Genomic DNA, 144,179 nt, shown 5'->3' with positions numbered 1-144,179 from the left:
TCATTACATTTTGTTGATGTCCTGCACCTCAAAAGAGAAACTTCCTTTGTTTCTTTAATCATCTCAATTTTTTTTCATTATCATCATTATATTTAAATATAATTAGATGTGGTAAAATGACCAATGAGACCACTATCCACCAGAGTTCAAATAACGTGGGCATAAACAAGAAAAACGAAATGTATGATGTGTAACAATACAATTTAAGAAATAGAAAAACATAACAGATATTTACCAAAGTCACCCATTGAATGACAGGCTCCTCCTAACTTAAGACTGGGACATAAATAATATGGAAGGACAGTTGTATAACACTACATCACAAGACCAAACTGTAGAAATCAGGTGCAAATGGCTAAATAATTATATCAGTATGGAGCACACACAACTAAATTAAAAAAACCTTCGAAGCACCGATAAAAGAGTACTCGTAGTTACTGAAAGATAATTTAAAGCCAATTACAACTAATATAATAAGTCATCCTCTCCCAGCTAAATGCTGCTTTGTTGAAGTTGTTTTAATATGTATCTATCTATAGTTGAATACAATGCACAGACCTCTAGACGTAATGGGGTTTTGTGTGTTACAGTAAGTAGTTTGATGACGGTCTAAAATATTGATCAAAGCATTCAATATTAATCGGGGAAGTCCGTGAACACATTTCATATCATACATTTTTAAACAGCATATACGGGTTAAAGCAGGGGGTTTTACACAATGAAACGTGAATAACTAGAACTAGTCTACAGATAACTTAGAAGGTAACTCTATTTCTGAAAACTGTTATTGTTAAGAACCAAAATGAAAGCTTTATTCCGAGGACTTTTAGTCGTCAAACACATTTTAAAGATAAACATTTGTCAGAATAGCCATATATATTGGCGTCAAAGATAAATTCGGTGGAAGAAAAATAAACACATGCAAAATAACATCCCCATTGTATTGCTTATAATTTACTAAAAACCCTCAATACTTATATTCTTATATTTGAATACGTCAGTTTAAGCCATATTGTTCAAGTGAATGGTTTTTCTTACTTTAAATAGATTTGCAATTTGAATGTTTGTCTTTAAACAAGCATATGTTTCAATTTTATAATAAAAGAATTTTTACACTTGGTTGCGATTGATCAAATCATAATAGAAGTAATAAAACTAATCGTATCTCTTTAATTAATTTAACCTAGATTTTCACTACTTATTTTTGAATTTATGAATAATTTAGTAAAGTTCTTATGACGTGTACACTAGCAGATAAGCACAGTTGGAGTAATATATTCCAAACCTAAGAGAATATCCAAGTTAGAACCACACGGTATGTATAGAATATACTTTACTTTTAAAACGAAACAATGCATCATAAATCACATTGAAATAACTAACCATGATAACTTACAAAAAAATATGATGTACAACACCGTGTTTGTGTCTAATGTTCAACTATTACACACGAGAATAAAAGATTCAGGGGAAAGCAAGAAAGTATGACGCGACAATTGAATGTTGACCATTGAAGAAATGAAAATCAAACGAACCCACACATCGGGAAGAAGAAAGATCGGTTATGATTTCGAGAAACCCAAATATATATAACGTTTAAGAGCATGGACATTTACACGGCTATACAGATTAGACGTCTGTCGTTAACTTTTTTACGGGGAATGGCAACCCAAGTTTCAAAACAGTTACACAATTTTTATGAACTGATAAAAATTCTTATATATTTTTCATGTAATAAACCTTTTAGTACTTTTTTATTCATCGGTTGTGCGAATATTCATTTGAATAACACTTTTCGACAACAGTACTTTGCAGCATTTCTAATTTTACAGTGGGTTTCTATAATTTTCAACCATATACAACTTAGTGCACTGCCATTAAAATGTATTAAACCTACCAAGCTATGGGATGCGGATCCTCGAGTACTGAAAAACAACAAAATCAAGCTACTACTAGTGATCACCAAATCGCACTTGATAGAGTAAGTAAAATACTATCATGTAAAACTAAATTGTGATTTCAACTATCATGCAAAAGTATTCGTAAGTTACATTGCAAATAATTTGTAAAAACAATTTCGTACTTAAGTAGGTAAGAAAAACAAACAAAAATATATTCTTGTTATATTAGAACCTAATGATTTGATTTTTTTTTCTGTTCTGCATGAAGAATTCTAATCATTTGTAAGTTGAAATTGGATTTAAAATTAAGTAGTAACTGCTAGACAAAGTACTCTCAGATCGGCACTTTGGTTTTTATTGGTTTGTTTTTGCTGTTTGTTTTGTGTTCTTCTTGTCGTTGTGATGAGTCAAGTAGTTTTAACTGGTTTCTAAAAGTTTGTTGTGTTGTAACATAAAGTGTTTCAAGGAAGTGTTTAGCGCTCATGAAATAACGTGCCTTTTCTATATTTTTTTTTTTAACAGAGACATTGGCAACTTTTTGATAAAAATGTAAGACGCATTCAAATACAAAAATCATAGATCAGAAAGGGCCTGAAAACACAATGCGCAAATGTAAAACGAAGAAAACACAAAACAACACGATCAACACGAACCAAAACATTAGTGGAATCAGTTCTTTCTTCATGACTGTTATCCGTCTTACAGAACGGGTTTGAATTCAAATTTCTATTTAATTTTTTATCATAAGCTACATGCCAACTGAATTTTGATATTTTGGATTAAAAGATATTTTATTTTAGAAAAACTCATAACTGTTTTTATTTCTACGCTTTAGGTTCTGTATGGAGCACAAGCATCTCAAAAATGGGTATTGTATATTGATATGCTTTGTTGTGGTGATGGTGTGACCTAACGATTTTATCTATTGATTGATTAACAAAATAAGAAAATAGATAAAAAATAAGTCGTCATATGAAAGTTGACAAAATAAGGTGCATAAAATGGAAAGTAGTCATTAGGCATGCTGCAACTTTAGGGAAGGGGGAAGATTTGTGTTTTGTTTGTTGTTGGTGATTTTCTTCTTACTCCATCCTGTGTTTGCTTGTACATTGTATGTTTGATTGGAACTTTTATTAGATATTGAAGTCTTTGTCATCTGTAGATAGATATATCAGAAGATCAGTTTTTTTTTAGTTCTGTAAACATTGATCTATCAAGATTTAAAAAAAATTTACAAAAGACGCTTGAGCTATTTTTTATTTTGGACAAAACAAAGCAAAAACTGTTTTTGAAAACTTCTCAAAAGTGCTAAATTTCTGAATGATGTTTTTTTTCATCAGACACTTTTTCGGGCTTACCATATGGAAAGCTGTTGAAAAGCGTTAAGTTGTGTTTCGATGTGCAATTGATGTCTGATATTCTTTGGATATTTTATTTGTTATTTTTGTTAACCTACTTAGCATATTGCAGGATCGCTGTTTGAATTACCTACCATTTCTCCCTTTATATCTTCATTTTCTTCTTTGTAGAAAAAACTAGTAGCCGAAAAGAACTTGGCAACTGCTAAAGGATTATCTCATGACGGCACATTTTACAGAGGTAAATGACATGATACTAGTACGCTTTTGTAATGTTAAAAATACTTGTCATCTAATCATAAATATTGCTAGAATGTTCCTTAATGAAAGTGCTGCTGCTGTGACAATCTTTGATAATAGTTTAGTTACAAGTATTTTAATTCTTAATTCGCATTTTTCATATACAATATATATATATATATATATATATATATATATATATATATATATATATATATATATATATATATATATATATATATACACCTTCTGAAGTATAATGTTTATTGATTTTTGAAGCACTAAATTGTTTATTATTAGAAACGAACACGTGTTTTTTTATGCCTATAATTATGTATATTCATATATCATTTTTTTAGACAAAAATTCTGGTAAATTTGGTAGCGTTAAAAGTACAATTCCAAGGCGACAGAAGAAGGCAAAGGAGAGAAAGAAGAAGTGAAGATTAATTTGTCGACATATAAATACCGGTAGCTTCCACTCATTGAAGTATTTATACATATAGCGCCATCTTGAAATTATACCAAACAACCATTAGTTGCGTTTTACTATGGCCAAGATTCTATTGGCTTGTATGATTTAGAAAATTTGAAACACGTCATGGAGGGGGAATAAAGCATACACGATTACGATTACTTGAGGCCCGATCGATGACTGTGTTGCTATAGGATCACTTTTTGTTGATATGCGCTGATAGTCAATATTGATACATTTATCATTACGCATTTCCTTTGCTTTAATCTGTATAACTCTCTTAGTTTTATTCGCATTATTTCTTATGCATGATGTTATATGGTATTACTATCATGTCACCAATTGTTAAACATGACATATGAAATAAAATTATCATAGATTTCAGGCTTAACTTGTATGCGCCAATAACAACTCGACAGTGTCGCTCAAAGAGAAAAAATATTAAAAGGCCAAATAAATTACTGAGTTATTAAAGAGTATTGTGGACCAAACATTACGAAAGGCTTTGGCAAAAACATTCGAACAAGAGAGCATGGTTATATTAGCTGTTTTGGTTTGATCAGGATACGTTCTTATTTTGAAAATACAGAGATTCGAAATTAAAACTATCGAAATTACACTTAATGCGAATCGATAGATAAAATATGTTTATGTTAAAATTAGACTCATCAGGACTTTTAATCGTCAATAACTACGAAACGCGCGTCTGGTGCAAATACAAAATTTAATCTGGTATCTTTATGAGTTTATATCTGTAACAGTGTGTAAATAACCAATAAACACGTCAAAAGAGGGTAAATAGAGCATTAAACATTCAAAGATGGAAATCAGGATTCTGACTATAAATATAGTCCAAAGTTTTCTGTACCTTGTCAAAACTGACGTTAAAATCTTATATGGAAAATTGACTTTAAAATGTTTATTTAGGACAGAATTAAAAAACGTTTCGGTCTTAGTGGTGTCTATCTTTCTTGTAATATGGTAATCAATGTCCGTTCGTCTGTCTGTCCACCAACCCGTCTGTCTGTTGATCCATGCGTCCGTCAACACTGCGTACGATAAATCAAATTCGATTTAACCAATTACCATACAAGATTTTTCAGTAAAGTAAGAGCTAGAGATAAAGGATACTACAGATACAGTTAAGTCGGCCTCATATCTTGACTTACATCTAGAAATTGACAATGAGGGTCGGTTGAAAACAAAACTTTACGACAAAAGAGATGATTTCAGCTTTCCAATTGTGAACTTTCCATTTCTAAGTAGCAACATTCCAGCAGCACCTGCATACGGGGTATATATCTCCCAATTGATACGATATTCCCGTGCTTGCATTTCCTATCATGATTTTCTTGATAGAGGGTTGCTGCTCACAAGGAAGCTATTAAACCAAGAGTTCCAAATGGTGAAGTTGAAATCATCCCTTCGTAAATTTTACGGACGCCATCACGAGTTGGTTGACCGTTATGGAATAACCGTTTCACAAATGATATCGGATATGTTCCTTACGTCGTAACTACAATCCTCTTCCCTTTCATGAATGTGACCTACCGAATTAGACCATTTACCGGATTTGTAATCACATAAGCAACACGACGGGTACCGCATGTGGAGCAGGATCTGCTTACCCTTCCGGAGCACCTGAGATCACCCCTAGTTTTTTGGTGGGGTTCGTGTTGTTTATTCTTTAGTTTTCTATGTTGTGTCGTGTGTGCTGTTGTTTGTTTGTCTTTTTCATTTTTAGCCATGGCGTTGTCAGTTTGTTTTAGATTTATGAGTTTGACTGTCCCTTTGGTATCTTTCGTCCCTCTTTTACAAACACATTACCAACACCAAAACATAATTGTGTGATGAATCCATCTGTGTCCTTTGTTTAATATGCACACAGACCCAGGTGAGCGACGCAGGCTCTTTAGAGCCTTTCGTTTAACGCTACAAATACCACAAGGTTAAAAAATCACTTTTTCTCATTTTGTAAGACAAAGGAAAATTATGGAAGACGGGTATGATCCTGAATTGGTCGCAGGATTCCACAAGAATGTGGTTATTTGAATAATGAATAATTTTGCATTCCCTATTTCAAAGATAAAACGCATACTTCAATTAGAATAAAATGCCTGAGAAGCATAAAACATGATGAAAAATTGCAAGACAAGATACCAAACTCTTAATGTGAAAAGGGGAAATTAACTTTTAAAATTAAAACGACAATGATATACGAAAGGCGTAAGCACAGACACACACATATGATCCGTATGAGTAAAATTAAAAAACCTATCAATATTGCAAGTCTTGTCGAGTTCTCTGGAGAGGTGCGTCTATCCTACGTCGAATGCAACACTCATCAGTGATCAAGTTCACCGAATTAGGTGACATCCTGTAAGTGTCAAAATTGATGAAAAAACCCACAACATTTCTTTATTTGGACTGGTCTACAACTAAAACAATAGAACGATATAAGTTTATTTTTTATTATAATAAATACATATACAGTTTTGTATGTACAAAATAAGAATTGTGGTATGACTCCAATGAGACAACTAACCAACATGACGTGGGAGACAGCATCTTTAAAGTTTGTGCTTATATATTTATTTACATGAACTCTGAAATGACTGTAAGTTACAATTATTTCATTATTACTATTTTATTCTTAAATGTTTTAGAACTATATGCGAAGGTTAAAAAAACTGAAAATGAGTCCCATATACTGCTATACAATGTTATTAAAACTACAGCAGGAAGTATTAATTTTTCATGTTTCCTGGTTCAGTTAATTTTATTTACAAGTGTATACGGAAATAGATTTTCCTTCATTGTTTGAAATAAATATTTTTGTGTAGTCCTTATTGAAGCATAACGCCTTAATCGTGCCATGTCCATCTTCTTTGAGTAGAATGCGTTCAACTTTTGCTCTGTAGGGATGGAACATCTGAAGTTCTGATCCACCAACATAGATGTTTCCTTTACTATCCGATGCTACAGCATTTGCTGGACCCAGATCAGTCGCGTTGTAAGAGTAGACTAAGCTCCCTTCCGGTGTTATGCACCACAAAGCGCTTCCGGTTGTACAATATAAACGCCCATCTAAATTCCTACATAAGTTGTTTGGAGTACACGGTGAATCAATTGTTCTGTAATGGCGACCAATCTGATCAAGCACGTGGATTTTGGAAGAATCTCCGACGTAAATCATCCTATTTACTAAAGCCACTCCGGTACAATCGGATCCGATCATCACCGATTTCATTGGACTCATATCCGGTAGACTGACGAATTGGATTTTTTGTCCAAGTGTAACGACGGCCTCTCTTCCGGATTGTAATAGACAAATTTTTCGTGGTGGTCCTTCTAAATGACACTGACTGACGTATTTACCTTTCTCGCTATATTTTAAAAGCTTTTGGCTAAATCGAGTTTCACTATTTCTTGCTCGTCTATTCTGAATAACTCTTGATCCAGAACTGCATAAAATGAGATGATCGTCATCAGTGCTGACTATGTCAGAAAATTCAGTGGCTGTAAGCTTGATGTCATCTTTTTGATCTGGTGTTGTATCGAAGCAGAGTTCTTGTTCGATGTTGAATTTTGCCAGGTATTCGAAATCGGGCTTTGGTAAGTCTAGCGCATTGTCCTGGCTTAAAGAAAGCGCATCGAAACTGGTACCCAGATGATTCTCGCATATTTGGCTGGACAAAGTCACAGGTTGAGACATACATTTACTACACCAGTTCAAGTTAACCGGGTGGTCGGTCGACGTCGGTTTGTTGTTGAAATACATCCTGTCAATTACAAGGTGGAAATATTAGTAATATATACGAATGATGAAAAACATCTTTATTTTTCATTAGTTTAGATAAAAAGAAATTAATTTTGAACTAAGGTTATAATCACATACGAAGAGTTTGCATATCAACCGAATTGCTTGTTTTGCTAACCCAAGTTATGAAACTTGTTACCAAACGCACTTACAATGTAGCTTAAAGGAAGATTGATTTAAAGTTCGATAAGATGCATGAAATCCACACTTACATTCAAAGTTATTATAATTAATATGTGTTCTAATTGCAATATTTACTTCGAGTTATAATGCAGAATTCGCAAATCATATTAGTTTGAGTACCAACACATGATAATTTAAAAAAAAAGTGATTTATATTGCAAGTGATAAAAGCTTTTCATATTCATACCCAATACAACTGCAATTAAGGTCTGCAAATTTTGACTCGAATGACAAGCTGAATATTCTAAGTTTTGAATCAGTTCTATAACTCTATAGTTTTCAGTGATTTTCACAAGTCAAACATTAATTTAGACTAGTTACATTAATATTTCCATACCCTTGAAGTTGATAGAAGGGGTGATAACAGTACAAAAAATGGTAAAACTGCAAGAAAATATTAGACTTTATTTAATACACAAAAATAACTTATATCATAAGGTAATTTAGCACATTTATATAGCATTCTAAGTTGGATTATATAAAAAAAAATATGCAAAAAGTTAAGTGATGCACGTCATATTCTTAAATAGAATTGTTTGAGATCTAGTAAGTTGTGTAGCTTACCTTTTGTTAAAATGCCCGTTCAGCTGACTAAAACGGTTGAAATGAAATTATAAAGTCGTGAAAAATAGATATATAAAAAAAATCGGAAGTCACGTTTCGAAACAGCACATGATGGTCTATTGTTTTATCCGTTCAAAGGCTATTTCAATGTTTATTATGAAACCGAGCACCGAATGGTACTTGACCTTTCTTTTCCTGGCATCATTTGACGGTTCTACATGTTGACACTGGGAATTGCTTCCAAAACAATTATTGTCTATAAATAGAAATAAGAAGATCTTGTAAGAGTGCCAATGAAACAATTCTCCATCTAAGGCGCAATGTGCAAAAAAGTAGACAATTATAGGTCTTCAACACGGAGCCTTGGTTCACACCTAACATCAATCATTAAAGGGCCCCATAATGACAAGTGTAAACAAATCAAACAGAAACCAATGATATAAAGTTTATTTGACTTTTATATATAAAAAAAACACCATTAAGGGTGTGTATATTTATGTTTTGAATACTAGTACCAACATTTTTTTTATTCTTAACTTCGCGAGGAAAAAAATAATTCAGAAAGGAGGTAAAAAAAACCCGAAAAGACACTTATTAATGTCAAAATCAAGAGGTCAAAACATCAATCAAATTAAAATCAACTGTTATATTCCTGACTTGTAAAATGGACGTCAAGTTGGTTACCTATTCCCTATTCCCTATTCGTTACCTATTCCCTATTCCCTATTCGTTACCTATTCGTTACCTATTCCCTATTCCCTATTCGTTACCTATTCGTTACCTATTCCCTATTCCCTATTCGTTGCCTATTCCCTATTCCCTATTCGTTACCTATTCGTTACCTATTCCCTATTCCCTATTCGTTACCTATTCGTTACCTATTCCCTATTCCCTATTCGTTACCTATTCGTTACTTATTCCCTATTCCCTATCGTTACCTATGCGTTACTTATTCGATTTTTAATATCCTTCCCCCTTTTTAATTAATTATTATTCTTCTTCTTCCTCTTCTTCCTCTTCTTCCTCTTCTTCTTCCGCCACTTTAAAAATGAACTTGTCCGCAGCATTTCTCCAAAACTACTTGTCAGATTTACTTAGGGTTTCATAAAATGTTAGACTAATATGTCTAGGTGAGCCATCAATCGCTCATTTGTGCATTGGGGTCTATAAAGGGGTATTTTGGGGGGCAGACAGAAGGGAGGGGTTTACTATAGAACTCTATGGGATTTTATTTTCTAAAATTTTCAAATGAATATGACTTGAAAACTGTAAGTGATAGATACATGCAGTCTTCAGAAATGATTAAAGGACAATAAAACAAATCACATGAAATATAGGGGAGTCCCTGGGGGTCATCCCTACCCCCTTCAATTCGAGAATATGCTTTTAACTTGTAAACGGTCCAGATCCCCACCCCTAAACCATATATATTCTTGTATGGGACAATAAAACTAATCAAATGAAATTAAATAAAAGTTCCTGGGGGTCACCCCACCCCGTTCAATTTGAGAATGTACTATTATCTTGTAAACGGTCCAGATCCCCACCCCTAAACCATATATGTTCTTGAATAGGACGATAAAACAAATCAAATGAAATTAAATGGAAGTCCCCGGGGGTCATCCCCACCCCGTTCAATTTTAGAATGTGCTATTATCTTGTAAACGGTCCAGATCATCACCCCAAAACCATATATATTCTTGTAGGGGACAATAAAACTAATCAAATGAAATTAAATGGAAAATCCTGGGGGTCACCCCCATCCCGTTCAATTTGAGAATGTACTATTATCTTGTAAATGGTCCAGATCCCCACCCCTAAACCATATATTTTCTTGTAGGGGACAATAAAACAAATGAAATGAAATAAAAGGAAAGTCCCTAGGGGGTCACCCCACCCCCTCTTGTTTGAAAACTTATAAACGGTCAACATCCCCACGCCGAAACTATATATATTCTTGTAAGGGACAATAAAACTAATCAAATGAAATTAAATGGAAGTTCCTGGGGGTCACCCCCACCCCGTTCAATTTGAGAATGTACTATTATCTTGTAAATGGTCCAGATCCCCACCCCTAAACCATATATATTCTTGTAGGGGACAATAAAACAAATGAAATGAAATAAAAGGAAAGTCCCTAGGGGGTCAGCCCACCCCCTCTTGTTTGAAAACTTGTAAACGGTCAACATCCCCACCCCTAAACTATATATATTCTTGTAAGAGACAATAAAACTAATCAAATGAAATTAAATGGAAGTTCCTTGGGGTCACCCCTACCCCGTTCAATTTGAGAATGTACTACTAGTATTATCTTGTAAATGGTCCAGATCCCCACCCCTAAACCATATATAATCTTGTAGGGGACAATAAAACAAATAAAATGAGATAAAAGGGAAGTCCTGAGGGGGTCATCCCACCCCCTCTTGTTTGAAAACTTGTAAACGGTTAACATCCCACCCCTAAACCATATATATTCTTGTAGGGGACAATAAAACAAATAAAATGAAATGTAGGTAAAGTCCCTGGGGGTCACCACCACCCCCTCCTGTTTGAATACTTGTAAATGGTGGAGATCCCCACCAGTAAGCCATATATATTCTTGTATGGGACAAAAAATCAAATCAAATGAACATGGAACCATATGAATTGCGAGTTATGGGAGCTTTGTTTGGGAGACTTCGTAACAGCATCCTGTTACAATTACTTCTTGTTGTTTATACTCTTATATCTGGTACTAGTTCTAAATTTGTTGAGGTAAAATGATCTTTTTATGACCTATTTATATGTGTTTGTGCTCAACCGATCCTTTTACTTTATGTTCGATACTCATTTGTTCCTTATTTGATTTTTATACGTTCTACCTTTTAACTGCTTTATGTCCGTATGTTTGAAGATGGATCTTGGTTCGAAGGGATGAAATCACCGTGTTAGCGCTTGCATAAAAAAAAAAGATGTGGTATAATTGCCAATGAGACAACAACCCACAATAGACCAAAATGACACAGAAACTATCAACTATAGGTCAATGTACGGCCTTCAACAATGAGCATAGCCCAAACCGTGCAGTCACCTATAAAAGGCCCAGATATGACAATTTCAAACAATTCAAACAACAAAACTAACGGCCGTATTTCATATACAAAAAAATAACGGAAAACAAATATGTAACACAAAAACAAACGATAACTACTTAATTTCAGGCTCTTGTCTAGGGAGAGGCACATACTAACATAATGTGGTGGGGTTAAACATGTTAGCAGGGTGTACATCGTTTCGGAGCATGCTATTACCTTGTTTAATTCGTTCCATCACTCGCTTATAATTCGCTTATAATACGTGTATCATACGTTGCACCTTTTAAAACATGATTTTCTATTGTTTTGTTGTCTCTGGCGGTAGATTTGGGTTCTTAGAGGTGATATAACTCTATAAGCGCATATGTACTGTTACGGCCAGAAATCGCCTTTAAATTGTAGCCAACAAAAGACACAAATCAATACTAAAATTTAACAATATTTATTATACAAAAGTTTACAAGAAGTATTTTACAAATATTACTGATAACTTAACTGTCAAAATATGAGTCCACTCTTTTATCTTTATCTGTATCCGGAAATCTTTCGGAATCCAATCTGAATATTATGTTCACTACTAAGGTCACAATCCAGTATGATGTTGTTTGTAGAATAAAAGTGTCAATCCAAATGCCGTGAATACTAATGTCTATCAATGTCTAAGTCCAAGTTTAATTATGAGAGTTTAACTTTAGTGTCTGTATATATAGTGTTGTCATGGAAAATTCTAGAACACTCTATAATGGAACATTGTGGAAAATCCTGGAAAGTTACAACGGAAGTTTCTGGAATAACGTAGAAGTTTAAATTACGCATCTTTTATAAGGATCATTCTAGAAAGTTCCAATCATTCTGTGATTGTTCCAGTGATTCCTAAACTGCACAGTTATAAGATTATTTGGTAAACAACTATCAGGCCATACAACACAAATTAGGCCAACATAAATAAACATAATAATTACAATATCATAACACCTCCCCCCTTAAAAGAAGTTTTAGTGTAACAAAAACTTATCATGAATAATATGAACAAAAATACATAATATATACAAAGTGATTTAATAAGCTCTAGATAAAGCATCAGCTATTACATTATCTTTACCCTTAATATGTTTTACAATTACATCATATTCCTGTAACAATAAACTCCACCTAGTCAACCTCTGATTCTTGTTTCTCATTTTATGCATGAAGGTGAGAGGATTATGATCAGTATAAACAAGAATAGGATAAACAGTGGGATTCAAATATACATCAAAATGTTGAAGTGCTGACAACATTGCAAAACACTCTTTTTCAATAGTTGAATAATTTTTCTGATGTTTATCTAATTTCTTAGAAAAATATGATATAGGTTTTTCAACATTATCATCTGTCTCTTGATATAAAACAGCTCCAATTCCTACATCGCTTGCATCAACGGCAAGTTTAAATTGTTTTTCAAAGTCTGGAGTAATCAGAACTGGACTATTAATTAAAAGTGATTTGCTATTTTCAAAAGCTTTTTGACAATTTTCACTCCAGATAAATTTTGAATCTTTTCGTAAAAGATGAGTCAATGGTTGAACAACAGTAGCAAAATTTGAACAGAATTTCCTGTAAAATCCTATCATGCCTAAATATCTCATAAGTTGTTTTCTATTTGTAGGAGGTGGAAATTTGGAAATAGCTTCCACTTTAGCCATAATAGGTTTTACTTGACCTTGGCCAACTGTATGCCCTAAATAATCAACAGTGGCCTGACAAAATTCACTTTTACCAAGATTAACAGTCAAATTTGAATGTGACAATCTATCAAAAGTATCATACAAATGTGTTAAATGCTGTTCCCAGCTATCACTACATACAATAAGATCATCAATATAAGCATAACAACAGTCTAAATCTTTTATAACATTATTGATCATTCTTTGAAATGTAGCTGGAGCACTTTTCATGCCAAATGGCATTACAGTATATTGAAATAAGCCATCTGGTGTAACAAAAGCTGATATTTCACGAGCTCTCTGTGTCAATGGAACTTGCCAATAACCTTTCAATAAATCAAATTTGCTCACAAATTTTGCTTGACCAATATTGTCAATACAATCGTCTATCCTTGGAATCGGATAGGAATCAGATTTTGAGACTGAATTTATTTTTCTGAAATCAGTCACGAAACGAAAAGTTTTATCTGGTTTTGGCACAAGGAGACAAGGAGAGCTCCATTCACTGTTACTCGGCTCAATAATATCATTGTCAAGCATATATTTAATTTCTTTTCTCATAACTTCAAGTTTGAGTGGATTGAGCCTGTAAGGATGTTGCTTAATTGGAGAAGCATCTCCTACATCAACATCATGACAAACAGCAGTGGTTTTGTTTGGCACATCTGGAAAAAGATTTTTAAAAGAAAATACCAAAGTTTTTATTTCTTCTCTATGATCAAAAGACAGATGTGCAAGTTTTGAGTCTAAATTTGACAAAATTTCTGAATTTTTCAATTTAACTGTCTCTTCCAAAGTTTTAGAACTAAAAGGTGGTTCAATTACATCTGGTTTGTCATGATTGTTCTCAAATTTAACCATGCCTAAAGTGGCAACTGGTTTACTATCACATAGAACATTAGTACGCTCAAAATATGGTTTTAACATATTAATATGACACACTCTATTTTGTTTGCGCCGACCTGGAGTTTTTACAATATAATTCAAATCATTAATTTTACTCTCTATTGTATAAGGACCACAATATTTAGCCTGTAAAGGATGTCCAGGGACTGGCAAAAATACAAGTACCCTATCACCAGGCTCAAAAACTCTGTCCCTGGCATCTTTATCATACCATATTTTCATCTTGTTCTGTACATTTTTTAAGTTTTTCTGAGCAATTTGACAAGCAGTATACAATTTTTCTTTAAATCTAGATACATAGTCTAAAAGATTCAAGTCAGTATGTTCAGTAAACCACTTTTCCTTAATCAATTTTAACGGTCCCCTTACAGTATGGCCAAATACCAACTCAAAGGGACTAAATCCAAGGGATTCTTGAACAGCCTCTCGGACTGCAAAAAGTAGAAAGTGAACTCCATCATCCCAGTCTCTGTCAAATTGAAGACAAAAAGTTCTAATCATGTTCTTCAATGTCTGATGAAAACGTTCTAAGGCACCTTGAGATTCTGGATGGTACGCACTTGATCTATACTGAGCAATTCCTAGCTGGTACACGACTTGCTGAAATAAACCTGACATGAAATTTGATCCCTGGTCGGACTGTATAGACTTAGGAAGTCCTACTAATGTGAAAAATTTGATAAGTGCTTTGACAATAGTAGGTGTCTTGATATTTCTTAGCGGAATAGCCTCAGGAAAGCGAGTGGATGTACACATGATTGTCAATAAATACGCATTTCCAGTTTTGGTCTTTGGTAAAGGTCCAACGCAGTCAATTAGAACTCTGCTGAAAGGTTCGTCAAAGGCTGGAATAGGCAGAAGTGGTGCTGGTGGTATTTTCTGGTTAGGCTTACCAACAACCTGGCATATATGACAGGATTTGCAGTATTCTGCAACATCATTTCTAAGTCTTGGCCAGTAGAAATGCTGCAAGATCTTAAGGCAAGTCTTTCTTATACCTAAGTGTCCAGCCAAGGGGGTGTCATGGGCAAGACCAATAATTTCTTGCCTATAAACTTTAGGCACCACCACTTGGTGTACCACTCTCCATTCCTCTTCTGGGGTAGCATCAGGAGGCCTCCACTTCCTCATTAAAATGCCGTCCTGATGGTAATAGCATTCGGCCACTTTGTCTGCTTCCTCCTGTGGTTGAGCTCTCTGGCTGAGCTGAAGAACCTCAGGGTCTTTATGTTGTTCTTCAAATAAATTCTTTCGGTCTAATGAATGGCTGGTAACGTCTGGCCATGGCATAATAACATTCTTGTTAACACTAGGTGGTTTTGTAATGGCCTTTTCTGAGCTACCAGGACCTTCAATGTCGGCTAGGAAAGTGTCAGAAAGGTCCATGTAATCAAACTGGTTCTCTTGCAAATCCTCATCTTGTTGTTTTCTAGCCATTGCCCTAGTTACAACACAAGCTGGATACAATTCAGCATCATCTTCAGGTGATTTAACATCCACCACTGGTTCACTGGTAACAATTGGTTCAGCAACCACTTTGTTCCTAGCTAGATCATTTCCTAGCAATAATGTAACACCCTCAACGGGGAGATTAGGACGAACACCCACAATAACTGGTCCAGTTATCAAATCTGACTTCAGATAAATACGATGGAGAGGAACATCTATACAACCTAACTCTACACCTTGTAACAAAACGGAGGCACCAACAGAAGTCTTCTCGGACAAAGGCAACACACCTTCTAACAATAAAGACTGAGAAGCTCCAGTGTCCCGTAAAATCTTAATAGGCTGAAGAGTGGTATCATCAACAATAGAAATAAACCCATCAGACATAAAGGGTTTATATTCCTCCATGTAATCACAAAAATTGGACTTAAAAGCCTGACGCGCAGGGCATTCCAATGTACTGGTAATATAAGGTGTCGTACAAGCACTGGTCTTCGGCTTATTATCTCGTTCATTCTTCTTCTGGAGTCTAAAACAATCAGCCATCAGGTGACCAATCTCCTTACAATAAGCACAAGTCAGTGACTTCTTCTCAAAAGTATCAAATTTTGGACTAGACATATTATAACTGGACTGACTCTTATTCTGTGGAACAGGCTTACTATAAGTATGCTCAGTGCTTTGATTTTTGTAATTTCCACTGGAAGTATTAACATTTTGACCCTTGAAACTTCTTTTATGTGAAAGAGTATAATTATCTGAAATTACAGCTGCATCATGTATTGTCCCAACAGTTTTGTCGTCTAAATGTGTTTTTAAGTCTAAATGAACACATTGTTTGAACTCTTCTAATAACATCAATTGTCTTAGGTTATCAAAATTGTTATCTGTTTTCTTTGAAGTAAGCCATTTATCAAATAGATCTTCTTTTTCCCGAGCAAATTCCACATAGGTTTGTGAATCAAACTTTTTATAAGATCTAAATTTCTGTCTATATGCTTCTGGTACTAGCTCATAAGCTTTCAAAACTTCCTGTTTCACCGTGTCATAATCGGAACTTTTTTCTGATGGAAGTGCAGAGTATATTTCAGCGGCTTTACCCTCGAAAACACTTTGTAGCATTGTAGTCCAATACGGCTTTGGCCAATTCAAATTACGAGCAATTTTCTCAAACTGTGGAAAATATTTATCAACTGTTTTTTCACAAAATCTGGGAACCAAACGTATATTTTTTGCTGCATCAAAATAATCTGATTTTGATAGGACTTTAGAGTTGCTTTCTTCTTTAATTATTTCAATTTTCAGTTTTTCCATCTCTAGCCTTTCTCTCATTTCAAGTTCTTTTATTTTCTCCCTCTCCTTCATTTCCAGTTCTGCTTGTTTTAATTTAAATTCATGTTCTAATTCAAGCTGTTTTAATTTAAAGGCATCTACATTTTCGACCTTAAGTTCAAGAGCCTCTTCACCTAAAATTTCTGCGTCAACTAATTTGTCTATAACCAAATTTTTTATAATTTGTTTTCTCATAGATACTTTAAAATTTAACTGCAGATGTTTAGCAAGCAACACTAATTCGTCTTTCTTTAAATTATCAAAACTCTCCAGGTCTGGCGTTTTCAAAAATTTACCAGCATCAAATGCCATTTTGTAGAATTTTGTTGGCTAGTTATAATAAAAATACTGAAAAAATTTTGAATAATATATTTTCAGTCTCCCGGACGAGCCCCCAATTTCTGTTACGGCCAGAAATCGCCTTTAAATTGTAGCCAACAAAAGACACAAATCTATTCTAAAATTTAACAATATTTATTATACAAAAGTTTACAAGAAGTATTTTACAAATATTACTGATAACTTAACTGTCAAAATATGAGTCCACTCTTTTATCTTTATCTGTATCCGGAAATCTTTCGGAATCCAATCTGAATATTATGTTCACTACTAAGGTCACAATCCAGTATGATGTTGTTTGTAGAATAAAAGTGTCAATCCAAATGCCGTGAATACTAATGTCTATCAATGTCTAAGTCCAAGTTTAATTATGAGAGTTTAACTTTAGTGTCTGTATATATAGTGTTGTCATGGAAAATTCTAGAACACTCTATAATGGAACATTGTGGAAAATCCTGGAAAGTTACAACGGAAGTTTCTGGAATAACGTAGAAGTTTAAATTACGCATCTTTTATAAGGATCATTCTAGAAAGTTCCAATCATTCTGTGATTGTTCCAGTGATTCCTAAACTGCACAGTTATAAGATTATTTGGTAAACAACTATCAGGCCATACAACACAAATTAGGCCAACATAAATAAACATAATAATTACAATATCATAACAGTACCCGTTCCAGTGCTCGGATAATACCCTGTTACTTATTCGTTCCTTATTCGCTTTTAATGCGCGGGGTAAGTATACGTTGCACCTTGAAATAAATCGTTTTTTAATTGTGTTCATGTCTCTGGTGGTAACAATGTGTTCTTAGAGAAGAAATGACCCTATTAGAGCGCATGTACCCGTTCCAGCGCTCGGTTAATACCCTGTTACCTATTCGTTACCTATTCACTTATAATACGTTTGTTGTACGCTGCACCTTTTAGAAAAGGATTTTCAATTGTGTCCATGTCTCTAATGGTAACAATGTGTTCTTAGAGATGAAATGACACTATTAGCGCGCATGTACCCGTTCCAGCGCTCGGTTAATACCCTGTTACTTATTCGTTACCTATTCACTTATAATACGTTTGTTGTACGCTGCACCTTTTAGAAAAGGATTTTCAATTGTGTTCATGTCTCTGGTGGTAACAATGTGTTCTTAGAGATGAAATGACCCTATTAGCGTGCATGTACCCGTTCCAGCGCTCGGTTATTACCCTGTTACCTATTCGTTACCTATTCACTTATAATACGTTTGTTGTACGCTGCACCTTTTAGAAAAGGATTTTCAATTGTGTCCATGTCTCTGGTGGTAACAATGTGTTCTTAGAGATGAAATGACACTATTAGCGCGCATGTACCCGTTCCAGCGCTCGGTTAATACCCTGTTACTTATTCGTTACCTATTCGTTACTTATTCGCTTTATATTCGTTTGTTGTACGTTGCACTTTTTAGAAAAGGATTTTTACTTGTGTTCATGTCTCTGGTGGTAACAATGTGTTCTTAAAGATGAAATGACACTATTAGCGCGCATGTACCCGTTCCAGCGCTCGGTTAATACCTGTTACTTATTCGTTACCTATTCACTTATAATACGTTTGTTGTACGCTGCACCTTTTAGAAAAGGATTTTCAATTGTGTTCATGTCTCTGGTGGTAACAATGTGTTCTTAGAGATGAAATGACCCTATTAGCGTGCATGTACCCGTTCCAGCGCTCGGTTATTACCCTGTTACCTATTCGTTACCTATTCACTTATAATACGTTTGTTGTACGCTGCACCTTTTAGAAAAGGATTTTCAATTGTGTCCATGTCTCTGGTGGTAACAATGTGTTCTTAGAGATGAAATGACACTATTAGCGCGCATGTACCCGTTCCAGCGTTCGGTTAATACCCTGTTACTTATTCGTTACCTATTCGTTACTTATTCGCTTTATATTCGTTTGTTGTACGTTGCACTTTTTAGAAAAGGATTTTTACTTGTGTTCATGTCTCTGGTGGTAACAATGTGTTCTTAAAGATGAAATGACCCTATTAGCGTGCATGTACCCGTTCCAGCGCTCGGATAATACCCTGTTACTTATTCGTTCCTTATTCGCTTTTAATGCGCGGGGTAAGTATACGTTGCACCTTGAAATAAATCGTTTTTTAATTGTGTTCATGTCTCTGGTGGTAACAATGTGTTCTTAGAGATGAAATGACCCTATTAGCGCATATGTACCCGTTCCAGCGCTCGGTTAATACCTTGTTACCTATTCGTTACCTATTCGTTACTTATTCGCTTTATATACGTTTGTTGTACGTTGCACTTTTTAGAAAAGGATTTTTACTTGTGTTCATGTCTCTGGGGGTAACAATGTGTAATTAGAGATGAAATGACCCTATTAGCGTGCATGTACCCGTTCCAGCGCTCGGTTAATACCCTGTTCCCTATTCGTTACCTATTCGTTACCTATTCACTTATAATACGTTTGATGTACGTTGCACCTTTTAGAAAAGGATTTTCAATTGTGTCCATGTCTCTGGTGGTAACAATGTGTTCTTAGAGATGAAATGACCCTATTAGCGCGCATGTACCCGTTCCAGCGCTCGGTTAATACCCTGTTACCTATTCGTTACCTATTCATTTATAATACGTTTGTTGTACGTTTCACCTTTTGGAAAAGGATTTTCAATTGTGTTCATGTCTCTGGTGGTAACAATGTATTTTTAGAGATGAAATGACACTATTAGCGCGCATGTACCCGTTCCAGCGCTCGGTTAATACCCTGTTACCTATTCGTTACCTATTCGTTACCTATTCACTTATAATACGTTTGATGTACGTTGCACCTTTTAGAAAAGGATTTCCACTTGTGTTCATGTCTCTGGAGGTAACAATGTGTAATTAGAGATGAAAAGACCCTATTAGCGTGCATGTACCCGTTCCAGCGCTCGGATAATACCCTGTTACTTATTCGTTCCTTATTCGCTTTTAATGCGCGGGGTAAGTATACGTTACACCTTGAAACAAATCGTTTTTTAATTGTGTTCATGTCTCTGGTGGTAACAATGTGTTCTTAGAGAGACGAAATGACCCTATTAGAGTGCATGTACCCGTTCCAGCGCTCGGTTAATACCCAGTTACCTATTCGTTACCTATTCGTTACTTATTCGCTTTAAATACGTTTGTTGTACGTTGCACCTTTTAGAAAAGGATTTTCACTTGTGTTCATGTCTCTGGTGGTAACAATGTGTAATTAGAGATGAAATGACCCTATTAGCGTGCATTTACCCGTTCCAGCGCTCGGTTATTACCCTGTTACCTATTCGTTACCTATTCACTTATAATACGTTTGTTGTACGTTGCACCTTTTAGAAAAGGATTTTCAATTGTGTCCATGTCTCTGGTGGTAACAATGTGTTCTAAGAGATGAAATGACCCTATTAGCGCATATGTACCCGTTCCAGCGCTCGGTTAATACCCTGTTACCTATTCGTTACCTATTCGTTACTTATTCGCTTTAAATACGTTTGTTGTACGTTGCACCTTTTAGAAAAGGATTTTCAATTGTGTTCATGTCTCTGGTGGTAACAATGTGTTCTTAGAGATGAAATGACCCTATTAGCGCGCATGTACCCGTTCCACCGCTCGGTTAATACCCTGTTACCTATTCGTTACCTTTTCGTTACCTATTCACTTATAATACGTTTGTTGTACGTTGCACCTTTTAGAAAAGGATTTTCAATTGTGTCCATGTCTCTGGTGGTAACAATGTGTTCTTAGAGATGAAATGACCTTATTAGCGCGCATGTACCCGTTCCACCGCTCGGTTCATACCCTGTTACCTATTCGTTACCTATTCACTTATAATACGTTTGTTGTACGTTGCACCTTTTAGAAAAGAATTTTCAATTGTGTTCATGTCTCTGGTGGTAACAATGTGTTCTTAGAGATGAAATGACCCTATTAGCGCATATGTACTCGTTCCAGCGCTCGGTTAATATTCTGGTACCTATTCGTTACCTATTCGTTACTTATTCGCTTTAAATACGTTTGTTGTACTTTGCACCTTTTAGAAAAGGATTTTCACTTGTGTTCATGTCTCTGGTGGTAACAATGTGTAATAAGAGATGAAATGACCCTATTTGCGTGCATGTACCCGTTCCAGCGCTCGGTTATTACCCTGTTACCTATTCGTTACCTATTCACTTATAATACGTTTGTTGTACGTTGCACCTTTTAGAAAAGGATTTTCAATTGTGTCCATGTCTCTGGTGGTAACAATGTGTTCTTAGAGATGAAATGACACTATTAGCGCGCATGTACCCGTTCCAGCGCTCGGTTAATATCTTGTTACCTATTCGTTACCTATTCGTTACTTATTCGCTTTAAATACGTTTGTTGTACTTTGCACCTTTTAGAAAAGGATTTTCACTTGTGTTCATGTCTCTGGTGGTAACAATGTGTAATTAGAGATGAAATGACCCTATTAGCGTGCATGTACCCGCTCCAGCGCTCGGTTAATACCCTGTTACCTATTCGTTACCTATTCGTTACCTATTCGTTACCTATTCACTTATAATACGTTTGTTGTACGTTGCACCTTTCAGAAAAGAATTTTCAATTGTTTTCATGTCTCCGGTGGTAATAATGTGTTCTTATAGATAAAATACCCCTATTAGCGCGTGTGTACCCGTTCCAGCGCTCGGATAATACCCGGTTACTTATTCGTTACCTAATCGCTTAAATGCGCAGGGTATATATACGTTGCACCTTGAAATAAATTGTTTTTTAATTGTGTTCATGTCTCTGGTGGTAACAATGTGTTCTTAGAGATGAAACGACCCTATTAGCGCGCATGTACCCGTTCCAGCGCTCGGTTAATACCCTGTTACCTATTCGTTACCTATTCACTTATAATACGTTTGTTGTACCTTGCACCTTTTAGAAAAGGATTTTTACTTGTGTTCATGTCTCTGGTGGTAACAATGTGTAATTAGAGATGAAATGACCCTATTAGCGTGCATGTACCCGTTCCAGCGCTCGGTTAATACCCTGTTACCTATTCGTTACCTATTCGTTACCTATTCACTTATAATACGTTTGATGTACGTTGCACCTTTTAGAAAAGGATTTTCAATTGTGTCCATGTCTCTGGTGGTAACAATGTGTTCTTAGAGATGAAATGACCCTATTAGTGCGCATGTACCCGTTCCACCGCTCGGTTAATACCCTGTTACCTATTCGTTACCTATTCGTTACCTATTCACTTATAATACGTTTGTTGTACGTTGCACCTTTTAGAAAAGGATTTTCAATTGTGTCCATGTCTCTGGTGGTAACAATGTGTTCTTAGAGATGAAATGACCTTATTAGCGCGCATGTACCCGTTCCACCGCTCGGTTAATACCCTGTTACCTATTCGTTACCTATTCGTTACTTATTCACTTATAATACGTTTGTTGTACGTTGCACCTTTTAGAAAAGGATTTTCACTTGTGTTCATGTCTCTGGTGGTAACAATGTGTTCTTAGAGATGAAATGACCCTATTAGCGCATATGTACTCGTTCCAGCGCTCGGTTAATACCCTGTTACCTATTCGTTACCTATTCGTTATTTATTCGCTTTAAATGCGTTTGTTGTACGTTGCACCTTTTAGAAACGGATTTTCACTTGTGTTCATGTCTCTGGTGGTAACAATGTGTAATAAGAGATGAAATGACCCTATTTGCGTGCATGTACCCGTTCCAGCGCTCGGTTATTACCCTGTTACCTATTCGTTACCTATTCACTTATAATACGTTTGTTGTACGTTGCACCTTTCAGAAAAGGATTTTCAATTGTTTTCATGTCTCCGGTGGTATTAATGTGTTCTTATAGATAAAATACCCCTATTAGCGCGTGTGTACCCGTTCCAGCGCTCGGATAATACCCGGTTACTTATTTGTTACTTATTCGCTTTTAATGCGCAGGGTATATATACGTTGCACCTTGAAATAAATTGTTTTTTAATTGTGTTCATGTCTCTGGTGGTAACAATGTGTTCTTAGAGATGAAACGACCCTATTAGCGCGCATGTACCCGTTCCAGCGCTCGGTTGATACCCTATTACCTATTCGTTACCTATTCGTTACTTATTTGCTTATAATACGTTTGTTGTACGTTGCACCTTTTAGAAAAAGATTTTCATTTGTGTTCATGTCTCTGGTGGTAACAATGTGTTCTTAGAGATGAAATAACCCTTTTAGCGCGTATGTACCCGTTCCAGCGTTCGGCTTATACCTTGTTACCTATTTGTTACTTCTTATTTCAAGGTGCAACGCATAGCACGCGTATTTAAAGCGAATAAGGAACGAATAAGTAACAGGGTATTAGTCGAGCGCTGAAACGGGTACATATGTTCGATTAAGGTTATTTCTCCTCTAAGAACCGACAGTTACCACCAGAGACACAAAAATATTTCTTTTTAAAGTGCAACGCATTACACACGTTTTAAAAGCGAATAAGGAACGAATAAGTAACAGGGTATCACTGAGCGGTGAAATGGGTACATATGCGCTAATAGGGTTTTTTCAACTCAGATCACAGAACACATAATTACCACCAGAGACGTGAAAGCAATCGATAATCGATTTATTTCAAGGTGCAACGTATACCACGCGTATTTGAAGCGAATAAGGAACGAATAAGTTACAGGGTATCAGTCGAGCGCTGAAACGGGTACATATGTTCTATTAGGGTTATTTCACCTCTAAAAACCGACAGTTACCACCAAAGACACAAACATATTTCTTTTTTTCAAGAGCAAACGCATAACACACGTTTTATTTTTTAATTTAAATATATTTATTTATAGTGGATTGGGAAACAAGTTTTGCAACTTATATTTACCCCTTTCCACTTTTCGGCTGCGAGTGCTGCCTCTAAGAACACATTGTTACCACCAGAGACATGAACACAAGTGAAAATCCTTTTCTAAAAGGTGCAACGTACAACAAATGTATTATAAGTGAATAGGTAACGAATAGGTAACGAATAGGTAACAGGGTATTAACCGAGCGCTGGAACGGGTACATGCATGCTAATAGGGTCATTTCATCTCTAATTACACATTGTTACCACCAGAGACATGAACACAAGTGAAAATCCTTTTCTCAAAGGTGCAACGTACAACAAATGTATTATAAGTGAATAGGTAACGAATAGGTAACGAATAGGTAACAGGGTATTAACCGAGCGCTGGAACGGGTACATATGCGCTAATAGGGTCATTTCATCTCTAAGAACACATTGTTACCACCAGAGACATGAACACAATTAAAAAACGATTTATTTCAAGGTGCAGCGTATACTTACCCCACGCATTAAAAGCGAATAAGGAACGAATAAATAACAGGGTATTATCCGAGCGCTGGAACGGGTACATGCATGCTAATAGGGTAATTTCATCTCTAATTACACATTGTTACCACCAGAGACATGAACACAAGTGAAAATCCTTTTCTAAAAGGTGCAACGTACAACAAACGTATTTAAAGCGAATAAGTAACGAATAGGTAACGAATAGGTAACGAATAGGTAACAGGGTATTAACCGAGCGCTGGAACGGGTACATGCACTCTAATAGGGTCATTTCGTCTCTAAGAACACATTGTTACCACCAGAGACATGAACACAATTAAAAAACGATTTATTTCAAGGTGTAACGTATACTTACCCCGCGCATTAAAAGCGAATAAGGAACGAATAAGTAACAGGTTATTATCCGAGCGCTGGAACGGGTACATGCACGCTAATAGGGTCATTTCATCTCTAATTACACATTGTTACCTCCAGAGACATGAACACAAGTGGAAATCCTTTTCTAAAAGGTGCAACGTACAACAAATGTATTATAAGTGAATAGGTAACGAATAGGTAACAGGGTATTAACCGAGCGCTGGAACGGGTACATGCGCGCTAATAGTGTCATTTCATCTCTAAAAACACATTGTTACCACCAGAGACATGAACACAATTGAAAATCCTTTTCCAAAAGGTGCAACGTACAACAAACGTATTATAAATGAATAGGTAACGAATAGGTAACGAATAGGTAACAGGGTATTAACCGAGCGGTGGAACGGGTACATGCGCGCTAATAGGGTCATTTCATCTCTAAGAACACATTGTTACCACCAGAGACATAGACACAATTGAAAATCCTTTTCTAAAAGGTGCAACGTACATCAAACGTATTATAAGTGAATAGGTAACGAATAGGTAACGAATAGGTAACAGGGTATTAACCGAGCGCTGGAACGGGTATATGCACGCTAATAGGGTCATTTCATCTCTAATTACACATTGTTACCACCAGAGACATGAACACAAGTAAAAATCCTTTTCTAAAAAGTGCAACGTACAACAAACGTATATAAAGCGAATAAGTAACGAATAGGTAACGAATAGGTAACAGGGCATTAACCGAGCGCTGGAACGGGAACATATGCGCTAATAGGGTCATTTCATCTCTAAGAACACATTGTTACCACCAGAGACATGAACACAATTAAAAAACGATTTATTTCAAGGTGCAACGTATACTTACCTCGCGCATTAAAAGCGAATAAGGAACGAATAAGTAACAGGGTATTATCCGAGCGCTGGAACGGGTACATGCACGCTTATAGGGTCATTTCATCTTTAAGAACACATTGTTACCACCAGAGACATGAACACAAGTAAAAATCCTTTTCTAAAAAGTGCAACGTACAACAAACGTATATAAAATGAATAAGTAACGAATAGGTAACGAATAGGTAACAGGGTATTAACCGAGCGCTGGAACGGGTATATGCGCGCTAATAGTGTCATTTCATCTCTAAGAACACATTGTTACCACCAAAGACATGGACACAATTGAAAATCCTTTTCTAAAAGGTGCAACGTACAACAAACGTATTATAAGTGAATAGGTAACGAATAGGTAACAGGGTAATAACCGAGCGCTGGAACGGGTAAATGCACGCTAATAGGGTCATTTCATCTCTAATTACACATTGTTACCACCAGAGACATGAACACAAGTGAAAATCCTTTTCTAAAAGGTGCAACGTACAACAAATGTATTATAAGTGAATAGGTCACGAATAGGTAACGAATAGGTAACAGGGTATAATCCGAGCGCTGGAACGGGTACATGCATGCTAATAGGGTCATTTAATCTCTAATTACACATTGTTACCACCAGAGACATGAACACAAGTGAAAATCCTTTTCTCAAAGGTGCAACGTACAACAAATGTATTATAAGTGAATAGGTAACGAATAGGTAACGAATAGGTAACAGGGTATTAACCGAGCGCTGGAACGGGTACATATGCGCTAATAGGGTCATTTCATCTCTAAGAACACATTGTTACCACCAGAGACATGAACACAATTAAAAAACGATTTATTTCAAGGTGCAACGTATACTTACCCCGCGCATTAAAAGCGAATAAGGAACGAATAAATAACAGGGTATTATCCGAGCGCTGGAACGGGTACATGCATGCTAATAGGGTCATTTCATCTCTAATTACACATTGTTACCACCAGAGACATGAACACAAGTGAAAATCCTTTTCTAAAAGGTGCAACGTACAACAAACGTATTATAAGTGAATAGGTAACGAATAGGTAACAGGGTATTAACCGAGCGCTGGAACGGGTACATGCGCTCTAATGGGGTCATTTCTTCTCTAAGAACACATTGTTACCACCAGAGACATGAACACAAGTGAAAATCCTTTTCTCAAAGGTGAAACGTACAACAAACGTATTATAAGTTAATAGGTAACGAATAGGTAACGAATAGGTAACAGGGTATTATCCGAGCGCTGGAACGGGTACATGCGCTCTAATAGGGTCATTTCTTCTCTAAGAACACATAGTTACCACCAGAGACAAGAACACAATTAAAAAACGATTTATTTCAAGGTGCAACGTATACTTACCCCGCGCATTAAAAGCGAATAAGGAACGAAGAAGTAACAGGGTATTATCCGAGCGCTGGAACGGGTACATGCATGCTAATAGGGTCATTTAATCTCTAATTACACATTGTTACCACCAGAGACATGAACACAAGTGAAAATCCTTTTCTAAAAGGTGCAACGTACAACAAACGTATTATAAGTGAATAGGTAACGAATAGGTAACAGGGTATTAACCGATCGCTGGAACGGGTACATGCGCTCTAATAGGGTCATTTCTTCTCTAAGAACACATTGTTACCACCAGAGACATGAACACAATTAAAAAACGATTTATTTCAAGGTGCAACGTATACTTACCCCGCGCATTAAAAGCGAATAAGGAACGAATAAGTAACAGGGTATTATCCGAGCGCTGGAACGGGTACATATGCGCTTATAGAGTTATATCACCTCTAAGAACCCAAATCTACCACCAGAGACAACAAAACAATTGAAAATCATGTTTTACCACATGAAAGGTGCAACGTATGATACACGTATTATAAGCGAATTATAACGAGTGATGGAACGAATTAAACAAGGTAATAGCATGCTCCGAAACGATGTATACCCTGCTAACATGTTTAACCCCACCACATTATGTTAGTATGTGCCTCTACCTAGACAAGAGCCTGAAATTAAGTAGTTATCGTTTGTTTTTGTGTTACATATTTGTTTTCCGTTATTTTTTTGTATATGAAATACGGCCGTTAGTTTTGTTGTTTGAATTGTTTGAAATTGTCATATCTGGGCCTTTTATAGGTGACTGCACGGTTTGGGCTATGCTCATTGTTGAAGGCCGTACATTGACCTATAGTTGATAGTTTCTGTGTCATTTTGGTCTATTGTGGGTTGTTGTCTCATTGGCAATTATACCACATCTTTTTTTTTATGCAAGCACTAACACGGTGATTTCATCCCTTCGAACCAAGATCCATCTTCAAACATACGGACATAAAGCAGTTAAAAGGTAGAACGTATAAAAATCAAATAAGGAACAAATGAGTATCGAACATAAAGTAAAAGAATCGGTTGAGCACAAACACATATAGATGGGTCATAAAAAGATCATTTTACCTCAACAAATTTAGAACTAGTACCAGATATAAGAGTATAAACAACAAGAAGTAATTGTAACAGGATGCTGTTACGAAGTCTCCCAAACAAAGCTCCCATAACTCGCAATTCATATGGTCCCATGTTCATTTGATTTGATTTTTTGTACCATACAAGAATATATATGGCTTACTGGTGGGGATCTCCACCATTTACAAGTATTCAAACAGGAGGGGTGGTGGTGACCCCCAGGGACTTTACCTACATTTCATTTTATTTGTTTTATTGTCCCCTACAAGAATATATATGGTTTAGGGGTGGGGATGTTGACCGTTTACAAGTTTTCAAACAAGAGGGGGTGGGATGACCCCCTCAGGACTTCCCTTTTATCTCATTTTATTTGTTTTATTGTCCCCTACAAGAACATATATGGTTTAGGGGTGGGGATCTGGACCATTTACAAGATAATAGTACATTCTCAAATTGAACAGGGTGGGGGTGACCCCAAGGAACTTCCATTTAATTTCATTTGATTAGTTTTATTGTCTCTTACAAGAATATATATAGTTTAGGGGTGGGGATGTTGACCGTTTACAAGTTTTCAAACAAGAGGGGGTGGGCTGACCCCCTAGGGACTTTCCTTTTATTTCATTTCATTTGTTTTATTGTCCCCTAAAAGAATATATAAGGTTTAGGGGTGGGGATCTGGACCATTTACAAGATAATAGTACATTCTCAAATTGAACGGGGTGGGGGTGACCCCCAGGAACTTCTATTTAATTTCATTTGATTAGTTTTATTGTCCCTTACAAGAATATATATAGTTTCGAGGTGGGGATGTTGACCGTTTATAAGTTTTCAAACAAGAGGGGGTGGGGTGACCCCCTAGGGACTTTCCTTTTATTTCATTTCATTTGTTTTATTGTCCCCTACAAGAAAATATATGGTTTAGGGGTGGGGATCTGGACCATTTACAAGATAATAGTACATTCTCAAATTGAACGGGATGGGGGTGACCCCCAGGATTTTCCATTTAATTTCATTTGATTAGTTTTATTGTCCCCTCCAAGAATATATATGGTTTTGGGGTGGGGATCTGGACCGTTTACAAGATAATAGCACATTCTAAAATTGAACGGGGTGGGAATGACCCCCGGGGACTTCCATTTAATTTCATTTGATTAGTTTTATTGTCTTATACAAGAATATATATGGTTTAGGGGTGGGGATCTGGACCGTTTACAAGTTAAAAGCATATTCTCGAATTGAAGGGGGTAGGGATGACACCCCCAGGGACTCCCCTATATTTCATGTGATTTGTTTTATTGTCCTTTAATCATTTCTGAAGACTGCATGTATCTATCACTTACAGTTTTCAAGTTATATTCATTTGAAAATTTTAGAAAATAAAATCCCATAGAGTTCTATAGTAAACCCCTCCCTTCTGTCTGCCCCCCAAAATACCCCTTTATAGACCCCAATGCACAAATGAGCGATTGATGGCTCACCTAGACATATTAGTCTAACATTTTATGAAACCCTAAGTAAATCTGACAAGTAGTTTGGGGGAAATGCTGCGGACAAGTTCATTTTTTAAGTGGCGGAAGAAGAAGAGGAAGAAGAGGTAGAAGAAGAATAATAATTAATTAAAAAGGGGGAAGGATATTAAAAATCGAATAAGTAACGAATAGGTAACGATAGGGAATAGGGAATAAGTAACGAATAGGTAACGAATAGGGAATAGGTAACGAATAGGTAACGAATAGGGAATAGGGAATAGGTAACGAATAGGTAACGAATAGGGAATAGGGAATAGGTAACGAATAGGGAATAGGTAACGAATAGGTAACGAATAGGGAATAGGGAATAGGTAACGAATAGGGAATAGGGAATAGGTAACCAACTTGACGTCCATAAGGCATTTCCTTATGTAGAAATTGTGGATTAAACGTAGTTTTATAGCTAGGTAAACCTCTCACCTGTATGAAGTGTGAACCGCGAATTTACTTGATGGATATTACATGAAAATAAGGGGATAAGTAAAGATATGATGTAAGAAAAGGGTTCTGCAATTCGATATTAAAAGTCCCTTTTTCAGATTTCGATTTTGATCATAATTCGAATTGAATATATACAATTATGTGCATATTCGTGCGCAGGCGGGAACACAACCAACAATCATCCAATGAATTCTGTTCAAAAGTATATAAAGTATACAGATAGTAATTGACAAAAGACGTGGTTTAAGTGTCAACAAGACAATTCTCCATCCAAGCTGCAATGTATAAAAAATAAACCATTATAGGTCAAAGCACAGCCTTCATTTTCTAAAATCAAAAGCTAGCACGATTGGATAACAACTTTTATGTTCCTGACTTGGTACATGGATTTTCTTATGTAGCAAATGGTAAATTAAACCTGGTTTTCGAGCTAGTCACTGTGACAGTCGCATAAAATTCAATTATATTGACAACGATACAATCGTCAACTTTGTGTAATAACATTTTAAAAACAAACATTTATGTCAGCAAAAAAGGTGTATAGAGTAAGCACATTTATAATTTAGCAGAAACGGAAGACGAAAATACAAAAATTTACAAAATCACAATAAAAGAAATGACTTGATGAATATGTACCGAGCTAATCAAAGGGATATTAACAAAAATAGAGTTATCAATAAAAGTAATAATTTACAAATACAAATAAAAGAATACACGTTATTAGGATGATAAACCATGTCAGAACATAGAATCTATACTTCAAGACAATAGTTTAATTATGTGTGATACTACACGGAATACTTGTCAACAAGGTCTTGGTATCTTCAGATGTACTTTTTAAGAGAAAGGACGAGACTTCTGTGACATACCCCTGGTTCATCAACTTTCTGCTCAGACATTGGTGACGTTTTACAAAGTCTTAGTAGCTGCTGCAAGTTCTTTAATACGAAATAAGATGGAAAATTATATCCCATATGCGAGTGAAGCTGGTATATATTGCTACGAAGGTCGGCTAAAATGATTGTTTCAAAATTGAAATCGTCTCGTTCTCATAGATTCTGATAGAAACGTGGCAACGGAAGCTGTTTCTGTTATTTCTTTAATTTCTAATTCTAGAGGATATATTAATGGAACTCAATCAGAAAAGTTTAGATTGTTAATGGAAAGAACATCATTAATAAATCTGAATGTGAAATTAAATTATATGGCTTCTTTGATTTTCTTTTCGACAAGTGTCTGAGGGAACTCCAACTCATATGAAAATAAGATATATATATATTATAATATAGCTGTTATACAACGCTGACATTTCTAGTAACAGGAATTGTTCCTCATTGTCTCCTAGCTCGTGTGGTCTTTAAGAGACATAATATGAAGCATCACAGCTGGTACCATATGGAAAATGCATAACTGCGTTCTTGTAACATAAAAAAGCGCAATTAACAGTTCGAAAACATATACATACAAAATATTTTATCGACAAGTGGTGAAACAAAAGCGACATTTCAGAAACAAGAGTGGTGAAAGAAAAAAATATATCAGGACAAAATCAAATAGGTATCAAAGGTACCAGGATTTTAATTTGAATTGCTTTATAGTCCTAATATTTTTAGTTTTTCACAGTTTTAGATTAAATATCTAAAATATATTTGGTTGATATTGCCCTCATATTAAATTTAAATATAATAATATGTTGTATAACAAAATCTGGATAAATTCGTTTCACAGTACTCAATTGTCCTAATACGGAATTTTTCGGGTCAATAAAATTCATATCGGGTTTGTCTTCGCCTCACCAAATATGGATTTTATTGACCCCGATAAATAATCGTATAAGGACAATTGCACACTGTGTAACTAATAGTATACATCCAAACAAGTACAAAATGGAAGAGCATTGAGGATCCAAAATTCCAAAAAAGTTATGCCAAAGACGGCTAAGGTAATCTATGCCTGGGATAAGAAAATCCTTAGTTTCACGAAAAATTCAAAGTTTTGTTAACAGAAAATTTATAAAAATGACCTCATTGTTGATATTCATGTCAACACCGAAATGTTTTTCCATAATGTTATCAGATCCCATGTTTATTAATGATTTTTCCAATAAAATTAAAATCCATCGAATGTTAAAGCAGCATATAATAAAATGTAACTTATTCCCAGGTGGCAAAACAGAAGAATATAAAAAACTCACATTGTAATATTTCATTTTTATATTAAAAACAAACACATTATTTGGCAGACTTTATACTACAATATGCCACAAGAAAATATTCGAAAACGTTTAAATCGTAGTTTACTAAATCGTTTATCATCTTGTTTTTTATCAGATTTTGGTAGTCCAATTTCTTTGAACAGCATTTCAAGACTCTGTCGCTCATGTAGTTGTGATATAAGCCATTGTGTTGATTTAGCTTTTACTTCCATCCATTTTTCCTCATAAGAAGACATGTCACTATTATTCAGATAATTAATCACGTGGGCTGTACACCAGACATTTTCCTAATAATGATAAATATAAATGTTTACTTTAAAAACAGCTTGCTTTTGTTTACACTTGCAATGCATCGATGTATATTCTTTTGCATTAGATTTTTTACCAAAAATATTGAAAAAAGATTATTTTAACATGTTATTTTTCGGATAAAATGACTAGACTTTTTTCTTTCAGTATCTAGTATTTCATTTGTGACTGTTTTTTTTTTCTTCTGATTTGTGTCTTTTCGAGGACGTGTTTTTTCCCCCTATTTTCCCCCTGAAATATTCAAACGGTACTTTCAGTAGCTATGACCCCTATTAGATACGGTATCAGGAAATCTTTTTTAGTACTAAACACATTTTTTTTTCTGGTCAGATATTTCTACATCGGCCCAGTTTCACATCAATAACCTCGAGAAAAAAATGTTTATGGTCCTTACAATTTTGAACTCTAAATACACTTTTTCTTTATACACTTATAGATTCGACCTTGCATGAATCCCATTTTCCTTTCAGATCCTTTCAGTAATATATAAAAAAAAATCAATTACTATATAAAAGTGTTAACAAGATTACGAAATAGTTCCGGCATCGTGGTCTATGGAATTATAAACCAAGGAAATAAATCTAACGGAGTAATCACATTAAAGTTTATGTATGCATATTGTACTTGTGCTTTTGGTCGGGTTACAATATGTGCAAAACAGTCTAGTGGTATGGTGAAGTCAGGCGGATTTAGTGTGGTTTGTTGAGCGGGTAGAAGGTAGGCTGTACTGACAAGGTACCTATTTTATGTAATCATCTTCTCCTGTAGATTTCAACCTAGATCTAGATTTTAGAGGGTTTTTTTTTTCAAATGACGGTACCATTTAGTGTAATTTACGGAATTTGATGAGACTGTCATCAAAGTGAGAGGGTTAGCCCTATAAAACCAGGTTTAATCCACCATTTTCTACATTTGAAAATGCTTGTACCAAGTCAGGAATATGACAGTTTTTGTCCATTCGTTTTTGATGTGTTTTGTTATTTGATTTTGCCATGTGATTATGGACCGTTTCCGAATTGATTTTCCTCTGAGTTCAGTATTTTTGTGATTTTACTTTTAATTCAACTTGTCCTTCAGTTTTCAATTATTAGTCTTGAAACATCAAATAAAGGTTCCATGCATACTGGCATTGTACTTCATATATTTATTGTGTATTTGTAAATTGTTTGACACTGTTAATTATTGACATGCTATTTGATTGTTCTGAACCTTTTACTAGTACCTCTAAATTATTTTTTGGCCCCGCAACAAAGTTTTACCCTTGTCTGTCATTCCGTCATTCCGTCATTCATCAACAAACCATTATAGGGAGGTTTTTTTTAAACGCCTCCAGATATTGGGCTGATTTTTGATATGTGAGTTAACCATGGTGAGTCACAGATCAAGTTTACGTTTCGTTCCGCTCCGCTAATTTTTGCCGAAATTACGGGCTTTGAATTTTGATAAATTGTTGAAAATCACAGTTATACGGACTTTTTTCGAAACGCTGTCAGAAATTTGGCTAATTTTTGGTATGTGAGTTACCCATGATGAATTACAGATCAAGTTTAAGTTTCGTTCCACTCCGCTGATGTTTGCCGAAATAACGGGCTTTGGACTTCGATACATTGTTGAAATTCAGTTATATGGACTTTTTTTCAAAAAGATTTCAGATATTGGGCTGATTTTTTTATATGTAAGTTACCGTTGATGAGTTCTCATTACAGATCAAGTTTAAGTCTGTTTCGCTCGGCTAATGTTTGTCGAAATTACGGGCTTTTCGACTTTGATAAACTGTTGAAAATCAGTTATATGGCTTTTTTTCTAAACACCTTTATATATTGGACAGATTTTTGGTATGTGAGTTAGCCACAATGAGTTACAGATCAAGTTTAAGTTTTAAATTAGTTCCGCCCCGCTGAATTTTGCAAAAGTTAAGGGCTTACAACTTTGATAAATTGTCGAAAATCACAGTTGTACAGACTTTTGTTCTAGACGGCTTTAGATTTTGAGCTGATTATTTTTATATGTGAGACTACCATCATGTTTGTGTCTACATGTGTTATTGGAATTGCAGATTTTTCAACTTTTTGAGACGGAAACATTCGTGTCGTTTCGACACATCTATTTTTTATTATTTTTAAAGGACTACAGTCTAAGTCACATTGACCTTTAATTTCTGTTTATTTGTTTACTAAATTACCCTATAATCTATGTTTTTAAGCTCCTTTTCGTCGATCCACAGAATGTTACAAATATCTTCTGATTGCTGCCGACTCCAGTGCCCATCGAGATAAAGGGATAGCAGCGACTTCACATTGTCATCCTCATCGTCGACGTCGTTGTCGTCGTCGTCGGTGTCCACATTAGACTGGTTGGAGCAATTAACAATTTCTTCTTTGTCATTGCTAAAATCGATAAGATTGCATTTTTCTTACTTCAAATTAAGTATCTTTTTCCGACCATGATCTTATTTTTAAAGAGGCACTTAAGAAAATTTAACACAACTGCCATCACAACCAAATATTGTTTCCTTCTAGTCTTTAATTTTCTATGTTGTGTTTTATGTACTCTTGATAATGTTTGTCTATTGGTCATATTCTCTCTTTACCTTGGCGTTGTCAGTTTATTTTCAACTAATGAATTTGAATGCCGCTATGGCATTTCTCGCAACGCTTCAATATTCATATTCATATAGACCATTAATAGATTAATTTTAAATTAAAACACTGTCTCTTGTATCTATTTACATCAAGAAAGATTTGATTACGGTTTTTTAAGATACCTATAAAAGAAGATCTATTGCATGCCATTTACAAATCATAAAACATGTGTTTTCAGGTTTCTAACAGTCGACCTGAAAATGAATACATCATTATAAGTTTACTCACCAAGGGATTGCTTCCAACTTTTGATTCTCAGATACATGTGATGACGGTTTTTTAAACATTATCTGATAATCTACTCCTAACTCTGACAGAGGTGGTAACGCTGACGCTTGAGGCAATGGTGGCGGTGGTGGTATTGATGAAGGCTTCAGTTGCGCATCTGAAGTATCGTTCATTTTAAAATAATCGTTTTCTTACAGCCGTAAATGCAATCCAAGAACAACCATTATAATCAATATATTTTATTTCTAAAATATTGAAAACAAGGACATAATTACAGCATTTAGACGTAATCTATAATGACTATTGATAATTGTTGTTTAATTAAATTCCACATCGTAATTTCCTTGAAATGCATTTTTAGAAAATAGGAAATGAGAATAATTCAGGTTGTCGAAAAACACAATTAAGGAAATATTCAATTGTGTTTTAATTATACTTACAATAAGTATGGTATAATACTTGTATGATATTATCTTCTTTGAAAGGGACCAGAGGGAGTGATCAAAATATCTAAAAAAAAAAATCTATGAATGTATACCAATAAATAAGTCGAATTCAAGCGTCAATACTTTCCGTCACAACATTGTGGGTATAAAGTAGTTGAATGTGTTGAAAATAGTGTTTTGTGCGACATATATATACAGAACTGATCATCCGAAACTTATTCTCTAAAAAGAAAAGAAAATCCAGATGAAAGAATACACAAGAAGTATTGATAGGTCATACAGACATGAACAATTAAATATAAAAGATCACTAGAATAACAATCGGGGAGAAATAAGGAAAAGGAAGCAGAAGTCATAAAAGGACAACAGCAAACCCAGATCCTTTGGAACGGTAATAATAACTGTGTGGTCCTTACTTTATCAGTAAATTCTGTTCCTCGTCAATTTAAAAAACAAGAATGCATACACTGAAATGTCTCGCCTTCTTTCCTTACCATTGATATTATGTTGATAGTCCTAAACATAAAGATTTACTACAACTATCACATAATCTAAATATGACCCAAGAAAATGAGGTTAAGGTTATATAAACGTAAGGAATACATTTGCACCTTATAATCATTCAATACACTAAATATAGTTGACCTATTACTTATCATGCTTATAGTTTCTTAGAAACAGACATAACAAAATAACATTGACCAATAAATCACGGTCAACTGAAACATGCCAGGCAGACATGTACTGTAACAACTTAAAATCCTTCAGTACAACTAATATAGTTGACCTATTACTTATAGTTTAAGAAAAACAGACCAAAACACAAAAACTTAACACTGAGCAATGAAGCATGAAAATGATGTCAAGGTCAAATAAATCCTACGAGACTGACATGTACATGTACATTATAAAGTAATTTCATACACCAACATTAGTTGTCCTATTGCATATAGTATTAGTAAAAAACTAGATCAACACTCAAACACTTAACTTTGTCCACTGAAACATGAAAATGAGGTCAAGGTAAGATGACACTGTCATTTGGACATGTTCATCTTACAATAGTTCCATATATAAACTATAGTAGACCTATTGCATGCAGTATAAGAAAATATTGTTGAGCTTGAGAAACTTTGTAGACTTATTAAATCTATTTCTGTGAAAGTCTATCCTCCTGGTTAATACAACTATATGTTTATTTATCATTTTTGTAAATATTTATCATATTAATTTGTATTTTACACATGCTATATCTTATATATGTAATATATATTATTGTAATATCTTCTCTGTAACTATGTATTTGGTTTATGAGAATACAGATCAAAGATCAGAAAAAAAGACCAAAACACAAAACCTAAAACTATAACCTCTGAACCACGAAAAGAGATCAAGGTCAGACCTGCCTATTGGACATGTACACGTTACAATCATTCATACACCAAATATAGTAGACCTATTTCTTATAGTACCTAAGATACGGACCACCAAAACTTATAATAACTTGGTTCACTGATCCATGAAATGAGATTGAGGTAGAGTGTAAAATGTCTGACGAGCATAGAGACATTACAAGGAACGCACATAGAAATATAGTTATCCTATTACTGATAAAACGAGAGAAATTAACATTACAAAAAATATATAATGTTTTTTTTAAGTAGTCACTGAACCAGGAAAATGAGGTCAAGGACAGTGGGTATGTGACAGACGGACAATTCGTAACATAAGGCATCTATATAAAGAGCATGAAGCATCCATGTCTTTAACTTTCTAAAATTTAAGATACTGGTTAACGCCGCCGCCGGGTTTGTTCTGACGTATGGTTCCACTTCTTGATTCGAATCAGGCGCTGATCTGATACAAAGCCATGTATATGATATATGCAGAGTATAGACTTTAGCTTCATTACGAACAGTTATATCTTTTGAATTGTTTTGACTGATCATGATATTACAGTCTCGTAGAAAAATTGATATAGTTCACATAAATATATATAAATAATCTTGGATAGGTCCCTATTTTCACTTGTTTAATTAAGGTTTCAGAATAGAACTCTCATAGTTTTAAGGAATTTAATTCTCCATCCAAACATCAAATTAAAAAATGAATACAAGCAAATTGATTCGTAATAATTTGTATAACGGTCAAGATTTTATATTTCAGTTCGACTTCCACATGTCAAGATAAGAATCATTTGACATCTTACTGATGAATGATATCATTTATCCGACCTATTTGTTTATCATTTTACTATTTTTGTCTGGTGTTGTACACTTTTAGACTTGCATATTATACAATTTAATAATCATGGTATACATATTGATAATTTGATATTAAACCGTTTTACTTACCGACTCAGTATTTTAACTCATAACCTAACCTTAGTGCGTTCATGTTTATATATAGAAAATATTGTAAATAAAGTATATAACTTCCTTTTTGTGTAACTTGTTTGTTTACTAACAGACACTGATTTACGCATTTGATATATATTACCGCGAGTATTCAATAAAAGTCTTGTGACCAGATATAGAACAGATACAAATTAATAGACAACACAGTATTTGATTTTAATTGGCCTACGGTTTGGCGGGGTTCGTGTTGCTGTTGTACCCTATTGTGTCGTTGTTTTGTTCACGCAATGTTGTCAATTTAATGGAATTTGATGAGACTGTCGTACAAGTGAGAGGTTAAGCGCTGTAAAACAATGTTCAACACACCATTTTGTACATTTGAAAATGCCTGTACAAAGTCAGAAATATGACAGTTGTTGTCCATTTGTTTGATGTGTTTACCGTTAGATTTTGCCATTTGATTAAGGAATTTTCGTTTTGAATTTTCCTCGGAGATCAGTATTTTTTGTGATTTTTTTTTTTTTTTTTTTTTTTTGTATGCATAAAAAAAGTCTATGAGATAGAATTTTGAAATAAATTGTTGGAATATAGATTTTGTAATATCTGTTATGAAAATAAGAAGAAATTGGTGTCACCGAACTTGTTTTCTTGCTACAAGTAAAAACTAAAACTTTCCCCATTTTAGTCTAGTTTTTATCTTTTTTACTAAAAGAGATATCTCCCCTTAAATGGCTTATTTGAAATAAAAATATTCTAAAATCACAAAATTTGATATTTGTTTAAATATTTTGAGCTATACAACAAATCATTAAGTTTTTTTTATAAACAGTCTACTAAAACATTTCAAATTTGTCTTCAAATTTGCAGATTTGGACATATAACTAGAATGATTTTGTACTGGGATTGTACAATCCAAGATGGCGGTATGGGTCACCATGCTACTTTCCTAGCTCTTGAAAATTGCTTAAATTTGGTTAGATTGTTCATGAAAAAACACATGAACGACAAACGATAAAATCATTTTACTAGCGCAGTGGTAATAACCATATGTGGATTCTTAAAAATCCTAAAGAACTTCTGGATAATTTGAAATCTCGGTCTGTTTCTAAAATGAATTCTAACAAAACTCTTGATTTTTTAACCCTGTATACCACCATTCCGAATGGGAAATTATATTTTTTGTATACATTGAACGACAAAAACTTTTCCTATGTGACGTTTACATTTTCTGACGTCAAACACCCGATATTTTCTGACGTCAAACACCCGAAGTAATGAATGTGTTGTTTTTAATTTGATAGATGCTTTTTGTGCTTTTTGTAAATGATTGTTTGATTTGACATTGTAACAGTGATGACTACTGTAACCATATTTTGACTATTTTACCTATTATGTCTGTTTTGTGGACGCATCGTTGTAAATATAACGGAATTTGACGAGACTGTCGTACAAGTGAGAGGTTTAGCAATACTAAACCAGGTTCAATCCACCATTTTCTACATTTGAAAATGTCTATAACAAGTCAGGAATATGACGGTTGTTGTCCATTCGTTTGATGTGTTTTATCATTTGATTTTGCCATTTGATTAGGGACTTTCCGTTTTGAATTTTCCTAGGAGTTCAGTATTTTTTTCATTCTTATGTTCTTGTATGCATAAAAAAAATCTATGCGATAGAATTTTGAAATAAATTGTTAGAAGATAGGTTTTGTAATATCTGTTAAGAAAATAAGAAGACATTGGTGTCAGCGAACGTTTTTTCTTGCTACAAGTAAAAACTAAAACTTTCCTTTATTAGTCCAGTATTTTTTATCTAAAAGAGCTATTTCCATTTAAAAATGGTTTATTTGAAATAAAAATATTCTAAAAACACAAAATTTGATACTTGTACTGGGAATGTACAATCAAAGATGGCGGTATACCATGAATCTAACTTAATTCTGATCAAATGTATATATAAAAAAAAGTTTTAAATTTCTGCACATTGTAAGATCAATTTAACAAAATTTTAGTTGAATGTATTCATAAATGGTATATAATTTCCCCTTGAATCCATTTTTATATATTCAGAAACATAGGCGGGGGCCCCCTCCTCGCATTATATACAAGTATGAGCGTGGAACAGACCCTCTCTTAGGGCAGTCAATTCACCATCCCTTTATGACAGCTCTGAATCCGCCACTGTAGCAACAATCAAAGAATTCTAAATGCATACAATATTCCACCCACAGCTGATATATCTCTTATTTATGCATTGCATAATTACAATTGCATTAAATAATTGTATCGCAGAATTTTGTATAATTTTGATAATGATCCATAATAATTAGATGTGTTTCTGGGTTGATACTACTGCAGGTGATGTTTTAATTGACCAAGGGTATCACCAGCCCATGAATTATCATTGATATGGTCATATTTATAAATTAACTGTTTACAAAACGTTTGAATTTTTGAAATATCAAGGCTTTTACAACTGAAGAATAGATTACCTTAGCTATATTTAGCCAAACTTTGAGGAATTTTGGTCCGCAATGCTCTTCAACTTGGTACTTTATTTGGCATTTTTAATTTATTCGAATCCGAGCGTCACTGGTGAGTCTTGAGTTTCGTTTGGACGTGAGGTTAAACATGCAAATTAAGTAAAATCATTTTTCATATCATATAAATATTTTTCTCTAATTCTATGGAAATATATCCCTTTCCAAAACAATTGTATAAAATTATTTAATCAACGTGTGGTTGCCAGTGATCTCGTCAGAACATGATTGGCTGGGTCAAAGGGTCATAACCTTTCTCAGCTCCCTGAATTGATCAAAATGTTCTAACAGGTGTTGATGAAATTGTACATTTTTAAAGTAAAATGAAATTGTGTTGCGTACAGAAAAAATAATACTAATCCACTAGAAGATATGGTACACAAATTTTGAAAGTTCAATAAATATATGCCACTGAGGCAACTCTCCATCCAAGTCAAAATTTGTAAAAAGTAAAAAGTGTAACAATTGGTGGATAGTTATACGAATGGTAGTGACAATACTTCTCCTTATCTTTATACTAGTTAGTGTCTTTAAATCTTTTCAAATGATAATCTTGGGAGCAAACATTGGTCAATGCCTATTAATGCTGTCTTAATGATTCTTATAAATAATGGAGGTTGGTTGAACAAGTTTTGTAGCGCACATTATATCAACAGTAGTTATTCACTGTTCAAATCTCATAAAACTTAGACAAACAACACTTTACCAATCACTACAAAGCAAACTAAAAATTGAGCAACCCGAATCCCACTGTAACAAGGTGAATAACCGATTTTTCTGAAGAGACAGCAGCTAATTCAGTGATTATTTTGAAGATTTAAAATCGAAAGAGAGTTTATGTGTATGCTTCTTATTTTATCATCATTATGACTACAAAATAGGGAAGGTCATATATTACGTAAAAATAAATATCCATCAAATTTACGCGTTTAAGACAAACTTTTTTTTCACAAGAAATATTAAAAAGAATTTTAGCATCATTAAGGTTACAGTGATGATAACCCGTTTATTTAGTGACAATATAAAGAACAAGTTAAAAAAACCAATAACATTTTATAATACATTATTAACATTACTTAGCTACATAAATTCTATAGGAAGCGTGATACGTTCGTTTTATTATAAATGAATAGATCAAAACACCGTACGTGATGCAAATCAGCTACTGTGTCACATTGAAATTCTCTCTGTGTGGCTGATGATACACACCGCATGCCACTATCCATACTTTCAGTCAATCAGGCCTGTCAAAATTTAAAAAAAAATGTAACTATGATTAGCTTTAAAGGGTCATTAGCTATCAAAATCATGTTCACTGATTTGACTCAGATTCTCATTTTTGATTTTCTATATACTAAAACTTTAAGCAAAGTTTCAAAAAGTGTAAAATAAACAGTTGACAATCATTATGCATGTACTGTATCAACATACTGTGTGTATTTTTGTCTAGATGTCATTCCAATTTCTAGATTTTTACATTCTAACATAAATTGGTATATTAAACTGTTTCAGTTGAAATTCTTTTCAGAAGTTCCTCACAATATATATGGCAGAAATGGGGCTAACTGAAAGTTTTCTTTCATGAAAATATAGATATTCTAGTCAAGACTAAGTAATGTTATGATGTGATACGGTAATTTTCATTACAATATACTGTAAGGTTTGATAAGAAGAAAACTTATAATTAATTGGTTTTACCATTCGTACTCTGTCGGATACACAGCTTCTTCCAATAACATTTCGAGACTTTGTCCCTCGCACAACTGGGATAAAAGCCACTTCATTGCATTATTTTCAACTCTAATCCACTCTTCTTGAAAATCAGAAAGCTCTTGTCGTACATATTTGATCACAAGTGCTGAACACCAAACATTATCCTGATTCCAAAGGAAAAATTAAAATACTAATTTACATTTAACGTATGATTTATTTTGAATTATTCTTTTAGCTGTTCTTAATGACATTCTGCTTATGTGTGGTAAACAATGTTGTTTGATTCCCAATTATTTTTGTACCAACCACGCTCTTTTGTAGTTAGAGGTTAAGCTAACTATAAAACCAGGTTCAATCTACCATTTTCGATATAAGAAAATGCCTGTACCAAGTCAGGAATGTGACAGTTGTTATCCATTCGTTTGATGTGTTTGAGCTTTTGATTTTGCAATTTGATATGGAACTTTCCGTTTTGAATTTTGCTCGGAATTCAGTATTTTTGTGATTTTACTTTTTGATTAGTAAATTTTATCAGGTGCTTTTGGTTCGGTAAATCCTTGTTAGAATTTGCGGTTTCGAACGGTTTTCTTTTTTACAAACAACAGTTTCTATTCAAACTGTTTACACTTGTTTGGGAAATATAGGCGAGTAACCCCACCTACAACAAGTCATTTTTATGTAAAACGCTTCTTTCGATGACGCATTTAAACGAACATGTTTTTGCCGCCTGAATGCTTTGAACTCAATTACCATTAAAACATGAAAAAAACACTTTATGAATGTTATGGGTCCAAAGCACTCACCTTCATCTGTAAGGCTCATAGCGTAATAATCAAAAGCTAAAGATATTTAAATAAACATGTTCAGTGTGAGCCAAGGCTCCGTGTTCAAGGCCGTACAATGACTTATAATGGTTTACTTTTATAAATTGTTGTTTGGATGGAGAGTTGTCTCATTGGCACTCACACCACATCTTCCTATATCTATGTAGGTACAAATCCGTTTAAAAAATAAATCACTGCTATGAAAACATTCTCTTCGAAACCAGTCCCATTGTTTACTCTTTGACGTTTCTTTTTCGATAAACTGTATCTATGAAACTGAAGAAAAATCATATATCCAGAACCAGGAAATCAGTTTGTTGAAAATTCCCGAATTGATGTTAAGAGTTCCGTTAATGTGACTAAACTTAAAATCTGAACTGAACCTATAACAACGGATAAAGCCAAGTTATTTTCTTTTACTTTCAGAACCTATCTTCCTTACATATGAACTATTCTAATATGACGTGCTTCTTTCGCTTTGTGAATAAACCCATGCTCTAAATGTAATTAAATTTGTTTGCACCTGTGTATATTAACTACTGCAGAATAATGAATTTTATCAAATTGGCATTCACTTTCTCTCGGTCAGAAAGTCAACAGTAATTCAAGGTTTGCTAACGGGTAGGTTAGTAAGTTATCACACTTCTACATTTCAGAAATAGTAACGTATGATTTTGTTTAGTGTCAAATCAACTCTGAATATTGTTTTACATTTAGAAATTGTATTTTTTTTTTATGAGAAGAATTACAAAAAATAAATTGTGTACAGAAAATATAGTATGTTATATTTTGAAAGGTATCTGAATATTGTTTTACATTTAGAGAAGGAAGGAATACGGAATAAGCGATAAAAAAAAACTAAATAAAAAAATGAGCTTTTGATTTTCATTACTCAACACCCATAATTGACCTTTTGATTATCTCAAAGTTAATGGGCTATCAGTAGTATTTCTTCCAGAGACAGACATTATCAGTGAGATGAAATAACCAAAATCAGTGTGATTTAGAAAGAAATGGCATAAACTCCTTGCATGATTTTAATGAGAAGAATAACACCCAAAAAATGTATACTGAAAATAAAGTATGTTATATTTTGAAAGGTATTTTATTGGTTCCTTCCTATTATAAAATGATCAAATCAATCTTTATGATGAAGGAGATATTATAAAAAAAAATGAATAAAATAATACTTTGTATTTCGAATTTCGTAACTCTTCACCATTTGATAGGCATAATGTGTCTACGATAGTGCCTGACGGACGCCAAAATCCACTACGATGAAGTGAGAGTATGCATTTGAGTTCCTCATCTTTAGTCATTTTCTCGAAACTACAATAACAAAAGAAAACAATCAGAACAAAAAATTAACTTTTGGCAGTATTTGAATTAAATTTTTGTGCACATTAAAAAGATCACATATGAACATTTGTCCTTTCTATAAAAAGTTTACCACTAGAAGAAATATTAGATTACTTACGATTTTGTCATGTCAGGGCCTGTTATAGCGGACTCTGCAGTACGGGTTTTGTTCACTGTTGCAGACCGTACGTTGAAGTATTACTCGATTTATTTCACTTGATATGGGCGGAGGTTAACCGATTCGCTCACACTAAACCAGTCCATCTACATGTATAGATAGGTGTTTTAGGATAAACTCATCAACGAAGTGTCCAGTCATTGTTTTGTAATTCCTTTGAAGACACTGATAGGTGATTAGAAATCAGTAATAATTATAACTGCAATCATCCTTATCACATACATTTTCAAATAGACTGTCCTTATGCAAATTAAAACGTAAGCTCCGCCCGATCAGTTAAAATAACATTGGTAATACAGTTGCTTTAAAATGCTTTATTCGGATTCTGTTATATTCTCAATTTTTTAACTCTTTATAATCTTCTAGCAATATTATGTTTACGTTATTGTTTGACGGACACTAAAATCAATTCCGATGAATTGAGAGTATAGATTTGAGTTCCTCATCTTTACTCATATTCTCGTAATAACAATAACAGAACACACCTTTACCCAGTATTTGAAATATTTTTTGCGATCACTAAAAAAGATATATATATATATAGGAAGGTGTGGTGTACATTTATCCTTTCTATTAAGTGTTTACTACTGGAAGATATTTTAGATTTCTTGAAATTTTGTTATGTCGGGACCCGTTAAAGCGGACTCTGCAGTACGGGTTTTGTTCACTGTTGCAGGCCATACGGTAAGTACAATTGCTTAATTGTGCTTTATTTTGATATCTCGTTGCTTTTCATACAACATCTCCTGACTTTATATAAATTGATAAAAAAAAATCCTAATTTGTTTTTAGGAAAACATTCATACGACCAGGGGTCGTTTGAAATTTTGAACGAAAATATACATTCTTGATGGTTCAGTTGTAGTTTGAATTCTCACTATGGGAGTGACATCTTATCATTTACTGAATAAAGTCGATCAGAGGAAATACTAAATAACAAAACAAAGAACATAATTTAAAACTTTTCTGTCTGATATTTTGGTGTATATATATATATATATATATATATATATATATATATATATATATATATATATATATATATATATATATATATATATATATATATATATATATATATATATATATATATATATATATATATATATATATATATATATATATATATATATATATATATGTATGTGCATGTTTGGTGTGTCCAAAGGCACACAGCAATAATGACTGTTACGGTAGTCTGTTTTTAAAACTTAACAATTTTTTATGTCTGTTTGTTTTGCTCACGCATCGTTGTCAATATAATGGTAATTTTAAGCCACTGTCATACAAGTGACAGGTTCAGTTAGCTATAATTACAGGTTTTATCCACTATTTTCTACATAAGATAATTTCTGTACCAAGTCAGAAATATGACAGCTGTTATCGATTCGTGTGATTTGATTGAGCTTTTGATTTTGCCATTTGATATGGGACTGTTCGTTTTGAATTTTCCTCGGAGTTCGGTATTTTTGTAATTTTAGTCTTTTTTTCATAAAATTCAATTAATTACTAAATTACTTTGTAAAAGGAACTGCCATAGCCAATTGTAGCTGTGCTTCTATCGATAGGTGAGGTTGTGTTGGTGGTTGTTGGCTAAACAAAATATAATACAATATACTATTAATATTTAAGTTGATTATTTAATGTTGGTTAAAGAAGTGTTTGGTCGTATTTTAGCACCAATAGATACCTCATAAAAAGCAATTCTGGAGTAGAACTCTGCACAACAGTTTTTGTTATATATTTGCGTTCCAAAAAAATATATTCGAAATTTAAAAATGATTACCGTAATATAATAACATGTACATTCATAGGGATGCGCCTCTTTTGGATATGATTCATTGCTGTATTTGATTACCCATTTTCTATCCAAAGACAATCTTCAAAAATTGAACACTTATTTTCATACAATAAATAAAAGTTACTTACTCTAGTGGTCTTCGGTAAAGGTCATCTAGCAAGGTAAACTGTGGTGTCGGTGGTTGTATAGGAGGCATAGGTAATGTTATTGGAGGCGAGCATGGCAGAGGCGGTGCCATCGGTACATGACCATGCATCAGTTGTAACTCTGACGGTTTCGTTTCTGGTGGTGACAATGCTGAAAATGGCAGCGGAGGTTCTCTTTGTATTGCTGACATACCTAGGGAGAGCGAAGAGAATAATTGACTGCTAGAATAAATATGAGTTTGTTTTGAATATATCATCGAATAACTTCGTATACCACTTTACAAAATTAATATCAACGATGATATTAATAGCTTTTGTGTTGACTCCCGTTTCTTTGCATGTCAATGAAATGGATATTTTATTTCCAAATTTGTGTTTTCGAGTTTGATTGTTATCGATCTGATCTAAAGGTAGAAATTGATTTGTTTAGTCCTCGTTTTTTACAGATGTAAGAGGTATGGACCATATTCAAATTAAACAAAAAAAGTTTAGTCCCTCTTTATTTTTTAATGTTAAATACTAGTTTTAGTTTAATTAACCGCCTTATTAATAGTAAATAGCACGTAGGCTTGCAACAGACTGCGTTAATTTATGTAGATGCTTTAAATAATTCACAAAAGAAAAATACTACTTACCTCTATAACATACTCTATTGATACTAACAATGAGGTCATCGGTATATAAAATGTAAAACAAAATAGAATAATAACAGGGTCATTGTCGTATTCAGATGAACTTGCGGAGAAACCGGTAGCAGGCTTGACGTTCGGAAAACAAGAACAACGTTTTCACTTTCTATTTACCGTTTCTTCATTTATTTTATTCTGCGTTATCAATTTTACTTTTTTTGTCATTTAATGTTTATTTATAATTTTTAGATATGCTGTTGATTTTTAAGCAATGTGTCTATATAAGTCAGTTTTTTTATTCTATTATTTCTATCAAATGTGCATTATTAAGTGGGTTAAACAAAGCAGCAATATAGAGCCCTTGTAAGAAGACTTACTACTCACGATCAATCATATTAAAATAACACTTTTCTCTTGGTGAAATAAATTTTTAAAAAATCATTTTATACAAACGTATAAATTGGAAACTTAACCTACTCCGTGAGAAATTATTCCTGAAGGCCAGCGCATGAATTTCGTAACGACATTTGAATAACTCCGGCGAAACTGTTTGATCTATAATTAAAATAAGAGTATCTTTAATCGAAAAATTAATACTTATGTAGTCTTGTTAAAAAAAGTACTTGCAGATATATTTTTTTTTTTTGCTTTTTGACACCATAGTGAACTAGTTTAGTAAAAGTATGTTCTAATTCATCAATGGATAATAAGTTGTTAAAGGTCGTGATTAACAATACATATTATGAGTGCGTGTATTTTACCATGTCAATTTGTGAAACACTAGACTATTTTTTACAGTAATTTTATTAAATATACATATAACTATACATTACAAACTCTTATGATCACTATTGTGGTAGCGGGTTCCAAATCATATTCCAGCTGTTGACCGAGACCAGATGTATTATTATTAAAACAATGCTGGTTAGACTGATAACTGGGTTAGTTGATCTCAACTACGTCACGGAAGAACCGTGTCTCACTCTCTGTACGTTAAAAACAGTTAAAGAACGATGGTCCCATAGGTGATATGGTACAAAACAAAACAATTACTCCTTCCGAGCATGTCATTAGTTTCAAACGGCTGTATAAATATTTCGCTCTTCCTCTTGGTCTACTTATTTTGTAAACTCTATATTGAGAACAAATTTTTAGTTTGTTATTCCTAAAACATTAAGGTTGCAGTCTTGTAATTGACTGCTCCATAGACTTACATGCAAAACAGCTGATCTTTGAAAATAAAAAAATAAAAAATGCTAAATAGAAAAAAATTTTCATGTTCATATCATGTATGTACTAATGTGAAATTGTGATTTAATCGAAAAAAAAGTGGGTCATGCCACGAAGAATAAGAATTCAACGAAAATCTCTAGTGAACAGAAATTGAAAATCCTTTGGGTACTGTATTGGAATGCAAAAACGAAAACAATCTAAAGAAATTTGAGGTTTCTAATAAAGCATATTTTCTTTATATAATAACAATATTTCAAATTTAACATATGCAGTAAATATATGTATACATAATTTAAAATGAAACTTAGTAATTTGGGACTAATAATATATAAAAAAAAATGTATAAAAGATATCCTCTCATTTAAATTGGATATTTTTTTTAAAATACAGTGCTATCATGTAAAGCATATACATCTCTTGTTTCATTTCGTGCAATATTAAACAATGCCAGCACTAACGACATCTTGAAAGAGTTGGTCAACTGTTTGGTCTTCATTGAGTTGAGATTTGATCCACTGCAATGCTTTCATCTGAATCATTTCCCAGATATCTCGAAGGTCTGGATAAAACTTTTGTAAGAACTTTATTACAATAGCGGTGCACCAAACATTTTCCTGCAATAACAAATTATAATGCACCACGTTTCGGAATTCTGGTTCCTCAATGCTCTTCAACTTTGTACTTGTTGGGCTTTATAAATATTTTAATATGAGCGTCACTGATGAGTCTTATGTAGACGAAACGCGCGTCTGGCGTACAAAATTATAATCCTGGTACCTTTGATAACTAATTAGACTACATACACAAAGATCTTTTATGTGCCTTATAAGTGTTAGTACATATTTCGAATAACTCTAGTGACATGTTCAATAAATTCAACCATCAATTTTATAACTTATTGAGTACCATAGGAATAAAAATTCAAAGTTTGAACTTTTGTGTGAAACTAGTGTGCGAATTATCCGGCCATAGATTTGCGTTGTTTATTCTTGAAACTTAAAACAAACAAAAACAAAAACAGAGTTTACAAGTACTGTGGATTAACTTATTTTCGGGGGTACCAATTTTCGTCGATTATTGAAAAAAAAAAATGTTAGTGAATTTTGGGATTCGTGGTTTTGCGAAAATTTTCTCGCAAGCGTGTGTAAACTTTGTATTTCGTTGAAAACTTAAATTCGTGGTTAACCTTTATCCACCAAACAAAAATTTCTTTCCATTTTTTTTTACTGAATCCACAGTTCATCCACGGAGTTTGCAGTTCTTAATCAGACATGCTAGTAGACATACATTTCTCCGTGCATACGTCGGTTGTAACCGAATGTAGACGGACATGGTAAAGATACCAAAGGAACATCTAAACTCGCAAGTCGAATACAAACTGACAATGCCACGACAAACGCTGAGATTTTAGATTATAGCGTCACTTCCAGTACGTACGCATACATCTCTGCAGTACTATATATATACTGTACAAAGATGTTTTTTGCATATTGAATAAATTCAAAACATATTTTTGCTGTCTTTACTGAATAAAAGATGTGATGTCTTCAATGTTTCATTGAGCCACGAAAGTATACCGGTATAGACTCAAATGGAGATCGGTTTTGCCTTATATGAAAAACAGTTAAGCTAACAATAGAACAAAACACTACAAAAAAGTAAAATAGCAAAAAGGTCTAAGAAGTTTCAAAACAGAAAGTCCGTAATCAAATCGCAAAATTAAAAGCCCCAAACATCAAACGAATGGATAACATATGTCATACCCGTGACTTTGTGCAGATACATTTTATTCTTTACTTTAAAATTCGAAAGATATGTTAGTGCATACACATTACGAGTATCTTTTCTCTTCTAATAGTATTAATTAAAACATTTGACATTTCAGCCTTTTACAAAATTTTACAAAATCCAAACTAAAAACAAATTGTTTTCACAGCTCCTGCTTTGTTTAAAAAACATGGCAAAGTAGATATAAGTATCTTCTCTTACATCAAAATTAATTAATTTTGTTAAATGTTGTTCAATACTTAAGGAACATTCAAATCGGAGAGAATTCGTTACATTAAACAAATTGTAGAGAGTTCATTACACAAATTGTAGAGAATTCATTACACAAATTGTAGAGAATGCATTACATTATACTAATTGCAGAGAATTCAGTACATTATACAAATTGTAGAGAATTCTTTCACAAATTGTAGAGAATTCATTACACAAATTGTAGAAAATTCATTACACAAATTCCAGAGAATTCATTACAATATATAAATTGCAGAGAATTCATTGCATTATACAAATTGTAGATAATCCATTACATTATACAATTTGTATAGAAGTCGTTACAATACTGTGAAAGTACTTTAATTCGTGGATATCAATTTTCGTGGTTTCAGCAATATTTAAATGTTCGTTGGTTTTTAAATTCGTGGATTAATTTTTCTAGAAAGAAAAAAAAATGAAAATTGAAGCCTTTAGAAACGATGGTTACACTTAGTCTGGATTGAAAGGAATTGCTAAGTAAACATTGACCCGTATAAATCGTAGTGACAACACTAATTAACCCAAGATAAAGTGATCAGCAGATTAAAGACCATCAAATGTGTTAATTAGGCCATAAACATGTCACCTAAAGAAAACAGTAACATAAACAAATGCTATATACGTATCTTGAATTGTAAAATAATTCTTATCAAAATCAAGCCAAGCATGACATTATTATTCCCAAGGCTATGAGGATATAGAATGAACACTTTATCATACTAGCATATTAATACCGGAAATACGACATTCATCGATCAAAAAAACATTTATGAGAATTAAAAGATCAAAAGTTGTACAGTTAAGGTTATTAAAGATTAAATGAATATAATCATGCATGCAGTTGTAGTTCATAGTGCATTTGCGCTGTGACTACTATTATAGTATTCTCAGATTTGGCGTTATTCAATATATTCTCTAGATCATAACAATAGTCAAACCTACATGGGTATCTTGCCATTTTTTAATTTGGACAATTGTTGTTTTATTTCGTTGGACACTTAAATTCGTGGATACAGTCATCCACGAAAACCACGAAAATTGGTACCCCACGAATAAAAGTACTTTCACAGTATATAAATTGTAGAGAATTGTACTATGATTAATTAAAATAAGATGAAGATAGATGAAGTTCAGTTATGAAATAACATCCAGATTTTTTATTTTTTTCATTTTGTTCTTCATTTTATATACATATAATGAACTCTCAAATAAATTAATCTTATTTCATAAAAAAAAAATACCGCATATCTGTCGTTGTCTAGTAAATTGATTTTCAGCATCGTTATGTTCCCAATCTCCAAGGAGGATGACCAGGATCCATTGAAATTTTGTAATGAAACCAGCAGCATCATATCGTCCATTTCGCTAGATATGTTGCCTCCATCTGAGCTATGTTTCATAAAAAGAAATAATGATGGATAAAATTAAAGCTATATTTTTTTTTCAAATATGTTAATCAAATCAACCATATATTTTATCTTGATTACTTTTTTTTTTATTTAAAACCTTATATGTATCATAATATACCTTGTTGGTGGTGCTGCTGGTGGTGGTCCTGATCTAAATGGCGGCATACTCGCGCCAGGAGGTGCTCGTGATGGAAGCGGTGCAGGTGGTAAATTTGAATGACCACCTGTGGATGGTGGAGGTGGTGGTGGTCCCGAACCATACGACGATGGATTTCCGCCAGGTGGTGGAGGTGGTGGCGGTGGTCCCGAACCATACAACGGTAGATTTCCGCCAGGTGGTGGAGGTGGTGGCGCTGGTCCTGAATCATACACTGTTAGAGATGCGCATTGAAGATGTCCGTAAAATGGTTGAGGAGAGAAGGCAGTTGATCGAAAAGGCTGTGACATTGGAAATGGAGGTGGTCGACCAGTACCATACGAAGGTATATACATATTGTAAAAAGGATTTTCAATCAGTGGTTCAGATGGCTTGAAAATTGAAAAACTAAATAAGCAAACGATGAAAAGAATTAATAGAATCAGATGTTTGGAGTATATCACATATAAATAAAATAGCAGCCCAAAAATGAAAAAAAAATCTACAGATGAATTCATATTTCTCGGTTGCTGTCATGTTGCAATTTATAATGAAGTTTCTTTTATAAATGTATCTCAAATTATAATCCTATGCATATTTTGGATAAAAGATCGTGTTTCCTGGAGTATAAATATAACTATGTTAAATGTTACTAAACAGTTTAAGTTAATAGTCATTTTTTGTTATATAATACGAATTTCTGTCAATTTGATTTACTTTATCATAATGCCGTTTTTTCGTTGCTTAACAAAACGATAAAGAATTATTTTTAAAACTTATTCAAGTAAAGTACTGTAATTATTTGAAATTATGACCATGATTTTTACCAATGATTAAAACGTCACATGTTATAAGTATATAAATATTTTTTTCTGAATAGATTTTTTAAAATGTGTGGTACTCACTGATTCTAATGGAACTCTAGTTTCTCTGTCTACACCGATGAATGATGTATACTTAGACACAATATTAGCAGCTTTACTTACTAATACAATGAGCCACTTATTGGAACCATCTACATAAACAATGTATTTGTCAAAAAAAAAATCAAATGTAATAGGACTTAAAAATAATTTATTATCGCAGAACATTGTTCTTCTTTGTTTAACGGACTATATGTATACAATATAAGGACTCTATACGCAAGTGTGTTAGGCCGCTTAGACTTTTTATTTACTCACTTGGACCATCTGATATCACGGTTATTGGTCAAGTTCGTGATTCTTTGTCTTTCGTGTCCTATGTAGACAGTCGTTTATCTTTTAGTCGTTTTTCGCGTTGTTTTTTTTTTTTTTCATTTGGATGTCGGTTTCTCTTTTGCAGGTGAACTCAGTCACATTTGTATAATGCCTCGTTTTACAGTTGAAAAAGAGGTCACAATATATATAGGAAACGTTATTTATAATTTTAAAATGAACATCACCTTTGAATTTCATATTTTGGCGCACTTTGTGAAAAATATTTGTCATAGTTTGTCATGATTTTAGAGTAAAACACATTATTTGTATGTTATACCGGAACCACAGTTCTATAAGATAACTGATAAGAAAGGATTTTCAGTTATAATGGTATAAGAACAAGTGTGATTGGAAATTGAAAGTTGTCACCTTTATCATTTAATTCCAATTCTTTTATCTGGTATTTAGCTGCAACCCGATGTAACGGTAGATCAGTATGTGCCGTTTGTTTGACATCTATTTCCATACTGTGAGTAATAGCTTTTCCTCCAAGATCTCCTCTTAAATTCACAGAACCTAACGTTGTTCTCTGCAATAACATTAGCTTATACTAAGAAGGGTATCACCAGCCCAGTAGTCAGCACTTTTGTGCTGACATGAATTATCATTGATATGGTTATATTTATAAATTAACTGTTTACAAATTTTTCAATTTTTGAAATACTAAGGCTTTTCTACCTCAAGCATAGAATACTTTAGCTATATTTGGCAAAACTTTTAGGAATTTTGGTCCTCAATCTCTTCAACTTCGTTCTTTATTTGGCCGATTAACTCTTTTGGATTCGAGCGTCACTGATGAGTCTTTTGTAGACGAAACGCGCGTCTGGCGTATATACAAAATTTAGTCCTGGTATCTATGATGAGTTTATTATACTGAAAACATTGAGGTCTGGAGCTGGATGTCAGTAACTGCTATTACACTTTTGTTATGTATGTATTATTGTCATTTTCTTTATTTTCTTTTGTTACCTATTCTGACATCGGACTCAGACTTTTCTAAAACTGAGTTTTACTGTAAGTTTTGTTGTGCGTTTGTTTTTTCTACTTTGGCTGGAGGTAAAGGTGGAGGGTTCAGATCTCAGAAAACATGTTTAGCCGCGCCGCATTATTGCCCCTGTCCCAAGACAGGAGCTTCTGGCCTTTGTTAGTCTTGTGTGATTTTTAATTTTAGTTTCTTATGTAAAATTCGGAGTTTAGTATGACGTCCATTTCCACTAAACTAGTATACATATCTGTTTAGGGGCCAGCTGAAGGACGCCTCCGAGTGCGGGAGTTTCTCGCTGCATTGAAGACCCCTTCGGCTGTTGTCTGCTCTATGGTCGGGATATTGTCTTTGGCACATTCCCCATTTCCTTTCTTACTTTTATTTTCTATAATACCGGGTTGGCAAATTATTCAAGTCATAAGAAGGAAAATTCGGAAAAAGAAAAGATATACTTAAAGTGTGAAAATAGAATGATACCTCTCTGTCGTGAGAGCTCAGCAAGGCAAATAGTACTAATTTCTCTCCTCTAAAGATGTTTGGTGGTTGTGTTGGTATAGTAGTTACTTTGTTACCAGGTGGTAAGTGCCACTCAACTTTACCATTACAGAAACAGTCCTCCATTGCCCATTTCATAACTGACATGACCTTATAAAAGAAAAGGCAAACTCTTCAAGCAAATACTTCTATGTTGATAAAAGAAACAACTATGAATTTGATTTCATTACTTATGATATTCATTGCGTACAGAAAGTTTTGTCAATGCTGATTTTAATACAGAATCTAAATCTTTGTATAAAGTGTTCAATGTTTTCTACAGTTTCATTATTTTTTATTTTCTTTAAAAAATTGATATACTGAACTCTCCCTCCACTTTTAAAAAGATGCTGAAAGAATAAACCTTTGCGTGCATATTGTCTTTGTCTCTAATGAATGTCGCTTTCCCATTGGATGCATTGGCCACGCCTTTGATAAGGCTTGTTGACACACCTTCTCCTATTCCAAATGTGAACACTCTAAAAAAAATGATAAAAGGAGAAATGTAAAGATAAGTGCTTCGTTTTATAATACAGTGCACGTTACATATGTCTCAACCATCAGAATTGTAAAGTTAATAGAGTTTTCAATTTCTATATTTATATATATTCATTCATTTAAATTCAATTTCCCAGTATGATTTTAGATTTTTGCATTAAATTATATAAACCGGTGATTGTCTTTACATCGATTTTTGCTTTTTGTAATGTCGACAGTTTGCATTTGATTATTTACAACGGTATTTTTCGCCTCTGTTTTGATACGCGTGATTTTTATTCGATAAAGAAAAATGATTTCTTGGTGTATTCCACAATCAACTGTTTGCCTACATTCTTGAAAATTTCTTAATAAGGAGGAATAAATTTGTTTTTTGCCGTGCATTTACCTAGTATTGGCAGCATTTTGCTTGACTAGAGATATAACTTCATTTGTATTTTGTACTTCACCGTCTGTTAAAAGGAATATCTGAAATAAATTAAAGTACATAATAATGTCATTTTCAAAATTCAGGTGGTTTAGATTGGCGTAATTTGGGTAATATTTCAGATAATCAGATCAGCTGGAATAGACGGTTTAGCTAACACTTGTGGTCTTTTGATACTATTTACCGTATAAGTTACAGTGTAAAACACAGTCTTTAAGAATAATAATCTAGCCTCTTAAAATAGCATTTCATTTATTTATCATTTGGTTGAATTATCCTTTAAATTTCAAAACATAAAGGAAATCAAAATAACCTTTCAAAACAGTATCTTGACTTACATCTAGAAATTGACAATGAGGGTCGGTTGAAAACAAAACTTTACGACAAAAGAGATGATTTCAGCTTTCCAATTGTGAACTTTCCATTTCTAAGTAGCAACATTCCAGCAGCACCTGCATACGGGGTATATATCTCCCAATTGATACGATATTCCCGTGCTTGCATTTCCTATCATGATTTTCTTGATAGAGGGTTACTGCTCACAAGGAAGCTATTAAACCAAGAGTTCCAAATGGTGAAGTTGAAATCATCCCTTCGTAAATTTTACGGACGCCATCACGAGTTGGTTGACCGTTATGGAATAACCGTTTCACAAATGATATCGGATATGTTCCTTACGTCGTAACTACAATCCCCTTCCCTTTCATGAATGTGACCTACCGAATTAGACTATTAACCGGATTTGTAATCAAATAAGCAACACGACGGGTGCCACATGTGGAGCAGGATCTGCTTACCCTTCCGGAGCACCTGAGATCACCCTAGTTTTTGGTGGGGTTCGTGTTGTTTATTCTTTAGTTTTCTATGTTGTGTCATGTGTACTATTGTTTTTCTGTTTGTCTTTTTCATTTTTAGCCATGGCGTTGTCAGTTTGTTTTAGATTTATGAGCTTGACTGTCCCTTTGGTATCTTTCGTCCCTCTTTTATAGAGTTCAACACTTTTATCACAATTAAACAACAATTTCCAGCTTCATAGTTCGTACTACCAACTTGACATTGCTCTCTCCCAAACTTACCCTTTAGTTCCAACTACACATTTCTTTTTGGGGCAGAAATTACATATTAAGATCTAGAAAAATCAACTTTCAGTATACAAAAGCTAAACTCAAAAAGCAGAAAACTGTCAATTTGAAAGTGATAAATATCAGCTTAAAATTGTGAAAAATCGATAACCAGGAATCAATAAATGTTAAATGTCTAAGATTTTTCATATTCAGAGTGAGAAATTTTAGAGAAAAAATGTCAATTCTGATTTTGATATAAATACCTGTCTTGGGTATTCTTTTTTAGCCTTTTGTTGATATATCTGCGTTAGTGGACGTAAAATTTCTGTTCCGCCCATATTTGCATCCAAACGTCTCTGGATAGCCAAAGCATCATTAAGAGTTCTCTCATTATACTCTTCACTCCTGTGCAAAAACAATTGTTTTAAATGATAAAAAGGAGTGGACGATCATTTAACTTTTTTAAACACCAAAGAGGAAAAATAATACAAAACTATATAGATTGCATACGTTCGAAGAGCTTTTCTGGATTTACCTTCAAAATGAACCCTCAAATCCGAATATTTGAAAACCAGAACAACAGATGTGAAAGAATCAAAACAGCTGAAGTTTGGAATTTTCTACACAAATACCTTTGCATGAACAGGCTATGAGATAACATACGATGATTCGTAAGAATAAACGCTTTAACTGGAAAGATTTTGACTATACATTCTTTGTTTTCTTTTTTAAAAATCATTTTACTAATCGAAAAAGCGTGTTCATGTAAATGGTTTGTTAACGGTTAATGTTCAGAACATTTCCACTCAGAACCTACATAATGACGGAAAGTGAGAGGTTTGGTTAGCCATTAAATCAGGTTCCAACATACCATTCATTCTTAAAATGTCCTGTACCAAGTCAGAAATATGACAGTTTTATCAAATGGTTAGTTTCTATGTGTGTTGACGTCTGTTTTAACTGCATTTCGCTGTTCCTATTGTTCCTTGGTTTTGTTCTTATAATTGATGTGTTTCCCTCGGTTTTGGTTTGTAACTCGGATTTGTTTTCTCTCACTCGAATTATGACTCATGAACACCGGTATACTACTGTTGCCTAGTTTTTTTAATGCATACTAACTTTTTGAATAAGAAAGTGTGGTTACTTCCAAATGACACAACATTAAAGAGACAATCCATTGGTAAGCTTTTCAATAACAGTAGTAGAGTTTCTTTAGATTTTGCCATTCTATCACCATGCATACTTCCTAAAATAGTTTGTACTCATTATTGTTAGTAGAGGAACTTATAATGATAGTGATGATATAAATGTTGATTATTTATTCTGTTTTTTTCCCTGTTATAAAAAGTAAAATCACATAATACTGAACTCTGACAAAAATTCAAAAGGGAAAGTCCTTATTAAATTGCAAATATCAGTTTGTACCTATCATTTTGCATACCTATACCAAAACGAAAGAAAACTTCAAAATACTGATGAACTATTATTATAACAAGCAATAGGCTAAACGCACAAAAAAAGACTCAGATACTCTTCCCGAGTGTGTCGATGCTATGTGTTCATTCATAAAAACTAGAACTAAAACATCTGAATGGGTCTATGATTACACATGCTATATCGATCGTTAAAGTATCATATGTTGCTAAGCATATGTCCTATCTCCTTAAAAAGCCCCAAAAACATTGTCTCGGTTTGAAAATCACATTACATAAACTGTTTAATAAATGAATAACTTGTTGACAATCAACTCGGAAACTAGATATATATACCTCCACGAACCTTACCTACCAAATATAAAGAGCTAAAGAGCTGGAACGTTCTTCTCTTTATTTGATATCTTACTACATAAGTGTCCTTACAAACAATGATTCATTGCTGGGTCTTCCAAGTGCTTCATAAAAACTCTTTCTAAATCAGTTACATCTATTTTATCAACTATCAAAGCGAAGTTACAAAGTTATTGTGAATCCGATGTGAATCTTTAAAAAATACAATAATCTGTAAGAGAACATATAATCAAGTACCTTTCTTCCTGCAATATGTAAACGTTTAGTATTATCCATTCCACAGTCCGGCTTACATACTACCCTTAGATGGGGCATACAAAAACTCATTTTCAGTAACAACACGAATTGAAATGGCTAACGTAGACATAAATATCTTGTCTTTGGCAGGTCTTAATCGTTTTTACATTGTAAAAAACTCCGATTCAAACAAAAAATTATGTTCAACTGACGTTATCAAGTTGTTCATTCCCATGATAACCCGAGTGTACCAACTGTTCTCCTCTTTTGTCAACTTATTCATTTATTCATAGGGGGGCTTCTTTGGAAGACTGAAGCTTACATTATTAATTTCCTTCGCCTTCCGCTATATAGATAGTGTCCTTTCGCTAAATATTCAAAGTGTGTTGACTAGGATGGACGCATTTATACCATCCAACTTGAAATGAATGATACAACATATAAAATTAGGTCTGCCTCAAATCTTGACTTACATCTAGACATTGACAAGGAGGGCCTGTCAAGAACGAAACTTTACGACAAAAAATATGATTTCAGCTTCTTTATTGGTATCTTTCATTTTTATGTAGAAACATGTCAGCAGCACCTACAATCATGCATATGGAGTGTATATATGATAGAACTTACATTTCCTATCATGATTTCTACGATATAAGGTTGCTGCTTACAAGAAATCTATTTTACCAAGCATTCAGAGATGCACTTGAAATCTCCTTTCAAAAAGTTTATGGACACCATCACAAGTTGATTGAACCTCGTGGAATAAAGTTTTTTTTTAAAAATTAGGTCGTAACTATAATCCTTCTTTGTTACCTCTAATGTGGCCTACAGAATAAGACTTGTTATAGGATTAGTACTGTCATGGGCAACACGACGGGTGCCACATTTTGAGCAAGATCTGTATGCGCTTACGAACACCTAGGATCAGCCTGGTTGTCGATAGGGACCGTGATACTCTAGTTTTATAAGTTATGTCTTTGATTTTGATTTTTTCTTTCTAAAATTGATGTCATTTCCAATGTTATTTTTATTGATGTTGAACTTTATTGCTACAAATTGTTCTTAAATTAAGTTCACACAACTACAAAGTTATAAGGATTGTTTATACCATAATGATTGAACATTTCCATCTTAAAGGGATATTTTTTAAAGAGATAAACAATATTTCTCATAAATTTGTCTGTCCGAAAGAAATTTAAGAAATTATATTATAAAATGTCATAAATGTCAGACACAACGAGAATTAGTATACTAAATAGCGATGACTATTTCAACTATTTCATGGTTCTGGTCCTTGCTTGAAATAAAATGTAAATGATTTATATCAGATGAAGATTTTTTTTTGATAAAAAAAACTGTATTGTTTTGTGTATGAATGTCATTCTGTCCATCAAAGAGGGGGGGCAAGGGGTTTAACTGTTATGCTGTTATGGGGCAATTTAATTCTTTGTTATCTGTTATTCTGAAAATGTATTTGCTGTTAGCTGTTATTGTCTTATTCTTTGTTAGCTGTTATTGGGCTTTTAGTTTTATTGTTATCTGTTATTGTGATAATGTATTTGCTGTTAACTGTTATTGAAAATTGAATTGTTAGCACTTTTTTTAGAGCAACTTTTCGGTAGTAATTGAAGATCATTGGACATTGGGGTCTACCACTACTAATATGTTGGTCCCTTATTCGGAGCAGGATTCCATTAACATATACCCATCACAGAAGTGAGGTCCAGGACAATATCAGTATATATTTTGATTCCTTTGTAATAAATTCCATTTTTTTGGAACATGTATTTAGAATTATCTTATTAAAGGAACACATATGGCCAGGAATATCTGACAAGAATCTCAATGAAGGACCAGTTAGCCTTTTATATACTATGGTATATAGATTCAGCTATGTGATTCTTTTCAAAGCAGAATCAAACACATTGTACAATGAAAGTCCCAACCATGTACTGGGTTCCGAAGCTGCACATAGCTAATTACAAACAAACATTTATTTCTTAATTCTTCAATCCATTGTTCCCCTACTAAATTATGTATTTAACTTACTAGTACACTTGGTGCAATCAAAAGCCTGATAAAAAATTGTTCAAATTAAGCCTTTGAAAATATTGGAATAAATTACTTTTGGAGTGTGAACATTGGTTCGAGGTACTTGATAAATTGCATGCTTATAATTGGTGCTTTTGATTTTTCTATACCCTATATACCACTTTGCCTCATAGTTTTATTAAGAAAAATTCACACACCTCATTAAATGGGCATTTATTAGTATATATATTCAAACTCTTTTAGGTCATTTTTTAGTAGCAACAAACACAAGAACTATGGCAATTGGACCTGCGTTGATACCAATACTGCCCTTGAATTTTTACTAGATATCTTTTTTGTCTCTTTGACATATTCCTCATTTCAATTCTTAATTTTATTACAGTAACACTATTTAAATTACAAGCATGTGTGAGTTTCTATAACTGTATAACAATAAATCCTGAACAAATTATTCTATAACAAATAAACATATACGCCATGAGCGCATGATATGCCAGTCGCCCTTTTTGAAATATTCGATAACTTCTTTATGTCATGATGATATCAGATATGTATAAAAAAACGTTTTTGTGTTAATGTCCGAAAACTGGAAAATCCCCCCTTTTTAATTAATAAAACAAACCCCTTAAATCGGAAACTTAAAATCTAAAATTGAAAGGGAGCTTATGTTAATAGATATAAACAATTAACTAAAATTCCTTGCATTTGTGAAAGGATTTTTGAGATATTATCAGAAAAATGAAGAAAAAAAACACCATATTATTAAATAAAACCCAATTACACAGAAAACTAAAATCTGAAATATATAAAAAAACGAAGGGGAGCTCAAGTCAATAGATATAGACAATTTCCCAAAGTTTTATGCAACTAATAGGTTAAAGAGTGTTGGAGAATTATGTTCGACATGTTGACGACAGACGGACAACAGTATTCCATAATACGTCTCGTAAACGAGCGTATAAAAATATATTGAGTAGTAAACACATTCTAGATACATAATTTTAAAAACATGTTCATAGAAAATGGAATTCATTACAAAGGATTAAACCCGTAATAGGAAATACTGGATTTGTCAAGGACCCGACTTATTTTAACATTTCATTTACTGTTATCTGTTTTTGTCCATTTTAATTCCTTGTTATCTGTTATAAGCCAAATCAATTTGCTGTTTTGCTGTTATTGGGACCCCCCTTGCCCCCCCTCATCAAAGACCCTTAATTTGAACAATAAATATTTTTGTTTTGTTCTTACTTGTCTTAAATCTCATACTAGTTTTTGGATATTAATAAAAAAAATTATATGCAGGATGACAGTTATCAAGTAACGTACCTGATCGATCTATTACAAATATAAACTCTCGTTTACTGTTAAAAGCTGAACCGTGACTTGGAAACTGTGGCAGGAAGTTAACCATTAATAAATCTTCTTTCTGCATACCGTCTACAATAAAAAAAAATAGACATACGGAAACTCGATTTGTCTACCTAACTGAACACTTATACAAAAAATCGATGGCCGGAAAAAACACATGCATGAAAAAGGATTAGCTATTTCAATCTTTCAAGTTCTTTATGCTTGAATAAACTAGTTTTGCGAATCATAAAGCGTTATGAATGTTATGCAAAAAAAAAATATTAAAATTTTTAAAGTTCAAATAAAATACAGAAATATAAATCTATAATCTAGTATCTTAGGTTTTCTCAACATGACCTAGTTAATAAATGATTTTAAAGTTTATACCTCCATATGGATCTCCATATTCAATTAGAACCTCAGGTTTATATGGATCTTCATAATGGATGTCAAAAGTTAAGTCATGGTAAAAGTTGAAGGAACTGACTAGGTGAATCTGAAAGATATCAATAAATGTATCAGTTGCGTGTTATAAAAATGATTGTAGACATTATTATTGTCTTATATGGTTGTACGTTCTTTCGTAATCTGTTTACTCTAACCCCTTGTCCAGCACAATTGTCATTATTTGATATGTGAAGAAAAAGAGATAATAGTGAAAACATCAGCAGCTAATATACTAGAATTTCAATCCGACCCTCAGTTTTTTTACCAGAACTTTGTTAAGCCCGACACTTTCAATCCATGTATACGATGTAATTTTTATTGCTAATGATTTTTTTCTGTTTTCTATAAATTTTCAATTTCTTCAAATAAACAAATAATTAAGCCAATATTGAGAGAATGAACTGTATGATACATACCTGTATCGTATATTGATATCTGATAATAACATAAACCATATAATTAGTTTATCAAGGTATACGGCTTATAATGTAATACGTCAGACGCGCGTTTCGTCTACATAAGACTCATCAGTGACCCTCAGATCTAAATGGTTATTACGCCAAACAAATACAAAATTGAAGAGCACTGAGGATCCAAAATTCCAAAATGTTGTGCCAAATACGGTTAAGGTAATCTATGCCTGGGAAAAGAAAATCCTTAGTATTTCGAAAAATTAATACTTTTGTAAACAGGAAATATATATATATATATATTTGATATTAATGTCAACACTGAAGTGCTGATTACTGGGCTGGTAATACCCTCGGTGACGAAACGTTCACCAGCAGTGGCATAGGCTCAGTGGTTTAAATAATTATTAAAGGTAAACGATATACCAAATTTCCTGCACCAGATGCGGATTTTCGACAAAAAATGTCTCTCCAATGATGCCCTATAGTCCAAAATACAAAATATGTTTAAATTCAAAGCATATTAAATCATTGAAGGGCTTATGAATCAAAAAGTCAAAAAGATACATTAATAGTCAAAGTTGGGTAAGAAATCAGAGTTTTGCATGAAGTGTCTTCTGATTCATTTGCTCTCATAGATAATATATGCTACTTACATCAGCTGATGTCTTGTATTTGTTGTAGGTTACATTCAGCTTATCTTTGGAGCTAGATACAGAATGTATTCTATACCGTCCTGTGATGGTGCTTTTAAACTTCAGAATACAGGGAGATTTGATATCAATTTCCCCAGCAGAAGGCTGGCTTCTTATGGCACGTCTGTCAACTACAGCCTCAACTACGGGTGAACAACATAACAAGTTTTAAAAAGTTTTGGGCTTTCAAAGAAAAAAAAAAGAAAATGAAGAAAACGTAATCAACAGTTCAGGAAATCGTGACTTCACAGAAATCTAAAGGTGATGAAAAAAATCGGTCTAAATAAATAAATTGTTAATTAACACCTACTTTGTATTTAATTCTAATATGACGTGCTTCTTTCGCTTTATGAATAAACCCATTCTCTAAATTCAATAATTTGTTTTTACACATGCGTACATTGACTACTGCAGAATAATGAATTTTATCAAATTGGCATGCATTTAATATATTTCATTAACTTAAAACACTTCCAAACTCTTAAATGATGCACATGTTGTTACTAATTCATTTGTTATGACTGTAATGTGTTGCATTCCGAAATTGACATATTTGACCTCGATACGACAACCGTTCGTGCTGGCTGTTCAAAACTCCTCCCTCTGAAAAATCCCAGTGCCAGCCTTTTGCTTCTTTACAAACGAAAAAGGGAGGTTCATGGAAGAGCCTATACAATCGCTTTACCCTTATACACATCGGACATAGAAATTACCTTAATTGTCCTAATCAGAATTGAAATAATTGATGCAAGCTATACTTTATTGTAGTTTTAACATGGCTAGGCATTATATTCGTGTTGTTTTATCCCTCAATATCGTTCGGGCAAAAATAATCACGAATATAATGCCTACACATGTTAAAACTACATACATAAAGTATAGCTTGCATCAATTATTTCTTAAATTACGCGATTAATCAAATGTAGATTTCAAACATGAAGTGTGTTATCAATGGGAAAATATAGTTAAAATATAGAACTTTGATTTCGTTATAATTCATACGAGATGAAGTATGACGAAAGCAGAGTTATGTATATATCTTAATTGGATTCGTCAATGGGGGAATGCCCAACAAAGTTCAAATGAAGCGAATATGAGTCTTTTGGGTTTTTTTACCCAATGGATTATAAGGAAAAAACAACAAGACGTGCACGTCAATGTTTTCTGTTTGTTTCACCTGGCATGTATCTAGGATTAAGAACTGTAGGTAATGTGAACCTAACTGCTCCTCCTGGATGATATAATAATTCAACAGCGTAACTCATAGTTAATAAGGCTGTCTCTCCTCCTGGCAGATTGCCAAGTTTACATTCAAAGATGTCACCGGCTGTATCGTCTTCCTCTAATAACATTGCCGTGTGTCCATGAGAAATTGCTTCATCGTAGGTTCGTCTGGCCTGCAAAGTAACTTATGATACTAAAAAAATTCAAAGATATTTTAAAGTACATACAGTCTAAGACTCTTTCATCGTGCAATAGTATGAAACCATTTGATTTTTCTAGACTTTACACAAGTATTCTCCATTCCAAAATCAAAGCCACATTGAAAGAGTTGGTACTGCTATGTTTAAAAAAAGAATGGCCAACGTAGATACAAATATCTTGTCTTAGGGAGGGATAAATTCTACTTTGTAAAGAATCACTCTGATTCGAACAAAATATTCTCTGAAACTGACATTATCAAGTTGCTAGATTTCTTGCTTGACAGCATATTTGTTACGTTTGGAAGAAATGTTTTTTCAACAAACTGCGGCATTCCAATGGGAACCTATTGTGTCCCTCTTCTTGCCGAATATTCCTTTATTATTATGAGGCTGACTTCATACAGGAACTTCTTACGGTGAACTTAGCAATATCTTTTAACTTTACTTTCCGCGATATAGATGATGTTCTCTCATTTAAAAAATCAAAATTTGGTGACCATGTTAAATGCATCTATCCCATCTAACTAGAGATAAAGGATATAACAGATACAATTAATTCTGCCTCGTATCTTGACTTACATCTATAAATTGGCAATGAGGGTCGGTTGAAAACAAAACTTTACGACAAAAGTGAGGATTTCAGCATCCCAATTTTTAACATTTCTATGTAACAACATTCCAGCAGCGTCTGAATACGGGGTATATATCTCGCAATTGATACGATATTTCCGGGCTTGTATTCCTTATCATGATTTCCTTGATGTGACAAGGTAGCTATAAAACCAAGAGTTCCAAATGGTGGAGTGGAAGTCATCCCTTCGTAAATTGTACGGACGACATCACGAGTTAGTTGCCAATTATGAAATAACCGTTTCACAGATGATATATGTCTTAACTACAATCCCATTCCCTTTTCACGAATGTTCATACTGAATCAGACTATTTATCGGGTTTGTAATAATATGAGCAACAAGACGGGTGCCACATGTGGGGCAGGATCTGCTTACCATTCCGGAGCACCTGAGATCACCCCAAGTTTTTGGTGGGGTTCGTGTTGCTGAGTCTTAAGTTTTGTATGTTTTGTCTTGTGAACTATTATTTGTCTGTTTGTCTTTTTTTTTTGTTAGCCATGGCGTTGTCAGTTTGTTTTCGATCTTTAAGTTTATGTTTTTCAAAGAGATACTAATTGTCGGAAGGCGCATCTGGTGCAGAAATAAAGTAGATCCGTTTATTTTGAATGAATGCGTGAAATGTTTTCGATTTTTGTAAACATTATAATACGCATTTCTTTTTTCCTATCAATTTGAAAACAAATAATTGTGGATTAAACAACATCATAAAAACAAGATTGCCAGAAATCTATTTCAGTTTTCAATCAAATCCTTTTTAATATGATTTTCATATAAAATTGTTGATATGATTTAGACACTATTTGGTGTGGTCGTTTCATATAAAATATAAACAGATAAACAGAGAGAAACAGATATTTCAACAGTCTGTAGGTAGACAAAAACTAAAAGGTTGACCTATCTAAGTTATAGTTTGCCGGCAGATTGCAAGAAAACATATCCCTTTTAAGGTAAACTTATATAAATCTGTTGAAGTGATTTAGACACTATTCGGTGTGGTTATTTTATATAAAACATAAAACTATATTATGACATTATGTTTGATATTTGTACTTTTTGGTAATTTGATATAGTTTATTGTAGAAATGTTTGTTTTGCTAGACATGTACTGTCATGTTTAATTTCCAAAAAAAGAGTACCTCACCTCTTCCTTTTCCTGACACTCTGCGATAATGTGCTTTCCATTAATGTCAGCTTCAAACTTGTATACAGCTGACATATCATCCATCGGAAAAACGAAACTGGTTTGTATCGGTTCTGTAGTTTCATTCTTGTAGGTCAGTTGGCATTCTACATTGGCTATAAAACCCTGAACTGTCACATTGATTTTAGATTCCTTCAGTGGAACTAGTCAAAAAATATAATTTAAGATATTCAGATGAGTACTTGAAAAAAAAAGGAAAGGTAACTGCGAAATAAAATTTCATCAACCAAGATGATGCAAAACCTTTCGTGTAATAGCCCTTGTTAAAAGGCATAATCAAACAATTTTCCACACAAACTTCGTCCAGTGAACAAGAAGCTTCCTTTAGCTGATGAACTGGTATTGTCTTGAGTAGTTGTAAAGAGCTTTATTTCAAGGATGACTTGAAACTAAAGCAAGCTCTGGTGAAACTCACGGAATTAGGAGAATACAGTAGCTTAAAGATATTCAAAGCTGGTATTTGGACTAAATAAACCAAGACAAAAATAAAAAGAGAAAATGGCATGAAATCAAACATAGCAGGACCAGGTGGGTCGACAGAGTATGCTTCACTTAATATACATAAATCACCCACCATGTGAAACCAGGTTCAGTGAGACCTTCCAGGCTTATTATTTGATTTGCTACAGAATACTGATCAGTCGCACTCAGACGGAAATGTAGTTGGAGATTAATGAAAACACGTCCAGTAGTCAGCATTTCTGTGTTGACATGAATTATCTTTGAAAAGGTTATAATTATAAATTAACTGTTAACAAAACTTAGATTTTTTTTTTCAATACTAAGAATTTTCTACCCCGGAAATAGATTACTTTAGCTATATTTGGCAAAAATTTTAGGAACTTTTGGTCCTTAATGCTCTTCGACTTCGTACTGTATTTGGCCTTTTTGATTTTTTTTATTTGAGCATCACTGAGTCTTAGTCTTTTGTAGACGAAACGCGCGTCTGACGCAAATACGTACGATAATTCAAGCCTAGTAAATATGAGGAGTTTATTTCCAAAATTTTGTGCCAAATGCGAATTAGATCAGCTATGCCTGAACTTCAAATTTGTTTTAACTTAGTTTTATGTAGAAATTCATTTTTGTCATGACAAAATTCATTTTTGTGATGACAAAATTCATTTTTGTTAACAAAATTCATTTTTGTCATGACAAAAGTCAATTTTGTCAAAAAGGTATGCAAATATAAACTTATTTGTATACAAAATTGACTTTTGTTACCTGATATGGAAATTAAAACACAAAAGTCAATTGTGTGAGACAAAATTGACTTTTGTGAGACAAATTGACAATTTTGTCTCACAAAAGTCAATTTTGTCTCACAAAAGTCAATTTTGTCTCACAAAAGTCGATTTTGTATGCAAATTAGTTCACAGAATCCAAACTAAACAAATTTGCATACAAAATTGACTTTTGTCGCCCAATTTTCAAATTAGGTAACAAAAGTAAAGTCTGTGTTACAAAAATGAATTTTGTCATGACAAAAGTAACTTTTGTCCACTGAAAGATAATTTTGTATGACAAAATTTTAAATTTGTAGTATGCTACAAATTTTGTTAAACTGAACTCATTTTTGTTGAACGAAACTCACTTTTGTCCGTACAAAATTGAATTTCGAGTACAAAATCACAAGAGTCCCATTCGGCGCGCCGTAGTTACATCTTCTGACATCAGACTCGGACTTTTCTTGAACTGAATTTTAATGTGCGTATTGTTATGCGTTTACTTTTCTGCATTGGCTAGAGGTATTAGGGGGTGGGGGTTGAGATCTCACGGGCATGTTTGACCCCGCCGCATTTTTTGAGCCTGTCCCAAGTCAGGAGCCTCTGGCCTTTAAATTGTTAGTCTTGTATTATTTAACTTTTAGTTTCTTGTTAGCAATTTGGAGTTTAGTATGGTGTTCATTATCACTGAACCAGTATATATTTGTTTAGGGGCCAGCTGAAGGACGCCTCCGGGTGCGAGAATTTCTCGTTGCATTGAAGACCTGTTGGTGACCTTCTGTTGTTGTCTGCTCTATGGTCGGGTTGTTGTCTCTTTGGTACATTCCCCATTTCCATTCTCAATTTTACTGCATAGGATTACTTTTAATGTTATATTTTTAAAAGAAACATTTTTTAACGTTTTTTTAGGTTTAACCCACTGAATAGCAGTGTTTCGGGCTATCATTTGGCAGACTGGATATATCCATATAGGGCATATACAAAGCATTTGGTTTACATTTTTAAAAATGGTCATGTCTTGAATTCATCGCACAGTCAATTATAAACCTATTCAAAAGTAAGGGATCAAAAGTTGTAAAGATGAGGGCATATTATTATTCATCCATGTGCATGGTCATGTTCAAATTCATTGCTTCTAAAAAAAAATCGGTATTACGTAAAGTCTCTCGAACATGCATTGTTACCAGTTCTGTTGAGAACAAGTCATGCCCTATCTATACTAAGGTTCGATCGGCGATATATGATAGATCGGACATATGCAGCTATTTTTCAAAAATGATAGGTTCTATCATATGTTCAGAGATCCGATCACTTATATAGAAATTGGTTTATTATACAAAGCTTACCTAATTTACGAACCCCAATAATGATCAGTCCAAATGGCCGCGTCATCTCGGCAGGCGGTTGGATAAAATGTCTCCACGGTAAACAATTATTCTATAAGATAGAACATCATTGCATATAATTTTTGAATGAGTTGTTTGCTTTCCTAAGTCAGGAGTAAAATCTGTATTCATATAGTAAATTGATGTAAGTATATTTTCTGCAAAGGTTAGATGAAAAATTAAAAGTTACTGTCCTATTCATTAAAAAAATTTTTTATTGTTACCTTTTAAAGTTAATCCATCATTACATTATACCAGATTATAACAGATTTAGCTTACCACAAATAGACTTCTTTCAAATATGAATTTCATAAAATGTTTACATTTTCTGTTGTATTTGAAATGTATACGCAGTTAGAATTGATAGAGGGATGGTGTTTAACTTCCGACTCGTGTGTTACTACGCATAATGTAACATGAATTCTTTTCCGACAAACAATTATAAGGTACTTACGTTGTTTATCATCTTGATAACAAGTTATAGTATTCTTTTACTTATCTTTGTAAATAATTACTTTTACTGTTTAGCCTATTTTGGCAGTATACATTTGACGGAGCTCGGTATATGTACATCCACTGATCCTGTCATTGTGTTGTTGTGCTATTGTAAATTTTTGCATTCTTGTCTTTTGTTTGTTTTTTTTTCATTATGGGCATTGTCCATTATATGCCCTTTTATTTGTTTCTGTTGTGATATTTGCTTCTTTTTGTCGTGATTAAGATTACAACACCATGTTGACTGATGTACCCCTATTTATGACGGTAATTTTTACCTATTATGTCTGTTTAATTGTTTTGTTCCCATATCGTTGTCAATATAATGGAATTTTATTTGACTGTCATACAAGTGAGATTTTTAGCTAGCTATAAAACCAGGTTTAATCCACCATTTTCTACACAGGAAAATGCCTCTACTCAGTCGGGAAATATGGAAGTTGTAATCATTTCGTTTGATTTTTTTGAACTTTTGATTTTGCTATTTGCTTTAGGACTCTCCGTTTAGAATTTTCCTCGGAGTTCAGTATTTTTGTGATTTTACTTTTTTGGTAATATAATTGTTTAGATATGTTAGAGATGACAATGATATTGACGAACGAACATATCTCGTCGTATAATTTACAAATTTTTTACACCACAATATGTACTCTTTTCCTCGAATGTGACATCGCTGAATTAGACTTAACACCGAATGTTTACTAACATGAGCTAAACGATGGGTACCATGTGGAACAGGATTCGCTAACCCTTCAGGAGAACCTGAGATCAGCCTTGGTTTAGTTTAAAAGGCATTCATGTGTTCTTGCTTTAGTTTTAAGTGTTTTTCGTTCTTTTAAGTTTAATTAGAAAGAGATATACTTTTGAACAGTTGCAGACATAAATTAAAAATATGGACATATGCATGTGTCCCGCCGACAGCAAGTCTACAGAGGGAAGTGCATTGCTGATATGTTTTCAGGCATACGATATGTAACCATTGCGACTTGAAAAGGGTTACACCAATCTTTCGCCTTATCTACATGTATGATATCTTTGACTTTTCCTTAAATAGTAACCCTTGAAATTTGGATCAAAGCTACCTTAACTTTCCGGTTCAGCTAGGGAGACTTTATGTACTTTAGAAAGTCTCTCTCTCTCCAGTTACACTATTATGCTTTTAAAAATAAGTTTTTACTGAAAATACCGTTATTAGGAAATAATGGCTTTTTTATATTGTAGGTCTATGCACAGTCGCTTGAATTTTAGTGATAAAAATATGAAAAGAAATATTAGAAGAAGAAGAAAAAAAAAACAGTGCATAGACCTACAATATAAAAAAATATCAATTGTGTGTTAATGTGTTTTCGGTAAAAACTGAATCAAAACTGAGTTTTAAAAGCATAATTGTGTAACCGCTATTTTTTATTTAGTTTTTCATATTTTTATCACTAAATTTGAAGCGACTCTGGTATATGAAAAATTGAACTTCAAGGCTATATTTGGCTAAAAGTGAACCTATATAGTCACACTATGTTTACTGATGTGATGTAACATTGTTAAATTAATATATATTCATTTAGTTAATATAGGGCGAGAGATTTTTTTAATTGATAAGTATTATTACGACCAAAGAGCGATAACTCGTGTTAGTAAAAGTGATAGAAATTGACCCTGTGACCTCATTTATTTTCAATATGGCTTCCTGCGTATGTGTAACTATGATCATCGATCAGACAAATCATGTAAATCAGATCTAAAGTTTATTCTTTTACTTCGTATGGTAAGTTTAGTTGAAAAGAAACACAGTTATTACCTTTTAAAGATGGTTATTTTCATGAGCGTCGAATACAGATGTGGAAAGTAAGCGAAGATCGGGAAATCAATAAATTTTTAGAAATTTGTCATACATTAAAATATAAACAGAAAAACTTTACACAAAAAATAAACACCACTGAAATAACAGATAACTATGAAATAATTTTGAAATATTGGAAGGACCAATTCTTTTATTAATTTCTAACTTTAATTTAAAAAACGTTAATAGTGGGGAGATAGTGGGTCTTCTCATGGAAAGAAACAAGTTCCTGTAAAAAACCTATTACTGATTATGGTTGTTGAAGACAGAAAATGTTTCAGTGTCACATCTCTAATTCCAGAACAAATTTTAATAGGCAGCAATTATTATTTAATATTATATAAATAATAAATAATATAGATAAAAGTATGATTCTCAGAATATATGCCCAACTGGACACCCTGTGGTTTAGATATAAAAAGCAGGGCACTTAGGCAGCAACAATTTGATTTTCTAGGGGGGGGCTATGTTTTTTTTTTCTGGACAAATTTTTTTTTTCGCCTGCGGCGAAAAACAATCTATTCTTTTCGCGACAAGTCGAAAACAATTTTTTTCTTTCAATTTTATTTTTAGCATTACATATAGTGGCAGCTGAGGGTGAAACAAACAATTTTTTTTTTCTCAGAATCAAAAACAAATTATTTTTTTCTCCAAAAACTGGAAACAAACTTTTTTTTCCAAAAAAAACCATAGCCCCCCCCCCCCCCCCCCCCCCCCCCAGAAAATCAAATGGTTGCTGCCTTAGTATAGTGGCTACTGACTTTGCCTGGTGACCCATGTTGTTGTAGTATATATGTAGATCGTATTCACAGACATCCTCCTGACAGATTTAGTTAAGGGACAACATAGAAAGTTCAATGTAGGATAAAAAACTTCATTCATATAGTTTTTCACTGACCTGGCCCCCTACCCTCCTCTTAACTTAATTTGGGGAAAAATTGATTGACCAATAAGGATATATTTAAAATCGATGTCAATTAAACAAAACTTGCAGCAATTTTGACCCCCACCCCAAACTATTTGAATTAAGTTGTTTATCCTTCATTGATTTTTTTATGTCATCCCTAGCAGAAACCTGTCTGATCAATGGATAATAATTATGCATTACCTGATTCACTAAAAACCAGGCTTTAAATTTGGTTTAATTATAATTTACAATGTATATTTAATGAAATTCAGATAAAAGAAAAGATGAAAACATTTATGCTGGTATAACGAAATAAAAAAGAGAAAATCATTTGAAGTCTGTTAAATTAGATTTAACATTTTCATCTGAGTTGCATACAGAAAAGGACATTTTGTTAAATGGGAGCTGTGGTCAAGGTTACATGTATCTTGATTGTAATACAGGATAGTGATCTAATTGTAATTATTAGATTAAGAACTTTAGGGTAAAAATAGTGAGTACTATACCTGTTGCTGAAGCCTTGAATGGAGACATTGTGTATGCTACCGGTACAAACTTACAGAAAACTTTGAACATGTTTAAATTATATACGACACTGTCCTTTTGCGTATGCATATAGTTATGAGTTGTCTATTTCAATTAGACTGAATAATTTAGATATAAGAAGATGTGATATGAGTGCCAATGAGACAACTCTCTATCCAACATGTCCAAGTGGCTATTCGTAAAAGTATACTGATATAGGTCAAAGTATTTTCTTCAACACAGAGCTTTGGCTCACACCAAACAAGAAGCTATAAAGGTTACATAATGATATTATATTATTTCTTTGAAAAGAACTTCTCTCTTTCTGCTGATACATGTACATAAAAGGTACATTTTGTAGATACATTGTAGTTAAATACATGTATGTAGTATAAAACTTGTACTCGGTTTATAACACAATCCATAAGACTCCATCCTGGATTAAATTTTACAAGATTTAAAATGCAAGGTTTTCCATGCTTTTTAAGATACAATTACCAAATGACCAACACTAAAGCTGAGTTGATTTGATATTTTACAATGCATGCATGTGTTCGAATGTTTTTCTCTAACATGTCTTATAATCTGTGTTTTAACAGAATTTTATCAAATTGGTCTACTCTGATTTAAATGATATGATAAAATTGAGAATGAAATATGTTTGTGATTCATGTAATTAACAATATAAAAAAGAAGATGTGGTATGATTGCCAATGAGACAACTATCCACAACAGACCAAAATAACACAGACATTAACAACTATACATTTTCGGTCACCGTACGGCCTTCAACAATGGGCAAAGCCCATACCGCATAGTGAGCTATAAAAGCATGAATTAGAGAAAACTAAAATAATAATTTGTGAAATTACCAAAGAAAATGTAGCCATTTTGAAATTTTTACACATTTATTTCAGATGAAATAATATGTATAAATGTAAATGTATGTTAAGGCAACATATTGTTAGATGAGTAATTTCTCAGTGCTAAACTCTAATGAATATGTTAAGTAGAGATTTACAGTGGAAAATACAATCTGTGTAATTGTATATTTCATTCTAACCACAAAAGTTTTATTGGTCTTTTTTTCTCTGATAAAATGAAAGAGAGTCATGAATAGGGATGCTTATTTTCCAAAAGGAAGAAGAGGTGTCTTATGTATTTCTTATATTCAAATGCCTTGTGGGCTTGAAGTTTCTAACAATAGTCTGTTGTCCTTGACTGTTGTGTTATTCTTTTCAGTTACGGCTTAAAAAATATACATTCTGAGATGGTATCTAGTGGCAGATCCAGCCATTTTTAAAGGGGGGTTCCCAACCCATAGTAAAGGGGGGTTCCAACCCCCAGACCCCCCCCCTTTGGATCCGCCACTGGGTATCCCACAAAATGTGTCTTTAGAACTAATGCAACAAAATAGTTGCTTTATGTTTATTATGACCTACATCATGTACATTTGTAATTAACAATCTTATAAGCGTTGAAGACAGAGGTATTATGTATATATATTTATATACACATGTATATATATACATGTATGTTGTTAAAATTTAATAATAATGAAAAAAAAAAAACAATGCAAAATGTTAACTGTGGAAAACTACCAGCTTCATATAATACTAGTTTTGAAAATCTTAGAAAGAATTTGGAAATCTTATAAATGATTTAACCTAGCATTTGATTACAAGTTATTTATATTTGTATGTAAATAGACAGGGATAGATCATATCTCTATTCTCAATATTGATCTTGTAAATGATACTTTGATATAATAACGGGAGAAACCATAGACAATGATAGAAGTTTAGAAGTTAATATAGGTTTAGGGTCATGTTTAGATGGTGACATCTTGTTAAGCTTCTCAAATGACTATTCTAGACGATATGGGTAATGTGTGGACTTTTTGTTGGATAAAATTCTGTATTAAGTGGTATGGTTAGAAATTTCTATTCTTTTCTTTTTACATGTTGCTTTCATTTTGTTTCTAAGTAAAATAGTAAAATACACAGAAAAATATGAATGAATTGATAAGGCAAACCACATCACACAGAGGTTCAAAGACCTGAGGGCTGATATTGGTTAGAATTTTCCTCTGGATACAAATTGTATCATAAACATGCATTTAATCATCTAAAGGTCATTGTTATTTAGATAACATCTTCTAACAGTTATTTTTTCACCACCATATCTATGCAGATGGACATAAAATAAGTATGAAATGACAAGTACTATAGTGTGACCATTTTTTTTGTCTACACAACTTTTGTATATATTTTTTATTGATACCCAACCTTAATATATATATCCTCATGAATGTAATGGACAGATTATTGCTGAAAAATTGTGTACACTGCTTGTACATGTATATTTGATATCTACATTTATGCAAAAAAGATTAATTTTCCTTTTTAACCGGATGTCATTGTTCATATTATTGTTTTTGTTCTTGAAATTTTGTGTTGACAGTTTTTGTTGTGACAGTCTCTGATAACTTGTTTCTAAACTTTATCTGGACTTGGGTTGATTTATATACATGTAAGTATACATCTCAGGCAGGTTGATTTATATACATGTAAGTATACATCTCAGGCAGGTTGATTTATACATGTAATTATACATCTCAGGCAGGTTGATTTATATACATGTAATTATACATCTCAGGCAGGTTGATTTATATACATGTAAGTATACATCTCAGGCAGGTTGATTTATATACATGTAAGTATACATCTCAGGCAGGTTGATTTATATACATGTAAGTATACATCTCAGGCAGGTTGATTTATATACATGTAATTATACATCTCAGGCAGGTTGATTTATACATGTAATTATACATCTCAGGCAGGTTGATTTATATACATGTAATTATACATCTCAGGCAGGTTGATTTATATACATGTAAGTATACATCTCAGGCAGGTTGATTTATATACATGTAATTATACATCTCAGGCAGGTTGATTTATATACATGTAAGTATACATCTCAGGCAGGTTGATTTATATACATGTAAGTATACATCTCAGGCAGGTTGATTTATACATGTAAGTATACATCTCAGGCAGGTTGATTTATATACATGTAATTATACATCTCAGGCAGGTTGATTTATATACATGTAATTATACATCTCAGGCAGGTTGATTTATATACATGTAATTATACATCTCAGGCAGGTTGATTTATATACATGTAAGTATACATCTCAGGCAGGTTGATTTATATACTTGTAATTATACATCTCAGGCAGGTTGATTTATACATGTAATTATACATCTCAGGCAGGTTGATTTATATACATGTAAGTATACATCTCAGGCAGGTTGATTTATATACATGTAAGTATACATCTCAGGCAGGTTGATTTATATACATGTAAGTATACATCTCAGGCAGGTTGATTTATATACATGTAATTATACATCTCAGGCAGGTTGATTTATACATGTAAGTATACATCTCAGGCAGGTTGATTTATATACATGTAATTATACATCTCAGGCAGGTTGATTTATACATGTAAGTATACATCTCAGGCAGGTTGATTTATATACATGTAATTATACATCTCAGGCAGGTTGATTTATATACATGTAATTATACATCTCAGGCAGGTTGATTTATATACATGTAAGTATACATCTCAGGCAGGTTGATTTATATACATGTAATTATACATCTCAGGCAGGTTGATTTATACATGTAAGTATACATCTCAGGCAGGTTGATTTGTATACATGTAATTATACATCTCAGGCAGGTTGATTTATATACATGTAAGTATACATCTCAGGCAGGTTGATTTATATACATGTAAGTATACATCTCAGGCAGGTTGATTTATATATATGTAATTATACATCTCAGGCAGGTTGATTTATATACATGTAAGTATACATCTCAGGCAGGTTGATTTATATACATGTAAGTATACATCTCAGGCAGGTTGATTTATATACATGTAAGTATACATCTCAGGCAGGTTGATTTATATACATGTAAGTATACATCTCAGGGAGGTTGATTTATATACATGTAATTATACATCTCAGGCAGGTTGATTTATATACATGTAAGTATACATCTCAGGCAGGTTGATTTATATACATGTAAGTATACATCTCAGGCATTTGTTATTCTTTTTAAGTAAAGTCCTAAACATTGAACTATAGATAGATCACATTTCTAGATTTGTTTCTTTGTTGGCTTGCTGTCTCATTGATGTTTGGGTCTGCATAATTGTCATCTTATGTATAGATTCTTAATAAACTTTTCCCATGTCTTCTGTTGATGCTGAGAACATATGACTGTTTACAAGTTTTAATGTACCATAATAGAAAACAAAAATTTTAAAGTAAATATAGTACATTTGTAATACAATGCATATATACACCTACCAATGCTGTCAAAATTGGCATTTAAAAAATTGTTTTAATGAAGGAAAAACTATCATCAAATCTTTATATTTAAATGAATATTATGTTGAAGTTCTGTTCAAATTGCATGTGTTACAATTGTTTCCATTTATATATCTACTGTGACCTGCTCACACTGCAACTTATTTGTACATGCATACATGTACATGTATGTGTATAATGAAATAAAGTAGATTTGTCTGTTCTAAAACATTTATCATACTTATATTAAAGCCCAATCAATGTAAAGTGTTACCGATTTTAAATGATACGAAAAAATACAGCAACAGCTTGCTACATTCATCTTACTATGAAACATTCATTATTGGGATGTGTGACGTCTAGGGCGTCTTACTATGAAACATTCATTATTGTGCATTATATATAATGACGTATAGGGTCATTTCAATAGTAATTTGACACACAAGAAAATTGGAGTTTTATATGTAAACATTTTGTCAATGTGTGAATTTACTTTCTTGAGAAAATGTAAGTAAACATAGTGCTTGAATTTTAAATTCTTTGGAAACACATACTAACATATGTACATGTGGTATATGATCATTTTGAGTACAGTCTGATCTTTACTTATTTATTAGAAATCTTTAATACACTTGGTTTTTTTAAAATTTTCATTGACTTTTTTAAAAATTGTCAGTTTATAACAAACTTGGAGTAATCAGTATTAAAACTAATTGAACACCTAAATTCCAGTTGACTGGTATTTGGTAGAGTTACAGCCCTTGAACTAAGAACATTTTAGTTTTTATAACTCTTGCAAATTTGTTAGAGATCTTTTGGTAATTAGAATACAATGATTACTTTCTGAATGGTCAGTACCCAATAAGATTTTAAATGTTTCAGTTGACCTATTTTTCGCAAAACGTCACTTGAATTATTTTATTTTTGATGATCAACATTTGTCAAATATCATTGATGGTACTTTGTTAAACCTTCTGTAATATGAATTCACAGAAATGTACATTTTACAATTAGGCTTGAAACAGAGTCATTCCTGTCATATACTGTTACATCTTATACTATCATGACTATCTCTCTCTGTAATAGCGGAGTCTTAATATATATAGAGAGAGATATTTCAAAATATAGGGAAACCAGCTGACAATCAATCGGTGTGTCTAGAGTTGGGGTTCCAGCTAGATTTTAATTGATTATTTATAATTATGTGATTAAAGAAATCCAAATAAAGGAGTTTCCAATGCTCCCATCGTTACCCCCAGTGCTCCTTTTCAGATTAAAATAATGTAAGATGCGATATAAAAATTAAGATAATCCTTACAAGTGACAACCTAGGCATTAAGTACATATTTGAATGTCATACAATAATTGTAATTATCATATACTTAGACTTAATAACATATGATTTTTACTGTATGATAATAGCATTAAATTAACGTAAATTCAATATTTTTAGAATTGGTGCTTAGCGGGCTGATATGAAAAGTTTATCACATACTTCGATTGTTATCACATGCCTTTCCGTAACGTTATCACATGGCATTCCAGTGATATTTCGGTAAATTCCGGAAAATCCACCTCAATGCTACGTTTTCAATGAAAAACATTACAAAGTAGTGTACAAAACAATTATTTGGATACTGGAAAGTATATTGTGTAAAATAAAAATTAAAAAAAAAAACAAAAAAAACAAACAAACAAACAAACAAATTATTAAATAAATGCATTTTTAAAAGTTTCAAACAATATTTAGAAAGAGTTACTTTAATAAAAAAGTTGATTTTCCAAACAGTGTTTATTATGTATATTTTTGTCGATTTGTCCATATTAAAATATTTTTCTTCTCTGTTGAGTCATATGATAGAAAGATTTCATATCGAATGTACTAAATTTGGGGACCGACATCCGTGAACTTTTCACTCATTGAAGTTCTATTTGGGAACCACGTAAAAGGATCATTATATGAATCTGTTGTTTTTCTCCATTGTTGAAGCATATGATAAAAAGATCATAACATGTCATTTTTCATATCGCATGTATTATCAGCCCTCGGTCAATATCAGCCCTCGAGCCATGCGGCTCTTGGGCTGATATTGAACCTAGGGCTGATAATACATGCGATATGAAAAATGCCATGTAATAATCTGATATTATTGCATAGCAATATAATATTTTCCACAGAAAGTAACCAAAAGTTAGTGTGCAATAAATTCCAATATTGCACTAGTGCAATAAATCTGCAAAATTCATGACTTCATCAACGAAAACATCTTAGTTTAAACCAATTTTTACTTTCAAATACTATATTGCTATACAATAAAAGGGTTATTTCATGAATATTGGGGAATATTGTCCCTCGTAGAACATATATTGCACTCGCAAGCTTGTGCAATATAAAATTCTATTTGGAACAATATTCCCCAATATTCATGCAATAACCCTATTTTATTTGAATAAAATTTTAAAAAATAAATTTAATCTACAATATTTTTGATTTTCAATGTAGTGAACACTGAATAAATATGTAAAAATTTGCATACAGAACATCACCTATTATAAGATACACAGTTATTAAATAGGCCTATTACTAGATGTCAATTTTATTTCTGTTCAAAAGGATAGGTGATATGATACCATGTCATGATTCACCATTGACGTATGTGATAATTAAAGTAAAAATCCATAATAAAATTTGGTTGTTATTCTTTTCTTTGTTTAATATTCATAATTTGTTTATCCCAGATGCCTACTTTGACATCGTCCTATATAGTTTAAAAATAATTTGCAATGATTTCTGTAGCAAACGGTATCATGCTTATTTTACTGTTTCCAATTCATTTTGCTTAAATTTGAATGCATGAGGTACATTTACTGAATGATTATTACTAAATTTGTTTACCGTTTTTGTGGATGGGGTAAACCATAAATTTGTTGTGAAGGATATTTCATATCCTGTTTGATTTGTTCCTATCAATCCGGGATTATCCCTGTGAGTTAACTTTTGTTGTTGAACCCATGTACTTAATTTTATCATGGTTTGCTTTTTCTTAAATCTAAATAAAATATACCTGTATATATCAAACTTTTATACTTTGTGCTCTGTTGATTTACTTGTGCATTAATTCATTTAAAAGTTATGAAATTATTGTACATATTTGAAATTGTACAAATGAATGCTTTGTAAGTACTCAGTCAGATCAGCCTTATTCTTATATTGATTAAATTTCAGTCGTACATGTATATAATTATTCTCAAATGAAATTATTTTTAAATGACTTATCCATGTATCAAGTCTAGTATTAGATCTCATTACATTATAACGCATGTTTTTGAAAAGGATGATTTTTGTACTTATTTTTAAATTTATTGATTGTTTAAGCAAAAGAATAGCATGCTTTTGAATTTGTACAGGACATGAGTTGAATTACTAGGTGCTATTTACTACTATTATGACAACTTGAGTGAATTCATTCTTGGGTCAATATCTGTGTCGATCTATATACCTAAACTTTTACATTTAAAGGTAAGACTTGTCTTTTGTAATGTACATTTTTCTGTATTTTATAGAATTATCATGTCATTGATCAAAAGTTGTTGTGTGTATTTTTATACGCTTTCGTTCATTTGCACTGAAGATGTCTGTTTTAGGGGGGTACATGTGTCAATGTTGGTATTTTTTCTAACTTGATGGAGACCAAGATGTAATTTTTACACCATCCTAGATTACCTTGCATACAAATATATACATGTACATTTGTACAGTAATTTAGATTGTCACAATTGTTTAATCAACTTGCACCATTTTTAATTTAAAAAAAACATAACTTTATGTTGGAAATGTTTTAAAAAAAAGAATTTCCATTATTTTCAATCATTAAAATTCATCAAATTAATGTCGGGTGCACAATTCCTTTAAAAAGATTGATTGAAAAGTAACTGCTGAAATGTGGAATTGGTTTAAAAAATGTAGACTATTATTTTATAATAATTACATTAGATGTATGTTTCATTATAATACTTCATTCTGATTGGCTAACTGCACTTCATGTGTTATTCCTTAAGCAATTGCATTACTCAATAAAACTTTTCATCCATGATAACACGTGGTCCCACAATAAAGTGCACAGTTGAATTAAATAAATAAAAATATAAAATTCGTGTTTTCATGATCATAGCTAAAAAATGTAATTATAAGTATTGAATGCTTCTTTTTGTAACTTCATAGGGTTGTAAAAGCGTTGACCGTGTGCACATTTTTAGAATGAAGCGCTTCTGCGCTTCATATAAAATGTACTTCGGTCAACGCTTTTACACCCCAATGAAGTTACAAAAAGAAGCATTCAATTCTTAAATAAATTGTGGCATGACCTAGGAGATCTAGAACCACTTTTAAAAACAAGCCCAATGTAGTCAGTACACTGGATATTTTGTTCATTTATTTTAAATGTATCAGTAAGGTGTATTTTCCAATGTTTGAATAGATTTTATTTATTTGACTGATAAAAATGAACTTACACCCTAGGGTGGGTACATGATGTTAAGATTAACATCATTTTATGGAGTTTCTTTACAAAAATGTGATAGCCATATATACAGGTGAACCATTCAATCAAATTTTAAATTAATTTACCTAAAGTTTTACATCCTTTTGAATAATAAAGAGTGTATATATCATAATATATGTACACTTTGTGTACATTGTCACTGTTAAATGTATTGACACACAGTTTAATACTCTTAACATTTCTAAGTGAGACATTTTAAAACTGATCCTGACCTTTGAAATAATTCAAATTTGACCTTTATACAGGTATGTACCTAAAAAGTCATCGCTTTCTTCATAAAAATATGATTATTAATATTGAGTAATAACTGAGGTATTCATTGTTTGTAAGTTTTTTTTTTTTATTTTATATTTGACAGTTACAATCACATCAACCTGAAACTTAGTATAATGATATTTGTTATATAATTGATGTAAATTTCAAATATAAATAGATGTGTCAAAGTTTTAAAAATTGTCCGAGAATTCACTTCACTGAGCATAGAAACGTAAAACTTTAAAAGTATGAGATGGCAAAGTTGTCTTACATGAATAAGCACATATCCCTGTTTTAAAAAAAAATATTTATATTTGCTTGTTATTTTGGACAAAATTACTCCTGCAGGATATTTTAGAAACATCTCAGAAATGCTGGAGAACGCTTGAACTATAAGATTGTCTAACAGTCTTGTTACTGACTCTCACCAGTCCTATATTTACTTGTCAATGAATACAAATAAAGCAGGATTTGTTATGTTATTGCAACATACAAGTTTATTAGATTAGTATTTGATGTCATAACGTAATTAACAGTAATGTCTAATATACATGTATACGTTTATTATTGCATGCAGGATCTGTATCAGTAGGTCATATAAAGTACATGTATATTAGAGAAGAATTTCTTTTTGGGTATATTCATAATGTTGGTGTTACTTTTCTACTTGTGAGTCAGTCAAGTTCATGAAAATAATTTAGAAGGTTTACAGTAATTGGTTTTACAACTCAAAAATAATGCAAGCTGAAAGGTACTTGTTACATCTTTCAAAAAATTATGCCACATGGAAGTCACAATTAAGCGCTCTGCATTAATTGTTCTTTCCAGATACAGCACTTTTTAACATGACTAAAGGAATATTATTATCTAATCTTATTTATTAGAGAAAATAGAGGATCATTTTAATTAAGAGAATAAACAGGCTAATATTGTGACAATCATGATGTTTGCTTGTTTGAACTTTTACTTAATATATATACATGTATTATAATCCGATCATATGTGAGTTTAAATGTCATATTTCTTTCATTCTGTCATTCAAATGATGAAAATAAGTTGTAAAATTGATTTGATGCATTTTGATGAAATAGAAAACATTTGTCAATTATTTCAGTTGCCATGGTGATTTTATTTTGTCTTTATATTTTAATAGGTTTCATTATGAAATTAATATTAGCATTCAATACCTGTTTGTTGTAGTCAATACCTATTTATTTTATTATTCTTTTACCAGTATTTTCCTTCTCTACTGAAACGGTTTAATTTAGTCCCTGGAAAATGCAATGATGTTTCAGTAGCAAATATGTTATTTGTACACTTAACAATTTGGTCCAATTTTTCATGTTGTTTTGTAATGCTTTAACTTTTCATTTATTGTGAATTTTTATCAAATAGATCTGTCGGTGACTTTTTGTTTTGTCTTCACCTGTCTTTTTGCTTTTAACCCCAAACTTTTCATCCTCTTGTCACAAAAAATATGTATATATTTTTTCAATTTCTGCTACTAAAGGTTTTTATTTTGGACTGTATTTAATTTTGTATCGTTTGTTTGACCTTTCATTTACTTATATTTTAAAGTTTAGGAAATTGTTTAGAATTACAATGAATTAATGTCAAAACTGACAGCTGTAAACTTGTAAACTTGTAAAAATACTTATTTCTAATAAGTATGTAATCAGGAAATTCATCACTGTATCATTTACCTTGTTCTGATTTTTTTGGGAGGATAAAGGGGGAGGGTCAAATTAACTTATTTCTAAACATATTATAACAAAGATTCTATGAAACTTAGTGTGGTCCACTGATCATGTAGATTTGTATGGGGATATATGTATAAGATTATTAGAAGGACAATATCACTGTCTTTATAACCTCTGTACAATATCTCTTATACCAGTATCAGTATAGATAGTCCAGCCACACCTGTTCAAGTGAACATAATGAAATAATACACAAGGCACATTTGGTGAAAACCTGAACATTTTGTTTTTTAACATCTGTCCATTTCTCTATAATAGGTCATATATCAATAAATAAGGATGAAAAATTACCACTTGACAGACAATTGGTTTACATAAGAATATATTTTGCTGAAATACGAACAAAGCACATGAAATAAGGAGATATTTGATATATATGTAATATGGATAAGACAGCAGCTTATATATAGGTACACACCCATACTTTGATGGCTTCTGGTGTTGTGCATGCATTAGATCATTCAGAACATTCACATTTGACAATCCATAACATTGCTTTGACCTTAGAAATAGTCAAATAATAAAAGTTGATATTCAAATGTATTATAAATCATTGCAATTATCATAGTCTCACATTAAATGAAATACTGCAAGATACAATATTTTCTGTATTTTACTGATAAATGTTTGGTGTTGTTTAACGGTCAAAATTATATGTTAACTCTGACAACAGCAATAGCTGGAGAAACATATGGTTCTACAGATCCTTTACAAATTTTCCATTCTGTTATATATTTCTTGGTTGATTTTATCATATCTACTAAGATGATTCACCATCAGACCATATAACAATATTACCATCTACACAATATCTCCCTTTATTTAGATTGGCAGGATAAAGGTTGCTTAAACAAACTTAAATAAACAGTATACATAATTTAAGCATAAGAGAACTGTAATTTAAATTTGAATTATCTGACACATTCACATTTTTTTCTCACCTGTAGTTAAATTAAAGCCTGAATCTTGGTTGTTATTTTAAACGCAAAAACTTCACACATGTAAAATGGATCAAGAATAGAAATTTAAGTAGACATTTTTTGTTGAGTTGGGTACATCAAACTGAGGGTTTTATTAAAGGTGACATTTGGCTCCACTGCTACAATCTAAAATCATACTTCTAAGATTTCCTAAAGTTTAGGATAACAGATTACCTTTTAGAGTAAATCAATTGATCGCGACCTACTATTCATGCTTCATTGACCTAGATTGAGTTAAATGTCTATGTCAAGTTCTAAGCATTTTAGGTAAAGTTGATTTGTGTGCTTTGATGTCAGCCCTCTAGCAAAGGCAATGCAGTTTATGGCCTATTCTTTTGATGAAAATAAGGTACATGTATTGGCATGTGCACCTAACTAAATGGGTGCATGGGAATGCCTGGAATTCTTGTCCTCTGTTGATGGATGAAAATGCTAAACTCTATCCCAATTGTATCATGTTGTAATTGAATATTGTTATAACTTATTCAGATTTATTTAAGAGGTAGTATTTGGTAAAGATTAATGATATTTGACTTCTGTAAATCTTTGATTGACTGTGTTGAATCTATGTAAACATGATTAAATCTTTATCCAGCTCAATAAACAGGTGAAAGTGATATTAGGTCATGAAAAGCAGACTTGTTGTAAATATTTTATAAGAAAATTGTAGACATATAAGCAAATCCTTGCATATTAACAATGATTTAAATCAATGACGAATGAGGTTTAAAAACTGGTATAGATTTTTGTTGGAAAGAATCAATCTATGATCTCAAGTAGGCTGAAAAAAATACATTGAATGATCACAAAATGACAGAGTAAAAACTATGTTTGTGAATAATGTAATAGGCTACATAGGTTTTATTTTACGTTCCTAAATCAGACAGAGTCCGAGGGTTGGAATCTCCTTTTTTTTGGCCGATCAATGCATTTGAATAGGAGCATATAGCTGGAACCCCCCCTTTTTTAGAATGGCTGGATCCGCCCCTGGGTATTTGACAAATTAAGATTTTGACCCTTATTTCATGGTTCCCTGGACTTGTTAGGTCAGGGGGAGAAGTCCAGTATCATGTGTCATATTTTGTAATTAGTATCTATACATTTTGATAATGCCAATCCTGATATGAAAGAAAAATGAAAACAAAATGCGCAGCTCCAGTTTACAATATATTAGATTAGGGGAAAAGGGGGAGGGGATAGGAAAGCATTTTCAACCTAAAGGTATAAAATACAATCCTAACATTTTTGGTTAAAAAAATATTCTAAATTTCTACAGCAGAAAGTGGTTTGTGCATTGTTTGAAATTTTTATTGTTTTTCAATCTTGTCATTCTCGATATTACACATGGAATAGCAATAATTGATAATTGATAATTTAAGGAATCAACATCAATAATCAACTTTGTATAAAGCCTACTGAACATTATAGTTCACTGGATGTCTTGTTATATACCAAATATGACTTATACTGACTATACACAATTTACATATTTGATGACAAACATTTGTCTTTTTCAGGATGTTAAGATGAAGGCAACAGTTTGAAGGTAAGTGGTTAATATGTGTGATTGATTCATTGATTGTTCCTAGGATAAATTAATCACTTGTTTGTAGCAGATATTGCTAAACACTATATATATAGGTAATCCCTGGTGTATTGTTCGATCAAATTGTCGGGATAAATAAGGAAAAATTGTAGTTATCACTAGTGGAGACTGATCAAATGTAGATCGTTTGTTTTGTTTGATATGGTCATTATTGGTTGAAATGATTGTGGCCTGAATGAATGTTTGCTTTGATTTTAGTGACCTATCAATTTGATATACATAACATATGATGTTTGTATGGAAAAAATGGAACATATTGTTTGCTTTGAGGTTTTTCACATGTATATATATATATTTATATGTAAATATTGATGGCACAAAATTAATTTATTGGGGAAAGTATAATATGTCCTGAAATAAGATCATGCCACTAAAAAAAGGTCCAGAATTTTGGTTTGGTTTGAAGTAATGGACACTTCAAACTGGAAGGGAATTGGTCGTTTCTAAAGATTAAAAATATGAGACAACAATCCAAGCAACACTAAAAAATGAAAAAAATTAAGAGGAAAACATCAACAATAAACAGATGTGGATGTGTATACAGTATGAAAGCTCTAAATTATAATTAGCCTAGTTTTGAATAAATTAAAAGATATGAACGAAATTTCCCAAATGACTTAAACAAGAAGCTACTGTAAATTAAAAAAAAAAATCAATATTTTTATTAATGCCAATGATGGCTGAGATAACAATAATAACACATGCATTGTGATGTCAGATACATTGATTGTATATCTGCTTGCAAAATTTACAGAAATCGCAATTATTAATCTATCATTTTTGTCCATTCTTTCAATATCTCATTTATGAATTTACAGTAACACAAAACATTATAAAAAGCAACAAATGTGGCCACACTTGCCACCACTGCCAAGGTTTTTGCCTTAAAGAAGCACATGCATGACTCCTAATGTGGGGTTTATCTTGTTTCTTATTTTGATCTCATTTTTCTTCTTTTATTCATCATAATTTTATTTAAAAATGTAAAAATTATATTAGATATATCCTGGATTAGCTAAACCAGCTAATCACACTGTAAGATAATGATAAAATCTTACAGAAAACATTTTACATGTACAGCATGCAAATATGCATGATGATTAAGAAAAAAATCACTTTTCCTGAGAAAAGTATTAGGTGAATGCTGGTGATTTTATGTGATTAACTTTTACTCCTAAAACTGTAAAGAAATTTAAGCAATTATTCAAACATGCTTATTTATCATGCACAATCACACTGTTTTAAGGAGAATCTCTCCACTCCACTAAGGGTGATTTTGTATTGAAGCACTTTGCTTAATCTGTATTCATTGTTGCTGTTTAAAACAACTAGCAGTGGCCTGTAGATAAAATACTTAGGTAGAAATTAAACACGGAATGAGGAAGTAAATTACAATGGTTTATTTTAAGTACTTTTATAGTTACAGATCTTGTGGCTTCCTGTAAGATGATAAGCATTATAAAGTTTATTGATTTAACCTATAGATAAACTGAAACTTCATTGAATAGTGCAATATATTTGATTCAGTTTTAAATTTGGTGCAAACAGTCCATGTTTCAAAAATAGGAAAAGTTTTTATGTCTTAAGTTTCTTCTGTTTATTTTAACTGAAGTTAAGGAAGTATTGCATTAAACAATTTAAAGATATTTATTTATAAATCGTGTTTATGTCAGTAGTTGAGATACTAAAGTATGTTCAGGAATGTTTATGTACAAATAACCATGTCAACAGTGTATGAAAAAAGAAAAAAAAAATGTATTATATGGTATTGTGCTAAATTTCTTAACTTTATCAGCCCATTTTACTTTAAAAAGTACCAAAAATTAATACACTTGAAATACTATGTAGAGTATCATTTCAAGTAACCACACACCTAGATATGATGGTCTTTAAAATGATGTTAGATACAAAGCTTGAAATACAATATATTGTTCATATATATATATTTATACAAGCAAACATATATCCTTATGTAAAAAAAGATGTGGGGAATATGCGAAAGAAATATTTGTTTTGATTTATTATTTTGATCAAATGACTTGGTAAACATATGATTTTTCATTATAAATTTTGTACTCCTTGTTAGAAGTTATAAATTAACTGAAACATATTGACATTGTAAAATTTGAAAAATACAATACAATTTCCTTCTTTTGCAGATTGAACATCTTGTAGATTTTATACCATGTGGCCTTTTGGTAAAGAGAAACCTCCAGGTATAGTATAGTACATATGTATCACTTGGTCAATAGTTTCTACTTATTGATCCCACAGGCCCTCAAACCCACATCCTAAGGATGAAATCCACCCGAAAGGTCCTTTTACATGTTACAATTGTTTAACATGTTTAATTGCACCTCTAAGACAAAGTTGAACTCAGATAATGAGGATAATTTTGTTCATGTTTTTTTTGTTTTTATACTTCTTAAATGTTTTATGTGTTTGCATTGGCTTCAAGAGTTTTGGTCTTCAATGAACTCTACTTGGAAGTTAATCCAGAATGACTTGCTTTTGGCACTGAAATAATTATAAATAATTATATGATTGTTCATTTATGGTAGTGGAGAAAGATACAGAAAAAAAACGATATGTCACTTCTATACAGGAGGATCAAGTCCATGCCCAATGCTGCATGCTAGTTATGTCATAGTGTTTGTCAGTTATAGTAAAGTTATACGTGTTAAATTTACATTGATGTTTTCCCTGAAGAACAACCTCACAACTTGTGGTCACCAAAAAAGATATCTAGTGAATAGAATTGGTCTCCAACAATTGACCAATTGCTCTAAAATCTCCAATCTGCTTTGAGTTTTGACAAGTTCCATTCAACAAACTACCAAATATCTTACACCCAACACCATATTTTTAGTAGACAAAACAAAGAGAGATAAACAATTACTGCATAAGAATATTTTAAAACAGATGCTGGATTATTTAGAGGAGATAAATGTGTACTTGTATTTACAGACAAACATCTACATATATGCAATCCGGTTTAAGCCTTTGTTGAAATGTTGTAACATTATGTATAACCCTTATTATAGAAGCATTAATATAAATATCAATACAAATTTTCACTGCTTATAATTACGTTAAGAAGCCAGCAAAAACTTCTGGGTCAATCAATCATTGACTACGGTAGTGTTACAGTCTGGTTCAGGAAAATGTTGTTCAACTTTATTTCATTTATACTCAGTTGAGGTTTCTCAGTATTTCTGGTTTATTTTTTATATAGATTATATGGTTGGTTGTCCTGTTTAAATGGTTAAACACTGGTCATTTTTGGGGTCCATTATAGCTTGCTGTTTGTTGTGAGCCAAGGCTCTGTGTTGAAGACTGTACTTTGACCAATAATGGTTTACTTTTACAAATTGGCACTTATACCACATCTTCTTATATATATTATGTGATAAAGGAGATACATTACATATAAACACATAATAAAAATGTCTGTAGACATGTTTGTAGCACTAGTACTGATACTGTGTTTTCTGCAAAAATTTCAGACTCCATAACAATTAGTTTTCTGGTGTTAAGATTCTTCTGAATCAGTAATTATCTAAAATAGGAAATTGGTGATAGCTTCTTTCTTTCTTGGAAAGTATTTTGATTATTTTAGGCAAGAGTCTCTTAGATTTTTTGTCAACATTATATTCAGTTTCAAAAATCAACACAGGACTGACAGGACAGGTCCTGTAAAAAGATATTTGGTGTTGTTTCATTTGATGTGTTTTCACATTTAACTTCCTGTTTACAGTCAAAATAGAATAAATATATCTGAAGTTTCATGAGAGGACAGTAGCCTTCAGTTCAACTTGTTATTTTTATTTTCAGCCAATTATTTAAAGGTGGCCAAATAAGCCTTGAAACATTATTTCTCTTTATAGTGTCATGTTAGATACAGTAGCTTTATCATGACAATTTATTATATTTGTCTGCTTGGCTTAATGTTAACTTCAGTGATTCAGTGTTATTTAATAACATCATATATTTTATGACCCTCCATGAAATACAATGTAAATAGTAAACAAATGGTTGTAAATAAATATACTTAATTGACAATTGTGAAATAAAGTTACAGCAATTTAAGAATGTGGGGAGCAATTTACTGCAGGCTGAAATTTTTCCTCTGATAATTAGGGAATTTTAAAGTATTATGTCACTTAAAAAAGTATAGCTGTCTTAACTTGATTTTTTATTTGTATGACCTTCCTTTCAGTCTGTCCCTAGACAGAATAAATTTCAACAATCAATTCATACACACACAGGGGAGACATATCTCTGTGTCAACAGCTTATTTACTTTATTCTAGATAGATAAAACATATTGTCATAAAACTACTGTATCTTAGATGACACTGACTATGTATGTATTGTTGATGTACATTTTGGGCGTTATTCTGCTTATGTTCAATCCCCAAAAATAAAATGAATTTTCCATTATAAAAAGTGTTGTAAACAAGTCCTGTACAATTTTTTGATTGCGAGACTTAAATGGCAGGTATTTTTTTATTGAGACTTAGCAGGTATTTTGGATTTTGTTCAACTAAAAATTTGTTCTTTTTGACATGTAAAGATGGACTCTTGAGAAGTTCAAGACTGTCTTTTAAATTTAATCATAGTATTTTTTTTCTTTTTTTTTCTTTAGTTTGCTGTCTCTTTATCATGTACCCTTAATCTTCATTATGATTCATAAGAGCCCAATTTTCATCTAAATTGAAACTGTTAAGTTACATCCCTTTGTCCTGATTGTGTTGTCTATTGATCGAGTGTTTCAAGCTTATCATCAACACTAATTGACAAACAATGGCAGAATGCTTTAATGACGTCTTTAAAATGATTGCTAAGACAATTTTCAGTCAAGCCTAGTCAACTGGAAGGTGCTGTTTAATATAATTTATTAAGTGCTGTTGCTTCAGTAATCTTGATTTGAAATAATATGAAATGTACATGAAATTTAAAGGTATAGATTTCCGATTTATTTGACAAAGCCTGCAATTTTTGCAGTTCTAAGTTAATTTCCCTAGACTGTATTTAACAGAGAATGAAAGATAATATGATTGTATGTTACATATTTGTGTAAATTTATCAGATACTCATTAGAATGAAACAGATATTTGAAGAAAAGATTCCTGTGATTTTGTGAGGAAAAAAAATGTGGCAAATCCTTTTCAAGGCCAATTTATGGTTTAATCCTTTTCAAGGCCGATGGCGCAGAAAAGTTAGTTTTAAAAATGAGTGAAAATTAGAATCAGCATATTCTTATTACAAAAGTTCAGCTTTTGTTTGCCTTTTTATCAACAGTTTTTTATGCAGAATTGATTCACATGATAAAGAATGTAGTTCAAGTTAAAAATTAGAAATCTTTGTCTTGTTTTGCACTTGTATAATGTTATTATGTTTCTGAGAAGTTTCCAAGGATATAAGTAAAGCCCTTTATTAGTTTTGTATATCGATATAACTCATTTATAAAGACATTAAGAAATCTGGCAGCTTGTCGTCTGAAAAAATTGATTGCTTAATGTAGCAGAAAAAAAACCCTACAAATGAAAAGTGTACTTGTGTTTGCAACCATTGATTTTGTGGTAAAATGTAAATAAAATCATCATACAAACGTTAAAGTGATGTCAATATTTTTACAATTGTCAATGATTGTACTTCAGACCATTATATACTAGTAGATTTTATTTGTTTATGATATTTGTCATTTAATGTTAGTTTTTATGGACATGAGGTACTTGTACTTTTTTTTAAGTATGAATTTGGAGGTGGTATTGACATAAGGATTTCTCAATTTACTGAATGAAGAAGTTAAACAAGACATTCTAATTGGCATCTTGTAGTGACAGATCAAAACAAATAAAAATAGCAAGTTAATAAGATTAGGGGATTGGTTGTTTACCACCAGAAACAGGTTAAAATATTCAGCTAAAATTGTCAAATAAAAAGTGAGATCAATTGTCATATATATGAAAATACGCCAAAAAACATTGATTGACTCTGAGACATGCAATCATAGTGAATAAAATAAAAAAGTTGTTTGCAATATAAATTGACACCAATTTCATAATGGAACTCCCAACATTTAAAAGAGTCTAAATCAATGGCTGTAAAGAATACTTTTGATAAACTGTTTGATGGGGTTGTCTTCAAGCCTGTGTGTAGCTAGTTTATTGAAGTTTAAATACAGAGCTGTTAAACGGACTGACACTTCTTGTATTCTAGGTCATTACTGCATGCAGTTACTTAAAATAAATGTTTCATCATGCCCTCTGTTCTAAGTGTCAACTTTTTTTAAGCGTGACACGTGAAAATGAGAAACAAAGTCTGTTAGGACCGGTGAAATGACAAGCCCCATAATGACAATGATAAGTGGGATACAGGATTCTGACAAAACAATTACGAGATTCAGGATCAGATCACCCTCCCCATATTGGACCCCTATTAAGTTTCAGTTCCTTTTTAACATTCTATAGATTAGGTTTTATCTATCAATACTACAGGAGTAAACCATAACCCAGACATTGACATTACATAAATATGGTAATTATGTAGTGTACAAGCTGAACCTGTCGTCTGCTGATGGTCAATTAAGATCTGGTCAATCACTTTTTGTTTTGACCAAGTCTTTTATTAACTTTCCTCTGCCAGCTAAAATGAATATTACAGCTCTTTTTTGGTTGACATCTTATCACAGATGAATTTGGTTGTGATAAATCAGTTATTTTTTCCATAAATGAAGTTGCAAAATGGTTTTTCCCTTGTTTTGTTTAGGACATAAACACTTTCAATTATTTCTGCTTGTCTGGAAGTAATTTATATATTACAAGTCTATAGTCATAGACTTGATAGAAGGTTTGGTTAATAGTCTATTTGGTTGTTTAATTTGACAAAGACAATGACATACAGGATATATATGTCTTTTGAAAAGGAAGGGAGTAATTTCATAGGAAAACAAACCTAGAGTTTTTGTTTAAATAACTGTGAAAATATCTTATCTTAATACATGTTTTGATACAAGTGATTCAAGTCCATTCAGGTTGCTGCAAAGCTATCTAAAACCCTATCAAATCAAAATTAATCAGGTGAAATATATTTATTCAGGATTTTACATGATTTCCTCTTGAAAACATTTGATTCTGCAGCTGCCTTTGTTAAAAATACTTAAAGCTGTTGACAGCTGTCATCAATGAAAAAAAAAAGAATGGACCGATTGTACTGGAAAATTTTGTTTCATAGAATATGTCTTGCTGTAAATAACTAAACAGCCAATATCAGCTATATTGTGATTATTGTTTTATAATTAGTAATAACTTTCAACTTTTTACTTTATTTACACTTTTCAGATTATTTAACAGAATTTTTTGTAGAATTTGTATACGTATGCCTCTTTTTCTTAATCATTTTCCGATAGCCAAAATTTTAACTTAAAAAAAGATTATGTTCATTTGACGATTGAATAACTTTGATTGGCTTACAGAGGTGCGAAAAGGAAAGACAACATGTTTTGTACAACAGAAATAATTGTAAAATAAGAATTAGCAAGATATTAGAAAATTATAAGGCTTTGCATACATGATTTCAAGAAGAGGCAAGGAGGCACACTATAAACTCCTGATATTAAAATTGCTCCATTGAAATACATCCTTTACCTTAATCAAAGTGGTTTACATTAGATTCTAGTAGTGATGTGACTGCAAAATTACATTTGTATACAGTCAAATTTGTAAGTTTTGTTATTTTTTCTTGCCTTTTAATATTCTTTATATATAGTCTAATATCTTTAATAAGTATCTTTGTTTTTGATATTTAAAAAATTGGAACTCTGTTTTGCTCTTTTAGAAATTTTGACATTATTAGGAATCATGTTGTTTGTCTGTGCATTCAAACCTTTCACAATAGTAATGATACTTGGTGTTGTTTTTGGCCCCTCATCCTTATAAACAAGATTTGCATGCCATTTTGGATAATGAAGATAAAGAAAAATCATGGTCTCTTGACTTGACCTTTATTGACCTGAGGTTTGTAAGGTTTCCTACTTCAGGTTGTGGTTCTCTCCTGGTACAGTGGCTTCCTCCACCAATCAAATCTGACTGTCATGAATTAACACAATAGTGCTGAAAGTGGTGTTTAACACCAATCAATCAATCAATATTATATTTAGGTAAAACATAGGTGAAAGTGATCAGAGTGTACATTCATCTATATTTACTCATATTTATAGATTATCGCTGATCATCTCAACGAGATTGATTTTCTCGCTTGAGCTGGTACAGCGAAAGTGAGAAAAGCAATCAAGTTGAGATGACCGATGATAATCTGTTTATCGCTATTTTACCTATGAGGACATTGTCAATTTCATGTCAATTTCGTTAGCAACGCCACGTGGCCTCCTTAGTTTCTAGCGATAATTTTTCCATCTCAAGCGAGAAGCACGATATGAAAATTATTACAAAAAAAAGATCAAAAGAAAAATGCACAAAATAGCGATAATGCCTCTTATAAGAACTATAAATAACTTTCAAAAAAATGCACCTCCCGGAAATTTCCTATGCTGGAATGCTTATATATATGTTATTATATCTCAGTTAGAAGGGAATCAGATATTGTTCAACGTCTAAGCCGATTGACCTCGGGTTAACCATTGTAACTCATACATAAAAAACAATTCAAAATTGATGTATGGAACGGAAGCAACACTTGCACTGTCACTGTCATCCTCTATCAAAAAACAATCTCTGATGCACTGGAATTTAAATTTTATCTCCTTCATTGTATTGATGGAATGATACAAACAATATAAAAGGAAGTAAGACAACAAGACTTTCCTACAGTACCAGTCATGTCATCAGGTAACTTGGTTTTCATTTACATGTCAGTATTCTGACACAAACAACTATCAAATACATTTTGTGGTTAAGGTTTCTTTCAAAATTCTGTTTTTTGTTTACGGTATTTGTCATGTAGCAAACAGCTATATATAGTAACAACACTTTGTTGTGTCACTATTTCTCTGGAAATGATATATGTTTTCATTGATCTTATAGTTTAATGAAAGAAGGAGTGCTTGTGAACACTATTTTTTAAGGAAAATTAGTAAAAACAGATGGACTCAAATTATGTCCAGGTTACATTTTTACAACATTTTTGTACAAAAGGTTCAGTTTACCTGCTGGATTTCATTGGTATAAACTGTAACTATCAAGTACTTCTTTTTGTATTGAACACTGAACACAGAAATGTGACAGGTTGTCACCTGAGTGCATTTTCAGGCTAAAGTTTTCGGTTAGGGTGACAGTAGTCAAACCAAAAAAAATAAGTTCACATGTTAACTTGTAACTGATTTAATGCAAATTTATGTTAAAAAAAAAAGATTTTATGCAAAGCGATGGTTTTTATCCGATTTCACAGTTCACTAAAGAAACAAATTTGTTCAAGCTTGACATTGTGTCCTACAGACAAACTTTCTTTCCAATTGTGTTGATCCCTAATTTATCCCACTTCTAAAATGGCAATGTGATATAGTGAAAACATTGTTTTACCAGACAATTTTCAGTGTCTTTCAAACCTTCTGGAATTTAACATCCTTAGAAAGCCAGAAATATAACAGGTTTTTATCCTGTTCAGATTCTTTTCTTAGACATCAGGTTTAAAATAATTCAGTAGCTTGTTGTCCAAACCTAATTACACCGCCAATATAGTTTATGACAGCTGATTAAGTTATATATATATACAATAAACAAATAAATCATGGTCTTTATCAAATAATATAAATTATACATGGAATGCAATAGTTTTCTGTTTATTTGGAGTTTTCTCTTGGGATTTTCATTTTCCGGTTACAAAATGCTATTTTATGAATAAGTAATTCACATTTCAGTTAGAATGTGATTATTAACTGTTACATGGGATAATTTATAATGATAGAGTTGAATCTGTGTTTTTTCTTTGTAAACAAAAGAAGAAAATAATAAAGTTATATATTTAGATCTTGAAACTGATTTTGATGGACAAAAACTTGCATGGCAAATAGTGATATTTATACTTCTTGGAAAAGGTTTAGAATTTAATAAGGGTTTAGTTAAAACAGACAGTAGTTCTATTGATTGGACTGTAGTATTACATGGTACTGGGAAAGACATTATGTCAAGGTTTTCATGGTCATGTCGCTCGGCAAAAATACATGGTTAGTACTTTAGCAATCAATTTTTAGTTCATTTTGAGAAATAAGTCAATTACATAAATGTGTAAGAAACTACAAGTAGACATAGGAAGATGTGATGAGTGCCAAAGGAGACAACTCTACATCCAAGTAACAATTAATAAAAGTAAACCATTAAAGGTTATGGGACGACCTTCAACACGAAGCCTAGGCTCACACTTAACAGCAAGCTATAAAGAGCCCTGAAAAAGACATCATAGATGTGCAGAAAACAATAATGCCTCAGTACAATGACCAACAAAACTTAAGATCGCTCGATGATCTTTTTTGATGAGCGTAAATGACACCGATGTAAGGTCAATCTTGAGGTACCAATAAGTTTTAAGAGCATTTAAAGAATTGTATTTATAACCAGACTCAAAAAGAACTTCATTGTAGCATGATGGTAAATACCAATTCTTGTCCTTGCTCTAAATTAATAGTATATACCTTTCTTTAGACTAACCTAGACATATTATATATTATAATTTCAATGGCCTGGCCCTTTTCTTTGGAATAAATTATCAATGTTATATCCTAGTATATAGTGCAGGTGGAATACTTTCATTGTTTTTAAACACAATATTAAAGTTGTTCAATTAAGAATGTTTTATTCCAATTAACAGCCCAATAGGCATAAACCTTTGACATGACAATAACATCAATAATTTGAGATTAAAACAAGTGCATTACAGCAACTTTTGACTCTAAACAGATGACACAGACTTTTACAAGACAATCCTATTCCTAGAAAAGACATGATTATTAATTTTTCTTGAAATATTGACAATGAAGATTTTTATTTAGTCTCTAATGGAAGTATAAATGACTATAAATCATTATAATTATTCCTTTATATTGACAGCTGTTCACAGTTTATTTGCATTATACCAATAATTAATCAGTGTATTATCACCATATTATATGACACAGACTATTGTCTCAGTTTACTATCACAATATTATATGACACAGACTATTGTCTCAGTGTATCATCACCATATTATATGACACAGACTATTGTCTCAGTGTATCATCACCATATTATATGACACAGACTATTGTCTCAGTGTATCATCACCATATTATATGACACAGGCTATTGTCTCAGTGTATCATCACCATATTATATGACACAGGCTATTGTCTCAGTGTATTATCACCATATTATATGACACAGGCTATTGTCTCAGTGTATTATCACCATATTATATGACACAGGCTATTGTCTCAGTGTATTATCACCATATTATATGACACAGGCTATTGTCTCAGTGTATTATCACCATATTATATGACACAGACTATTGTCTCAGTGAATTATCACCATATTATATGACACAGACTATTGTCTCAGTGTATCATCACCATATTATATGACACAGACTATTGTCTCAGTGTATCATCACCATATTATATGACACAGACTATTGTCTCAGTGTATTATCACCATATTATATGACACAGGCTATTGTCTCAGTGTATTATCACCATATTATATGACACAGACTATTGTCTCAGTGTATTATCACCATATTATATGACACAGACTATTGTCTCAGTGTATCATCACCATTTTATATGACACAGACTATTGTCTCAGTGTATCATCACCATATTATATGACACAGACTATTGTCTCAGTGAATTATCACCATATTATATGACACAGACTATTGTCTCAGTGTATCATCACCATATTATATGACACAGACTATTGTTTCAGTTTACTATCACAATATTATATGACACAGACTATTGTCTCAGTTTAATTTATGATGTTTATCAATTGATTTTATTTGATAGTTTGTTCAATAATATTGGATACAATGATACTGTTGTTGCTTGTTCAATAATATAGGATACAATGATACTGTTGTTGCTTGTTCAATAATATAGGATACAATGATACTGTTGTTGCTTGTTCAATAATATAGGATACAATGATACTGGTGTTGCTTGTTCAATAATATAGGATACAATGATACTGTTGTTGCTTGTTCAATAATATAAGATACAATGATACTGGTGTTGCTTGTTCAATAATATAGGATACAATGATACTGGTGTTGCTTGTTCAATAATATAGGATACAATGATACTGTTGTCGCTTGTTCAATAATATAGGATACAATGATACTGGTGTTGCTTGTTCAATAATATAGGATACAATGATACTGTTGTTGCTTGTTCAATAATATAGGATACAATGATACTGTTGTCGCTTGTTCAATAATATAGGATACAATGATACTGTTGTTGCTTGTTCAATGATATAGAATACAATGATACTGTTGTCGCTTGTTCAATAATATAGGATACAATGATACTGTTGTTGCTTGTTCACTAATATAGGATACTATGATACTGTTGTTGCTTGTTCACTAATATAGGATACAATGATACTGTTGTTGCTTGTTCACTAATATAGGATACATCATACTGTTGTTGCTTGTTCACTAATATAGGATACAATGATACTGTTGTTGCTTGTTCACTAATATAGGATACAATGATACTGTTGTTGCTTGTTCACTAATATAGGATACATCATACTGTTGTTGCTTGTTCACTAATATAGGGTACAATGATACTGTTGTTGCTTGTTCACTAATATAGGATACAATGATACTGTTGTTGCTTGTTCAATGATATAGAATACAATGATACTGTTGTTACTTGGTCAATGATGTAGGATACAATGATACTGTTGTTGCTTGTTCAATAATATAGGATACAATGATACTGTTGTTGCTTGTTCAATAATATAGGATACAATTATACTGTTGTTCACTTGTTCAATAATATAGGATACAATGATACTGTTGTTGCTTGTTCGCTAATATAGGATACAATGATACTGTTGTTGCTTGTTCACTAATATAGGATACAATGTACATCATACTGTTGTTGCTTGTTCACTAATATAGGATACAATGATACTGTTGTTGCTTGTTCACTAATATAGGATACAATGATACTGTTGTTGCTTGTTCACTAATATAGGATACATCATACTGTTGTTGCTTGTTCACTAATATAGGGTACAATGATACTGTTGTTGCTTGTTCACTAATATAGGATACAATGATACTGTTGTTGCTAATGTTCAATAATACTAGAACACACCCGTGATATCGCGGGTCCGTGACTGAATTAAAGTATATAACTATGCGCAAGCCTTATCTTAGTATTAGTAGTCATGCCGATTATAAGATACACAATTTTCTCTGCTTTCAAATCTTTCTGTTTGAACCCGTCGAACTGGAACTGATCAATTATTGGTAATATTAATTATTTGGAAAACAAAAGGTCCTGGAATGGAGTATTTTTTAATCAACAGCATTTTCCTATATTAGTTATAAATAAAGTTGAATTCTTTGATTCGCTGTTTTACGTCATGCCCGCTAACAAATTGAAACTTATTTTTAGTCCAGATTTTTAGTATTTGTATTGTTATCTTAGAAAGTCTTACGGATTAAAATACTACAATAGGTAACAATTTGACAATTTAGTAGTGTCAACCCTGTGATTATGACCCGTTTATATAGCATATTAATCCTGAATACACCGTTTGGTGGTGCGCCTGTCAGATGCGGAACATACAGATAAGGTAATAGGTAACAGGTGATTATACTATTGGTATCGGTATCGGACTCGACCCGGAACTTCCTAATTATTGGCGATATTAATTATGTGGAAAACAAAAGGGCCTGGAGTGGTGTAATTTTTAATCTACACCTTTGTACTATATTAGTTGTATATAAAGTTGAATTCTTTGATTCGTCGTTTTTACGTGATGACGGCTGACAAATTGGACCTTTGTAATTTTAGTATTATAGATAGAATACAATGATACTGTTGTTGCTTGTTCAATGATATAGGATACAATGATACTGTTGTTGCTTGTTCAATAATATAGGATACAATGATACTGGTGTTGCTTGTTCAATAATATAGGATACAATGATACTGTTGTTGCTTGTTCAATAATATAGTATACAATGATACTGTTGTCGCTTGTTCAATAATATAGGATACAATGATACTGTTGTCGCTTGTTCAATAATATAGGATACAATGATACTGTTGTCGCTTGTTCACTAATATAGGATACAATGATACTGTTGTCGCTTGTTCACTAATATAGGGTACAATGATACTGTTGTTGCTTGTTCAATGATATAGGGTACAATGATACTGTTGTTGCTTGTTCAATGATATAGGATACAATGATACTGTTGTTGCTTGTTCAATGATATAGGATACAATGATACTGTTGTTGCTTGTTCAATGATATAGGATACAATGATACTGTTGTTGCTTGTTCAATGATATAGGATACAATGATACTGTTGTTGCTTGTTCAATAATATAGGATACAATGATACTGTTGTTGCTTGTTCACTAATATAGGATACAATGATACTGTTGTTGCTTGTTCAGTAATATAGGATACAATGATACTGTTGTTGCTTGTTCACTAATATAGGATACAATGATACTGTTGTTGCTTGTTCAATAATATAAGATACAATGATACTGTTGTTGCTTGTTCAATAATATAGGATACAATGATACTATTGTTGCTTGTTCACTAATATAGGATACAATGGTACTGTTGTTGCTTGTTCACTAATATAGGATACAGTGATACTGTTGTTGCTTGTTCACTAATATAGGATACAGTGATACTGTTGTTGCTTGTTCACTAATATAGGATACAGTGATACTGGTGTTGCTTGTTCAATAATATAGGATACAGTGATACTGGTGTTACTTGTTCAATAATATAGGATACAATGATACTGGTGTTGCTTGTTCACTAATATAGGATACAATGATACTGGTGTTGCTTGTTCAATAATATAGGATACAATGATACTGTTGTTGCTTGTTCACTAGTATTAGCAGGTTGAGGAACATTATAGGTGTGACATATGGAGCAGGATCAGCCCACCCTGCTGAAGCACTTAAGATCACTCCCAGTCTTTGGTGGGATTGGTGATGCTCAGTCTTTAGTTTTCTATGTTGTTTTTATGCCCCATTTATGGGCATTATATTTTCTGGTCTGTTCGTCCATCGGTCAGTCTGTCCTGCTTCAGATTAAAGTTTTTGTTTAGGTACATGAAGTTTTGAAAATCCCAACCCATATATTTTGTATTTATTTAAACCCATTCACATGTATCTGATCAGTTATCACAAAATATGCAATCTGTGACATCTTAATTTGTAACAGTATTATTTAACTTGTGGTCAATTAAGGGGGCTCCTGGGTGTAAATCAAATTTTTTTTCTAATATAGGATTTCGCTGTATATTTTTATAAATAAACTTTATCTTATACTTAAAAGAAAAATGAAATAAAAAAATGGGGTCATCGTTCATTTAAGCTCACAATCTGCCTCTGAAAGAAGCATACATTTTTGTTTATGTCCTTTTTTTCTGTTGAACTAATAGGAGAAATAGAGGTAATATCGAAATAAAAAAATAACCTAATTACAGAAATTGCTTAAATTTTACAATTATTTAGTTTATGTCCAGCTTATTTGAAAACAATAATAAAAAATATAGGTCACCGATGAGTTAAAAAAGATATTTCAAATTTAATGCCAAAAAATGGCATTTTTGCACCAAAGGGAGATAATTTGGAGCTTTTTCAATGATATAAACATTTTAAACGTCATCTGGGGCCAAACCGAATCGATTTTTTGGGTTGATTTTTGTACCATATCATAAGTAATAACTAATAGTGTAATAAATAAAATTTGTAATGAAAAAACAAAGGTTTAATTTTTTGCTGAAATTTTTGTACCCACGAGCCACCTTAAAAGTTCAGCAGATAAAGATGTTTACCAAAAGGGGTGACTCATGAATAGTTTAAATATAAGTGGTGTACATTTTATGCAGATATCTTATCAAAAGATGAAAACTACTGACACATTGACATTTTACCCTTATGAAAAAAAACATTAATATATTTGACTTTAAAACAATTGACCTATTCTAGCAGCATGTCTGACCATTCATATTGGAAAGTACCCCCTGTGCACTTGACTAAAGCCAGCACAAAGCATCAGTTTGTTTTCTAGCATAAGACCTTGCAAGCACTTGTACCACTGTATTGTGATTTCTCTGTGTTTTTTTCTTTTCAGAATTAGAAAGAATAATCAAAGCCAACAGTCCATCAGAGAATGCCGTATATGAATATGCAGTAAGTAAAAGAAACATTATCATTATATTTTTTAAGGGCTTCAGCTCTCTAGATATTGATTGGAGCCTTCCAATAGTTTAAGACTGCGATGTGGAATACCATATGTTTTTTTCTATATTTGAATATCCTGAAACTTAAAACTCTCCTCTTTAGAGGCTACAAGTATATATTTGGTTTTTATTGGATTTTTTAAATATACATTTTTGAAAAATAAAATATATTCTGACATATGTACCTTTTGCCATTCAGAGGAATGCTAATTTTTTTATTACACCTAGTGCTCTTATAATGTACTAGTCACAGATGATGATAGTCCCAATAAATAAACTAAAAGCTCTAGGAAAAGCAGTAGATTGGATAAAGCATCATTGAATTGAGCATTAGGGTGCTAGTTGTGATGTCAAAGAACAATATCTTATCATTTCATGCTATGAAGATAATTTTTCAAATGTATTCACAACTATTTTATATAGTATGTTATACCTGGGGGGCTTAAAAACTTGAAATATTGTAATGACATGTCCATTGTAGAAGACTGTAGGTTAAACTTGAGAGGTAAATTGTTTCATGTGTTGTTTTATCACTGTATTGCTGTTTAAATTAATTATAAATACTTGACATAAATCTCATTTAAATCATTGCTAGAAATTAAGAATTGCTGAACAAATATTAACATGAAAATAAGAAGATATAGTATTATTGCCAATGAAACAACTCTTCACAAGTGACCAAATGACCCAGATGTTAACAACTATAGGTCACTTAAACATTTTTTCATTATGTTTGAAGTTGTTTAATCTTAGAAAAAAGCATGTTCTGTGTGTCCATATGACTTTATGTACCTAACAGTGACTTACTGTATAAAATGTAGGATAATAATGTGTGTATGTTTAATATGTTACCAAATTGGAGGATTTTCATCTATTTATAATAGTGTTTACTTTTTTATTCTGTGCAATATGCGTGATTGATAACCATGCAAAGTTTAAAATTTAGAGTTCAAATTTGTTGACTGACATTGACTTGATTTTGAATAGTCTCAACCAATCAATGGGATACTTTAAGCTTTGACTAGATTTTGAATAGTCTTGACCAATCAATGGGATACTTTAAGCTTTGACTAGATTTTGAATAGTATTGACCAATCAATGGGATACTTTAAGCTTTGACTAGATTTTGAATAGTATTGGGGCCATTTAAAAAAAAATGAAGCTTTTTACTTTTTGTGGTATATTTTTATATTAGTTAAGTTTATAATTATAACACAGGTGTTATAAAATGCAGGATAGTCAGGGCTAGCTTGCTCCCAAGTTTCATGAAGATATCTCAAACCACTTCAGAGAAATGTTAAAAAAACAGGCCATTTTTGTCAGGAGTGTGACGCTTTTAGCGTGACATTTAAAAAAATTAAAATTTTCAAAGTAGTATTGAAAAAAGTGGATTGTTTTGATGCAATACTGAAATATTTCTGGTAGTTGCTACATTATTAGTCTTAAATATTTTTGCAATTTTGTGCAATAAATTTGTAAAATAAGTAAACACTGACCTTTATTGTGAAGGTATGTACAGAAAAAAAAATCTTCTAAAAAATGACACTTTTAAAATTAAAGCTTCCTTGTAACCAAGTTTTAAAGTGCAATAATGTCAGTATGTAAAATAAGTTTGTATTGGTATATTAGCACTATAATTAAGGGTATGTTGGTGCTCTAAATTACATATTTTATTGTTTTAATGGACACCAAAGAGAGGCACCCAAAAATGTCAGGAGTGTGACAACTGCCTTTAAACATCTACAAAAAAATACATAGGACTTAAATGTTTTTTTCTTCTTTATTTTTCAGAAGTGGCTATTCCAAAGAGAAGAAAAAAAGTTATTACAACTGTGATATGTTTATATTATAGATGTGGGAGTGCATTATATATGTCAGGAGTGTGACGCTTTTTTTAAGGCATTTTCTGTCAATTTATAATTTCACTAGGACAAGTTCCACAAGTTTCTTTATGTTAGAAATGTTGAAACCAAGTAATATTCATATCATTTACCTCTTAAATGTGTTATTTATCATGATTGTTTTTGCACAATCAGTTTTAATCAGTCATTTTACTATTTTTTGTGCACAGTAATGCAAATTTATCAAAGGAAATAAGTGTGTACAACTATAATATCATATAGGAAAGTGAGGAAATGAATTTTGTACAAAATAGAACAATTATTTTGATTTAAAATGGTATACTTACAGATGTTTCAATGATTAACCATTCAGATGTCATTTGTCACACTCCTGACATGAATTTAACAATTTAGGAAAAATATGAAAATAAGCTTTATTTTTAGGACAGATAATTGAAAGACAGCTAGTAAAACGAAGAATCCTTTTGTAAAACTTCCATTCCTTAAAACATCCACTAGACTTGCTGACATAAGCCAGGCAAAATTCTCTAGAAGAAATGATTCAAAGAAAGAGACTTGGAAAGAGAGAACCCTCAAATACTGGCAGAATCTAAAATTGAAAAATGATCAGAGGAAGTTGGACAATCTTAAACAAAAGAAAAAACTACAAAACCTAGCCAACAAAAAAGGCTTAAAGTAAGAAGAATTTTGAATTCCAAATTTGATAAACAATATAAAGAAAAACAAAGGCAGTGGCAGAGAAACAGTAGAAAAAAGGAAGAAAAGATAAAAAAGAAGTTGGCTTGAATAAGGACTTAGAATCGAACAAAAACAGCTCAGATTCAAATGAGAACAGATCTGTGACTGTGTCAGATTCCAGATCTATAGTGAGAAAACCTGCACAACACAAATCAACTACCACAAATCCCAAATGCTTGGACGAGTACTTTGAAACACATCATAAAAAATGCTAGGAAAAAAGGGACTTCTAGACGAGATCAGTTATAAGCATTTGGGTTTTGTGGCAGTTGATTTCTTGTGTGTTATGCAGGTTTTCTCAGTGTAGATCTGGAATCTGACACAGTCACAGATCTGTTCTCATTTGAATCTGAGGTGTTTTTGTTCGATTATAAGTCCTTATTCAAGCCAACTTCTTTTTTTATCTTTCTTCCTTTTTTTCTACTGTTTCTCTGCCACTGCCTTTGTTTTTCTTTATATTGTTTATCAAATTTGGAATTCAAAGTTCTTCTTACTTTAAGCCTTTTTTTGTTAGCTTCGTTTTATAGGTTTTTATTTTGTTTAAGATTGTCCAACTTCTTCTGATCATGTTTAAATTTCAGATTCAGCCAGTATTTACAGGTTCGCTCTTTCCAAGTCTCCTTCTTTCATTTATTTCTTCTAGAGAATTTTGCCCTGCTTATTTCAGCAAATCTAGTGGATGTTTTGATGAATGAAAGTTTTACCAAAATGTGTTTCTATTTTCTAGCTGTTTTTCAATTATCTGTCCTAAAACTAAAGCTAATTTTCATATTTTTCTTAAATTGTTAAATTCATGTCAGGAGTGTGACAAATTACATCTGAATGGTTAATCCTTGAAACATCTTTAAATATACCATTTTAAATCAAAATAATTGTTCTATTTTGTACAAAATTCATTTCCTCACTTTCCTATATGATATTATAGTTGTACACACTTATTTCCTTTGATAAATTTGCATTACTGTGCACAAAAAATAGAAAAATGACTAATTTAAACTGATTGTGCCAAAACAATCATGATAAATAACACATTTAAGAGGTAAATGATATGAATATTACTTGGTTTTAACATTTCTAACACAAAGAAACTTGTGGAACTTAATCTTGTGAAATTATGAATTGACAGAAAATGCCTCAAAAAAGCGTCACACTCCTGACATATATAATGCACTCCCACATCTATGATATAAACATATCACAGTGGTAATAATTTTTTTTCTTCTCTTTGGAATAGCCACTTCTGAAAAATAAAAAAAAATAAAACATTTAAGACCTTTGTGTTCTTTGGTAGATGTTTAAAGACAGTTGTCACACTCCTGACATTTTGGGGTGCCTCTCTTCGTTTTTTTATAAATGGTCCTAAAAAGAAAGTCCTGTTCTATGGGAAAAGATACCAGAAATTGAAATCAATGATATAGCAATGTGTTTAGTGATTTTTTGTGAAAGTTTAAAGCATTTTTCAATCTTTATAAAATATGTCAGGAGTGTGACAAAATACTGAAAATAGAAGGCTTTTTCTACATACAATTACATTTAAACGGTACAATGAAATGACATTTTGTTTTTTGCAAATGATCACAAAAATTCAGGGCTTTCACAGTTTACTATTGTAACTGAAATATATTAAGATTCTTTTTATTGGCAAAAACTTCAATCACTAGTTACTATTATTTTTTCAAATTAAGCTATTCAATTTGATTGTTATTATATGATTTAGCAGAAAAGATGGAAATTTTGGTTTTAAAATTTTCCTTTTTATATTGACTTTCATTTGGAAAAGGTCTGAGCAATGTTTTCTTGACTGTTTTATTACCAAACTTGTTTTTAAGTAGTATGGTTTCTGTTTAAAAATTTTGAGATGTATGTTATTAAAATTTAAGATTATTCAATGTGTCTGTTTCATTCTGCCTGAAACTTTGGAATTATAAAATTTAAAGTATTGGTAAAAGGGCAAGACAAAAAGAAATACAAAAGATTAAGTTTGAAATTGGACCCCCCATGTCACACTTTTGCTTCATTTTTTTTAAAATGGCCCATTGACCAATCAATGGGATACTTTAAGCTTTGACTAGATTTTGAATAGTCTTGACCAATCAATGGGATACTTTAAGCTTTGACTAGATTTTGAATAGTCTCAACCAATCAATGGGATACTTTAAGCTTTGACTAGATTTTGAATAGTCTTGACCAATCAATGGGATACTTTAAGATTTGACTAGATTTTGAATAGTATTGACCAATCAATGGGATACTTTAAGCTTTGACTAGATTTTGAATAGTATTGACCAATCAATGGGATACTTTAAGCTTTGACTAGATTTTGAATAGTCTCAACCAATCAATGGGATACTTAAAGCTTTGACTAGATTTTGAATAGTCTTGACCAATCAATGGGATACTTTAAGCTTTGACTAGATTTTGAATAGTATTGACCAATCAATGGGATACTTTAAGCTTTGACTAGATTTTGAATAGTATTGACCAATCAATGGGATACTTTAAGCTTTGACTATATTTTGAATAGTCTCAACCAATCAATGGGATACTTAAAGCTTTGACTAGATTTTGAATAGTCTCAACCAATCAATGGGATACTTTAAGCTTTGACTAGATTTTGAATAGTCTTGACCAATCAATGGGATACTTTAAGCTTTGACTAGATTTTGAATAGTCTTGACCAATCAATGGGATACTTTAAGCTTTGACTAGATTTTGAATAGTCTCAACCAATCAATGGGATACTTAAAGCTTTGACTAGATTTTGAATAGTCTTGACCAATCAATGGGATACTTTAAGCTTTGACTAGATTTTGAATAGTATTGACCAATCAATGGGAAACTTTAAGCTTTAATTGGTAGTAAAAAAAACCATTGAGTCTGAAGACTGTGCTTCATTTAACTTACAATACCATGGAGACAGTAACAAAAACTTATATATAATATTTTGGTCGAATATTGGTATCATGTCGTCGTCATCGTCAGTGTCTTCCAAAGACAGATGATTTCTGGATAATAATTTTAGTATAAGTAAATAGAAATCAACAAAATTTTAATTTTTGGTCCCGTTTGTAAATTGGTCCACATTAAGTTCTAAAGGGTCGAAAATTGAACTCTGGTTCAATTTGAGCTATTTTATCTCCTCAAACTTAAATCATCAACTGAAAAAGTTTATCTAACAGTTGCTAGATGGAGATTGTTGTTAGTATAGGGCAGATGCAATTCACAAGATTATATTCTTATCATTCCAATGAATATTTTTTTGTATTCTGTATAAAGATTGGTACAAGTATAAACTCAGTTGTGCTTCAATTAATCAGATATGGTGTTCCAAAGAGAGTAATAGTTGAAAATTGATCAGATGATTAAAAAATCATAGAATGGATTTTGTTGAGAAGTTTAAAGAATTGCATAGCAGAATTTGTAACTTAAAACATGATGCCCTTATCAATAATGTATAGTTCAGTGAAATACTCAAATAGACTCCACACTAAACTTCGAAAACATGCTAATGAACCAAAATTTAAAAAAGACATACATTATTTACTTTCAGAACAATTATATCTGTACATCCAAGTATACACTCATTACCTTTCTGCCAAAGAATCTATTGGAACAGTTTCGGAGATTGGCTAACACATACTTTCTTTGTCTCTTAGTGTTACAGGTACGTAAAACATATGTTGCTGATGTAAAATTAAGTGAAGTGATTAGCATAGAAAAGATTATGGAGTAAAACTGAATTAAAGATAAAGACTATAGAAATTAAAAAGGTTGACAATTTAATTTTTCTCATATGTCTTCTTTTCTAGTTAATTTCCTTGTTTATAAGTGAAGTCTAGTTAAGTTTGGGTATGCAAAGGCAGTTTAGTATAACACTCCATTTTACCTAGAAAAAATGTGAAAAAATATAATAACAGAGACTTGTGAGCGAAGAAATGTCATAAATACCTAATTGCTCTCAGAAATATATGAATTACAGATGATTAAATGTACTTATATTTTACCTATCTTGTACATCTTGAGATGAATAGAATGTTTTAAACACCATACTTTTAAATTTAAATTGAATTTTCATTCTTGTGTATATATTAGTATGACATATTGATTTGAATATATAATTCAGTAAACATTAACAAAAATAGATTGTAATCAAAGTTTGAATTGCTTTCATGTTTAATATTTCATATCCCATATATATATAGATAGATTCTCATCCAGCCCACGTGAATTTCATCTTTCCTGCAAGATATTCTACTTGGGCAGTCTCTGTGTCGTGTGAGAGTGGCAACAAAGGCCACATAAATGATTTGTTGAAAGATAAATATTTCAGAGCAAAGAAGAGCTATAAACAATATGTTTTATATAATTGCCTTATTCACTTCTGAAGTTTTGGTCTGGCATGCAATTTATTTTCTTCAATAGCTTCATAGTTGACCTCATTTCATGGATCAATGAATTAATTTTTAAATATTTATTGCACACATTAAATATCATTGAATTTGAATATTAGATGTTGTTATTATTGCAATGTGATAGGTTTTGCGAAAAATGAAAGGTCATATTTTAAGCTTGGTAACACTATTTGTATGCTGCATTTATTGAATTGCTGATTTCAGGTTATTCCAGCTGTTAGTTCACTGCCATGGTACTCAACCCTGGTTCCTTTGGCTTTTGTCTTAGGAGTAACAGCAATCAAAGATGCTGTCGATGACTTTGTAAGTTCACCTGTAACCATGACTACACATCTTGGTCACCTGGTGACATTGGTTTGCTCTGCTTAACAAAAGAAGGGAATATCTCAAAGTTCTTTTATGAAATGTAATAACAAAAAGGTAAAACTATTCTAATTGAGAAATTACATGAATTTAGTCAATTGAAAAATAAGATACAGCTTTTGACACATATAGATCAATTAAATTGATAAATAGGCTAATTTATAACTTTATATTCATGATAGCATGTAGGATTACTTTTTTGAAGTGAGGTATTCCCTTCTTTCACTGCTTGAAGCTTTTTTTAGTTTCTTCACAGAATATATGCTTTTTCAGCTAACATATTCTTTCTTGCAATGGCTGTGACTAACATATTGCACTTCCTTTGTTCACAAATGTTTACTTTTATTCAAAATTCTTCTTTAGTATTTCATACACTTTTCTATTTCTTAACATCACTTTAAAAAAATGCTGAAATTATATTCTTTTTTAAAAACAAACATATATCCTTCTGTATATATGTATGTCCTTTTTTTAAATTGCATATTGAAAAATTATGAAATGGAAATAAATCATTCCAACTCCTTAGCTTTCAGTTTACTTTCAGATTACTTTCAACTTATTTTCAGCTTAGTTTCAGCTCAATTCAGCTTTAGCTTACTTTTAGCTTACTTTCAGCTTTCATTGCACTTTCAGCTCTGATGCAGTGGTGAATGATATGGAATGCAGTTTTGCAGGATGATCCCTGTGGTTTGTTTAACTCCTCCATTTCTGTCACTAACATATTTTTGTCTCGTCTATATTAAACAGCTGATCCCATGGATCTCTTCATTGACCCCACTAACAACTTTAATACCGCTGATGGCAGTACTTTGTGTCTCGGCAGTTAAAGATATTAATGACGATTTTGTGAGTTGGCATCATCGTAGAGCATGATTTGTAGCTGATGATATTGAAATGTGTTTTGTGTGGAATTCAGCATGTTGAAATTCCTGATTTTTGATTTTTTCCCCCCATATGCATGCATTGAAATTAAAATTTGTGTAATGTATATGAAATAGATATTTCAAAGAGGTTTTTCTGAACGATTGTAATGTTTGATTTCATTGCATGCCATGGTTCAGTAGGTTTTTGGAGTATAAGTTGTAAACATTAACTGTTAAGTATCCAACTAAATTAAATTAAGAATTAAACATGAGTTTATAGTATTATTTGATTGGGTCTAGATCTGCAATTTCGGAAAATATTATGTTCTTCAATTAATATGGCTACATATATCTTTTAGCCTTAAATGAACATTTTTTTAAGTCATTAGGTCAGTTGATCAAAACAAGTCATTACTTCATCTCCTTATTTATACAGTAATTTAAAAAAAAGTTACAGAGTTATTCAGGTGTTTGATTTTCATTTTGAAGTAAGTGAGTGTATATAGACCCAGTTTAAAACAAAAAGTTTTAAATGGAAAAAAGTTTATCTCAGTTACATGTTACACGTAAGTGACTCTCAGGATAACATATGTTTACAAGTATCTTGAACTGAACGAAAAACAACAGCAATAATGTTTGAAAAAATAATCAATTTTGGTGAATAGAACGAATGAAATATGAATTTTTCCATACATATTAACTTTCACAAACTTTGACATTTATATTATAAAACGTTAAGACTTTTCGTACTTTTTATTCAATATTTTTCTTTGTGAGTCAGTGTTTAACAGCTGTTTCATGTATCGTGGGTGGTCAAATTATGTTTTAATTTATTGAGCGTTTGTTTCTTACTATTATTTTTTTATATTTTAGATGCTGTTTATAGACTTTTATTGATTGATTGATTTTTTGTTACAATGTTGTATTTCTATTATTGGGAAAATCTATTTCATTTCATTATTATACGCATTGTTATGTAAACATGGTATAAGTCAGATGTGAAAAAACAGCATCTTAACCGGAAACTCTATTACAAACTTAGAAGATAAAGTAAGCAGTTGCTTGTGACAGATTTCATGATATTTAGAAAGGTTTTGAATGATTTTTAAGATATAAAATGAGGAATAGAAAACCATATTACATGTAGTACCTGTATATTCAAATGCAAAGGCACATGTATATATGTTTCTTCAAGAAAGTTTTCAATAAATGGTAGAGACTAGGAGGATGAGGCCTGATTGTAAATTGTTTTCAAAAATGTATTATCTTATTATTATTATTTTTTTTTTTTTCATTTATATCAAATACTCTATTATGGCAATCACAGAAATAACACCAATTTATCTCCAATTATTGTTGGCTGTCAAAAATTTGTATTTATTAATTTGCATTTTCAAATTTGAATTCATACTTTGAACTGTTCAGTTTTAAATAAATGGATATTTGTCACTGTTACAAAGCTAAGATTTAACTTAGAATCTCAACGAATTAATATCTGCCGTCATAAAAGTTTTGTTATTTGTGAAATATGGAAACTTAAAATACTTTCTTGCAAATTTTTTCTCTGTTTAATTATCATGAAGAAGCTTGTATCCAAGTTGTATAAAATTCCATGAAGGTTTGACAAAATTATTGATACAAATGTATATAACAAATTCTTGGTTACTTTTGACAGAGACGACACAGTAGCGATAACCAGGTCAACAACAGGTTGTCCCATGTTCTACGGGACGGACAGCCGCTGGATGAAAAATGGCATAAAGTTGTTGTGGGGGATATTATCAAGATGGAAAATAATCAGTTTGTTGCAGTAAGTTATTTGATAATATTCAGTATTTATATAAAAAAAAAGTATAAAGTGTTATAAAATTATTGATAGAAAACATTGAATATAGTGTATGAATTATTAACACAAATTTCCTTCACACACTAAAAACATCTTAAAGCAAAGGGACAGCACTTTGATTGCTGTATTTGATCTCTAAGATAAAATGAAGCTATCAGCATAGAGCACCTCACTCAATGTACAAGAGGGTTTGATCTCTAAGATAAAATGAAGCTATTAGCATAGAGCACCTCACTCAATGTACAAGAGGGTTTGATCTCTAAGATAAAATGAGGCTATCAGCATAGAGCACCTCACTCAGTGTACAAGAGGGGACCATTTGTAAAGATTTTATTGGAATTCTTTGTCAGATGTTAATAATGACACATTTGTGGATTGAAAAGCATAGATATGGGGTAAAATATTCAAAAAAGGAATATAATACGGAAATACATCTTACAAATACTGTCATAACAAGCCATAAGCATACGAGCAATGACTGGCTGACTTTGAGTCAGAATATATGGACCTTTGGAGAAGGAGCAATGACTGGCTGACTTTGAGTCAGAATACAGTGTTGGAGTGAATACCATGTTATTCTGCAGATTGTTACTTGTGAAGTAAAACATTGAAAATCTGACAGTTTGTGTGGTTGAACTAAAAAAAATTCATATTCATTTTACTTCAAATAAAAATGTATGTGTCATGAAACAGCCACCTAATGTCACAAAGAGGCAAAAACCATCCATTCAGTCCTATTTAAACGACTTTTATTTAATGAAATACATTTGTACATGTATCAATTCAATGTATAAAATATACGATGTTTTATTGCAGGCAGACCTGTTACTCTTGTCTACCAGTGAACCACATAGTTTGTGTTACATAGAAACTGCTGAACTAGATGGGTATGTGAATGTTAATTTTATTAAGCCAATAATCTTTTTGAAATCGGAGATTTTCTCATACTGATCAATCCCATCAAAACATTGATAATAGATATAGGAAGATGTGGTGTGAGTGCCAATGAGACAACTCTCCATCCAAATAACAATTTTAAAAAAGTAAACCATTATAGGTCAATGTACAGCCTTCAACATGGAGCCTTGGCTCATAAGTCTCTTTTATTTATCGTATCTATCAAATTTTGTGGTTCTTTTAAGAAATTTGTTGCTGTTGATACATTATTATTTCTATTGTTGAAGAATGGACAAAATTGTGTTAATTATTCAGATTTAAGGAAATGTCAACTTCAAATAAATCTATTTAAATTTGAAAATTCAGTTCTGAATTTGCATTGTTTGCAACAACAAAAATATTGCTTAAATTTGGGAATTTACAGTATTGATGATAAAAATGACTACTTCAAATTTCAAGCATGATATTAAAATAATTGTTTTTAAGTGAAAGAAATGTTTTGTAAGATTTACATAGTTGTCTTGTAATAGATCAGGAATCTCTATTATATTTCTCAATACAAGCCAAATATTTTACAAAGTTAGAGGAATTTCATTGGTTATATGATATGAGTGTGGTTTGTTTTTACAATCAGCATCTTGAGATTGGTTTGATATATGTTATATGTAAATATGAAATTGTGTTACTACTGAATTTCCAGCTTTTATAAAACAAATCTTTATTTTGTTCAGAGAAACAAATCTGAAAGTGAGACAGGCCATTCCAGAAACATCAGAACTAGAAGATGATATACAAAAGCTGTCAAACTTTGATGGTAAATACAAGCTTTACATTCATATAAGTATCATGTTAAGACTTCTATACATGTTCTATAAATAATAGAAAACGTTTCTGTTCTCAGCGCTATTGATCTTAGAATTATGTGACCGGTCAATTAATTTTGCATGTATAGATAAACATGATAAATACCACATCAATTTAGAAAAATGGCATTGATATGGATTCCTTCAAAGTGATTATTGCTTGATATGGAAAAAATCATTAAGGGTTTATGTGTTGCCTGCAATAGCTTCCAGTATAACTTTGATTCTGGAATTTTAAAAAGTGTCTTTAAAATTCATTAATAAAATTTTGGATAATTTTATTCTTTCTGAATTTGAAACAGTATGCACCCCAATATTAGCTTAGCTAACAAAGCAGGCTTTGGACAGCCTTTACCCAAACAGAAAATCAGAAATCTTATGCCATAATGGTGCATTTAAATTGTTAGGCCACACCAATTTAATTTCTTGTTCTACAGATTTTTGGACTCCAAAAATTGGGGCGAGCGAGCGATTTGATAATTTTAATTAAAAAATATTTGATTTGCAAATTTTTGAAGCGAAGCATGAAAAATTAAACGGATAGTAGCTACGATTTTTGTTAAAATTACTTTTTTAATCTATATGCCGGATTTTGTACAAAAAGTAAAATAATTATGATTAAAACAATTACTGGTTACGTTCCATTAAGCATTTAGAAGTTTTTTAACGTTTAACACCTACATTTATTTATTATCTATAGATAATAATTCGATGTTAAGCCCAACCCTTATTCATATGACCTTTACTCGTCAGTTCCTAATGCGCAATCGCACATTGTGCCTCGAAGGGAAAATGGTCGAACAGGGGAATGTTATCGCGGAAATGGTACGCGAATTTACAGTTTCAGCGAGAAAAGAAACAAAAAAGAGGTGCAGACAAGTTATTTTAAATTAAAAATACAAAAACGTCGATGAGATCGGTCATTAAAATCACTCGAAACACCTGCGACGCAGGCAAAGTCAAACAAAAGTAGCCGACGGTTTGCGTAATGTTTACATTTCTTAAATTTTCCAGATCACATGAAAAAAAATCTCAACGTGTTCATAATTGTCAAAAATATGTTTATAAATTTACGGGCAGTAATCTCCCACCTTAGAAGAAATTAGAAATCAACTTCCTAAACTTAAGTATTATTCTTCAAGTGTATCCTTCATGGAGGCCCCGATTTAACACACAAACACGTGTATACATTATCGGCATTGTTTGGTCATACAAATGTAATAACAAGTGTATAATATCGCCATTGTTGGAGAATCTTGGGTTGGAATAATATGCCGGTATTTGTTATATTTTTTATTTACATAATTTGATAAATGGCGTCAAATATGTACGTTTAATAAAGAGTAATTATCAAATATGTAAGAAAACAAAAAGCACGTGTTCGTATCTATATATATCTTGGTTAGCTCACTCGCTATGTCGGCAAAGTTCGGGAAGTAAACCCGATGCATAATTAATGAGATGAATAGGCACACAACACGATATGAATTATCAATTATTAACACTTCTGTAGTTTATGAAAACATTTTAGCGATCTTTTTGCTTATATTTAGTACATATCTTTGATTTTAGCAGCTTTAAAACTTGTTCATAATTTTGTCAAAATCGTAGCTACTATCCCTTTAAGGCGAGCGATTATAATTTTTTTTTGTAAACATAAAATAGTAGGTTTGACAATATTAAACTTGATTTATCACTTGTACACTGACATTTCTTTAATATGTAAAGTGTTTTTTTCCTGTTTACCAAGAAATATTTGAATAGTTAGATGTGGTATATGTATGTGTGCTAATGAGACAATTCTCCATCTAAGTCAAAATCAGGTTTGGAACAACCCCTCAATGTTATAAAATATCCCTTTTATGAGGGGCCATTAAGTTATACTAGTAATATATTTTTTGGTAAAAAACATTTATTAATATGAAAGGGCTCATATTTTCCCAAAGAACGATATATCTATCTTTTGTAATATTCCTCAACTTGAACCATATTAATTAACACATTTCATTTACTTTTATATTATTCAAAATAAGCGGACCCCTCTTTTAGAAAAGTTGTTTCAAATATGATGTATTTCTGCTCTTTTTAAGTAAAAAATTCTAAGCTTTTCCAAGGATTTGTATAGAAGCACTATACAAATCCTCCTTGGTTAATTTTATTTTCTTTTCTATAACAGCAAAATGACCCCTTGTCTGAGGAAGGGTTGTTCCCAACTTGATAATAACAAATTCAGGTCATTGTTCAGCCTTTTACACAGGGCTATGACCCTGACAAAACAGCAAGCTATAAGGGCATAAGGGACCCTCAAATTACTAGTGTACACAATTTAAACAGGAAAACCAATAATCTAATATATATATACAAATGGAGAAATACCTATGAACCACATCAACAAACGATAACTACTGAAGATTAGGCCCCCGAATCAATCCAGATAGGTTCATAAACACATAGCAAGTATGGGTAGTTTTGTTCAGCAAGCATACAATATAATTGCATTTGAAGGCAACTGTTCAGAAGTTCTGAAAACGAATATATTTTGATGGGGAATGTAAGTAAAGGGGAAGAAAACCAAGGCACAGGTATTTTCTCCTCTTTTATATTGGAGCACTCCCACGTGGGATATATATGGGTTTAATGATTAAACAATTTATTTTACACAGATGGTGGGGTGCTTATAGGTTTAAAATTATTAAATACAGGTAAAACAGCGATTTTAAAAGAAGTGTTAATATCTTTTTATAATATTTACAAAAAAAATAGTGCAGGAAATGGACATCTGGATGGGAATCAAAGTGGGAATATAAAAAAAATATTTTTCTGTTTTGAAAAAAATAGGTGCGGGTGGGTCTGTTGAACAGGGAATTAAATTGGTGTGGCTTAGTATTATTTCTAATATTTTTTTTGTATTTCAGTTTAAATTGCAAGAGATATTAATATTTATGCATGACTACAACTCAAATTTTACTTTTATCTCTGACATCTATATTTTAGCTGACATAGTATGTGAAGCTCCTAATAACAACTTGAGTAAATTTGAAGGAAAGATGACTTATAAGAACAATACCTACTCCATTGATAATGAGAAGATATTATTACGTGGATGTGTGTTACGTAATACTAAATGGTGTTATGGTTTGGTCATCTTTGCTGGCAGGGACACAAAGTTGATGCAGAACAGTGGAAAAGCCATATTCAAAAGGACAAATATTGACAGATTAATGAATGTTTTAATTATTGGGGTAGGTTGATATTAAATATTCACTGTTTGTTATAGTATTCTATACAGCTGGCTATGATTTGTATGCCCTACCTGAAATAATTGATATATGAATTTAAAGTATTTATTCTTTCTAAGAGGCCGTAAATTTCTGAAATATTACTAAATTCCATCAGTTCTCACATTTCTTTAGAATCAAAGGTAGAAGTAGCTTTTCTTTTGAAACTACTAAGAAGAAAAAAAAGAAGTGCTTTTTGTGCTTAAGGTATTATAATGGATTTTTTGACAACATATCTAATCAAATACACTAATTATATTTTCAGATCTTTCTGTTTCTATTGACCTGTTGTTTGGTAATGACAGCAGCATGTGGTATATGGGAGACATTAAAAGGAAATGACTTTCAGGTCTTTTTACCATGGGATAGTTATATCCCAGGATCCCCTGATAAAGATGGCAGCAAACAAGAGGGAGCCACTGTTACTGCACTCTTAGTCTTCTTTTCTTACATCATTATTTTGAATACAGTTGTGCCTATATCTCTATATGTCAGGTAAGACATTTGTTTGTTTGGTTGTGTTGAACAGTACTCTAAAATGTATTTTACACACTCAATGATTTACTAAAAAGACAACATCTTAGACAGATCAATATCTGGACAAGTGCTGTCAGATACTAGAAGTATTTGAGTTTTCAGAATACTGTATGCAAGTTATGTTACAGCTGAAATTGCAAAAACAGTAAAATTCTTCAATCATGAAAAAAAAACATATAAATTCTATCAATTCATGAGTAGAAGGTTATACTGTCACTTAAGTACAGTGCTGTCATTTGTGATGTCCTAAAGATATGAAAATCTGCATATTTGACCTTAAATGACCATTACACTGTGCTTGTTTTTTCTAGCATATATTATATAATGAAATACTGCTTTCAAAGTTTGGTCACTGTGACCTTAAATCCACATGCAGTGATATCAGTAAGCTTTGAAGTACTAGTAGAAGAAAAATTGTTTTAGCAAGTCTCAGATTTCACAAGTGTTGTTCCCCTTGTATTTCTAATGTCTGTAAAAACATACACTAACCTCTGCATAAAACTAGAATTATATGATGTGCAAGATTTTAATAGATAGATTTATGAATATTTCAGCGTAGAGATAATAAGATTAGTGAATAGCATGTGGATAAATTGGGATGTAAAGATGTACTATGACAAGGTCAAGACAGCTGCCAAAGCACGGACAACAACTCTGAACGAAGAATTAGGGCAGATAGAATACATATTCTCAGATAAAACTGGGACTTTAACTCAGGTAAATACAGTTGTTAACAAATTAGAATATAAACTTAAACGAAACTGGAAAGGTGTTTAAACCTCAACTTCTTTCATATTAACAGACTTATATGCCTTGTTAGACTGTAAAGAAGTACAAAAGTAATGTCAAATCAACACACCTTTCAAGTGCAAAAAGAGGGAGAAAATGCTTACAATTAAAAATTGTAAGTCCAAAACAACTTTGAATGGGATGATCTTGAAAAGTTCTTTACCAGTCTCAGATATTTAACTGTTTTTCTAGTTTAAGTACTATTTTGCATTATCAATATACCTGCCATTGCATTTATTTTAAAGTTTTATTAGTTTTACTTCTATTTTGTAGAATATTATGGAATTTAAGAAATGTTCAATAGCTGGGAAATCTTATGGTGACGCCTTTGATGAGTTTGGAAATTCTATCGTCATTACTGAGGTAATATGCTGCTTTAGAATCAAAATTAGGAATATTTCTAAAATTATTAACCAACCCCTTGTGATTGCCATTCTTAAAAATACCTCAATTATTTCCCCTTTTTGAAATCTGAATCCCCTTCTGCATTTGTAATCTCATGTTCAGTTTTAAAAGTATCAAGATGCACCAGTCAAAAAGAAAACATCTGAAAATCATTATCAAACTCTTTTATACAGTATTGTTTTCAGCACTTTATTTCAATCGTTTAATGAAAGAAATGTATCATTTTGTAGGTAGCTTGTAGGGTAAGACTAGGTTTTCACATTTTAATACCACAAAATGTCATAACTTTAACTAATCCTGACTAAACATAGTAACAAGCAACATCCTTCTTTATGTTTGAATTATCTAATACATTGCACAAAAAGGTTGATTTAAGTATAAATGGTTTATACTGTTAAAACAAAACAGTATGTTATTGCTTAAAACTTTGTTAAAATTGAAAAATATAAAGTTTTTGGAAGCCAATAAAGTGGTAAATGAATAATTTTTTTCAAACATCACAATCCAGAGTTATTGTCATTATGTTATATTCATCAAAAATCCATGGCCATCTGAAATTCATAAAAACCTACGTTATGTTCTAAACCATCCTTTTTTGTTGATTTTATTTTACAATTTCATTGAATAACCAATCTACAGAAGAAGAAGTTAAGGAATACACTCTTACCTTGAGCAAACCAGACTGCTCTTTCTCCTGAATATTATATTCTATCTGAAATCGGATAGCTTCATTGGAAAAAGATCTCCATCTCTTGAGGTTTGAAAGTCAACATCTATTTAAATATATAACAAAATTTGAAAAAAAATTACAAACAAAAATTTCATAAACATATTTAAAGTTTGCAAGAAGAAGATCTCCAACTTTGGAGGTTTGAAAGTCTACATCTGTTACCTGTTGCCTAGTCTGTAACCAAACGGTGTAATTTGGGATTTGCTGTATGCAGAGGCTCAATCACACCTTAACTACATTGTTATTATTCCAGAATTTTAACGTTAACTTTTATATATAAATACTGACCTAAAAAAAAGTATGAAACAAAATTTGAAAAAAATTACAGAGACAAAAATTTCACCCATAAATCTATTTGAAATATGTAGGCTGATATCAACTTAATAATAGAAATAGCAGAAGTAAGTATCAAGATGTGATGCAGAAATCATGTTCAGCCTTCTTCAGCTTTGTTAGTTTCAAAATTACTGTATATGTGTATTCATTTATTTTTGTGGATACCAATTTTCTTGGTTTCGGAAGAACTTGCATTTCCCTGGATATTTGATTTTGTGGTTTTGCCGAAGTCTGCATATATACAAGCCTAAAGAAAATGTGTTATTTATTGAACATTTACATTCTAATAGAAAATTAGTAATTTGTTGTACATTGAAATCCACGAAAATTGGTATCCAACGAATAATAATGCATCCACAGTATGTTGATTGACAATTGTTTACATTTATATGAAGTTGAAATTAATTATTTACTGTTACATGAATATTTTTGTGTAGTGGCAATTGATAACAACCTTAACAAATGTCTTTCTGTAAGATACACATCAACAATTAATTTGTTTCTATCATTTGGGTGTTGAAATTGCAAAAATAACATTATAATACAAGTTAAGAAATTGCAGTCATATTTAGCCACACAGAAATATCAAAATGTATGTTATCTTTCCTTTTGTGAAGTTATAGGCATGGAGATTTGTATTTTCAGTAAACATGTTCTTACTTTAATTTGTTCATATACATATACATATTGTATATCTAAACGACTATCTTATATGCAATTGATACACATAGATCATGTACAGTGTATGTATAAATAAATTCTGAGCTAAATATTTATACACTCAAGCTTTTCAATCAACATTTATAAAATTTCAAAAGGATTAATTGTTCTTTTGAAAGGACGGATGAAAGCAGAAGTCAAATTTCAGTGCCATACATATGCCCTTTTGTAAAATACCCTGATATGTAAAATCTTTTCAAACTTCTGAATAAAGTTTTCAAAACATGTTAATTATAAAAATTGAGGCTTTTGTCAGATTTTCACTGTAACCTACATCATTATGAGAGGGGCATCTTGATATAGATTTGCTATACTTATAATATAAAAATGGATTAAAAATATATTAAAAGACATGAATTTCTTACTCAACAAAAGATAACCATCAACATGATAAGAAATCTTATGGTTTAACTTATCATGGATATACAAGCTACAATTATATTTTTATGTGCATTTAACCAAAACATGACCAATTTAAATTGCTGCATGCCCGATGTAAAATTTATGAAAAAAACTTGTCAAGAAATATTTAATCTTGCATGTAATCATATATAGTTTCTCCAATGTCTTAAATTTTAAAATCAAATAGACAAGCCATACTTTTTTATGTACTGATATTTTGGATCTTCTTCAGAAATATTAAAATTAAAAGATTAATTTCTGTTAAAGTTGTATTTATGACTAAGCCAAAGGTTAATCTCTTCAAATTTCAATTTTCCTTTACCACAGACTGTAACGAGAAATAGTCCATTTCTCTAACAACTGAAATGTTTTGTGCTTGTCTGATGTCACTGGATAACCATTGAGATTTGGAGGGGTTTTGTCGTTGTTATACAGAACTTCTAAATATAATTTTTCTAAGTGAAAAGTTATGAACAGCGAAGCTTACTTTGTACAATTACTTTTCCCCTTAAATATGGTTCAAGTTCAATATATTGAAATTGAAATTCTGATGATTAATATATTTCAGAATACACCTAAAGTTGACCTATCCAGCAATCCTTATGCAGAGCCTAACTTTGAGTTTTACGATAGACAGCTGATAGAGAAAATGAGAGAAAAAGATTTTAAAGTGGAACAGTTCTTTACACTGTTAGCCTTATGTCATACTGTGATGCCTGAAACTAAAGATGGTAATATATTGGACTCAAAACATATTGGATATTTTTCATGTGATAGATTTTCAATGAAGTCCTGTATATTTAGCCATTAGATTTTCCATAAATTTCTGTGTATCTTGTCATTAGATCTTCCATGAAGTCCTGTGTATCTTGTCATTAGATCTTCCATGAAGTCCTGTGTATCTTGTCCTTAGATCTTCCATGAATTCTTGTATATACATGTATTGCCATTAGATTTTCCATAAAAATATGAACTTTGACAATTTCAAGTAGTACTAATTTAGTTTGTGTTTCAACATTAGATGACCTTTTCACATAAGTATGGCCTTTGCAACAGGAGGGGACATTCATGTAATCCAACACACAAGTTTATAGTCTATAACCATGAAGACAAAAATCAGGGAAATAATGATAATTTTAACAAATTATAGAGCAGAATACATGAATAAATAAATCTCTTTACAAGGAATGGATTCATAACTTCAATAGAACCAAACAAATTTTCGAATTAGATTATCATTAGTTATTTGTACTAACTGCATTTTATATTATTTGAATGATCATCATTTCAGACAAACTAGAATATCAAGCTCAGTCTCCAGATGAAGGTGCACTTGTGTCAGCAGCTAGAAATTTTGGATATGTTTTCAAGGTTTGTAATGTTAGTTATGTTAAATTTTGAATTCTGTGCTACCAAGGGGAACCAATTTTGGAAATGGAATAGGCACATCTAAGTTAACACGGTCATCTAAATGGATTGTGTTAATTGCGTAAAAGAAGCCTATCCTAGTCTCGTCCCAAATCGTTGTGTTAAAACCTTAATACCATATTTTATCTACAAAGTAAAGCAGCTAATGAAAATAATTATATATGTGCTTTAAATTTGAATTTGAATTTGATTGCATTAACTTTACTAAAGGTTATATACTATGTGACTCTTAATAACTAATATTGAATACTTTGAATTTCATTAGATTCAATGATTTTAAAATGACTATTTACAGTCTAGAACACCAACAACTATAACAGTAGAGATCCAAGGTGAACAGAGAGTATATGAATTGTTGAGTATTCTTGACTTCAACAATGTCAGAAAAAGAATGTCTGTAAGTTATCTTTTACATTTTTAGCTCACCTGACCTGAAAGGTCAAGTGAGCTTTTCTCATCACTTGGCGTCCGTCGTCCGTAAACTTTTACAAAATCTTCTCCTCTGAAACTACTGGGCCAAATTTAACCAAACTTGGCCACAATCATCCTTGGGGTATCTAGTTTTAAAAATGTGTCCGATGACCCGGCCATCAAACCAAGATGGCCGCCATGGCTAAAAATAGAACACAGGGGTAAAATGCAGTTTTTGGCTTATAACTCAAAAACCAAAGCATTTAGAGCAAATCTGACAGTAAAATTGATTATCAGGTCAAGATCTATCCACCCTGAAATTTTCAGATGAATCGGACAACCCGTTGTTGGGTTGCTGCCCCTGAATTGGTAATTTTAAGGAAATCTTGCTGTTTTTGGTTATTATCTTGAATATCATTATAGATAGAGATAAACTGTAAACAGCAATAATGTTCAGCAAAGTAAGATTTACAAATCAGTCAACATGACTGAACTGGTCAGTTGACTTCTTTAGGAGTTATTGCCCTTTATAGTCAATTTTTAACCATTTTTCGTAAATCTTAGTAATCTTTTACAAAAATCTTTTCCTCTGAAACTAATGGGCCAAAATTAACCAAACTTGGCAAAAATCATCTTTGGGGTATCTAGTTAAAAAAATGTGTCCGATGACCCGACCATCAAACCAAGATGGCCGCCACATCTAAAAATAGAACACAGGGGTAAAATGCAGTTTTTGGCTTATAACTCAAAAACCAAAGCATTTAGAGAAAATCTAAAGAAAATTTAATTGTTTATCAGGTCATGATCTATCTCCGCTGAAATTTTCAGATGGATCGGACAACTGGTTGTTGGGTTGCTGCCCCTGAATTGGTAATTTTAAGGAAATTTTGCAGTTTTTGGTTATTATCTTGAATACTATTATAGATAGAGATAAACTGTAAACAGCAATAATGTTCAGCAAAGTAAGATCTACAAATAAGTCAACATGACCAAAATTGTCAGAGAACTCCTTAAGGAGTTATTGTCCTTTATAGCCAATATTAAACAATTTTTCGTCATTTTTGTAACTTGTAAAAAATCTTCTTTTCTAAAACTATTGGCCAAATTTAACCAAACTTGGCCACAATCACTACTAGGGTATCTATTTTAAAAAAGTGTATAATGACCCTGCCTGCCAACCAAGATGGCCAACATCAGTAAATACAGTAACAGGTGAGCGACACAGGCTCTAGTTTTCTTTTAAGAAATATGCACCTTAATTATCTCCTGTGCAAAGTGATTAGGGGGGCAAAATAATACTGGGTGTCTGTCATTTCCATTAAGCCTTTTCACTAGTACAATTTTTGACAATTTTTTATGAAATGTATATCAAAGGGTATATGAGCAATGATTATGTCTTAGATGAGTATAATATCAGTGTGGGTCAACTATTTTTACACAAGTTATGTCCCTTTGAAATGTAAATTCTACAGGAAATTGTACAAAAGTTTGATATGTCATAGCACTGAGCATTACAACTTAACAAACCCTTATATTGTGTGACATCATTCTTACTATTATAAGATCATTTCTATCACACTTATTTTATTTTCTGTTGACAGGTTATAGTAAGAAGAGAAGGTAAAATACAGCTATGGTGTAAAGGAGCTGATTCTCTTGTCTTAGAAAGGATGGATCCAAAATGTGCTGATTTAAAGGAATTGACATTACACCATCTAAATGTAATTTTGTTAACATTTAACAAAAATAATTTAATATAGGTTGAGTTGTATTTGTGTTATCTGACCCTACACAAAAGCATGAAAATCACAATTCAGGGAGGATTTTTTGGTGGACATCAGTGCAAAACAACCATGTATCACATCCACATTTAATTTTTAAGTTATAATTTTAGTGTATCTCACCTATAATCGTGTTATCGTTAGCATGTAATCAAATTAAAACGCGTAAACCCCTAACATGTTAAAAAAAAACTGCAAAAGCTTGCTCAAACATTTTGACTTTCTTCGTCAAGAAAATTTTATTATAAGAAAAAAAAGGTAAAATGAACTTTTTTTAATTTAACATAAATTATTATCCACTAAGGCTCTTGTTATGAAAAAATGTTTATCAAAGCTTTTATTGTAATACCAATCTTCCTTTAATTATATAAATTAAACTGTAAAAATTACATTATAATCTGTAAACTAGAACTAAAGTTATAACACAGACACAACATCATACTATAGTACCAACAGAAAAACATTCTGTGGTTGATTAAAATTGCTGTACATGCTTCATTTATATACCCATCACATTGATTTAACTCTTACTCTATTAAACTATATTGAAAATATTTCAACATCAACCTATATATGATTTTGAGATATATTTAAAAATTGTTCAAATGATTTCAATGACACTGTTGTTGACTTAAACCACATTTTTTCCCCAGGAGTATGCATCAGAAGGACTTAGAACTTTATGTCTGGCAGTCAAAGATATTCCTGATAGTGTTTATGCTGATTGGAAGGAGAAACACCATCTTGCAAGGTATGGCAAGATTATTTTTTTTATCAAAAAAGGAGAGAAGAAAAACATGTTCACCTTTCCTTTATTACTTTTTTTTTTAAGTCTTCTGACATTTGTATAGCATTAATTCAATACAGCATTCTCTGACATTGTACAATTTATTTCTCATTTTCGTTCATTTTTCAACAATCACAATAATAGATGGAAGCAGAATTTGTGAAATAAAGTAATTAGATTTTACTTTTATAGCCCCTCCCCCTTAGGCAATAGGGGCATTTTGTGTTACCCTTGATGGTTATTCCATCTTTCTGTCCTGTGCACCTGTACTATTTTTATTTCCTTGCTTAACTTAAGTTTGCCTCATACAAAGTTTATGAAACTCATATGCAATGCTTAGAACCAGAACTCACAGACAGAGTTCAAATTTGGACATAGAGTCATTTATCGTTCTAGACTTATGCCCCTTTATAACTTGGAAACTTGCAATTTTTTTCATTTCCACACTCTTACTTAAGTTTGTCTCATCCAAATATTACGTAACGTATGCACAATGCCCAGAACCACCAAATGCACTAAGTTTGAATTTGGGTTGTGAGTCATTTACCCTTGTAGAGAAATTACCCTTTATAACTTAAAAAAATTGCAAACCTTGAGCAGTGGCATGTCCTCAGGCACTTATAACAACAGCTTCATATTCCAGTAAATGTCTTCTAATGAGTAAAAGTCTCATATCAAGAAATGTATGGGCCTATTCAAAAGATATAATTTTTCACGAAAAAGCAAGTCTATAAGAAAATATATTACCCATTGAAGATACATTACATTATGATAAAGTTTCTGAATGAATTACTAAAAGAATGAATTTATATTTCAGCACTGCTATGGATGACAGAGATGACAAATTACATGAAGTTTATGAAGAAATTGAGAAAAATCTGGTATTAATAGGTGCAACAGCTATAGAAGATAAGTTACAGGATGGGGTACCAGATGCAATAGCTAACTTGGCTCTAGCAGGGATTAAAATTTGGGTGCTTACTGGTGACAAGCAAGGTAAGAATGATATACCAGTTGCTCTGATATTACAATTAAGGTTTAATGTAGTAAGTTTTAAAGGAACAGGTTTAAAACAGGGTTGGCAAAAACCCGGGTTTTATGAGTATTGCCCAGCCCAGTGGGAAATACTGGGAAAACCCGGGTTTTAGTGGGTAATATTGGGCAATACTGGGTAATATAAAATATTTGTCTGAATTTTAAAGAGGATTCAGTGATAAACACAAATGCAATACATTTAATAAGATATTTATACCCTATTTTGTTAGTTTAGCATTTGTCTAGATTGGCAAACTGTAAATAGAAAGCAAATAAATCATTTTTTTTCAAATGAATATAGCTCCTATTAAGAATTAACAATTACATGTATTAAGAAACATCACATTTAAATAATGTATATGTACTGTCACTAATTAATAAGTAATTATTCAGATTAGAACACAGATTTGTTTATGTAACAATAATCAGTCCTTTCAATTTTTATAGGCATGACCCTGTAGGGTGTTTATTTAGCAATATGAATGTATAACAATTAAAATTAACAATTCACTTAAACACTGCAATAAAATGCATTTTTTAAAGTTTGGATTATTGAAATGAGAGAGATCCGTTTGCGCCAAAAATGCGTCCTTTTGCGCCACAACTTTTTTTCTCTAATGTTACGTTTGCGCCACATGTTTTAAAATTGCATGGTATCGTTTGCGCCAAAAATAAAACATACGATTGCGCCAATTAGAAGTAAAATGACTTCCCTACTACTTTATTTGGACTTGGAACCGGCAGGTTACACGGCAAATGTTTCCTTTTCTGAAATATATCTTCTTAGCTGCTGCATGGGTACTGCCCAATTTAATGTATAGTAGCTTGTAACTTCACTTTATTGTCCAAAAACACAAATATTGGAGGTTGAAATGCACAAAACAGTTCATAATAATACCTAATAATAATAAAGCCCATACGCATGGTGGGAGCACAGCACTGTGTCATTTACAAATGTAGCTAAAACATAATCAGCAAAACTTAAGCTTCTATTTTTTTCTTCTATTTTGGCATATCTTTATTAAATATTCAGCAAAGCAATAAGTTCTATTCTCTCTCTGTACATTGACTGTCTAATGCGTCTTAAGTAATTTCTCAAAGATGATCATCTTCATGGTGAAATATCTCCGAACATATGATACTTTTAAAGTAAAAAATAAGAATAAATATATATCAATCCTTAATATTTATAATAAATATGTGTACAGGTAAATTGGCGCAAATGAGTTCCGAATATTGGCGCAATTGATACATTTGAAAAACAAAATTTGGCGCAAATGATACCCATGAAAAACAGTAATTGGCGCAAAAGGACTGCTGCCATTGAAACAATACTTGGTAATTAAAAGGTATCTTTAAATGTGCAAATCTTGTATTCTGCCTACATATAAAATTAAGAGAGAAGAGAATAAAAGTGAATTTTCTAGAAATGACTGTCAATGGTTATCTGTATAAAAAGTATATATTTAGCTGTTATACTATGAAACTATAACAAGTCTTTACTATTTTGTGTTAAAATGGGCTTAAAAAATAATATTGCCCAGTAATGCCCACTATTACCCATTTCTGGGAGTATTGTCCAGCCTTGGAAAACCCGGGTTTTCCTGCCTGGGAATTCCCGGGTGGGTAATACTTTGCCAACCCTGGTTTAAAAGCGTTTCTACCAGCTGATGATAAATTAGCTATGATTTGGTTGTTTCCATAGCAGGCATTTGAAATATAGTTTTGTTTTTCTGATCTGTTCTCTTTAAGTACAGATGTATTATCAGTCTTTCTAAGTAAAATTTACATTTGAAATAGTAGAATATATCGTTATCACACACTCTGTGGAGTATATTGGTTTATCATCTTTTTATTAGTTTCAGTCTCTTTTCATGTCAAAAACTTAATGAACTCAAGCAAACAGATCAAAATAGGTAATCATAAAAATAAATGCAAATAACAGTAAATGGTAACTGAACTTGTTACTGAAGCACTGTTTACTTGCTCGTTTAAATTAGATGCAATAAACATTGGTTACTTATGTCAGTTGATTGTTCTTTTGTTTCAGAAACTGCAATTAACATTGGTTATTCATGTCAGCTGATCACAGATGAAATGGAGGAGATTTTTATCGTTGATGGAGAAACTTATGAATCAGTTGAAAAACAAATGAAAGATGCACTACAAAATATAAAGAAGATCAAACATGAAAATAAAACACAGAAGGAAGAGGAAGTAGGAGTGGCTTTTTCCAATGGTGGAGTTTATTATAATGGACAAAAAGCAGCAGACATCAGTCCTGACCTGCCTCATTCTGACGAATTTGCTTTGGTTATAAATGGACACAGTTTGGTAAGAATTAAAACATTTAATTTTATTTCAACTACACAAGAAGTATTGAATAAAAATTGACATAAAATATTCTTTGTATATACATGTACAAGAATACCAAACATATATTTTTTTTTATATAGCATAGTGTATACTAAGAATTTCTTTTGTAATGAATGTTATTTACTTAACTTTATAAATTGAACATATTTTTGCCAATCAACCATTAAACCCCTCACCCTTCCTCCTTCTTAGGATTTTATGTATACTGCTCTCCATGATACCGTCCATCTGTTGTCCTTTTGACAATATAAGAAAATTTTGTCTCATTTTTACACAAACTTTATCAGAGCTTCAAGAAATATGGTATCAAGCTTTGTGTGAGCATTTTATACTGTGACTCATTTGCATATTAATTCCTCACATCTTTTTTGTAACAGAATACTTTATAGCTTGTATAGTTTGGGTTTAATTAGTGAGAAATAGCTTTCAGTTAAGATTGTTTAATACAAATATGTGTTGAATCTTGTTGCATTATGAGATCAAGTGAATAAAAGTAAAAACTAGTGTTTAATCAGAAAACATGAATTCAAAGGTATTTTTAGAAGATGTGTACTACAAACTTGAAAACTCATAAGAAATGTCCTGTTGTATTTTCAGATACATGCCTTGCACCGAGATATGGAATTATTATTGTTAGAACTAGGCTGTTCCTGTAAAGCTGTGATATGTTGTAGAGTCACACCTTTACAGAAAGCTATGGTTGTTGATCTCGTTAAAAGGAACAAAAAATCTATTACTTTAGCTATTGGTGATGGGGCCAACGATGTCAGTATGATTAAAAGTAAGTTATATTGAAATTAAGGTCTACAGGTAGTTGGTGGATACAAAATAAGTGTACAATGTTAGTGCTGTTTGGAAGTACAAAAGATATGGCAAAGTATCTGTCCTTGATAAAATTAAGTTATAGTTAAGCATAATGGATGATATGATGATGTTACATATTATATGGTATTTATTTCATAATTATTTACAATCAGTAAAAGGTGTGAAAATCTACTCTTATTTGTGCAATTTATCATACTTGCTACCAGAAATTAAAATTCTTGCATTATTTGATTAACCAAGTAAGGCTGTGTTTTTTTTTTTTGCTCCTTACTGTTCAATGTTAATGTATGAATAACTGACCATTCTGTCCATCCCTTCAACCATAACATATATTATCTCTACATTTTTAGCTGCACATATAGGAGTTGGAATAAGTGGTCAAGAAGGAATGCAAGCTGTTCTAGCCAGTGACTATTCAATCTGTCAGTTTAGATACTTAGAACGTTTGTTGTTAGTGCATGGACGATGGAGTTATTTCAGAATGTGCAAATTTCTTAAATACTTTTTCTACAAAAACTTTGCATTCACATTGTGTCATTTCTGGTATGCATTCTACTGTGGATTCTCAGCTCAGGTAAGTCTTTATTTTTAAGTATGGTAGGACAAAAAGTGAAATAGCAAAAATACTGAACTCTAAGGAAAATTCTAAACAGAAAGTACCTGATAAGATGGTGAAATCAAAAGCTCAAATACATCAAACAAATAGAAAAAAAACTGTCTTATAAATGTGTAAGTGATTTCCAGCAAGGTCTGAAAATGCCAGATGTAGTGACTTTTACAAAAGATCTTCTCCCTTTAAACTATGTTACCAAATTTAAACAAACTTGTCCACAATCATCATTGGATTATTTAGTTTTAAATATGTGTGTGATAGAAACATATCATTTAAATGTGCAAATTGATTTATTTACCTCTTTTTTTAATGTTAGTAAAATAGAACTAATTATAAGTAAAGAAACATGGGCTGTATGTGGTTCAATAAAGAACATTTATCTGACTCAGATTGGGTATTGAGCAGATAAAGCTATAGAGCTTTCTTTAAATCTGCAAACATTGAAGAAGTTCAAAATTTATTTGGCATGGGTAAAAATTTCTTTGTATGAATAATCCTTCTAAATAAAGTCTCTACATCTGACCCTTGCTTAAAACTTGAGTGTAATTATACAATTCTATTTTCCAGACATTATTTGATCCATACTTCATCACTTTTTACAATGTAATGTATACCTCACTGCCTGTTTTGATGATGGGAGTATTTGATCAGGTAAGAAATACAAATAGATATTAGAAGATGTGGTATGAGTGCCAATGAGACAACCCTCCATCCAAGTCACAATTTGTAAATGTAAACCTTTATAGGTTAAAGTACGTTCTTCAAAATAGAGCCTTGACTCACACCAATATACATGGTTATAGTACATTTATTATAATTAATGAAAAGACATAAAAACTATTTATCACATATTTGTTACAAACACGTTGGGTTTTGCATAGGTAATAACCTCAAAATTGCCGAGGGTAAAAAGAGTAAATTGGTTATTGTGCCCTGATTCCAAATGACGTCACATGACGTAATTACATCCTTAACGACAATTAATAGCACTTTTGTAGTGAAATGTTTAAGATTTTACCTGTTATGTTTCATTTTACTTGTTATAATTGAACTTTTTTTCCCATTTCTAAAGAACTTAAATATGTGATAAATAGATTATAACAGGTCTTTTCAATATTGGCCCTGGTATCATCCCTCGACCCATATCGTCCCTCGGCTAAAGCCTTGGGCCGATATGGGAGTCTCAGGATGATACCAGGGCCAGTATGGAAAATGGCATGTTATAATCTATACATACATTTAAATTCTATATTAGATATACTTACCTTGCTAGCCATCACCAACTGAATAAGACCATTTATATTATAAAATAAATGATGTATGCAGTCGTGTATAGTTACCAATACAGTTTAAACAAGAATATGAATGCAGGAATTTTTTTAATTGGTTTTCAAAAGGAAACATTTGGTTGAATATTCATTTTTTTAAATATTGTAGGCTGCTGAAAATTGACAGCAAACAGTTTCTGTGCAGTAACTTTTGAAGAATTCAACCAATGCTTTTGATATTTTAATGTGCAGTTAAATTTAGGTCAAGTTAGATATACATTGTATTGCCATTTTTCACTTTTATCATAATCCAAGAACATGAATTGTTGTCTGGTATATTGGGAAATGACCTTGATAGATTGGAAAATAGGCACAAAATGTGGTAGATCAAACAAGCCTGAAAGTACTTTATGACAATGACAATGTATTTCATGTTTATACTTTAGGACAATGACAATGTATTTGATGTGTATACTTTATGATATATTTTATTTGTAGGATGTGAATGAATACTATTCCCTTCGTTACCCCAAGTTGTATGCACCAGGTATAGCAGACTCATTGTTCAATAAGAAAGTATTTGCTTGGAGTATTGCCGAGGGATTTATAACATCTTTAGTTTTATTCTTTATACCTTATGGTGCCTTCCATGATGGTCTTGGTAGCTCAGGAACAGATCTAGCAGATTCTCAATCATTTGGAGTTGTTGTAGCCAGTATTTTAGTTGTAGCTGTCAATCTGAGGGTAACTATATTTCTATTTATATATTTTGTAAAATGGGGAGTAGAAACCAAGTTGTCAGAAGTTGAAAACAGATCATACAACACTTGGTCTAGGTTTGAATTCTGAGGTTGTTTTTTATCCTTTATATAGCTGGGATGATTTCCTTGAGGGAAGTAAAATGAAATATGATAAATGACATGAGTGGATAATTATTATTGAGAAAACTAGTCATTTCATGAATTTTACAAACATAAGGCTTTGAAGATTTATTAGAATAGATGTAACTTGGGCAATCCTATTGATTATTTTATACATTTTTCTGAATTTGTACTGCTGTCCCCTTTATTTAACATAATGAATGGCCCATGATTAAAACTATGTTGCTTATTATAATATATCCAATCTCAACCTATTACATGGATCAGAATGAGAAAACATTATGCTGTAGTGGTAAATATAAATGATAAGTTAGTTGATACACTAATTAATATGATGTTTACTTCTATTTCAGTGTGGAATGGATACCTCTTACTGGACAGGATTTAGTCATGTTGTGGTCTGGGGAAGCTGTATCTTCTACTACTGTTTCATCTTAGCGTTCTATGCCCCAGTGTTCAACTACGTCTATCAAGGCGCTGCATACCAAGTTTTTGGATCACCTAATTTCTGGTTTTGTTTGTTATTAACAAATGTTGTATTACTAATGCCAGTTGTGGCTTATAGATATTATATGGTGGATATAAAGCCAACACTTTCTGATCGTATAAGATTAAAGCAGAGAATGACTGCTTCCAAGTCCAGATCTAAAGATCTCCATTTAAGGAGAGCATCAACAATGAGAAGGAGTACACGTTCTTTGCGTTCTGGTTATGCATTTTCACATTCTCAAGGTTTTGGAGAGTTAATTACAAGTGGAACTAATATGAGACAAAAAGATCCAGAAAATGTGACATTGACGAATGTAAAAAAAATTAACCAAAATAATGATCAGAAAATTGTTAGAAACTCTAATACAATTCAAAGTAGTCCCAGGAAAGAGACAAGCTCAATACTTCATGATAATCATAGTAATCATGAACATCATGATCATGATAAACATGTTTTATTTTGTGAAAAGTTATGATCATGTTTGTGAGACATTGTAATCACATTTGATCAAAATCATGTTCATGTAGTCATTATTTTTGTATTCAATGTTGATTGTTGCATCTTGTTATGTTCATATAATAGGTAGATGCCACTGAGTGCATTTTGCAGTAAGATATTAAATTTAACATTGTGAATTTGTTTTCCATTTTGGTTTATTTTAAAAAAAAAAACAATTGTCATATTTCCCTTGGCTGGAATTTTTCTTGGTTTTCTTAACTGAAGTTGAAAGAAAAAATACTGAAAGCTAAATATTTGAACTTAAGGTTTTAGTCACTTAAATTCTCATACTTAATACTTCTGTTGTACCTTAATCTGTATGTATTCTTCTTATGTGGGAGTGGATCCAGCCATTTTCAAAAAGGGGGATTCCCAAACCAGGATTAAGGAGGGGGTTCCAACCATATGTCCCCATTCAAATGCATTGATTCATCAAAAGGGGGAGGGGTTTCCAACCCCCAGAACCCCTGGATCTGCCACTGTGATGATATGTTATTACAAAAATAAATAAAACAGCTTGAAAAAGGCTTTATCATTAGCTCTGGTAATTTCACCAGCTTAAGATAGGTTGGGTTTAGATTTGCCCTTTGACAGCAAAAATTTTGTTAAAAAGGAAAACAAAGTTGATTAACTGGTATTTGACAGAAGAAAGTGATTATCCTCATTCCTCCTAAAAACAATACCAAAGCAAACATACAAATACAACTAATAAGTCTGTTTTTACACCATTAATGATGTATTGATCAATCATGGCATATCCTAAATATATATGATCCAACAAGATTGTAAAATATTTAAGTTAGAATATTGATTATGCTATAGATCAATGCAATTGGAATTTATTTTACGTGTATTGAAGATGATTGGTTGTGTAATTGTCCCATTTCCTGTCAGGGGAGCTAACTCATTGTGATATTAAAGATGTATATTTTATACATGTTGTTACAGTTGTTATAAAGTCATTGTTATTTATATATGTATGTAAATGTATGTAGCTGCTGAGCTCTCTAGTTTTATATATTCATGGTCAAATTAATTTTTCACAAATAAGTCCAATATTTATATATATATGTATATAATGTGCAAAGTGTTGATATATTATGTATATGTATAGAATATTTATTTTTAGAAACATAATATCAAACTGTTTCTGTAATAGTCTCAAGGAGGTTTCAGTTGTTGTGTATTGATCAATGGTATTATATACAGTGGGATGACAACAGAACAGCTGGAAACAGTTGATATATTTACCCATAAAACATTTTAATGTATTTTGTAAATGAAATTTCTATGCATTGTAAATTAATTTTTATTTTCATTATCTTCCTTTGTAAAGAAATATTATCGTATTCAATTATTTTTGTTCTATTGATTTTAAAGGAAGTTATATTTATATTCTTTCTATCATGTCTTGTGCATCAATTACTTTGAGAAATCCAAATAAATAGATTTGTTTTAATTGAAATTGTCATGTTTTTCTGTGACCTCTATATTCCTTCTGTTTGGTCTTCATCTAAAGGGTTAAAATCTTTATCTTACATCTGCTCGTAATATGTATAAGATTTGAACAATTTGAAACTGCATTTAAAAATTCATTTAATAATCATTTATGTGCATCCCTATGTGCTTTTTGCTCCTCATTCCCAGAGAAAATTGAAAGAGTAAGTTTTGTTCATGATTGCTTAATAGGTATTCTAAAGAGCTGAGTTTCGACTGACTCAGTTTTGAAAATTCAATATCATTATCTTACTTTCACTAGTGTTTTGTAAAAAAAATTATAAATTAAGTAATTTTTTAGGAGGATACATGGAGTCCTATTATTCAACTTGCTCAACTTATTACAAGAGTTAAAGATCAATTAAATTTAAATTAATGCTAATTAAAGTAGCTGTTTTGACATCACCACAATCATACAACTGTAACTTTCAGATTCTTTGTGCAGATTTAAAGCATTGTTGAACTCATTCAACTAGTTAGCAGAGGGGAGAAAAAATTAAAAAGAAAAATTAGTTTCGTATTTAAAAGAATATTCTCTCTTTTTATCCATTGAAATTTCAAGTCATTTATAAAGTTTCTGATATTTTTATGCCTGTTCATCTTAACTATGCAATTGTGTAGTAATATTTTTTTGTAAACAAAGATTATTATTTAATACAAATTTTAGATTTCCTGTGTTCTAATTAATAATTTATGTGCAGCTGATTTTTATGGTCATAAGACAAATTATTTGTCTACCCTTCATTCAATGTTATCATTTTTAAAGGACCATTTTACTTATAGTTCGACATTTTCTAGAAGTGGAGTTCATTTATATTCGAAAGCTTTAAATTAATTGTCACATGAAGGGAGACAACTGTCTTCCAATATTGATGTGAATTCTCTGCCTATTGAACATAATGGTATGTTGGCATCTGATTATAATAGGCTTTCCTCATTAATCTCAGAAGTGAGATCAAAGGAATATTCTATATAAACATATATGGGGCCTTTTGAATATTTCTGGGATGAAAAGAAAAGTATAAAATGCAAATTACTTCATACTTAAAGAAAACATATCAGTGAAACCTGTCTATAACCAAAAACATCTTTAAGATTGATCACCTTGTGAGGACTATAAATATAAATGATTAAAGCCTACATGTATGTAGAGCAAAGATTTTAATCTGAAGGACCCCAAATTTTGCTCAAATTGAGATGATGTTACTGGCAACTTAATTTGATTTGGTCTTTGACATCAACTTTTTGCTTTTGTCAATTGAGTAAAATATTGAGTTTCCTTCATAGTTGGACAAACCTGAGATTTGTGTATAGTTTATACAAGTATAATACCTACAGGAAATTAATTGCACATCCTGATAAACGAGTTCAAGATTGTAGTTTACACAGGTTTTGACTATAAATAGATTCACTGTATATGTAAGGTAATAAGTATCTTGTCTTTATTCAATTTTTATAAAAGACAGTCAATACATTTTTTGTGTTTAGGTAAATTTCCTCATTGTGTTTTTGTTGTTGAATTACATATCATCTTTGTTTTATGTATTGCCAAAGATCACATTCTTTCTACTCTGTGTTCATATTTATCCATGACTGTTTCCATGGCTATTTAAAGTCTCTATTTTAATATATTTTTATTATTGCTGATGAGGTGCAATATCGGTTTTTTTTTCTTTCTTTTAACTTACTTGGTCCTGAAATATTTATTAAAGAATTTAATATAACATTGATCCTATCAAACACACCAACCTTATCATATAGATCATTACAAGTAAGTTATTCTGTATGTGGGTCTGGATGGGGTGTCCTTCAATTCTTTATTCTGTATGTGGGTCTGGATGGGGCGTCCTTCAATTTTTTATTCTATATCATAATGAGTTATAATTATGTTGGATATATACCAGTACATATATTTCGGGAGATATTGTCTGTTGTTGAAAGACTTTTGACTTACGACTGTTCATAAACAAAACTTTACTGTCTTTTTTATATTTTGTTTGTTTACTATTTTTGCCATTAACAACTATTGTTACCATTAAGAGATCACCACCAAAGATTTTGCAAATGTTTATACAATAATTGAAAGGTATACATTTTTTTTGAAGTTCACAATTTCTGAATGCTTGTTCTTTCAGTTGTCAGCAAAATTGCATCATCATTTGTTCAAAACTTCACAAAATGGCATATTTCTGTTTTAAGGTGAGAAAATAAAACAAAGCATCTAGAAAAATAATATTTTTATGTATGATTGCTCACATAGTAAGTAATAAAAAAGATGATGTAGGTAAATTGTCCTTTAGCTTTTAAGAAATTAATTATTACTTAAAAGTTATAACTGTTTAGATTGTATTGCACTCAAAGTGATACCAAGAATATTCAGCATGGATATATTTTTGAAATGTATTTATAAATTTGTTTATATAATTTTGAATTCATTTAACTTACAACTTGAAGGTAAAATGTCAAGTACAGACAACTACTGGAAAGTCTACATGATTGTTGTATCACTTAACTAAAACTTAGAACTTACAATTTTATTTTGTTAACAAAAAATTTAAGACCAGTCTATTTAATCAAGTGTAATAAAATTAAAGAACAAAAGGATTTATGAATCTATATACAATTAATCTGTTTACAAAGGAAAAACAAAAAAGTCCACAAAACAATTAAGATTAAGATTAAAGAACTAAACCTGTATGAAACATATTCTTCAAAATACCATTGAAATATTTACACAAATTGAAACATTTTTTCATTTTCTTATCTGGTTATCTTTTATACCAATTTTATGCGATAATCCATTAGCTTTTAGACATCATGAAAAACTAGTCAGTTATCTACCAGAATCTTGTGATGAGGAGGTAATTAAATATCTACTGTTAATTACCTGGGCTCATCAGTTGGTCAAGAGTAGGTTACTGACATTGTATTTTAGTACTTAAGCAAATAGATTTTAATGATCTGATAATCATGAAATATATTGTACATACAATTTCTAGTCAGGCAGCAGTTCAGATGGCCTAGAATGTCATGTCATATTCATGTTATATGTTAAATAACCAGCATTTTGAAGTTGAAAATTAATGAGTGTTTTTAAGACAAACAATTGAAATTTTTTATTAAGAAATTTTGATATCATAAAGACAATTTAGGTTCATAATGGTTTATGTATACACTTGAAACCCATTCACTTTGAAAGATTTGAATCAGTAAAAAAAATTTATCTTGCACTGTGCTGAGAAATGCAATATTTCTTATTTTTTACAGACATACTCTGATTTCTTTTTTTGGTTACATGGCACATATAGAGGAACTATTTGTTTTCTATTCACATCCTATGAATATTTCTGTGACAATTCCTTTTTCATATTTTAGTTATAATATGCATTGAAAAATTTCTTCCATTTCATTCAGTACTCGTAAATTATAGGATTACTCCTTTTTCTTTATCACTCCTTGTTGTGATGACCACAAAACATTAACTCATTGTTTTAACTTATTTTACATGTTTAAACTCCTAATGTGAAAGTAGGGAGGAACTATTTTGTTACTTTATATGTAATTATTTGTTTTACACAGAAAAGCTATCTTTCTTTACTTCTGTTGCTTCTTTTTTTTTAATAAAATATATTTGACATATTTATTTTGTGTTTTTTGTGCAATTGAACATGAAAATGTACTTGAAGCAACATCTTTGAACATGCATTAGTTGAAACAATTGATTATTAAAGTTCATCTGAGGATTTTGATCTGCTCCTAAATCATTTGAAAGATTCCTTGGAAAGGTATACAGATGGCATACAATGTGAAAATCTTTGATGTTTAACAAGGAGACATTATTAAACTTACTTAAATCAGCATATAACCTCAACTACAATTTTATTGTGGGGGCCAAAAGCCAAGAATTATCTCCATTTCCACTTTCTATCATGCCCAATACATAGTAGATCTTCAGTGTTTCTGGCCTTTGTGCACTTCCAAGCACAACTGTGAAATTTAACAAATCTTCATATGATAGTAGATTTATATGTAGGGAAGTATAATGTGATCAGTTCAAAACAAAACATGAAGAGGACATTGAAAATCACACGAACCAGGGGTTTTAACTAGGCCAGGCATCTCCAGCTACACATTCATTACCAAGTAATTTACAGTGTATATCTATGTAAAAAAGAAAGATGTAGGATGTACTTCAACACAACAATAACCATCAACAAAATGAACCCAGCCTTTAGAGGTCAACATACAGTCCAGCCTGTTGATACATTATGTAGGGATGTTGGTTGGTGATATCACTCTTCTCTGCACTTTTTATTTTTTTATTAAATGTTAATTTAGAAGTTATTTTGGGATTTAATTGATTACATTGAGTTCACCTAATGAAAGTAGATCTAAAGGAGCACTAAATTGCATCAAAATTATCAACAGATATTTTCATTTCCAAGCCTCAATTTTTATCTCCTTGTGCTTACATTCAATAAAAATTTATGATATCACAAAACTAGAAATAGTTATTTTTAAAATAAATTAAGATGAATATTGTATATCCTTTGATAACTATTTACACCACTGGGTCGATGCCACTGCTGGTGGACGTTTCGTCCCCGATGGTATCACCAGCCCAGTAGTCAACACTTCGTTGTTGACATGAATATCAATAATGTGGTCATTTTTATAAATTTTCTGTTTCCAAAACTTTGAATTTTTCGAAAAACTAAGAATTTTTGTCGAGCCTGCAACTTTTGTTGAAGAAAGCTCGACATAGAGATAGTGATCCGGCGGTGGTGGCGTTAGCTAACTTTTTAAAAGGTTTATATTTTAGAAGGTGAAAGACCTGGATGCTTCATACTTTGTATATATATGCCTCATGTTACGAAGTTTCCGTCAGTCACATGTCCAATGTCCTTGACCTCATTTTCATGGTTCAGTGACCACTTGAAAAAAAAAGTTCAGAAATTTTGTAATGTTGAATTCTCTCTTATTATAAGTAAAAGGATAACTATATTTGGTATGTGCGTACCTTGCAAGGTCCTCATGCCCGTCAGACAGTTTTCACTTGACCTCGATCTCATTTCATGGATCAGTGAACAAGGTTAAGTTTTGGTGGTCAAGTCCATATCTCAGATACTATAAGCAATAGGGCTAGTATATTTGGTGTATGGAAGGACTGGAAGGTGTACATGTCCAACTGGCAGGTGTCATCTGACCTTGACCTCATTTTCATGGTTCAGTGGTTATAGTTAAGTTTTTGTGTTCTGGTCTGTTTTTCTCATACTATATGCAATAGGTCTACTAAATTTGTTGTATGAAATGATTGTAAGGTGAACATGTCTAGCGGGCAGATGTCATCTGACCTTGACCTCATTTTCATGGTTCAGTGGTCAAAGTTAAGTTTTTAAGTTTTGGTCTTTTTATCTAATATTATATGCCAAAGGTCAACTATATTTGGTGTATGGAAATATATTATGATCTATATGTCAGTCCCGCAGGTTTTATTTGACCATGACCTCAATTGCACGGTTCATTGCACAGTGTTAAGTTTTTGTGATTTGGTCTATTTTTCTTAAACTATAAGTAATAGGTCAACTATATTTGTTGTATGGAAGCTTTGTTAGCTGTACATGTCTGCCGGGCATGGTTCATCTTACCTTGAGCTCATTTTCATGGTTCATTGGTCTTTGTTTAGCTATCTTGGTTAATGTCAAGTTTATGTGACAGTTGTAATAAAGCTTTATACTTAGGACTATCAACATAATATCAATGATTAGTAAAGAAGGCGAGACATTTCAGTGTGTGCACTCTTGTTTTATCCCAGGCATAGATTACCTTAGCCGTATTTGGTAAAACATTTTGGAATTTCGGATCCTCAATGCTCTTCAACTTTGTAATTGTTTGGCTTTTTAAATATTTTGAAATGAGCGTCACTGATGAGTCTTATGTAGACGAAACGTACGTCTGGCGTACTAAATTATAATCCTGGTACCTTTGATAACTATTGTATGCAATAAGGTTATCTATGATGAGTTTATTTATATACATCAAAAGTTTTATGAGTGACATTGTCTGGATATTGAAATTATTAAAAGTTGGTAAAAAAAACAATCCTTTTAAAATTAGGTTTATTCAACTATAAAACTTGAAACTTATAAAAGCAGAAATGTTACTTAGTATGCTGTTATGATGTCATCAACGTGAAATATTGTATAAAACAGATAACAGAAATAACAAAAAAATATTCTACAATACAACAGTAGATACTAACCACCAAAACCCAGCTCCTTAATTATCGCAATAACAGCCTAACACAGGCAATATTTCTTACCAAAAACCCACTACTTAGTTATGGCAACAAGCCATAGCCTAACCAAGGCAACATGTCTCATCAAACCCCAATCCTTAGTTATCACAATAAGCTACAGCCTAACCAAACAATATGCATGTCTAGGCTCTGGCTCTGGTTTGTTTTTATCAATAGAAATTTCTCAAAATTTACTAAATTTGACAATTTTAGTAGTTTTGGTTGTTATACAACAATTCAAAACCCTAATGCTGATGTAAGATAAAAATTATTAATATACAAATTAAAAAAATAATAGAAGAATATTGCCTTTGTATTTAAAAGGTTTATAATGTGTTCAACTTCTTATTTTTGAACTTAAATAGCCCGAAAATGACGTTTTTAACGTTAGTACAAAACCATAGCATCAATAATATGCATATTGTTCTAAATATTTAGTTGTCGAAAATATTGCAATATGAAATCTGCATCAAGTGGGACTGAGCATGCTCAGTATAACTTGTTCTAGTCCGTCTGTCAATTCAAGTCCACGGCATATGGTTTTCCTAATGATGGAACATGTACTTATGCTGATTTTAATCTGTCTATATGAAGAGACACAAATAAGGAAAAAAAATTAACAAAGAATTATAATACTATAATGTGTGGAATTAATACTGTCATTGTTTATATTCAAAAGAAACATCCAATGTGATGTATTATGAGTAGCAAATTTTGGTGACACATTACTGACTACTTTTTATCCCATTTATATGCATTATGTTTTTCTGGTCTGTTCGTTCATCCGGCCGCCTGTCCGGCTTCAGGTTCAAAACTTTCTCACCTTCCAAGATCATGTGATATAAATGCTTTGAACTTTAACCCTTCATCATTCGCATCACTGCAAACTTTTTCCATATTTATACTGGACACAATGTATTGAATACCCATGTTTTCTGCTCTTTGGTTGGATTGTTGTTTCTTTGACACATTCCCCATTTTCATTCTCAATTTT

At 32.0% G+C, this 144,179-nt stretch overlaps 2 protein-coding genes and 1 long non-coding RNA gene across 13 annotated transcripts; 1 reads left to right on the top strand and 2 right to left on the bottom strand.

Annotated features, from left to right (window-relative positions):
• Positions 1–32,566: 32,566 nt before the first annotated feature.
• On the bottom strand, positions 32,567–38,618 carry LOC143073129 (uncharacterized). Of its 2 annotated transcripts, XR_012977402.1 has the most exons (4): positions 38,566–38,618; positions 35,766–36,010; positions 35,078–35,282; positions 32,567–32,873 (listed from the first exon to the last, which is right to left on the bottom strand). It is a non-coding gene; the product is annotated as an uncharacterized LOC143073129 (long non-coding RNA). The 2 variants fall into 2 exon arrangements; XR_012977401.1 differs by lacking the exon at positions 38,566–38,618 and having other exon boundaries at positions 35,766–36,102.
• A 3,458-nt stretch (positions 38,619–42,076) lies between these two features.
• On the bottom strand, positions 42,077–70,558 carry LOC143073127 (von Willebrand factor A domain-containing protein 5A-like). Of its 6 annotated transcripts, none has more exons than XM_076248455.1 (22): positions 70,450–70,558; positions 70,132–70,222; positions 67,500–67,702; positions 65,480–65,699; positions 64,264–64,445; positions 63,138–63,246; positions 62,727–62,837; positions 58,441–58,567; positions 57,585–57,726; positions 56,219–56,298; positions 55,697–55,811; positions 55,276–55,443; positions 54,183–54,342; positions 53,481–53,590; positions 52,558–52,967; positions 52,272–52,419; positions 47,764–49,604; positions 47,111–47,321; positions 46,700–46,774; positions 44,835–44,973; positions 42,806–42,984; positions 42,077–42,351 (listed from the first exon to the last, which is right to left on the bottom strand). In XM_076248455.1, the coding sequence occupies exons 1-17, from the start codon at positions 70,480–70,482 to the stop codon at positions 49,428–49,430; spliced, it is 2,586 nt and encodes an 861-aa protein (XP_076104570.1). In that variant the 5' UTR covers positions 70,483–70,558; the 3' UTR covers positions 42,077–42,351; positions 42,806–42,984; positions 44,835–44,973; positions 46,700–46,774; positions 47,111–47,321; positions 47,764–49,427. The 6 variants fall into 6 exon arrangements, with proteins under 6 accessions (XP_076104570.1, XP_076104571.1, XP_076104568.1 ...); XM_076248456.1 differs by having other exon boundaries at positions 48,235–49,604; XM_076248453.1 differs by having other exon boundaries at positions 47,111–49,604.
• A 1,782-nt stretch (positions 70,559–72,340) lies between these two features.
• Positions 72,341–140,526, top strand: LOC143073125 (phospholipid-transporting ATPase ID-like). Of its 5 annotated transcripts, none has more exons than XM_076248452.1 (25): positions 72,341–72,427; positions 87,406–87,434; positions 89,654–89,710; positions 103,848–103,906; positions 110,107–110,220; positions 112,079–112,177; positions 113,870–114,004; positions 114,857–114,927; positions 115,669–115,751; positions 118,795–119,042; positions 119,344–119,573; positions 120,170–120,332; positions 120,678–120,767; positions 123,566–123,728; positions 124,289–124,368; positions 124,721–124,822; positions 126,438–126,557; positions 127,271–127,368; positions 128,222–128,400; positions 130,490–130,773; positions 131,413–131,596; positions 131,991–132,214; positions 132,821–132,904; positions 134,020–134,265; positions 134,756–140,526. In XM_076248452.1, the coding sequence occupies exons 3-25, from the start codon at positions 89,680–89,682 to the stop codon at positions 135,365–135,367; spliced, it is 3,699 nt and encodes a 1,232-aa protein (XP_076104567.1). In that variant the 5' UTR covers positions 72,341–72,427; positions 87,406–87,434; positions 89,654–89,679; the 3' UTR covers positions 135,368–140,526. The 5 variants fall into 5 exon arrangements, with proteins under 5 accessions (XP_076104567.1, XP_076104563.1, XP_076104565.1 ...); XM_076248448.1 differs by lacking the exon at positions 112,079–112,177 and adding an exon at positions 111,173–111,271; XM_076248450.1 differs by lacking the exon at positions 112,079–112,177 and adding an exon at positions 111,173–111,271 and having other exon boundaries at positions 72,371–72,389.
• The last annotated feature ends 3,653 nt before the right edge of the window (positions 140,527–144,179 follow it).

This window comes from Mytilus galloprovincialis, chromosome 4 (genome assembly GCF_965363235.1).
Source record: "Mytilus galloprovincialis chromosome 4, xbMytGall1.hap1.1, whole genome shotgun sequence".
NCBI classification, from domain to species: Eukaryota; Metazoa; Mollusca; class Bivalvia; order Mytilida; family Mytilidae; genus Mytilus; species Mytilus galloprovincialis.
This window is presented reverse-complemented; position numbering and strand designations above follow the sequence as displayed.

Bases quoted from the DNA above. Each gene is read 5' to 3' on its own strand.
- LOC143073127 (XM_076248453.1), bottom strand. From the start codon at position 70,482: ATGAAATTCATATTTGAAAGAAGTCTATTTGTG. The intron at 70,223-70,449 runs GTAAGCTAAATC...TCTATCTTATAG, and splicing joins TTGAAAGAAGTCTATTTGTG to AATAATTGTTTACCGTGGAG. The intron at 57,727-58,440 runs GTTAGTATGCAT...GTTTTTGCACAG, and splicing joins CACACTTTCTTATTCAAAAA to GAGTGAAGAGTATAATGAGA.
- LOC143073125 (XM_076248452.1), top strand. From the start codon at position 89,680: ATGTGGCCTTTTGGTAAAGAGAAACCTCCAG. The intron at 103,907-110,106 runs GTAAGTAAAAGA...ATTTACTTTCAG, and splicing joins ATGCCGTATATGAATATGCA to AACAATTATATCTGTACATC. The intron at 120,333-120,677 runs GTAAATACAGTT...TCTATTTTGTAG, and splicing joins AAACTGGGACTTTAACTCAG to AATATTATGGAATTTAAGAA.